The following is a 121,896-nucleotide window of genomic DNA, read 5'->3' as shown; positions in this document are numbered from 1 at the left end:
TGTTGCAGGGGGTGTTACGCGTGTAAGCGGCACTAGTACAGGGGGCGTTAAGTGTGTAAGCGTCAATACTATGGGGGGGGCGTTACGTGTAAGCGTCACTGGTACAGGGGGTGTTACGTGTGTAAGCGTCACTACTATGGGGGGCGTTACATGTAAGTGTCACTGGTACAGGGGGCGTTACGTGTGTAAGCGTCACTACTACGGGGGCGTTACGCGTGTAAGCGGCACTAGTACAGGGGGCGTTACGTGTGTAAGTGGCACTGGTACAGGGGGCGTTACATGTAAGCGTCACCGGTACAGGGGGGCGTTACGTGAGTTATCGTCACTGGTACAAGGGGCGTTACGTGTGTAAGCGGCACTGGAACAGGTGGCGTCACATGTAAGTGTCACTGGTACAGGAGGCGTTACGTGTGTAAGCGGCACTGGTGCAGGGGGCGTTACGTGTGTAAGCGGCACTGGTGCAGGGGGCGTTACGTGTGTAAGCGGCACTGGTACAGGGGGCGTTACGTGTGTAAGCGGCACTGGTACAGGGGGCGTTACGTGTGTAAGCGGCACTGGTACAGGGGGCGTTACGTGTGTAAGCGGCACTGGTACAGGGGGCCTTACGTGTGTAAGTGGCACTGGTACAGGGGGCGTTACGTGTGTAAGCGGCACTGGTACAGGGGGCGTTACGTGTGTAAGCGACACTGGTACAGGGGGCGTTACGTGTGTAAGCGGCACTGGTACAGGGAGCGTTACGTGTGTAAGCGTCACTACTATGGGGGGCGTTACATGTAAGTGTCACTGGTACAGGGGGCGTTACGTGTGTAAGCGTCACCACTACGGGGGCGTTACGTGTGTAAGCGGCACTAGTACAGGGGGCGTTACGTGTGTAAGCGGCACTGGTACAGGGGGCGTTACATGTAAGTGTCACCGGTACAGGGTGGCGTTACGTGAGTAAGCGTCACTGGTACAGGGGGCGTTACGTGTATAAGCGGCACTGGTACAGGAGGCGTCACATGTAAGTGTCACTGGTACAGGAGGCGTTACGTGTTTAAGCAGCAATGGTACAGGGGGCGTTACGTGTGTAAGCGTCACTACTATGGGGGGCGTAACATGTAAGTGTCACTGGTACAGGGGGCGTTATGTGTGTAAGCGTCACTACTACGGGGGCGTTTCGTGTGTAAGCGTCACTACTATGGGGGGCGTTACGTGTGTAAGCGGCACTAGTACAGGGGGCGTTACGTGTATAAGCGGCACTGGTACAGGAGGCGTCACATGTAAGTGTCACTGGTACAGGAGGCGTTACGTGTGTAAGCAGCACTGGTACAGGGGGCGTTACGTGCGTAAGCATCACTGCTACAGGGGGTGTTACATGTGTAAACGTCACTGTTGCAGGGGGTGTTACGCGTGTAAGCGGCACTAGTACAGGGGGCGTTACGTGTGTAAGCGTCACTACTATGGGGGGCGTTACGTGTAAGCGTCACTGGTACAGGGGGTGTTACGTGTGTAAGCGTCACTACTACGGGGGGCGTTACGTGTGTAAGCGTCACTACTATGGGGGGCGTAACATGTAAGTGTCACTGGTACAGGGGGCGTTACGTGTGTAAGCGTCACTACTACGGGGGCGTTACGCGTGTAAGCGGCACTAGTACAGGGGGCGTTACATGTGTAAGCGGCACTGGTACAGGGGGCGTTACATGTAAGCGTCACCGGTACAGGGGGGCGTTACGTGAGTTAGCGTCACTGGTACAAGGGGCGTTACGTGTGTAAGCGGCACTGGTACAGGGGGCGTTACGTGTGTAAGCGGCACTGGTACAGGGGGCGTTACGTGTGTAAGCGGCACTGGTACAGGGGGCGTTACACGTGTGTAAGCGGCACTGGTACAGGGAGCGTTACGTGTGTAAGCGTCACTACTATGGGGGGCGTTACATGTAAGTGTCACTGGTACAGGGGGCGTTACGTGTGTAAGCGTCACTACTATGGGGGCGTTACGCGTGTAAGCGGCACTAGTACAGGGGGCGTTACGTGTGTAAGCGGCACTGGTACGGGGGGCGTTACATGTAAGCGTCACCGGTACAGGGGGGCGTTACGTGAGTTAGCGTCACTGGTACAAGGGGCGTTACGTGTGTAAGCGGCACTGGAACAGGTGGCGTCACATGTAAGTGTCACTGGTACAGGAGGCGTTACGTGTGTAAGCGGCACTGATGCAGGGGCCGTTACGTGTGTAAGCGGCACTGGTACAGGGGGCGTTACGTGTGTAAGCGGCACTGGTACAGGGGGCGTTACGTGTGTAAGCGGCACTGGTATAGGGGGCGTTACGTGTGTAAGCGGCACTGGTACAGGGGGCGTTACGTGTGTAAGCGGCACTGGTACAGGGGGCGTTACGTGTGTAAGCGGCACTGGTACAGGGGGCGTTACGTGTGTAAGCGGCACTGCACCAGGGGGCGTTACGTGTGTGTCACTGTTGCAGGGGGTGTTGCGCATGTAAGCCTCACTGCTGCAGGGGGAGTTACTTGTGTAAGTGGCACTACTACAGGGAGCATTATGTGTAAAAGCATTATGTGCGCTGTCCCTTTGTAAAGTATGGGAGGGCGCAAATTTATAGTTTACAGGGGGGCGCCGAACACCCTAGCACCGGCCCTGCATCCGGCCATGATCCAGAAAGCTCTTCCTCAGCAGACCTGGCCCACTTACAATAAGGGCTCACTCGTAAGCATCTTCTCTACTGGTGGAGTGTGTATCTCTACCACATTATCGATCCCCGTCTCCCATGACCCGCAGTCTGCAGTGTCCCACAGATAGAATGTAAGAGGAATTTTTTCTGTTATCTGCTTTTTTCCAAAAACATTTATAAATGAAACAAAATAAATAACAAAAGGAAAAAGATTTAGATTACACCCTTTAAATCATTTTTTATTTGAAATAAAATTGTGAATCAATTGACCTAAAAAAGTAGCAGGCCTGCAGAAGATTTGATGATCCGTAATCAAAGATATTAGAGTGAGTCTTGTAGTTCTGTGTCTGTTTTATTGCATTGTCTCCGGCTTCAGCTGATCTGTGGTGCCATGTTTAGTCTTGTCCATCATCCATCTATGTATGAATTACAGACCCCAGCCGCCATCAATAATGTGTGCATTACCAGTGACATAGGCAGACTGAAGAGGCAAACAAATGGCATTCGTGTTACAATCAGTAAATATGAAATATAAATAATATAACAATATGCACACAATAATAATTATAAAACAATACTTCAACTTAAATGCTGCCAAAGGGCGTTTCTCAGGAGCATGGTAATAATGTTCAACCAGTACATATAATGGCCAGTAGTTCATAAAATATGATGTATATTTATACTGGACATGAATATCACTTCCTAGAGACACTAGTTTGTGTTTGACTGATACCCCAAACCTTGGAAAACCTCCTATGTACTATTAAAAAGGCTGTTTTACTTCTGAATTTTCCATAGGAAAACAAATAAACAGTACAAATTGTTCAACTAGAGTAACAGGTAACACGACATCATAATTTCCAGTACAGGGTTTCCAGAGACAAATCATGCATGACTTCTATTTTATGCGGTTGGGGTGGAAAAGATTGTTTCTTAAAATACCACAATGACATTGGGTCCACAGACACAGTTGCACAGTGATGTATACTCTATTTCCAAGTCCGTATATGGTCTTGCAGGATTATAACATAGATGAAAAGAAAACTTACTTCATCTGAAGCCAGGTAAACACACAGGTGGGCAACTTCTTCTGCGGTGGCCATTCTGCCGGTCTTCTGCCTTGCTAGAAAGTCAGCCAATGCCTACTCAAATCACAAGCAAAAAGTAATACACAAACCTAAAAGCATACCGCAAATAATATGCTCAAGATATCATGTTCTTACCTGTTCAGGGTTTGGTCTAGCTTGAATCCTCTCCCTTAAAGATGGTGTATCCACAGTTCCTAAATAAAAATCATATACAAACATTATAATATATAATGTAGGAAAGCATCAATAAAAACAGTGCGGTCAAAAAATTGTTAGCTACTACCTGGAAGTTTATGAAGTAAAGTGTTTTGTGAGGTACAGTATATATGGCACAATTTTGGTGCTTATGCCAGTAAATAGGTTTTTAATTTTCCACCATTTCACGTACAGTAAGTACACTTTGGATTTGCAGTACAGTAATCAGCTACATCTTCTGAATGTATAGATACTAAGGGGTATATGCAATTCACGGCGAATCGCGGCAAATTATCGCCTTTTTTAATTCGACACAATTCGACAGGTGAATTCCGGCAGGTGGCTGCCGGAATTCACCATATTCAATGAAAAACGGATTCGACAGTCCCGCGGGCGAAAAACGGCCGATTTGCCGGATTTTGCCAGCGGACTGAAAGGGGTCCCATATTGACACATGAGACCCCTTTCCCCGAATGTGCCGGGACCCCACGTGACTTCTGTCACTGAGGTCCCTTCAGCCAATCAGGAAGCGCTACTACGTGGCGCTCACCTGATTGGCTGTGCGCTGTCTGTGCTTTGACAGCGCATCGCACAGCTCTCTCCATTACTTGCAATGGTGGGAACTTTGCCGTCAGCGGGGGGGTTACCCGCGGTCACCCGCTGACCGGCGGGTGACCCCACCGCTAGCCGCAAAGTTCCCACCATTGAATATAATGGAGAGGCTTTGCGATGCGCTGTCTGAGCTCAGATGCGCAGAGCCAATCAGCAGAGTGCAAGGACGTTGCACTCGCTGATTGGCTGAAGAGACCTTTCAGTGACAGCTGTCACGGAGAGGTCTCTGCATTCGGGGAAAGGGGTACCATGTGTCAACATGGGACCCCTTTCAGTCCGCTGGCACGGGTCTTTGTGTTTTTTTTTTTTTTGCCAAGTACCTGGATTATACTCTGGACGTGGATTTATCTCTGGACCCTGGATCAGGTGAGTATAATTATCTTTTATTTTCAGGTATCCGTGGATTCTACTTGGAGAAGAGGACCGACTGCTTCGTGTCAACATAGGTAAGTATGTGTGTGTCGGCAGTGTGTAATAAAGTTGTACTTGTCACGGTGTGTGTGTCCTGTTTTTATTTGGGTATTTTTTTTCCAGTAGTACTACAGGTACCAGCGGGCCCGTTTTTCTCCCGCATGCTGGTACTTGTGGTTCTCCAAGTACCAGCTTGTGGGGGAGGCTTGCTGGGACTTGTAGTACTACTGGAAAAAACAATATTCGGACATTTTACTCAAGGCTATCAGCCTCCCATCCGCAGCCCTTGGATGGGGGGGACAGCCTCGGGCTTCACCCCTGGCCCTTGGGTGGCTGGGGGGGGGACCCCTTGATTGAAGGGGTCCCCACTCCCCCAGGGTACCCCGGCCAGGGGTGACTAGTTGGATATTTAATGCCACGGCCGCAGGGCACTGTATAAAAGTGACCCCCGGCTGTGGCATTATCTGTCCAGCTAGTGGAGCCCGGTGCTGGTTTTAAAAATACGGGGGATCCCCTGTCAAATTTTTCCCCGCATTTTTAGCACCAGGACCAGCTCGAAGAGCCCAAGGCTGGTTATGCTTTGGAAGGGGGACCCCACGCCATTTTTTTCCTTGATTTTACCGTTCCAGCTATAAAAAAAAAATATATATATATATATTTTTAAAGATATATAAAAAATACTTGTGCAACCAAAAAAGACAAACCAAGTACCTAATCCCTTCTAATATAAATAGATATGCTATTCCCAAAAAAACAAACATGTTTTAATTTTTTTTTATTGGTTTCACCCTCCAAAGTGTGGCGGATTGAAAATGACGAATTTACTGTCTAAAAGCACTGTTGTCGAATTTCCAAACTTGAATTGAATACACTTTGGTCGAATTGCAGCACTTGTATCATTGCAGAAAAGTCGAATTTGACAAAAGTCGAATTTCAAAAAGTCGAATTTTGAAAGTCCGTTTTTTTGACGGAAAGCACTGAATTGCATTGACGATTTTTTTTTTTTTTTTGGCGAAAAATTCCCGAAATTCGACAATTTTGGGAATTCGACCGCAATTGCATATACCCCTAAATGTGCCAGGTTATATTAATTTTAGGCAATTGTCATTTACAACAATTGTCATTTTTGCTTTTTTGAATAAAGGTTAAGTTTAAATACCAACATAGGTACCATTTCATTAGATGGTCAACATGAAAAACACCAACATTCCATTAGATGGTCAACATTAAAATCGAATCTAAATTAAATTAATGTATCTATTTATTTACAGGTTGAGTTCCATATCCAAAATGCTTAGGGCCACAAGAATTTTGGATTTTACAGTTATTTTGGAATATTTGCATGCTATAAATGAGTTATCTTGGGGATGAGACCCAAGTCCAAACATGAAATGCATGTGTGTCATATACACCTTATACACATAGCATGAAGGTAATTTTATACAATATTGTCAATTATTTTTTAAAATCTGCGTTCACTGAACCATCAGATAGCAAAAGTGTCACTATCAAAAGTCGTGCTAAAAAAAACACAAAAAAAAAAAAACACAAAAAAACCCCCATATGATTCTAATTACCTACCGGTAAATCCTTTTCTCGTAGTCCGTAGAGGATACTGGGATCCATTTAGTACCATGGGGTATAGACAGGTCCATTAGGAGCCATGGGCACTTTAAGAATTTGATAGTGTGGGCTGGCTCCTCCCTCGATGCCCCTCCTACCAGACTCTGTGCCCGAGGAGACGGACATACTTTGAGAGAAGGATAGATAAGTATAGTGGTGAGCTTCCGAACCAGCACACACAGCAAGTGGAAAGCCAAGCTAACCAAACTTGAAACAGGAACAGCAACGGCTGAACTAACATTACTTAACCAAGTAACAGTGCAGGAAGAACGAAGCACTGGGCGGGTGCCCAGTATCCCCTACGGACTACGAGAAAAGGATTTACCGGTAGGTAATTAAAATCCTATTTTCTCTTGTGTTCTAGAGGATACTGGGGTCCATTTAGTACCATGGGGATGTACCAAAGCTCCCAAACCAGGTGGGAGAGTGCTGAGGTTCCTGCAGAACTGATTGACCAAACTGAAGGTCCTCAGAGGCCAAAGTATCGAACTTGTAGAACTTAGCAAACGTGTTCGAACCTGACCAAGTAGCTGCTCGGCAAAGCTGTAAAGCATAGACACCCTGGGCTGCCGCCCAGGAAGAACCCACCAACCTAGTAAAGTGGGCTTGTACAGTTTTTGGACATGGCAAACCTGCCGTGGAATAAGCATGCTGGATAGTAAGTCCGATTCAACCTGCAATTGTCTGCTTTGAACCAGGACACCCAATCTTATTGGGATCATAAAGAACAAACAGCGAGTCCGTCTTTCTGTGACGAGCTGTTCTTTTCACATACACCTTCAAAGACCCCACAACATCCAAAGACTTTGAAGTAGCAGAGGTGTAGGTGACAACCGGAACCGCAATAGGTTGGTTGACGTGAAATGCGGACACCACTTTAGGAAGAAATTGCTGACGAGGTCCGAGTTCAGCTCTGTCCTCATGGAAAATTAAATAGGGACTTTTGTGAGACAAAGCCCCCAGCTACGACACACGTCTTGCTGAAGCCAAGGCCAACAGTGTGACGGAATTCCACGTAAGATATTTTACGTCCACCTCCTGTAACGGTTCAAACCAGTCCAATTGGAGGAACTGCAGCACCACACTGAGATCCCAATGTGCCGTGAGAGGCACAAAGGGAGGTTGGGTGTGCAGTACATCTTTCAAGAACGTCTGGACCTCAGTCTGCTTCCCAGTTGTCTACTCCCAGAATGAATACCGCTGACAACGCCACAGCGTTTCTTTCTGCCCAGAGGAGAATTCTTGATACCTCCGACATTGCTGCTCTGCTTTTCGTTCCGCCCTGTTGGTTTATGTACATTACTGCCGTCACATTGTCCGACTGGACCTGAATTGCCCGATCTTGAAGAAGATGTGAGGCCCGCAGAAGGGCGTTGTATATGGCCCTGAGTTCCAGAATGTTGATTGGAAAGATGACTTTCTGTCTTGACTTCCCTGAAACTGCACCGAGTGACTGCTCCCCAACCTCTGAGGTTTGCGTCTGTGGTTAACAGAATCCAGTTCTGAATTCCAAACCTCCATACTGCAACGAGGTGAGTAGACTGTGGCCACCACAGAAGGGAGATCCTTGCCTTTGGGATCCTCTGGTGCATGTGAAGATGCGATCCGGACCATTTGTCCAACAGAAAGAGCAGGAAGGGTCTTGCTTGAAACCTTCCGTATTGAAGTGCCTCGTAAGAGGCCACCATTTTCCCCAGAAGGCGAATGCACAGATGCATCGACACCCGGGCTGGCTTCAGGACATCCAGAACCATCGACTGGATTACCAATGCCTTTTCCAATGGAAGGAACACCTTTTGTGACTCCGTGTCCAGTATCATTCCCAGGAATGGTAGCCTCCGTGTTGGTTCTAGGTGAGATTTCAGAAGGTTCAGAATCCACACGTGATCCTGGAGGGGTTTGGTTGAGAGAGCAATGCTGTCCAGCAACCTTTCCCTGGACGGCGCTTTTATCAGGAGATCGTCCAGGTACGGAATTATGTTCACTCCCTGCTTGCGGAGTAGAAACATCATCTCTACCATCATCTTGGTGAACACCCTTGGTGCCGTGGAAGGAACAAATGGCAGGGCCTGGAACGGACAGTCCTGCAGTGCAAACCGGAGATAAGCCTGATGAAGCGTCCAGATCGGAATATGAAGGTACGCATCCTTGATATCCAGAGACACTAGGAATTTCCCCTCCTCCAGACCGGAGATCACCGCTCTCAGAGACTCCATCTTGAATTTGAACACTCGTAAGTACGGGTTCAAAGACTTGAGGTTCAGAATTGGTCTTAACGAACCGTCCGGCTTCAGTACTACAAAAAAATTGGAATAGTACCCCTTGTTTAGCAGATGAGGTGGAACTGGAACAATGACCTGAGTCTGTACCAGTTTTTGGATGGCATGCTGTAACGTTATACTTGCCTCTTGTGAAACTGGCAAGCCTGATTTGAAGAATCGGTGAGGTGGGAGCTTTTGGAGCTCCAGTCTGTAGCCCTGGGAAATAAGATCTATGACCCAGGGATCCTGGCACGAATGTGAACAGATCTGACTGAAGAATTTTAGTCAGGCTCCCACCTGACAGCCTTCCAGGCATTGTGGTCCACCGTCATGCTGAAGTCTTTGAGGAAGCAGAGCCTGAGCTCTGTTCCCGAGCACCTGCTCTTGCTGGTTTGCGTGGTTTACCTCTTGCACCGCTGAAGGACATAGAAGCACCTCTGGATTTGCCCTTGAACTTGGCCGTTCGACAGGACTGTAACTTCTTGGTGGGGGGGGGGGGGAGGAGGCTGCGGGAGGAAAATACGTAGACTTACCCGCAGTAGCTGTGGCGATCCATTTGTTGAATTAATCTCCAAACAAGGCCTCTCCTGTGAATGCCTTTCCTGGAGTCCACTGGCGTAGCCACAAATCCCTGCGTGCCAACACTGCCATAGCGGTGGTGCATGCGTTAAGCACGTCTATTTCCTTTATGGCTTCCACCATAAAGTTTGCAGAGTCCTGTATATGATGCAGGAGTAAGACAGCATCCCCCCTACATAAGGAATCTAACCCCTCACTTAGGTTACCTGACCATTTAGCAATGACTTTAGTGATCCACGCAATTGCAATAGTGGGTCTTTGGGGCACCCCAGCAGCTGTGTACAATGATTTGAGTGTAGTCTCAATTTTACGACCAGCCGTGTCTTTCAGGGAGGCTGCACCAGGGACAGGCAATACAATTTTTTGTGACAGCCTAGAGACTGATGCGTCCACTATCGGTGGATTTTCCCATTTTTTCCTATCCTCCAGAGGAAAAGGAAAAGATGAGAGCAACCTTTTAGGGATCTGAAACTTCTTATCAGGAATAACCCATGGTTCTACAAACAGGGTATTCGATTCCTTTGATACAGGAAAAGTGACTGAGGACTTCTTTTTTGCATTAAAATAAGATTCCTCACACTCCTCTGACACCTTATCAGGAATATGCAGAACATCTCTGATAGCCTCTATAAAGAGCCTCTAATCCCTGTGACAGAGCTGCATCCCCCAACTCTGAGTCCACCTTCCCCTCCTCCATGTCTGACCTGCCAGCGTCAGAGTCAGACTGCAGGATATGAGCCAGAGATCGCTTTTGCGGACAAATGAGAGGGGATTGAGACACTGTTTTGGGGTCTGAGTCTCTGTTCATAAACTCATCCACAGTCTTTCTTCAGTATTGCGTCTCTTTCTTATTGCGGGACAATTTTGTAGAAAGAGTGGAGATCATCCCTTTAAGAGAATTAACCCACCCCGGTTCAGCCCCGCTATTCTGTGAACCCTGAGTACCCAGTAGTGAGCCGCCTGGTGAGGAGGAACACTCTGCTGTACAAGAAACACACTCTTTGCCTGACATAATGTAAATGTGACAGCACACCCATACAGGAAAAGGTTAAGCACAAGTAACCCACAAAGAGCCCTTCAGGGAGACACAGAGTTGTTTGGAGCCAGCCCCCTCCCCCCCTTTCCCTTACCACGAATGCCAAGCTCAGCCGGGTCGCAGACTAAGTACCCTGATAGGGGACTTAGTACACTAATAACCTCTCCCCCCCTGCTATGACCCACTGGTACCACTGAGGTAATTTGGAGTCACACCGGAGTTGCGCGTCCGTCAGTCAGCGTCTGTGTCCACTGCAGAGGGAAAATGGTGCTAGTGAGCTACTGGATCCTCTCATAGTGAAGCCCCACCCCTTCAATGGCGCGCGGACTTTCCGCTTTTTTTTTATATTGGCTGAGGTAAGTTTTGTGCTTAAAATGGAGCAGAACCGTTTTAGGGCTGTGTTTGCCAGTTTGGGTACTGTGTCTGGAGACGCATTCTGCCCTGTTTAGAAGCCCTGCAACTCCATACCCTTGTGCCTTCATAATGGCCGGTGCCCCTCTAACTGGGACGCCGGCTCAGTACTCACCACTCTTCATTTTTATGGCTCTGTTAGGGGTGGCAGCGTGCTGCGGGAATGTACGCTCGCCGTGGTGGGGCTTGCGAATAGTTCCCTCAGGAGTTCAGTGTCCTGTCAGCTGGGAACCATTAACCCTCTAAGCGTTTGGGCCGTCCCGTCCCCCCCCCCCCCCCCTCTAAGTCCCACGAAGCAGGCATGCTGGTGCCAACCAGCCCTGCATGAAAATAACAAACATAGAAGGTAAATGCAGAAAACTCTTCAGGTGCTTCCTTCAGCATGACCGGCTCCTCCGGGCACATTTTCTAAACTGAGTCTGGTAGGAGGGGCATAGAGAGAGGAGCCAGCCCACACTATCAAATTCTTAAAGTGCCCATGGCTCCTAGTGGACCCGTCTATACCCAATGGTAGTGAATGGACCCCAGTATCCTCTAGGACGTAAGAGAAAAATAGTTATGGTAAAACGTACCTTCGTTAACTCTTTTTCTTTCAGGTCCATGGAATCCACAGGGTTAACCTTGGGGTATGCTTGGTGGAGACCAGGATCAGGCACCAAACAGCAAAGCTTTGAGCCTCCCAGGATGCACTGGGTCCCTCTCCCCTCATGCCCCGCCCACAGCTCAGGCTCTCAATTTTAGTTAACAAGCACAAAGCAGGAGATGGAGAGGAGAGAAGGAAGAGTGGTACACACAGGAAACACGCTCTCCCGTATAGGAGAAGAGAACTGGTGACGAGAAAGTGAACCATTAAAGCTAGATGCCTTAGGATGGGCACCCTGTGAATCCCATGGACCTCGAAGAAAAAGAGTTAACAACAGTAAGTTTTACCATAACTCTTACTTTTTTCTTCAGGGTCCATGGTCTCCACAGGGTTAACCTTGGAGATGTCCCAAAGCAGTTGTAATAAAGAGAGAACGCTCATAAGCTGAAAGGAGGACATTGTGGCCAAAGGTTGCATCCTGAGAGGCAAACGTATCAATGGCATAGAACCTAAGAAACGTGTGGGCAGTAGACGATGTAGCAGCCTTGCATAGTTGTTTAGCAGACACGCCACGGAGGGCTTCCCAGGAAGGACTCACAGATCAAGAAGAGTGAGCAGAGACTGTACTTGGAACACGAACATCAGCCACACGTGTAAGCCTGTGAGATGGTCATGCGGATCCAACATGCCAATGTTTGTTTATTGGCTGGCCAGCCCCGCTTGTGGAATCCATAGAGAATAAACTAGGATTTTGGTACTCACTGATAAATCCATTTCTCCGATTCCACAAGGGACACTGGAAATTCCTTACACTGGGGTATAGACATATGGTCAGTGGGAGCTGGCACTTTTAAAAATTTAGAAGCGTGAAGGATCCTCCCCCTCTATGCCCCATCAGCCCTTCAGTTAAGAATGAGCCAAAAGGAGACGAAACAGAGGAAGAACAGAGGAGAACACAGTACAACAAGAAATAGCAACAATAACAGACAAGCAGGCAGGTGAAGCAGCACTAGGAGTATGTCCAGCGTCTCCTGAGGAATTAGAGAAATCGATTTGATCAGTGACTACCAAAATCCTAATTTTCTCTTTCATCCACTAGTGAACACTGGAGATTCCCTACACTGGGGACATCCCAAAGCTTCCCACCCTGGGAGGGAACCTGCAAAACAAGGCGGCCAAAAGAGAAACAGGCTGCAAAAGTGTCAAACTGGTAGAACTTGATAAAGCATAAAGCAAGGATCAAGTGTCTGCACCGAAAAGCTGCATTGTGGAGGCACCATGTGCAGGCCAGGATGTACCCACCGAACAGGTGGAGTGCGCAAATAAAAGCATGCGGCTGTTGAGCATTGCTCAAGAAAGCTTGACGGATAACCAGCCGAATATTTCGAGCTAGAGTCTGCTTAGAAGCTGGCCAGCATCGTATGGAACAATGCACCTGATTGACGCAACTATGCCATCCTGCCCACATGGAAACAGAGAGCCCGAACAACAGCCAATGAAGATGTTGCTCCAGAGTACTCTAGCAAAACGTGAACCACAATAGGCTGGTTAATGTGGAATGAGGACACCACCTTGGGTAAAAAGGCGAAATGGTGTGCGGAGCTCCGCTTGATCCTAATGCAAAATGGGATATGTCGAGCGACCGGACAAATCACTCAATTCAGAGACTACCCAAGTTGAGGGCAAAGCCAACAAAAGAATAGTTTTCCAAGAAAGGAGCTTGAAAACCACCTCCTGCAATTGTTCGACGAGAGAGGCCTTGCAGATAATGGAGCACCAAGTTCAGGTCCCACAGAATATTGGATGGAACAAAGGGTGGTTTGACAGGAAGCATCCCTTGTAAGAAGGTCTGACCCTCCAGAAGAAGAGCCAACTGGCGTTGAAAGAAAATAAGGACAAAGTGAAAACCTGTACCTTAAGCCAAACCATACGCAACCCTGCCTTCAGCCTCGTCTGAAGAAAAAACAACAAACGCGCCAGACGGAAGGATGCATTCTGGAATACATTTCCCTCACATCAGGACAGAGAAAACCGCCAAATGCAATGTAGTGAGCATCAGTAATGGGCTTCTTGGCCTGGATCATGGTGGGAACAACTTACTCTGGAACACCCCTATCAGTAGTGCTGGATGTCACAAAATGGCACCTGTTCTCAGCTGCCTGTGGATGAGAGACCAGACATCGCATCACACAGCCAAGCAATGCTGCAAGGGCTAGGATCCAGAAAGGCCGACCCTTGTCTAGGTTTGAGGTGTGTAGCTACCCCGAGAGGGACATCCGAACTTCCTGAGGCAACATCATTGTCTGAAATTTTATGTGCTTGGGCTGGCCAGTCCATCTGGAGAATATCAGGCATAGTAGAGGCCTGGAGCGGTATTTGGCGTATACCACCATGTCGAAGGTGGATACCGTAGAGCCCAGGGGCTGCCTTGCTGATTGGATAGAGACCCTTCGACAGTGGAGCAGGTTGTTTATGTGTAATTGCAGTGCTGCAATCTTGTGCTGAGAAAGAAAGATGCGATGCACGTGGGCATCCAGCAGAGCTCTGAGATGGAGCATCCTCTGAGACGGGATGAGAGGACTTGGCCCAGTTGATCAGCCATCCGTGACGCTGAAGGACAGACATTGTCACCTGAAGATGATGGCGTAGAACCTCTGGAGATTGTGCCAGAAGAAGGAAGTAGTCCAGGTAATGGAGTATCCGAATTCCCTGCCGTCGGAGATGAGCAGCCATCACCGCCATGAGCTTGGTAAATACCCTGGGAACTGTGGAGAGTCCGAAGGGTAGGGCATGGAACTGTAAATGCTGATGGAGGACAGCAAATCAAAGATATTGTTGATGACAGGGTGCTATAGGTACATGGACAAAAGCATCCTGTATATCCAGGGAGACCATAAAATCTTAAAATACCTTAAGCTGGGGAAACGGGCGGGGGATTTTCAAACCTCCCGTCCGCCAATGAAAGACAATCATGAACACATCGGACATCTCGATTGGTCTCTCCACCTTATAAATTCTTTCAGGAGGCAGGCACCGCACGCTAGAGCCCAGAGGAAGCTCTAACATAGAGTGAAATGCGCAATGGTGTTCTATTAGCTCCTAATTGACTTGCCAGTATACTGTATACCTATATACCGCTTTATCACCTAGAGAATATATAGTGATAAAGAACCTGGTGTTTCACTTATCCATATACAAAATTTGCTACATTCTAATTTATTGTCATGCTCAGTAATATGTACTAACAAGAAACAGTGCAACAAGGACACAATCGTATCATTGTATATTATATACTGAGGATGTGACTATTTATTCTAGAGGGCATTATTTCAGGAGAACAAACTTCAAAAACAAGTGCATCACAATATCATCTCTCTATTACTTTTTGATATAGTTTGCTACTTATCAACTGATAATTGATAATGTAATCTAATACGGACCAGCAATCTGCTTTAGCCATTACTTCTATCTATGCGTGCATTTTATACTGTGGCTGCATAATAGACTGGATGGAGTCAGTGCATATGGTGTGAATTAAAGATCTTGAAACTTATTCTTCCACCATTCATTCTAATCATAGGAGGCACCAGTCCCTGTAACTATTATTACACCTATTGCCTATATGAGGGACACACGGTCGCATATTGTAGTTATTTGAGATCAAGGACAGGTGTCCCAGCATACACACAGTTGATACACGGTGTATGGGAAGTTATATATTAATATCACCTATAAGATTATAGGACAGGGCTGATCCGGAACTAGATTGGAACATCAAGTACAATATATATGGAGTGATTTATATAATATTTAGGGTGTACTTCCCTTGTTATTGGACATCACCAGCAGTTGTATTTCTGTAATTTAACACAGAAGTAACAGTAACATTTGTAGCCATCATTGAGCAACAGATTGAAACAATAAATAACTGTGGCCAAAAAATAACAAGCAGCTATATCGCTAGTATGCTCAATATCTGCAGTACAGAAATATGGGCAGACTGCCAAGAATCCCAATTGAAATCTATATAGCAACATTTGTTGCCAGTGTCTGCACATAGAGAAATACAAATTGAAACTAACTGCTGTCAATAAACAAAATATAGTAGACATATTACAGACACCAAGGCCTAGATAGAAATATCAACTCTTTATTCTCTTCTCTTTACAATATTTTAATGAGAGAAATATGTATTACATTCAGCATTTTATATAATACATCATTCGGATATAGGCACAGTTATGTATTATGTACAGAAATGCATGGCAAAGAGAATAATATAGTAACATCCATAAGATATACATAAATAATTAGAGCTTAGAACATCAATACTCATCATAAAAGTATAATAGATATATAAGACATAACAGGCGGCACACAATTTGGTTTTAATAATTTTTAATTTTTATACACAAGACAGAAATCTGTCTAATAAAAATGTTTTTCTTTCACGTTTTTCTGTTTCTATATTGTTTTTAATATTTCACTTTGTATGGTCTAGTATCCAGACCATAATAAAACCGCATGTGAAATTATGAATAAATAAAGGATATATTCCACGTGGGTATTGGTACTTTATGTTTGAAAATATTTATTTAGTAATAAACTTATAAAATTAAACAAATATCATAGAAACATATTTGTGAATGGGATAGAGTGCACCCAAATAAAATGATCTCTGCCACAATTTCCCTCTTCTGTACGTATTTTTGGATCAGTGGATAGCACCAATGTTTGAATGTATGTGACTTTATGCACATCAGAAATCTAACATATAATCTTTCATATCAAAACCAATCATTATTACAGGCATTCCCAACCACGGTCCTCAAGGCACACCAACAGTGCAGGTTTTAGTGATATCCAGGCTGCAGCACAGATGGTTAAATCAAAATAACTGAGCTACTAATTAAGTCACCTGTGCTGAAGCCTGGATATCACTAAAACCTGCACTGTTAGTGTGCCTTGAGGACCGTGGTTGGGAATGCCTGCATTATTAGTTCTGGTGCGGGATATTCTCTCTCAGACCATAAAATCTCCAGGCCTCATAGCCAGGACAATGGAACGCAATGTTTCCATACGAACCAGGGCACCTTGAGGTATCTGATCAGTAACTTTAGATTTAGAATGGGTGGGTGTGACTCATTCAGTTTCTGAACCAAAAGAGAGTGTAAAAAAGAAACCCTGGCCCTGTTGAAGACACAGGAGTAATGACACCCGATGGATGTAGCCATGGTAGGTCGGGCTGTGACACCTGTAAGTAAATATACAGATTTAAGACATGCATCCAATTGTCTATCCGGAAGGTCCTTGAGGGAGGGATGCAGTAAGAATCGGAAGAATGGAATTTTTTTTTAATCAAAAACGGGTCACATGAGCAGCCACAGTAGGTGGATTTTTCCATTTTGCCCAATCAGCCGTGGGTAACGGATAAAACGAGCTCAGCCTTTTTGTAACCGTAAATGTCTTACTAGGAGTGTTCCATGCCTCATTCATAGCTTCAGATAAGTGATCAGAGTGTGGAAACTCAGTAACTACCACCTTCTGTGGTTTGCACAGAGGTTCTTTATATTTTGGAGCTGGTTCAGTATTCTTCAGCTGGAGTGAGAAATTGACCGCCATAACTAAATATATATCTGTACCTCTTCTTTTCCGGAGGGGGAGTCTGCATCAGAGACCTCTGCCTGATCTGCTGCAGCAGAAAATTCCTCAGAATGTGAGAGTGGAGTAGACAGTGAGGACAGCACAGTATGCTTAGTGGCAGTAGGAGTAGGCAGTCACCTGGCCCTGTAATATGTTCTGAAATGCAGCTGAAGAAGCAGCCAGACTCTGTATAGAGTTAGAAAACATGTCCAACCAGGGAGGAGGGACGGGTGGGGCTGATAAACAGACAGTAATGGCTGTGGGATACCCATAGGTTGAGCTGTAGGTGAAAAAGAATACCCATGGAGGCTCTTCTGCTGGAGCTGGGGGAGTTGATGTGCCCAGAGGTAATGAATCCTGTAATAAAACCCAAGGTAAAACCTCTGGGTTACAGGTTCTACATGCTACCAAAGCAGGTGCCCCAGTCTGTTTAGCTGCCTTGCCTTTGTTGGACATAACTGCAAGGAGTGTATACCCACAACATGGTAATATGTAGCATCTAACTTAAGAATACTGGGGGTCATTCCGAGTTGATCGCTAGCTGCCGTTGTTCGCAGCGCAGTGAGGAGGCTAAAAATCTGCATTTCTGCGCATGCGTAGGCACCGCAATGCGCACGCGCGACGTACGGGTATAAAGTTCTTTGTAGTTGTGCACAGGTTCATGCGACGTTTTCTTTCGCACTGGCGGCCCCAAGAAGATTGACAGGAAAAGGGCGTTTCTGGGTGTCAACTGACCGTTTTCAGGTTGTGCTTAGAAAAATGCAGGCGTGCTAGGGAAAACGCAGGCGTGGCTGGGCGAACGCTGGGCGGGTGTGCGACGTCAAAAGCCAACCCTCCAATGTTAGAATCAACGCACACGAAGAGTAACTACAGGGCTGGTCTTGTTTTGCACAAAATGTTTTTGCAGGTGCTCTGCTGCACAAGCGTTCGCACTTCTGCAAAGCTAAAATACACTCCCCAATGGGCGGTGACAATGCGTTTGCACGGCTGCTAAAAACTGCTAGCGAAAGAACAACTCGGAATGACCCCCTAACAAGGAGCCAGCACAAATACAATACACTGTAATATGTGGCAGAGTAAACCCTATACACATGAGTATTCAAGGTTTACTATAAAGAAAGGTACAGGGAAATCAATATACTGTATAGAGAAGAGTGAAGTACAGACAACACAACTAGCATAAGTCACACACAATGCAGAAATACAATTTAACTGCAATGTTCACTGATATCAAATACTAATCTATGAGGGTAGAGCATTCAGCGCTGTATATAACCTGACTCCAAGGAGAGGTATACAGGGAGACCAAAACCAGCGTTCCCGGAGACCTGCAGAGCTCTTGAAATGGCTGCCCAGCATCTCTGTGAGGGAGGAGAAGCCCAGGGCAAGAAGACCTCAGTGAAATGGCGACCTGGGCTGGGGGAAGGGGAAGCTGGATAAGCATTGCTTATATCCACCACCAGTTCCCTTGCCTGTAATTTGAGTCCCCAGCGCCAGTAACGTTAAGCTCTGGTGGTCTAGTGGGTCCCAAGGTCATGCAGTGGTCTGGTATCACGTCAGCGGTGTCATAGGACTGCTGTTATGACAGTTCCCGCAAGCTGGAACCTGCCTTACCTTGTCCCCCTTGGTTCCAGGTGCAGTCTGGGGCGACCCTGTGTGCCTCTGCTAGTAGAAGGTGGCAGGGTCCCGCCAAAATCATGAAGCCATGGCTTGTGTCGCAGTGCTGGTGGGGGCAAAGGAGCATCAGAGCTGGTGTCACCTGGGCTGCCAAGCACTGTATGCTCATGTAAAAAGTAAAAATAGAAAGTGAAAAATAAATTCTTAAAACTTGGGATGCATGATGCAGCCCCACTGTTCAGTGTGACCAGCTCCTGCTGGCACCAAACAAAAACTGAAGAGCCTGAGCTATGGGCGGGGTATGAAGGGAGAGGGACCCAGTGCATCCTGGGAGACTCAAAGCTTTGCTGTTCAGTGCCTGATCCTGGTCTACACCATCCATACCCCAAGGTTAACATTGTGGAGACCATGGACCCTGAAGAAGAAATTGGTATTTCAGAATTTTGATTATGGGAGACTTAGTCTATAAAATGTATACACACACACACACACACTATATATATTTTTATTTTCATGGCACCTTTCTTCCTATTAAAACACAAAAAAACGACATATTTGCAGAAGCCTGTTCTGGGAGTAGGGCTGCACCCATTATAGATAAGCACTGGGTGACGCAGCTATATTGGCATGCTCAGTTGAGAAAATTCACACATACAAAAGGAAGAACATACAAACTAAGGCCTTGGCATTGCTGGGAATCAACATCCACTGGGGGCAGGGATGATATGAACGGCAGACAAAGTTTCTGTACAAGCATTGTGTAATATGTGTGCACTATATAAATAACTTAATAAATTAATGTTTAAACACTTGCTGCGGTCAACATTGTACTTTACTCACCAGGACATATACAATTACACCGAATGCCTTGCTCAATGAAATCTATAGCAACAGATTTAGTCAGACCAATTACTGCTGCCTTTGAAGTGCTGTAAACACATCGGTTTACTACTCCTAAAAGAGAAAGACAAAACAAAACACAACACATTAAATACTGGTATAAATGTAATAACTATTGGCAAAATGTCATTTACTGCAAAAACAAAGTGTATTCTTACTAGCGAGCTGGCCCAGCTTTGCACGGGAGAAAAACGGGATTTTAATACCTACTGGTAAATCCCTTTCTCTGTAGTCCATAAGGGATACTAGGGTTTACTTAATATGATGGGGTATAGATGGGGTTCAAAGGAGCCTGTGCACTTTAAATTTCTCCAACTGGGTGTGCTGGCTCCTCCCCTCTATGCCCCCTCCCACAGGCAGTTAAGTAAAATAGTGCCTGAAGGAGAAAGGACATACTTGAGAGAAACAGAACAGAACAACAAGGAGTAGTGAGATTCAGAAACCAGCACACCATAACATAAAACAACCAGCAACAGCTGGAACAAAACAGCAACAGCTGAACAGGTAACTTTTGAAAAGCTAAAACCTGCAGAAAAGTCAACGCACTGAGGCAAGAGCCCAGTATCCCTTATCGACTACGAGAAAGGGATTTACCGGTAGTTATCAAAATCCCGTATTCTCTAGCATCCATAAGGGATACTGGGGTTTACTTAATATGATGGGGACGTCCCAAAGCATCCAGAACGTGCGGGAACGTGCGGAGATGTCTGCAGAACCGCCTGTCCAAACTGGGTATCCTCTTTGGTAAGGGCATCAAACCTGTAGAACTTCACAAAGGTGTTCTTCCCTCACCAGGTAACAGCCCGGCATAGTTGCAAGGCCGAGACTCCATGGGCAGCCGTCCAGGAAGACCCCACTGATCTTGTAGAGTGGGCCTTCAGAGACTGTGGAACGGGTAAGGCTGCCGACACATAGGCCTGTTGGATAGTCAACCTAATCCAAAGAGCAATGGACTGTTTAGAAGCAGGGCAACCCTTTTTCTGCGCATCATATAGCACGAACAAGGACTCAGTCTTCTGATTCGGGCCGTCCTCTTGACATAAATCTTCAAGGCTGTCACAACATCTAACGACTCCGGAGGATCAGATGTACCAGAACTGGATGGGACTACAATCGGTTGATTCAAGTGGAATGCAGAGACAACCTTCGACAGGAACTGCTGTCTAGTCCTGAGCTCAGCTCTGTCCTCATAAAAGACCAAGTAGGGACTTTTACAAGATAAGGCCCCCAATTCTAAGACACGCCTAGCAGAAGCCAGGGCCAGCAACATCACAGTCTTCCACATGAGGTACTTGTCTTCTACCGTCACCAAAGGTTCAAACCAAGAAGACTGTAGAAAGTCCAACACCACACTTAAATTCCAGGGTGCCGTGGGCGGCACAAAAGGAGGTTGAATGTGGAGAACTCCCTGCAAGAAGCTCTGAACTTCTGGCAATACCGTCAATTTCTTCTGGAAGAAAATTGAGAGGGCTAAAATCTGGACCTTAATGGAACTCAGACATAAGCCTTTATCCATACCAACGTCCCAAGTGGAACTCAGCAGGCGGATAAGCGCATTCCTCGCACCAGGAGACATATCTCCTCCAGATATGATAGTGTTTTGCAGTTACAGGCTTTCTGGCCTGAACCATGGTCGCAATAAACTTTTTGGAAAGATCTTTGCGAGCTAGGATGTTCTGCTCAACTTCCAAGCCATCAAACGAAGTCATCGTAAGTCCGGGTAGACGAACAGACCTTGTTGTAGAAGATCTTTTCTCAGTGGTAGATGCCAAGGGTCCGTCACGGACATATCCAGAAGATCTGCGTACCACGCCCTCCGAGGCCAATCCGGGGCAATCAGAATTGCCTGGATTCCCTGACTCCTGATTCGTTTGAGCACTCTCGGGAGCAACGGAATCGGAGGAAATAGGTAAACCAACCGATAAGGCCAAGGAGACGTCAGCGCGTCTATTGCCTTCGCTTGAGGGTCCCTGAACAATACCAGGGAAGCTTCTTGTTGAGGCGAGAAGCCATCAAGTCTATCTGTGGGTGGCCCCACACATCGATGATCTGTTGAAACACCAGGTGGTGGAGACCCCACTCCCCCGGGTGTAGATCTTGGCGACTGAGGAAATCCGCTTCCCAATTGTCCACCCCCGGAATGAAGTTTGTGGACATCACCCTTGCATTTTGTTCTGCCCAGAAGAGTATTTTTGATACCTTTCACATGCAGGCTCTGCTTTTTGTCCCTCCTTGTCGATTTATGTAGGACACGGCCGTGGCGTTGTCTGACTGAACCTGGATCGGCCGATCCAGGAGCAGAGGAGATGCTTGAAGCAGAGCATTGTAGATCGCCCGGAGTTCTAGAATGTTGATCGGAAGAAAGGCTACGTGGGCTGACCACCTGCCCTGGAACCGAGCCCCTTGGGTGACAGCTCTCCATCCTCCGTCGTGAGGAGGATCCAATCCTGAATCCCAAAACTGCAACCACCACAAGAGGGAGATACTGGCCTGAGGTGACAGACAAATTATCTGGTGCATCTGAAGATGTGATCCGGACCACTTGCTCAGGAGATCCAATTGAAAAGTTCTGGCATGGAACCTGCCGTATTGAATTGCTTCGTAGAAGGCTACCATTTACCCCAACAACTTTATGCAGAGATAAATGGAAATCCGAGTAGGCCGTAGGACTAACCGTACCATCTCCTGAAATGTTTTTGCTTTGTCCTCTGGGAGGAACACTTTCTGGGACACGGTATCCAGCCACATTCCCAGGAACAGGAGCTGCTGGGTTGGCGCCAAGTGGGACTTCTGGAAGTTGAGGATCCACCCATGGTGTGACAGAAGTTGGATAGTGCGGTCTATATGAAGCAGTAACAGTTCCCTGGATCTTGCTTTTATCAAGAGATCATCCAGATAAGGGACAATATTGACCCCCTGAACCCGGAGTTGGGATATCATTTCCGCCATCACCTTGGTGAACACCCTCGGAGCTGTGGAGAGGCCGGAGGGTAGTGCTTGGAACTGGTAGTGATCGTTCAACCGGGCAAAACGCAGGTAAGCCTGGTGTGTCAGCCAAATTGGGATATGGAGATAAGCATCCTTTATATCCAGAGAGACCATGAACTCCCATTCCTCCAGGCCCACAATCACTGCTCTTAAGGCCTCCATCTTGAACTTGAAAACCCTGAGGTAAGGGTTCAAGGATTTCAGATTGAGAATGGAACTTACCGAACCGTCCAGCTTCGGTACCACAAACAGGTTGGAGTAGTAACCCTTTCCCTGTTGTAGTAGTGGTATGGGAACAATGACCTGGGACTGGACCAACTTTAGAATGGCCTGTTGCAGCGTAACTCGTGTATCCTCCAAAGATGGTAAGCCTGATTTGAAAAATCATGGCGGAGGAGCGCTGTCGAATTCCAGCTTGCAACCCTGGGAAATGAGATCCCTCACCCAGGTATCCTGGCAGAGCCATCCCAGTTGCGGCTGAAGTGATGCAGACGAGCTCCCACCTCGAGAACCCCTCGGGTTGGGGAGGCACCGTCATGCTGGACTTGAGTGGAAGCTGAACTGGTGCTTGGTTCCTGGGAAAATGGCAGCAGCTGGTTTTCTCATCTTGCCTATGGTGCCTCGTGCCGCAATGGAGGCACCTCTGCCTCTAGATCTGAATCTGGAGGACCGAAAGGACTGGGTAGTTGGCCCCGAGTAGGAACACCTAGCCAGCGGGGCCCCAGAGGGGAGAAACATGGATTTCCCTACTGTAACCTTAGAAATCCATGTATCCAACTCAACCCCGAAGAGCCACTCTCCTGAAAAATGGAGAGACTCCACACTGCGCTTGGAATCCGCGTCCGCAATCCACTGACGCAGCCACAATGCTCTGCGCGCCGACACTGCCATGGTGGTAGTTCTAGCATTAATAGTGCCTATCTCCTTGAGAGAGTCACACAGCATGTGTTTGATGAGGGTAACCGTAGTGACCAAAGGCATATCCCATGCCAGGCCCTCCGGAATTTGATTCGCCCAGATATGGATGGCATGAGACATCCAGCAACCTGCAATCACAGGTCATACATAGAAACATAGAATTTGACTACAGATAAGAACCACTCGGCCCATCTAGTCTGCCCCCTTTTTTTTATCCTTTAGGTAATCGCAACCCTTTTTGAACCTTAATTCTTTGTAAGGATATTCATATGCCTATCTCAAGCATGTTTAAATTGCTCTGCAGTCTTAGCCTCTACCACCTCTGATGGGAGGCTATTCCACTTATCCACTACCCTTTCTGTGAAGTAATTTTTCCTTAAATTTCCCCTGAACCTGCCTCCCTCCAGTTTCAGTGTATGTCCTAGAGTTCTAATACCTCTCTTCCTTTGAAGACTGTTTCCTTCCTGAACTTTGTTAAAACCTTTGGTATATTTGAAAGTTTCTATCATGTCCCCCTTTTCATTTCTCTCCTCCAAACTATATATGTTAAGATCTTTTAGCCTTTCCAGATAAGTTTTGTGATGCAGACCATGCACCATTTTAGTTGCCCTTCTTTGTACACTCTCTAATGTATTTATATCCTTCTGGATATGGGGTCTTCAGACTGGACACAGTATTCCAGATTAGGCTGTACCAATGACCTATACAGTGGCATTATTACTTATTTTTTCCTGCTACGGATTCCTCTCCCTATGCAACCAAGTATCTTGTTGTGCTATGCCAGCCGCTGTGTAAATAGACTTCAGTGTAGTTTCTATTTTCCTATCCCCAGGGTCATTGAGCTGAAAAGACCCAGGGGCAGGCAATACCATCTTCTTAGAGAGGCGGGAGACTGAGACATCTACTGCTGTGGGTTCTTCCCAATGTTTCCTACCTTCCGGTGTAAATGGGAGAGCGTAAAAACCTCCTGGTAACCTGATATCTTTTGTCAGGATTTTTCCAGGCTTGTTTAAAAACCTCATCTAGTTCTGAAGAATCAGGAAAAGTGATACTGAGCATTTTCTGTGCTAGGAAGAATGACAGCGGAGCAGCAGCGTCTTCCAAGGGGATTTTTAACACATCCCTGATAGCAAGAATGAGGGTCTCAATACTCTGTATGGAAATGGAATCTTCTATATCAGGATCCAATTCCTCCCCCTCCTCCTGAATATCCTCATCAGAGTCTGAGAATAGACCAGGGAGTCCACGTTTAAGTGGGGAGTGAACTACTGGAGGGAATCTGCCTTTCATCAGCCAAGTCTGCAACAGCCTGTTGTAGTTGAAGTGTTGTTTGTTTATTAGCATTGAGCTGGGAAGATATATCCGCCATCATAGGTTTAATGGCGCCGAGCCAGGATGGCTCTGGACACTCCCCCCCCCCCCCCCAAGTCTCCACACCTACTTGGGAATACGGACTGCATTGGTCGCATGACAGTGAACCAGCGGTAGAAGGGGAGAATCTGATGTGACAAACCTTGCAAACATCGTTCTTGACCATAATGACAGGGGTGGTATTCAGTATGCCAGCTGTTGGGATCCCGACACCTATTCTCCCTCTTGGGGGTCCACAACCCTCCTGAAGGTACGCGCGTCACCGTGCCCGCAAGGGACTTTTTTGCGCTAGCCCAGCTGTCGGCATGCCGGCGGTCGAGATTCCGACGCAGGTATGCTGGCCGCCGGGATCCCGGCCGCTGGCATACCATACTACACCCAATGACAGCAACAACACTAACTCACACACACACACACACACACACACACACACACACACACACACACACACACACACACACACACACACACACACACACACACGTACAATAGCAAGCCTGCCCCTTACTGCGTGTGAGATGGAGACCCAGAGTGAGAGGGATACAGCACACCCCAGCCTGTCACACTATGAAAGACTGCAGGCTGAATATATTTATAACACAGTGAAAACTGGATAATATGCCCTATGTAGGACGCCAGATTGTGTGCAATAGCGGCTCTCCCTTGTTATACACCCCTGTACCAGTTTGCTGTATATCCCGGAGTGCCTGGAGGAGCTGTGTGTCCTTGCTGCTGCAACGCTGTGCAGAGGATGGCGCCAAAATGCTGCTGGTCCCGCTCTGAGTAAGCACCGCCCCCTGTAATGCCGCCGGAGCTACATAGAATATTTATTCTGGCAAAGTCTCCTTACACGGTGCAAACACCACAGACGCTGCTAGTTTACACTACAGCTGCCAGCGTATACAGGGGAGCTACAGCGGGTCCCCCCGTGGAGGGTCCCGTATGGCGCCCCCGCATTTTGCCGCACCAAGAATCAGTTTGTACTCACCACTCTTCTCACCTTCAGACTATGTTAAGGGTGTGCAGCGTGCTGCGATTGTGACCGCCAAGGCGCAGTGCCCAATGGAACAAACAACCTCTCAGGACGGTGATCCTGCAGCGGGGAAGCGGTTCTGATGCCTTACAGAGACCAGTAACCGCCCCCGCCTCCCCCCCTTAACTCCCACGGTGCAGGTATACTGTTGTCCAGACAGTAAACCGAAAATAACAAAGTTTAAAAGAAGCTGAAGACATTTTTCTGAAGCTGCAGATATGTGCATCCTCTCCTGAGGGCACTTTTTTTCTAAACTGCCTGTGGGAGGGGGCATAGAGGGGAGGAGCCAGCACAGCCAGTGAAGAAATGTAAAGTGCACAGGTTCCTTTGGACCCCTTCTATACCCCAACGTATTAAGTAAACCCCAGTAGCTCTTATGGATGCTAGATAAATTTGAATTTACTTGCTTTCCACCTAGGCATAATGGTAATACAACATTTACATTTTAACGAAAAAAACAAGAGACACACTTACTATGGGTGAGCCCCATGTATACTCTCACACCGCAAGGCCACACATGCGCCTTTGAGTGTTCCCGCGCTTAGACTGAATTTTTTTTCTTTTAGTTGCTTCACTAAAAGCACTCTCCAGTGTGGAAAATAACCCGGATCTTCAATTGCATCTTGGGGACATCATTACATCTTCTTACATAGCCTTTCATCCATACAATCTATTTTGAATATACCAGCTAGCCTGGTTTTCTCCACAAAATGTTTTTCAATAGGGTAAGGAGCACGTCTGTGCGTATTCAGGATTTGGCCAGGCAGGCAGAGGTTCGAGATAGGGTGCTGTTGCCAGCATTTAAATGCTGCGGCAATGACAATTCGCACCCAACGCCAGCAACTGAATTCCCCCAATAGTGTCTCCAACTCGACCCCTCCATTCTATGCAAGATCTGCGTCTCTCATCACACTCATTACCTGCTCCCATTTAGGGCTACAGGACTTTAGTCATACACAGTGCTCATGTATCAAACTCCTATTTCTGTATACATTGTCAGCTTGCGAGCAGGACCCTCTTATCTATGGGGGTCATTCTGAGTTGATCGTAGCTGTGCTAAATTTAGCACAGCTACGATCAAGTTCTCAGACATGCGGGGGGACGCCCAGTACAGGGCTAGCCCCGCATGTCTGTCCGCCCCCCCCCCCCCCCCGCAAAAGTACAAAAGCATCTCACAGTGGCGATGCTTTTGTACTTGCTGAGTAACTCCCGGCCAGCGCAGCTCCTGCGGCTGGCCGGGAGTTACTCGCCGCTGCCCCTGGTCGCAGCGGCTGCGTGTGACGTCACGCAGCCCGCCTCCCGCACAGTCCGTCCCCGCCTGTGTTGGCCGGACCGCGCCCTCCAAAACAGCGGCCAAACGCCGCCGTGCCGCCCCCTCCTGCCCAGCGACCACCTCTGCCTGTCAGTCAGGCAGAGGTGATCGCTAGGGAACGATGGCCTACAACCGTATGGCATGCGCCGGCGCAGTTCCGACCCGATCGCTGCGCTGCAAACAGCAGCGAGCGATCGGGTCGGAATGACCCCCTATGTCTGTCTGTGTTACTACCCAGTCTCAATTTATTACGGTTTTGCTCACAATTGTAAAGCACAACAGAATATGCTGGTGCTATATAAATAATGATTATTATGATTTCTACTATGCTATTGATTTACTTATTGTCCAGGAATTGCAGCTGGCACGTTCAGTGTATGTATTTTATCACTCCATATATTGGGGCAGATGTATTAAGCCTGGAGAAGTGATAAAGAAGATGATAATGCACCAGCCAATCAGCTCCTAACAGTCATTTTACAAACCCGTAATGATTGGCTGGTGCGTTATCACCTTCCACTTATCACTTCTTTATCACTGCTGTATCACTTCTCCAGGCTTAATATATCTGCCCCGTAGTATTTAATCGCCGCCCCCCCCACCCCCACCCCCCAGACCTCATTTACCAAGAAACGTTACCATAACTCAAGCATACATTGTATAACTCCAGTATATTCAAGTTAGTTAATCAGAAAACGGTCTGAACTTTTAAATAGATGAGAACAAATTTTACAAGGGAAAATTGTTACCCAGTGCTGATTTATATGAATGCTAAGTCAGTTGTCACTGGTGTGTCCCAGGCTGGATGGGACGTTCCCAAGGCTTCCCTGCGACTGAGAAGATCCCCAAAAACATCAATAGACTCCAATTTTTATAACAAGTGCCAATAAATGTAAAATAAACAAGGGGAACAGCATTGTTAAACATTTATCAATAACTGTCAGCAGAACATAATTAGCTTCATTGTTGTACTAATTCCATACTTTTTAATAGGGGAATAAGATGACCCTTAGGCGATCCACACACAGGCAGCAGTCGATTAGACTGAGCAATCAACACATGGATTATCAAGCAAGCAGAATGTGATAGAGATGTGTCCTCATACACCTATCCTCTATACACCATATGGGGCGAGATGCTCGGCACGGGATCCCAGCGCCGAGAATGCTAGTGGTCAGAATACCAACCCCGGCATCACCATGGCCATGATCCCGACAGTTCTAGGGATAGTATTCTAGTCTTCTACATTGCCTCCCCCTAACCTTCTTTTTCCGCAGCCTAAACCTAATCCTCCCTTCCAGCAGCCTAACCCTAACCAACACCTGATACTTATGTTCGACAGGGCCGTAACTACGTGTGTGCCAGGTGTGCCTGGCATACAGCGCAGTCGCCCTGAGGGCGCAACTACCCGCATCTCCATTCAAGACTGCGGCATTGTAATGAGTCATACTGACTCACTACAAGCCGCCTGTGATGTGTGCGGTGGCTGCTGCCGCCGGAGTGAGGGGATGAGGAGGGGGGAAGTGAACTCTGAAGCCACAGCAGTGCCCCTCACAATTGACTGCTGCTGAAGTCCCCGAGGAAGCAAGGCGGAGACTCCGCCCAGCAACATCTGTTGGTGATGCCCCCAGGCCGGCCCAGCTTGAGAGGAGCACCTGACCTAAACTTATGTGCTGCAGTGCTGGGCATTGCAGGTCCTTGCCTGCGTTACCGGATCTCCTCTCCCAATCAGGTCAGCTGGAGGTGCCTGCTCTATGGGTCGGAAATGTTTTTAAAAAGGGTGCGTGGTCACGGAGATCCGCGATTACGCCACGCTCCCGTTTGGCCTGGGTCCTGGGCAGATTGTGTGCAGCCCTACCTGCTAGGTGTGCTCTCACCTTTTCACTATTCCTGCTGCCATGCACCCTGGAGGTAAAGTGTGCCGTGACTGGAGGGGACAGACAGTGTGTGTGTATATAGGGACTGTGGGGGGTGGGGGGATGTGACAGGCTGTGTGTGTGTATATAGGGGCTAGTGAGGGCAAGCTGTGTGTGTATAGGGACTGGAGGGGGAACAGGGTGTGTGTGTGTGTGTGTGTGTGTGGGGGGGGGGTGACAGGGTGTGTGTGTGTGTGTGTGTGTGTATAGGGGCTAGTGGGGGCAGGCTGTGTGTGTATAGGGACTGGAGGGGGAACAGGGTGTGTGTGTGCGTGTGTGTGTGAGGGGGGGGGTGACAGGCTGTGTGTGTGTATAGGGGCTAGTGGGGGCAGGCTGTGTGTGTATAGGGACTGGAGGGGGAACAGGGTGTGTGTGTGTGTGTGTGTGTGTGTGTGTGTGTGTGTGTGGGGGGGGGGGTGACAGGCTGTGTGTGTGTGTGTGTGTGTATAGGGGCTAGTGGGGGCAGGCTGTGTGTGTATAGGGACTGGAGGGGGAACAGGGTGTGTGTGTGTGTGTGGGGGGGGGTGACAGGCTGTGTGTGTGTGTGTGTGTGTGTGTGTGTGTGTGTGTGTGTGTGTGTGTGTGTGTGTGTGTATATATAGGGGCTAGTGGGGGCAGGCTGTGTGTGTATAGGGACTGGAGGGGGGAACAGGGTGTGTGTGTGTGTGTGTGTGTGTGTGTGTGTGGGGGGGGGGGGGGGTGACAGGCTGTGTGTGTGTGTGTGTGTGTGTGTGTGTGTGTGTGTGTGTAGGGGCTAGTGGGGGCAGGCTGTGTGTGTATAGGGACTGGAGGGGGAACCTGGTGTGTGTATGTATGTATGTATGTATGGGGACTGGTGGTGAACAGGGTGTGTGTGTGTGTGTGTGTGTGTGTGTGTGTGTGTGTATTTAAGGACTGGTGGAGACAGGCTGTGTTTGTGTGTGTGTGTAGGGACTGGTGGCGAACAGGCTGTGTGCATGTGGTGACTGGCGGGGACAGGCTGTGTGTGTGTGTATGTATAAGGACTGGTGGGGAACAGGCTGTGTGTGTGTAGGGACTGATGGTGAACAGGGTGTGTGTGTATGTGTATATGTATATATAAAAATATAAAAGGACTGGTGGGGAACAGGGTGATGACTGGAGGGGACAGGGTGTGTGTGTGTGAGTGTGTGTGTGTGTGTGTGTGTGTGTGTGTGTGTGTGTAGGGACTGGTGGGCAACAGGCTGTGTTTGTGTGTGTGTATATAGGGACTGGTTGGGGACAGTCTGTGTGTGTGTTATACATGCCTACTCCCAGTTCACCCAGCCACCCATATTCCCCACTGATCCGGCTCTAGTGCTAATGTGATGCTTGTGCGGCACGGATGAGTGATGTCATAATCTTTAAGGGGCAAATTTTGGGTAACAGAGCAGTAGTCTTGCCCGGAAGCTGTACCCTGACTCCAGCACTAACATCACCTCCCTCATTCTTCTTCCCACTGCATCACCAGCAGGAACCCCTGCATGTATCACAGGAAAGAACAGTAAGTTGGTGAGCGGAGGCCAGCCGGAGCCCTACATCAGCAACAGCTTCTTATCGGGGGTGCTGCAGGTGGTTATGGCAGCAATCACATGGAGCACAGGCCCAGCAGTAACTATGCTGGAAGGAGGAGGTAAGCAGTTCCAGGCAGTTGTCATCATAGCGTGACTGCTGCCCTGACTGCTCCCAGTCACACTGTGCCAGTCCCTAATAGCTGTGTCTGTACTACATGCCAACACATGTGAACAGGGCTGAGTTTTTTTATGAGCGCTGTGACTGAATGTCCTATTTCCACTCACTATTTAATTGTTATAGTGTTATATAGTATTTTGGAGGTAACATATTGGGACTCCAACTGAGCGCACAGATGTGAAGGCAAATAAACAGTGGTGTGTCTACACTTTTGTGAGAAACCTCACTGTATGATTTGCAATCATTGGGATACCACTATGGTTGAATATTTTACAGAGGGCCATATTACTTGTTAATCCTATTTAATTCTCCCTAGAAATGAAGTGGAGAATGAAAATTTACATCTGAACTTTACAAGTATATATTTGTGGGACATACTGATTACTTTTTGAGGGTCAGAACACGCTTGTTGGGACAGTCTTTATTGAAACATAATGTAACATATATAACATCCCCTGACGGGGACTCTGCCTGACGTAATGTGTAAAAGGGGCTCTTCCTGGTGTGGTGGCGCTACTGTGCGGCTTAATTTGAATAATGGGGACTACTGTGCAGAGTAATATAAATTGGTATTATTTTTGGCGACACTCCTTCCCCATAAAGCCACACACCTATATTTTTGCGCTGGCCGTCTTTTAAATAGGGAAGGAGGGGGGGGGGGGGGGCTGATGCTGTTTCTTGCACACAACGCTAAAATGTCTAGTTACGGCACTGATGTTTGAGATGCCAGCTTTTAGGATTCCAGCGTCGGTATTCAGACGTGTGTCGTAATTCCGGCGTCGGCCTTCGGTCCGCTGGCATCCTGAGTGACAGAATGCCTACTACTGATCCAAGACGTGTATTGTAGTGTCTTTTTCTTTAAATTTAGCATCTTACATTGCAGATGCAGCAAAACATCATTCGCAGTGTACCAGAGATGCTGGGCTGCAACTTTAACCACACAGGAATTAGTTTTACATACATTCAAAGTTGCAAGAGAACTTGGTGTGAGAAAAAGCGTTGGCCGCTGCATCACAGCACATGGTATACCAATTCAGACTTATTCGCACATACATGTACAAATGTCGCACGTCAAATTTGCATCCACCTCTGAATTTGTTGCAAATAAGGTCATATCCCATTCTAAACCCAATCCACCCAAAGCACAACCACTGCGGCTGAGAACGTGCGTCTTTACCAAGAGAAGATACCCCATTACAATGCTTAGCATAGGGGTTTCACATGATGATTGTAATTGTTGGCAAGTTCTATCCTACTGATTTCATCAGAGAAATTGTGTTTCAGCATACATAAAAACTCATTTGAAGTCCGGATGTAATCTAACCAAAGTAAAACATTATACCTCTGTTGCAAGTTATTAATAACATTGTGCTTAGCTGAGTAAATACATTGAATAACGTCACAGTTTTACTGTAGAATGCCTCAGAATATCTAACAGCTAGGCCTGGTTCAGAAGTGGTTGGAGGTGCGCTTATTGTCGCAAAGTACAGATTTTTGGTACTTTGCACATGCGCAGGACCTGTAGGATGCCATTGGGGTATGGCGACGGCCTCCGTTTGTGAAAAAAAAAAAAAAAAAGGAGGTGTGTCACCACCATTTAGAGGATCAGGGATCTCCGTCGTAGGATAAAGTTTCCCTGGCCTCTGTGACTGAGTGAACCGATGCAGAAGTGATAGCAACTCCAACTACATCTGGATCAGGCCCAGGTAGCAATGTCAAGTAGTGGCAGCCAAAGTCAGAAACATTTTGTTATGCAGTTAAAATACTGTTCACCCTAAATATATTTTGAATCCTTTATAATGTATACTTTTGCTGAAGCGGTTTCCTATGTTGCAAGTTATCATACCAATATGGTTTACTAGCTTTTTATCTTGCGGATCCTTTGAAGAACCAGTGAATTTTTTAATCAACTCTCAGTTTAATTATAGTTCTTAAAGTCTACCGACAGACCAGCCAGTCATCTCCTTTCCACAAAACCGATTCCCATTTAGAGCCTAATTCAGACCTTATCACATCAGCAACATTTTTCTTTAATGGGCAAACCCATGTGCACTGAAGGGGGGGAGATATAACATGTGCAGAGAGAGTTAGATTTGGGTGGGGTGTGTTTAAACTGAAATCTAAATTGCAGTGTAAAAATAAAGCAGCCAGTATTTACCCTGCACAGAAACAAAATAACCCACCCAAATCTAACTCTCTCTGTACGTTATATCTGCCTCCCCTGCAGTGCACATGGTTTTGCCAATTAGAGAAAGATTTTGATTTTGCGACCAGGTCTGAATTAGGCCCTGAGTACCTTGCTTTCTTTTTGTTCCCAGTGATAGATGGTGGACGCAGTGCTGATGTTTGTGCACTTGGGCAATTATCTGCTACTGCGCATGAAGTCCCGAAAGTCCCTATAGCACATGTGTTTCCCTGACTATATAACTCTGTACGCAGTTACTTATGGGATTGCGGGCATTAGGTATGGCAGGGCAAAATCATGGATGTTCCTTGGGGGGTGACTGAAATAAAGGCAATAAAAGGTCATCTCATGAAATTGTCACAGATGTGTCACTTCAGTGGCTGCATTCTCAGATGCAGTACCGTAGACACAGAGGCCATGTTTAGCCGGAGTCCAAGAGGAGATAATGCTCCTGCCATAGGCTGGTGTAAGTGCCAATGGTGAGAGAGATGATGCGCTAATTATAGCGTATTTAAAACCGCCGGCAGATTTACACCGTCCATGGGCATTGAAAGTAGGTGTCTCAGGATGTACACATTCCTTTGCACGCAAGTATATAATGGGGGGCTGAAACACTGCATATACTGTGCATAGTAATGCAGTTGGGAAGCAGAAAAACCTGCACAGGGCGAATGCCCTGTCCCCCCCTCTGAATCAGACCCATAGTTACTTACACATTTACATTTCTTAACTATAAACAGAACATTTCCAATGAAGCATGCCAAACATACCTTTAATGCTGGAGGCTACAGAAGACATGTTGATAATGTTCCCCGACTTTTGTGCGAGCATCTAGAAAACATACGAAGAACTGAACTTAAGGCCCTATGAGAATTTTTAGATGGCTGGTCATGAGGTCATTATATTTATGTGATTTATTATCTTTACTTGGCTTCATTGACTCTCAAAAGGGTTTATAATATCAAACCTGTGTTTTAATGGGTGTAAAATAAGAATTTACTTACCGATAATTCTATTTCTCGTAGTCCGTAGTGGATGCTGGGAACTCCGTAAGGACCATGGGGAATAGCGGCTCCGCAGGAGACTGGGCACAAAAGTAAAAGCTTTAGGACTACCTGGTGTGCACTGGCTCCTCCCCCTATGACCATCCTCCAAGCCTCAGTTAGGATACTGTGCCCGGACGAGCGTACACAATAAGGAAGGATTTTGAATCCCGGGTAAGACTCATACCAGCCACACCAATCACACCGTACAACCTGTGATCTGAACCCAGTTAACAGCATGATAACAGAGGAGCCTCTGAAAAGATGGCTCACAACAAAAATAACCTGATTTTTGTAACAATAACTATGTACAAGTATTGCAGACAATCCGCACTTGGGATGGGCGCCCAGCATCCACTACGGACTACGAGAAATAGAATTATCGGTAAGTAAATTCTTATTTTCTCTGACGTCCTAGTGGATGCTGGGAACTCCATAAGGACCATGGGGATTATACCAAAGCTCCCAAACGGGCGGGAGAGTGCGGATGACTCTGCAGCACCGAATGAGAGAACTCCAGGTCCTCCTCAGCCAGGGTATCAAATTTGTAGAATTTAGCAAACGTGTTTGCCCCTGACCAAGTAGCTGCTCGGCAAAGTTGTAGAGCCGAGACCCCTCGGGCAGCCGCCCAAGATGAGCCCACCTTCCTTGTGGAATGGGCTTTTACAGATTTTGGCTGTGGCAGGCCTGCCACAGAATGTGCAAGCTGAATTGTACTACAAATCCAACAAGCAATAGTCTGCTTAGAAGCAGGAGCACCCAGCTTGTTGGGTGCATACAGGATAAACAGCGAGTCAGATTTTCTGACTCCAGCCGTCCTGGAAACATATATTTTCAGGGCCCTGACTACGTCCAGCAACTTGGAGTCCTCCAAGTCCCTAGTAGCCGCAGGTACCACAATAGGCTGGTTCAAGTGAAACGCCGAAACCACCTTAGGGAGAAACTGAGGACGAGTCCTCAATTCTGCCCTGTCCGTATGAAAAATTAGGTAAGGGCTTTTATAGGATAAAGCCGCCAATTCTGAGACACGCCTGGCTGAAGCCAGGGCTAACAGCATTACCACTTTCCATGTGAGATATTTTAAATCCACAGTGGAGAGTGGTTCAAACCAATGTGATTTTAGGAACCCCAAAACTACATTGAGATCCCAAGGTGCCACTGGAGGCACAAAAGGAGGCTGTATATGCAGTACCCCCTTGACAAACGTCTGAACTTCAGGAACTGAAGCCAGTTCTTTTTGGAAGAAAATCGACAGGGCCGAAATTTGAACCTTAATGGACCCTAATTTTAGGCCCATAGACAGTCCTGTTTGCAGGAAATGCAGGAAACGACCCAGTTGAAATTCCTCTGTAGGGGCCTTCCTGGCCTCGCACCACGCAACATATTTACGCCAAATACGGTGATAATGTTGTACGGTTACATCCTTCCTGGCTTTGATCAGGGTAGGGATGACTTCATCCGGAATGCCTTTTTCCTTCAGGATCCGGCGTTCAACCGCCATGCCGTCAAACGCAGCCGCGGTAAGTCTTGGAACAGACTGCTGGAGCAGGTCCTTTCTTAGAGGTAGAGGCCACGGGTCCTCTGTGAGCATCTCTTGAAGTTCCGGGTACCAAGTCCTTCTTGGCCAATCCGGAGCCACGAGTATAGTCCTTACTCCTCTCCTTCTTATGATTCTCAGTACCTTGGGTATGAGAGGCAGAGGAGGGAACACATACACTGACTGGTACACCCACGGTGTTACCAGAGCGTCCACAGCTATTGCCTGAGGGTCCCTTGACCTGGCGCAATACCTGTCTAGTTTTTTGTTGAGGCGGGACGCCATCATGTCCACCTTTGGTTTTTCCCAACGGTTCACAATCATGTGGAAGACTTCTGGGTGAAGTCCCCACTCCCCCGGGTGGAGGTCGTGTCTGCTGAGGAAGTCTTCTTCCCAGTTGTCCACTCCCGGGATGAACACTGCTGACAGTGCTATCACATGATTTTCCGCCCAGCGAAGAATCCTTGCAACTTCTGTCATTGCCCTCCTGCTTCTTGTGCCGCCCTGTCTGTTTACGTGGGCGACTGCCGTGATGTTGTCCGACTGGATCAGCACCGGCTGACCTTGAAGCAGAGGTCTTGCTAGGCTTAGAGCATTGTAGATGGCCCTTAGCTCCAGGATATTTATGTGAAGTGATGTCTCCAGGCTTGACCACAAGCCCTGGAAATTTCTTCCCTGTGTGACTGCTCCCCAGCCTCTCAGGCTGGCATCCGTGGTCACCAGGACCCAGTCCTGAATGCCGAATCTGCGGCCCTCTAGAAGATGAGCACTCTGCAACCACCACAGGAGAGACACCCTTGTCCTTGGTGACAAGATTATCCGCTGATGCATCTGAAGATGCGACCCGGACCATTTGTCTAGCAGATCCCACTGGAAGGTTCTTGCGTGGAATCTGCCGAATGGGATTGCTTCGTAAGAAGCCACCATCTTTCCCAGGACCCTTGTGCATTGATGCACTGAGACTTGGCCTGGTTTTAGGAGATTTCTGACTAGTTCGGATAACTCCCTGGCTTTCTCCTCCGGGAGAAACACCTTTTTCTGGACTGTGTCCAGGATCATCCCTAGGAATAGAAGTCGTGTCGTCGGGATCAGCTGCGATTTTGGAATATTGAGAATCCAACCGTGCTGGCGCAGCACTATCTGAGATAGTGCTACTCCGACTTCCAACTGTTCCCTGGATCTTGCCCTTATCAGGAGATCGTCCAAGTAAGGGATAACTAAAACTCCCTTCCTTCGAAGGAGTATCATCATTTCGGCCATTACCTTGGTAAAGACCCGGGGTGCCGTGGACAATCCAAACGGCAGCGTCTGAAACTGATAGTGACAGCTCTGTACCACAAACCTGAGGTACCCTTGGTGAGAAGGGTAAATTGGGACATGTAGGTAAGCATCTTTGATGTCCAGAGACACCATATAGTCCCCTTCTTCCAGGTTTGCAATCACTGCTCTGAGTGACTCCATCTTGAATTTGAACCTTTGTATGTAAGTGTTCAAGGATTTTAGGTTTAAAATTGGTCTCACCGAGCCGTCCGGCTTCGGTACCACAAATAGTGTGGAATAGTACCCCTTTCCCTGTTGTAGGAGGGGTACCTTGATTATCACCTGCTGGGAATACAGCTTGTGAATGGCTTCCAATACTGCCTCCCTGTCTGAGGGAGACGTCGGTAAAGCAGACTTTAGAAAACGGCGAGGGGGAGACGTCTCGAATTCCAATTTGTACCCCTGAGATACCACCTGAAGGATCCAGGGGTCCACTTGCGAGTGGGCCCACTGCGCACTGAACTTCTTGAGACGGGCCCCCACCGTGCCTGAGTCCGCTTGTAAAGCCCCAGCATCATGCTGAGGACTTTGCGGAGGCGGGAGAGGGCTTTTGTTCCTGGGAACTGGCTGTTTGTTGCAGCCTTTTTCCTCTCCCTCTGCCACGGGGCAGAAATGAGGCGCCTTTTGCCCGCTTGCCCTTATGGGGCCGAAAGGACTGCGCCTGATAATACGGCGTCTTCTTAGGTTGAGAAGCTACCTGGGGTAGAAATGTGGATTTTCCAGCAGTTGCCGTGGCTACCAGGTCTGATAGACCTACCGCAAATAACTCCTCCCCCTTATAAGGCAATACTTCCATGTGCCTTTTAGAATCCGCATCACCTGACCATTGCCGCGTCCATAAACTTCTTCTTGCAGAAATGGACAGCGCGCTAACTCTTGATGCCAGTCGGCAAATATCCCTCTGTGCATCACGCATATATAGAAATGCATCCTTCAAATGCTCTATAGTCAGTAATATACTGTCCCTATCTAGGGTATCAATATTTTCAGTCAGGGAATCCGACCACGCCAGGCCCGCACTGCACATCCAGGCTGGGGCGATTGCTGGTCGCAGTATAACACCCGTGTGAGAGTATATACATTTTAGGATATTCTCCAGCTTTCTATCGGCAGGTTCCTTTAGGGCGGCCGTATCAGGAGAGGGTAGTGCTACCTGTTTAGACAAGCGTGCGAGCGCTTTATCCACCCTAGGGGGTGTTTCCCAACGTGCCCTATCCTCTGGCGGGAAAGGGTACGATGCCAATAACCTTTTAGGAATTATCAGTTTTTTATCGGGGGAAACCCACGCCTCATCACACACTTCATTTAATTCCTCGGATACAGGAAAAACTACAGGCAGTTTTTTCTCACCAAACATAATACCCTTTTTAGTGGTACTTGTATTATCAGATATATGCAATACATTTTTCATTGCTTCAATCATGTAACGTGTGGCCCTAGTGGAAGTCACGTTTGTCTCCTCATCATCGACACTGGAGTCAGTATCCGTGTCTGTCATTTGAGGTAACGGGCATTTTAAAGCCCCTGATGGCGTTTGAGACCCCTGGACAGGCACAAGCTGAGTAGCCGGCTGTCTCATGTCGTCAACTGTCTGTCGTAAAGAGCTGACACTGTCACGCAATTCCTTCCACAAGCTCATCCACTCAGGTGTCGACTCCATAGGGGGTGACAACTGTATAATAGGCAATTGCTCCGCCTCCATCTCATTTTCCTCCTCAAACATGTCGACACAATCGTACCGACACACCGCACACACACAGGGAATGCTCTGATAGAGGACAGGACCCCACTAGCCCTTTGGGGAGACAGAGGGAGAGTATGCCAGCACACACACCAGAGCGCTATATATACAGGAATACCACTATAAAATGTGCTTTTCCCTTTATAGCTGCTGTTAGTATCAAACTGCGCCAAATTAGTGCCCCCCCCTCTCTTTTTTACCCTTTTCTGTAGTGCAGGACTGCAGGGGAGAGTCAGGGAGACGTCCTTCCAGCGGAGCTGTGATGGAAAATGGCGCCCGTGTGCTGAGGAGATAGGCTCCGCCCCCTTCTCGGCGGCCTTTTCTCCCGCTTTTTTGGTGAGTTCTGGCAGGGGTTAAAATACACCCATATAGCCCTGGGGGTTATATGTGGTGTATTTATGCCAGCCAAGGTGTTTTACATTGCTGCTCAGGGCGCCCCCCCCTAGCGCCCTGCACCCTCAGTGACCGGAGTGTGAAGTGTGCCTGAGTAACAATGGCGCACAGCTGCAGTGCTGTGCGCTACCTTGTTGAAGACTGATGTCTTCTGCCGCCGCTTTTTCCGGACCCTTTCTTGCTTCTGGCTCTGTAAGGGGGCCGGCGGCGCAGCTCCGGGACCGAGCTCCGAGGCTGGGCCTGTGTTCGGTCCCTCTGGAGATAATGGTGTCCAGTAGCCTAAGAAGCCCAATCCACTCTGCACGCAGGTGAGTTCGCTTCTTCTCCCCTTAGTCCCTCGATGCAGTGAGCCTGTTGCCAGCAGGTCTCACTGAAAATAAAAAACCTAAAACTAAACTTTTACTAAGAAGCTCAGGAGAGCCCCTAGTGTGCACCCTTCTCGGCCGGGCACAAAAATCTAACTGAGGCTTGGAGGAGGGTCATAGGGGGAGGAGCCAGTGCACACCAGGTAGTCCTAAAGCTTTTACTTTTGTGCCCAGTCTCCTGCGGAGCCGCTATTCCCCATGGTCCTTACGGAGTTCCCAGCATCCACTAGGACGTCAGAGAAAAAGTATTATTATACGATGGCTTTATACAGTTAAGTTTCTTTTATGCTGACTTGAAGCAACTGTTGCTTACATGAAAATGTAAATGACAAACCAATTTGAGAGGCATTATACTGACCTCAGACTCAAGTACAACATTTTGCCTGACAGTAGAGGTTAATCTTCTATATGTAAACACTGTACGGAAAAAAACCCCAACTAAAATAAATGGTGACCATGCACAGAACTCTGTGAGCCATTTAAATGAATGTAAGACTGCACATCCTGGCCCTCATTCAGATGTGGTTGGAGTAGTTATCGCTGCGTACATGGAAGCAGCAGTGATGGCACTATTATGGTAATGCAGCATTAGGAGTCATGTTTCCTGCTGCATTACTGATCCGAGCTGCGCCAACGGATCATCTCAGACACCATTGGCTGGCTACATGACCCACGGGATCGCGCAAGCCGGCCGCTGCTACCTACAGGCCAAGAAATCTACGCCCTCGTACGGAGATCTGGGCCTCTTCCCACCTCTGCAACGACACGCCTTTGTTTGAAATACGGAGGCTGACGCAACCCTCCCTGCCCCAAAACATCACACTGACAGTCTGATGCCGATCTGCGTTTGTCGTCGTAGGACACGTTCACACGTGCGCAGAACAGGTCCTGAACATGAACAAAGTACCGATAATCAATACTTTGCTGCATACAACACTACTCCAACCACATCTGAATTGCCCCAACAGTCAGCACAGACAAATACAGAAAAATAATACTCCCTTACTTTTGGCAGGAATGTTTTGATCATGAGATACATGCTCCGTACATTAATATTCATGGTGAAGTCCCAATCTTTCTCCTCACAATCCAGAATAGTTCCATGGTGGACAAAGCTGAAAGACCAACAATAGATGTCATCAGAAGGAGAATGCAATTTCAGATATTGGCAAAACATATATGTACTGTACGACAAGGTTAAGACACTTCAACAGGTAATACTAATAACAAATGTCAGATTGGCATGTTGATAACTTAATTTACCTTCTGGTGAAAAGCATCACAGCAGAGCCTTACTGAAAACGTGGCTCTCCAATACAATGTTTTGTATCATTTATTGATCTTTGGCCTAACTTTAGGGGAGATGTATTTGTATTATAGCTCTACTGACTGTGCTGCTACAGCTTTTCCTGCTTTGTCACTATACCAAGGTGAACCAGTAACAGCTCATCTGCCTGAGTGGGGGACTGAAAACCTTCCCCTCTGGCAATCCCTGCCAGTCCCCACATCATTAGCCTAGTGTCTCACCTCCTAGCCGGCTCTACTGGGCAATCTGAGATCTCAGCACCCGCAGGTATGTACACATTCTTGCAGGTAATACCTCATACTTCTAGATAATTTTCCGTCACCATACGAAATCGTTAGATGGGCACAAGACGAAATTGTTACATGTTATCAGATAATATAGAGAAAAGTAATTTCTCTCTATGGTATGTGCTTTCATACATACAGAAGATCATTGTAAGTGATAAATAGCGATGGTAATAGTGCATTTTACACCTACCACCTCCTAATACTCCTCCGCTTTTATCTGTTATGTGTACTGGCGACTAATACTGTATGTAAAATGAGAAATATTTATTTGAACAGGCAATATACGATAATTATTTTTTCCAAGGTCAATGGAATACACAATAAAATTCATAACAACCTCATCTCCCTCCACAGCCTCGCTTATTTATTTCAGACTCTGATATAACCATTGTCTATGTCTCACCCTCACCCTGCACTGTGATAGGCCACACGCCCACCCCCTGCCTCCCACAACACTGACCTTAGTGAAAGGAGTCCGTCCTCTGACCCCCGTAACTCTCACCTTCACCTTGTTGCAGATGGAAACTGATTCTGGATGAGGGCCCGATGGGAAAATCATGCGATACGGACGTCGGCGTAGCTCGGCCGTGTCACAATCATATGATCTTCACATCGGCCGGTCCGTCCGGAATCAGTGCCCGCCTGCAACAAGATCTAATTAGTGAGAGTGCCGGGTGTCAGAGAACTCTGAGTCCAAGAGTGCCGGGTGGCATGGCATCTCTTGCCGGGTGGACCGCCCGAAACTTTAAGCCTGGGGAGAACACTGACTACAATACTGACCAAGTACAAAAAGCACACTAAAGAGGTCTCCACGCAAGCTGATCCTGTCATTTAGCGTAAGAATTGAGCGACAGGTTTGTCATTCAAATTACTGAACACCTTCTGGCTTCAATACAGCCTGCTGGTGCTTTCAAAGAGGACTACAGACGACAGTGGTCACCTTCCATCTGTCCCAATAATAATCCTAGAATCATCATTGTTCATCACTGTCCTTTCAGTGCCATACATGATATTGGGATGCACCGCGCTTGTGACCAGTTGTGATAGGTAGCTGCTGTAGCTTTAAGGTGTCCAGCCTTCAGGTAGTAGATAACTGGGGGGAAGGGGTTTGCTGGTGTCCGATACCAGAGGAGTGCCGTCTTTATATCAGGAGGTGATCTCCAGTTGGCGGCGGTGTGGTATTTCTACTAGTCCCTGGATTCCAATTCAGGGATCCTCGCCTTCCAGCTCTGTTGCTCTGCACAGGACTAAGCGGTCTGCAGCAATCAAAGACATAATGGACTCTAACAAAAGATTTAATGGAGGTCACTGACTGATACAAAGACAGGACTCCTCTGGTACAAACACAGAGACTCTTATGCTGCATACACACTATGCAATACTGTTCACAATCAGAATATTGTTCAGTCATAAATGATACTGCATAATGTGTATGCATGATCCGACGTACGATGCGCACTCCCACGCGACGTCGTACGTTGGACTGCATGCAGTCTTGATGAGGTGATATTGTGTGGTTTTGAACTCCAGTGGTGACTGTTTCTAGACATCGTTTGTAGTGTGTCAATATCTTCTACAATACCATATGATATTGTATCGTATGGGATAGCATGTGTACATAGCATTAAGGTGGGCATACACTATACAATTATCTGGCAGATCTGGCTGGTTGGAATGAAAATCTGTTAATGGATGAGAGTAAATGACAATCAACCATTTGTTCCCAAACATTGAAAAATGGACAAAACCTGTCGTTCTGACAAATTGGTTAAATCACGGCTTTACCCAATTTGCATGAACAACAGTTTCTGATAGTTTTTCAGTGTTTTTGAGAAAACGAGTTTTATGGTAAGAACTTACCGTTGTTAAAACTCTTTCTGCGAGGTACACTGGGCTCCACAAGGATGGACAATGGCGTGTCGAGTAGGATCTTGATCCGAGGCACCAACAGGCTCAAAGCTTTGACTGTTCCCAGAATGCATAGCGCCGCCTCCTCTATAACCCCGCCTCCTTGCACAGGAGCTCAGTTTTTAGTTAACCAGCCCAATGCAGTAGCAGGAAAAGAGACGACAACGGTTAGTAGCCACATACACCACACTTTCACGACAAGAGAAGTGTCAGCGGCTAATGCCATACCAACCCGAAGAAGCTAAGTGCGTCAGGGTGGGCGCCTTGTGGAGCCAAGTGTACCTCGCAGACAGAGTTTTAACAACGGTAAGTTCTTACCATAAAACTCATTTTCTGCTGCGGGGTACACTGGGCTCCATAAGGATTGGACAATGGGGATGTCCTAAAGCAGTTCCTTATGGGAGGGGACACACTGTAGCGGGCACAAGAACCCGGCGTCCAAAGGAAGCATCCTGGGAAACGGCAGTATCGAAGGCATAGAACCTTATGAACGTATTCTCGGAGGACCACATAGCCGCCATGCACAATTGGTCAAGGGTCGCACCACGTTGGACCGCCCAAGATGGTCCAACAGACCAAGTAGAATGGGCCGTAATGTAAGCAGCAGCTGACAGACCAGCCTTCACATAAGCATGTGCAATCACCATTCTAATCCACCTGGCCAGGGTCTGCTTGTGAGCAGGCCAGCCACGTTTGTGAAATCCAAACAAAACAAAGAGAGAATCAGATTTTCGAATAGAAGCAGTTCTCTTCACATAGGTACGGAGAGCCCTACCACATCCGCTCTTTGGGAGACAAATCAGGAAAGACAAAGGCCGGAACCACAATCTCCTGATTAAGGTGGAACGAAGAAACCACCTTAGGTAAATATCTGGGACGAGTCCTAAGAACCGCCCGGTCACGGTGAAATATCAGGTATGGGGAACTACAAGACAAGGCACTTAAATCCGACACTCTTCTAGCTGAAGCAATAGCCAGCAAGAACACCACCTTAAGGGAAAGCCACTTAAGGTTAGCTGAACCAAGGGGTTCAAACGGAGGCTCCTGCAACGCCTCCAAAACCACCGACAAGTCCCAAGGAGCCACAGGCGGGACATAGGAAGGTTGGATACGCAACACACCCTGAGTGAAAGTATGAACATCAGGTAAAGTCGCAATTTTTCTCTGAAGCTACACCGACAAGGCAAAAATATGAACCTTGAGGGAGGCCAGACGCAGGTCTAAATCCAGGCCTTGCTGCAGAAAAGCCAAAAGTTTGGCTGTACTAAACTTGGAAGCGTCATAATTGTTAGATGCGCACCAAACAAAGTAGGAATGCCAGACCCTATGGTAAATCCGAGCAGAAGCCGATTTCCGGGCCCGCAACATATTTTTAATGACCTCTTCAGAAAAACCCTTAGCCCTCAAGACGGAAGCTTCAAGAGCTACACCGTCAAAGACAGCCGGGCTAGGTCCTGGTAGACACAGGGGCCCTGAACGAGGAGGTCTGGGTGTTGTGGAAGTAGAATTGGACGCTCTGACGATAGGCCTTGCAGGTCTGAGAACCAGTGCCGTCTGGGCCACGCTGGAGCTATGAGAAGCAGAATTCCTTTTTCTTGCTTGAACTTCTGAATTACCCTGGGCAGGAGTGACACCAGAGGGAACACGTACGGCAGCCGAAACCTCCACGGCACCGCCAGCGCATCCACGAATGCTGCTTGAGGATCCTTTGTCCTTGCTCCAAAGACCGGAACCTTGTGATTGTGTCGAAACGCCATCAGATCTACGTCTGGAAGACCCCACTTTTCCACTAGGAGTTGATACACTTCTGGAGAGTGTCCAGCATGAACATCCTGACGACTGAGAAAGTCCGCTTCCCAATTCACGACTCCCGGAATGAAGATTGCCGATATGACCGGTAGATGGCGTTCTGCCCAATGTAGAATCCGTGAGACTTCCTTCATTGCCAAATGGCTTAGAGTGCCGCCTTGATGATTTATGTAAGCCACTGTGGTGGCGTTGTCCGACTGTACTTGAACAGGACGGTTCTGAATTAAATGCTGGGCCAGGTTCAATGCATTGAAGACCGCCCGCAATTCCAGAATGTTGATCGAGAGGAGAGATTCCTCCTTGGTCCACCGACCCTGAAGGGAGTGTTGCCCCAGCACCACGCCCCAACCTCTTAGACTGGCATCTGTCGTCAACAGGACCCAGTTGGATATCCAGAAGGGATGGCCCCTGCACAATCGTTGGTCTTGGAGCGACCAGAGCAGCGACAGACGGACCTCCGGAGTCAATGAGATCATTTGAGACCTGATCCGGTGAGGCAGGCCGTCCTTCTTAGCTAGAATCAGCCTCTGGAAGGGGCGAGAATGGAATTGAGCATACTCTACCATGTCGAATGCTGATACCATGAGGCCCAGCACCTGCATCGCCGAATGTATCGACACTTGCGGACGAGAAAGGAAGCAACGAATCCTGTCCTGAAGCTTCAGGACCTTCTCCTGACACAAGAACAACCTCTGGTTGTGAGTGTCCAATAGCGCTCCTAGATGCACCATGCTCTGAGCAGGGATCAGGGAGGATTTCTTCCAGTTGATGAGCCACCCGTGGGCTTGTAGAAACCGGACCGTCATATCAAGATGACGAAGGAGAGGCCAATCGCAAACCTCAGGTATTGCTGATGTGACGCTGCTATAGGAGTATGCGGGTAAGCATCCTGTATGTCCAGGGAGACCATGTAGTCCCCAGGTTCCAAGGCCAGAACTATAGAGTGAAGGATTTCCATACGGAACTTGGAAACCTTCACAAACCTGTTCAATGCCTTGAGGTTGAGAATGGGCCGGGAGGACCCATTCGGTTTCGGGACCAGAAACAGCTGAGAATAGTAGCCCCGGGCCCCTCTGCGCAAGCGGCACCTGTACTACGACTCCTGTATCCAGGAGGGTCTGTACCACCGAATGCAGAGTGTTTGCCTTTGTCCGGTCCGACGTGACGTCTGTCTAGCAAAATCGATGAGGGGGTCGGTTTTTGAAGGTTATGGCGTAACTTCGAGTGACGACTTCCCGTACCCAGGCATCTGAAGTGGTTTTCAACCATTCCTGGGTATACCCTAGAAGCCGGCTCCCCACCCTGGGATCCTCCAGGGGGAGGCCCGCCCCGTCATGAGGCAGGCTTATCGACCTTGGAAACTGGCTGACGGGCCGCCCAGGCTCTTTTTGGCTTCGGCTTACCAGGTTTGGAAGTGCGGGCCTGCTTGTGGTACATCTGACCTTTTGCTTTACCTGAAGGACGAAAGGGGCAAAAGGACGTATCTTTAGCCTTCGACATAGAAGGAGCTGTACTTGGCAGACAGGCAGTTTTGGCAGTAGCCAAGTCAGCCACTATCTTGCTTAAGTCCTCCCCAAACAGAATATCTCCCTTGAAAGGGAGTACCTCCAGGGTTTTTCTAGAGTTCAGATCCACAGACCAGGATCTCAGCCACAATATCCGGCGAGCCAGGACTGACGTAGTAGAGGCCTTGGCCTCTTTAATATAGCGAGAAGCTATGACAATATATGACAAGCATTGTCTAGCATGGTCAGAGGAGATTTCAGCTTCTAACTCCAAGGTTCATGCTTCAATAGCCTCTGCAGCCCATGTAGCTGCAATAGTGGGCCTTTGTGCAACACCCGTGAGGGTGTAAATCGCTTTCAGACAACCCTCCACACGTTTATCCGTAGGCTCTTTTAGAGACGTGACGGTAGTGATAGGCAGAGCTGAGGAAACCACCAACCTAGCCCCATGTGAGTCAACTGGAGGAGGCGTTTCCCAAATCTCAGACAGCTCTGGCGCGAGGGGATAGCGAGCCAACATCTTCTTTTGAGGCACAAACTTCGTACCCGGGTTTTCCTAGGGTTCCTGACGTATATCCACTAGGTGATCAGAGTGAGGTAAAACTTGTTTAACCACCTTCTGACGCTTGAACCCATCAGGTTTCTTAGGAGGGAAGGATGGCTCGGGATCATCCGTAATCTGTAGAATTAACTTAATAGCCTCCAAAAGATCAGGAACATCCACATGTGAACTACCCTCCCCATCAGCCGTATCTGGTCCGGAACCTGTGGGGTCAGTGTAAGTGCAGTCTTCATCAGACGAGGTGTCAGTGACAGCAGTGGATTGTGAGGAGACAAGCGCTTGCTTAGAGGACCCCTTGGACTTAGGCGAGCGATGGTCAGACTTTTTAGTAGTCAGGAACTGGTTCAACTTCTGCAATTGAGCAGATAAATCGTCCGCCCACGGCAGGTTAGCTGCAGGGACCACATACGGTTGTACTGGCATTGGGGGTCCCATAGGGGGTGTTAGTTTATGAACTAGCGTATGCAGAAGCGTGGAAAAAGCGTGGGTCATTATGTGCCTCCATTGCCACAGTCCCACTGGGGGGCAAGGAGCCCCCAGAACCAGAGCCCACAGCTGCTATATTCCCCTCATAGGGATCTGTGGCTTCAGCAACACCGGCAGTGTGTTCAGCCCTAGAACAGTTACCCTCAGAAGCAGACATGATATAACTTGCAGTATCAGATAACACAGTACAATTGGCAGCAGCACAGTCAGCACTAGCAGAGATAAAGGAGAGATATGGTGACTAAATCACAGAGAAAAATACGTAATAAAGTACAGTGGGGATTGAAAGTTTGGCCACCCCAGGCAAAAATTCATTTTAATGTGCAAAAAGAAACCAAGTAAAGATGTAAAAATCTCCAAAAGGCATGAAATTACAGATTAGACATTCTTATAACATGTCAATAAAAGTTTGATTTTATTTCCATCATTTACACTATCAAAATAACAGAAAACAAAAAAATGGCGTCTGCAAAAGTTTGGAAGTTTGGGCACCCTGCAGAGTTAATACCTTGTACTGCCCCCTTTGGACAGCGGAGACCTGGCAGTGCCATGGATTGTTCTCAATCATCGTCTGGAAAGACCAGGTGATGGCAATCTCAAAGGTTTTAAAAGCCCAGACTCATCTGACCTTACTCCAACAATCAGCACCATAGGTTCCTCTAAGCAGTTGTGTAGAACACTGAAACTGAAAATAGTTGACGCTCACAAAGCAGGAGAAGGCTACAAGAAGATAGCAAAGCGTTATCAGATGCCCATATCCTCTGTTCGGAATGTAATTAAGAAATGGCAGTCATCAGGAACAGTGGAAGTTAAAGCAAGATCTGGAAGACCAAGAAAAATTATCAGACAGAACAAGCTTGCAGGATTGTGCGAAAAGCAAGTCAAAATCCACGTTTGACTGCACGATCCCTCCAGGAAGATCTGGCAGACTCTGGGGTTGTGGTACACTATTCCACTATAAAGAGATACTTGTACAAATATGGTCTTCATGTAAGAGTCATAAGAAGAAAACCTCTTCTACATCCTCACCACAAAAATCAGCGTTTGAAGTTTGCAAATGAACATATTGACAAGCCTGATGCATTTTGGAATAAAGTTCTGTGGACCGATAAAGTTAAAATAGAACTTTTTGGCCGATATGAGCAAAGGTACGTTTGGAGAAAGAAGGGCACAGAATTTAATGAAAAGAACCTCTGTCCAACTGTTAAGCATGAGGGTGGATCAATCATGCTTTGGGGTTGTATTGCAGTCAGTGGCACAGGGAACATTTCACGAGTAGAAGGAAAAATAAGAATTTACTTACTGATAATTCTATTTCTCGTAGTCCGCAGTGGATGCTGGGAACTCCGTAAGGACCATGGGGAATAGCGGCTCCGCAGGAGACTGGGCACAAAAAGTAAAAGCTTTAGACTAGCTGGTGTGCACTGGCTCCTCCCCCTATGACCCTCCTCCAAGCCTCAGTTAAGATACTGTGCCCGGACGAGCGTACATAATAAGGAAGGATCTTGAATCCCGGGTAAGACTCATACCAGCCACACCAATCACACCGTACAACTCGTGATCTGAACCCAGTTAACAGTATGATAACCGTAGGAGCCTCTGAAAGATGGCTTCCAACAATAAACAACCCGATTTGTTTGTAACAATAACTATATACAAGTATTGCAGACAATCCGCACTTGGGATGGGCGCCCAGCATCCACTACGGACTACGAGAAACAGAATTATCGGTAAGTAAATTCTTATTTTCTCTGACGTCCTAGTGGATGCTGGGAACTCCGTAAGGACCATGGGGATTATACCAAAGCTCCCAAACGGGCGGGAGAGTGCGGATGACTCTGCAGCACCGAATGAGAGAACTCCAGGTCCTCCTCAGCCAGGGTATCAAATTTGTAGAATTTAGCAAACGTGTTTGCCCCTGACCAAGTAGCTGCTCGGCAAAGTTGTAAAGCCGAGACCCCTCGGGCAGCCGCCCAAGATGAGCCCACCTTCCTTGTGGAATGGGCTTTAACAGATTTTGGCTGTGGCAGGCCTGCCACAGAATGTGCAAGTTGAATTGTACTACAAATCCAACGAGCAATCGTCTGCTTAGAAGCAGGAGCACCCAGCTTGTTGGGTGCATACAGTATAAACAGCGAGTCAGATTTTCTGACTCCAGCCGTCCTGGAAACATATATTTTCAGGGCCCTGACTACGTCCAGCAACTTGGAGTCCTCCAAGTCCCTAGTAGCCACAGGTACCACAATAGGTTGATTCATGTGAAACGCTGAAACCACCTTAGGGAGAAATTGAGGACGAGTCCTCAATTCCGCCCTATCCGAATGAAATATCAGGTAAGGGCTTTTGTAGGATAAAGCCGCCAATTCTGATACGCGCCTGGCTGAAGCCAGGGCCAACAGCATTACCACTTTCCATGTGAGATATTTCAAATCCACTGTGGCAAGTGGTTCAAACCAATGTGATTTTAGGAACCCTAAAACTACATTGAGATCCCAAGGTGCCACTGGAGGCACAAAAGGAGGCTGTATATGCAGTACCCCTTTGACAAACGTCTGAACTTCAGGCACTGAAGCCAGTTCTTTTTGGAAGAAGATCGACAGGGCCGAAATTTGAACCTTAATGGATCCTAATTTTAGGCCCATAGACAATCCTGCTTGCAGGAAATGTAGGAAACGACCCAGTTGAAATTCCTCCGTAGGGGCCTTCTTGGCCTCACACCACGCAACATATTTTCGCCAAATGCGATGATAATGTTTTGCAGTTACATCCTTCCTGGCCTTGATCAGGGTAGGGATGACTTCATCTGGAATGCCTTTTTCCTTCAGGATCCGGCGTTCAACCGCCATGCCGTCAAACGCAGCCGCGGTAAGTCTTGGAACAGACAAGGTCCCTGCTGGAGCAGGTCCTTCCTTAGAGGTAGAGGCCACGGGTCCTCCGTGAGCATCTCTTGCAGCTCCGGGTACCAAGTTCTTCTTGGCCAATCCGGAGCCACGAGTATCGCGGTTGACCCTGAAGCAGAGGCCTTGCTTGACTTAGGGCATTGTAAATGGCCCTTAGCTCTAGGATATTTATGTGAAGAGACGTTTCCATGCTTGACCACAAGCCCTGGAAAATTCTTCCCTGTGTGACTGCTCCCCAGCCTCTCAGGCTGGCATCTGTGGTTACCAGCATCCAATCCTGAATGCCGAATCTGCGGCCCTCTAGAAGATGAGCCTTCTGTAACCACCACAGGAGAGATACCCTTGTCCTTGGAGATAGGGTTATCCGCTGATGCATCTGAAGATGCGATCCGGACCATTTGTCCAGCAGATCCCACTGAAAAGTTCTTGCATGGAATCTTCCGAATGGAATCGCTTCGTAAGAAGCCACCATTTTTCCCAGGACTCTCGTGCACTGATGCACTGACACTTGTCCTGGTTTTAGGAGGTTCCTGACTAGCTCGGATAACTCCCTGGCCTTCTCCTCCGGGAGAAACACCTTTTTCTGGACTGTGTCCAGAATCATCCCTAGGAACAGTAGATGTGTTGTTGGAATCAGCTGTGATTTTGGGATATTTAGAATCCACCCGTGCTGACGTAGCACTACCTGAGATAGTGCTACTCCGACCTCTAACTGTTCCCTGGACCTTGCCCTTATCAGGAGATCGTCCAAGTAAGGGATAATTAATACGCCTTTTCTTCGAAGAAGAATCATAATTTCGGCCATTACCTTGGTAAAGACCCGTGGTGCCGTGGACAATCCAAACGGCAGCGTCTGAAACTGATAATGACAGTTTTGTATCACAAACCTGAGGTACCCTTGGTGAGAAGGGTAGATTGGGACATGGAGATAAGCATCCTTGATGTCTAGAGATACCATATAGTCCCCTTCTTCCAGGTTCGCTATCACTGCTCTGAGTGACTCCATCTTGAATTTGAACCTTTTTATGTAAGTGTTCAAAGATTTTAGATTTAAAATTGGTCTCACCGAGCCGTCCGGCTTCGGTACCACAAACAGCGTGGAATAATACCCCTTTCCCTGTTGTAGGAGGGGTACCTTGATTATCACCTGCTGGGAATACAGCTTGTGAATAGCTTCCAATACTGCCTACCTGTCGGAGGGAGACGTTGGTAGAGCAGACTTCAGGAACCGGCGAGGGGGAGACGTCTCGAATTCCAATTTGTACCCCTGTGATACTACCTGCAGGATCCAGGGGTCCACTTGCGAGTGAGCCCACTGCGCGCTGAAATTCTTGAGACGGCCCCCCACCGTGCCCGAGTCTGCTTGCAGAGCCCCAGCGTCATGCTGAGGACTTGGCAGAAGCAGGGGAGGGCTTCTGCTCTTGGGAAGAGGCTGCATGGTGCAGTCTTTTTCCCCTTCCTCTGCCCCGTGGCAGGAATGAGCGGCCTTTTTCCCTCTTGCCCTTATAGGGACGAAAGGACTGGGTTTGAAAAGACGGTGTCTTTTTCTGCTGAGAGGTGACCTGGGGTAAAAAGGTGGATTCTCCAGCCGTTGCCACCAGGTCCGATAGACCGACCCCAAATAACTCCTCCCCTTTATACGGCAATACTTCCATATGTCGTTTGGAATCCGCATCACCTGACCACTGTCGCGTCCATAACGTTCTTCTGGCAGAAATGGACATCGCACTTACTCTAGATGCCAGGGTGCAAATATCCCTCTGTGCATCTCGCATATATAGTAATGCATCCTTTAAATGCTCTATAGTTAATAATATACTGTCCCTATCCAGGGTATCAATATTTTCAGTCAGGGAATCCGACCAAGCCACTCCAGCGCTGCACATCCAGGCTGAGGCGATCGCTGGTCGCAGTATAACACCGGTATGTGTGTATATACCTTTTAAGATATTTTCCAGCCTTCTATCAGCTGGTTCCTTGAGAGCGGCCGTATCAGGAGACGGTAACACCACTTGTTTTGATAAGCGTGTGAGCGCCTTATCTACCCTAGGTGGTGTTTCCCAACGTGCCCTAACCTCTGGCGGGAAAGGGTATAGTGCCAATAATTTATTAGAAAGCAGCAGTTTTTTATCGGGGGAAACCCACGCTTTATCACACACCTCATTTAATTCATCTGACTCAGGAAAAACTACTGGTAGTTTTTTTACACCCCACATAATACCCTTTTTTGTGGTACTTGTAGTGTCAGAAATGTTCAATGCCTCCTTCATTGCCGTGATCATGTAACGTGTGGCCCTACTGGACATTACGTTTGTCTCGTCACCGTCGACACTGGATTCAGTATCCGTGTCAGGGTCTGTGTCGACCATCTGAGGTAACGGGCGTTTTAGCGCCCCTGACGGTGTCTGAGACGCCTGAACAGGCACTAATTGATTTGTCGGCTGTCTCATGTCGTCAACAGTTTTTTGCAAAGTGCTGACATTGTCACGTAATTCTTTAATTACTACCATCCAGTCAGGTGTCGACTCCCTAGGGGGTGACATCACTAACACAGGCAATTGCTCTGCTTCCACATCATTTTCCTCCTCATACATGTCGACACAATCGTACCGACACCTAGCACACACACAGGGAATGCTCTGATAGAGGACAGGACCCCACTAGCCCTTTGGGGAGACAGAGGGAGAGTTTGCCAGCACACACCAGAGCGCTATATATATATACAGGGATAACCTTATATAAGTGTTACTCCCTTTATAGCTGCTGTATTATATATTAGCTGCCAATAGTGCCCCCCCTCTCTTGTTTTACCCTGTTTCTGTAGTGTAGTCTGCAGGGGAGAGTCAGGGAGCCGTCCTTCCAGCGGAGCTGTGAAAGAAAATGGCGCTTGTGTGCTGAGGAGAAAGGCTCCGCCCCCTTCACGGCGGCCTTTTCTCCCGCTTTTTTCAGGAAACTGGCAGGGGATAAATGCATCCATATAGCCCAGGAGCTATATGTGATGCATTTTTTTTAGCCATATAAGGTTTTTATATCGTTTTTATTGCGTCTCAGGGCGCTCCCCCCCAGCGCCCTGCACCCTCAGTGACCGGAGTGTGAAGTGTGCTGAGAGCAATGGCGCACAGCTGCAGTGCTGTGCGCTACCTTATTTGAAGACAGGAACGTCTTCTGCCGCCGCTTTCTCCGGACCTCTTCGCTCTTCTGGCTCTGTAAGGGGGCCGGCGGCGCGGCTCCGGGACCCATCCAGGCTGAACCTGTGATCGTCCCTCTGGAGCTAATGTCCAGTAGCCAAGAAGCCCAATCCACTCTGCAGTCAGGTGAGTTCGCTTCTTCTCCCCTTAGTCCCACGATGCAGTGAGCCTGTTGCCAGCAGGACTCACTGAAAATAAAAAACCTATTTAAACTTTTACTTCTAAGCAGCTCAGGAGAGCCACCTAGCTTGCACCCTTCTCGTTCGGGCACAAAAATCTAACTGAGGCTTGGAGGAGGGTCATAGGGGGAGGAGCCAGTGCACACCAGCTAGTCTAAAGCTTTTACTTTTTGTGCCCAGTCTCCTGCGGAGCCGCTATTCCCCATGGTCCTTACGGAGTTCCCAGCATCCACTAGGACGTCAGAGAAAATGAATTAAATAAGATTCCAGCAAATTTTGGACGCTAACTTGATGCCATCTGTGAAAAAGCTGAAGTTCAAGAGAGGCTGGCTTCTACAAATGGATAATGATCCTAAACACACCTCAAAATCCACGGTGGATTACATCAAGAGGCGTAAACTGAAGGTTTTGCCATGGCCTACACAATCTCCTGACCTCAACATAACTGAAAATCTATGGATAGACCTTAAAAGAGCAGTGCGTCACAGACAGTCCAGGAATCTCAAAGAACTGGAAGACTTTTGTAAGGAAGAATGGGCGAAGATACCTCAAACAAGATTGGCTGGCTACAAAAAGCGTTTACAAGCTGTGATACTTGCCAAAAGGGGCAGTACAAGGTATTAACTCCGCAGGGTGCCCAAACTTTTGCAGACACCATTTTTTGTTTTCTGTCCTTTTGAAAGTGTAAATGATGGTAATAAAATCAAACTTTTTTTTGACATGTTATAAGAATGTCTAATCTGTAATTTGATGCCTTTTGGAGATTTTTCCATCTTTCCTTGGTTTCTTTTTGCACATTAAAATCAATCCCCACTGTATATATTTTAGAAAATCCTATATCAATATAAAACCTGATGCACCAAACCCCCTCAGGTTATAGAATATAGGGATAGCAAGTTGAGTGAAAGACACGAAATGGACACCACTCAGCTATCAAATGCACACACAGATAGTCACAGTTTGTACAATGCAGAGGTTATTACTAACAATAATACTGCACTTGACTAGCTTATATATATAGCTATATAGTCAATAGATATAAAACACTACACAGTAAGAACTGGATGTATATCACAGGGTAATTGTACTAGAAAACCCTGACTAAGGGTGTAATTCTGAGTTGATCGCAGAAGCAAGTTTGTTAGCAATTGGGCAAAACCATGTGCACTGGAGTGGGGGCAGATATAACATTTGCAGAGAGAGTTAGATTTTGGTGGGTTATTTTGTTTCTGTGCAGGGTAAATACTGGCTGCTTTATTTTTACACTGCAATTTAGATTTCAGTTTGAATACACCCCACCCAAATTTAACTCTCTGCACATGTTATATCTGCCGCTCCTGCAGTGCACATTGTTTTGCCCAATTGCTAACAAAACTGCTGCTGCGATCAACTCAGAATTAGACCCTAAATGCACTCTTTCTTAACTATCACTGTCTAAAAAGGCAGGTAGAATACTTAAGTGTCATGTAAAGTCACAGCACTGACAACCAGGCGGCTTTACATAGGAGGATTTGCCCAAGCAGTCCCAGGAACAGTGAAGCTGAGGGATAATGGCGCCCAGACACAGAGGGAGAGACAGATATGCAGCTCCAGAGCGGGAACATTTGCGGGAAATGGTGCGCTGGGGTAGGGGCTTCAGGTCTAAGCCTTATCCCCCTGCTGGCAAAACCACCGGGTACTGTGGGCTTTATTAAACTGGTTTAGAGAGAAAACCTGACCGGCGCCCATGCCCTGGTGATCTAGTAGGATCGCCTGTATTGCCATAGTGTCCACTGCAGGCGCGCGCGGCCTGCCTCCCACTGACCGCGCCAGATCGCGATAAAGACCGGGTCCCGCAAGCGGGACCCACTTACCACCTCCCGAAGCGCGCCCACGCGATCCCGGAGAGCCTCCGTCGTGTGTGCCTGACGTGAAGAAAACCGGAGCCTCCTGCTGTAGTTACCCGGCAACCAGGGCTCGGGAGTGTACAGCGCCGCTGGGGAGAGTTGGAGCTGCAGCAGTGAATGTCTTCTGACATTTACCACCGCTGCTGCCACTTTTTCTTTATAAAAAAGCTCTTTTTAGGCCTGCCTGGAGCAGCCCCTCTGTTAAGTGCCTACTTACAGCACCAACTACAAAACTGAGCTCCTGTGCAGGGAGGCGGGGTTATAGAGGAGGCGGCGCTGTGCATTCTGGGAACAGTCAAAGCTTTGAGCCTGTTGGTGCCGCGGATTAAGATCCCACTCTACACCCCTTTGTCCATCCTTGTGGAGCCCAGTGTACCCCGCAGCAGAAAATGGTCGACTGTCATTTGCTCTCATCCATTGCCAGATTTTCATTCCAACCAGCCATATCTGGCAGATAATCTGGCAGATAATTGTATAGTGTATACCCAGCTTTATACAGTGGCTGATCTGCTAAACACCAAAGGAAACAGCTCACACATCAGGATTACATACAGCTGTGTGCAATAGCTCCAGCAAACTCAATCACCACCTACTCCCTGACCTGGAGGGTTGCAGGTGCACCTCACTGTGAGTACATCACCTATTTACGTTACAGGAATCTGGAGTCTGGTACCTTTATCTCTTACATAACACAGAGCCACACAATGTCCCACAGAGAGGTACATATAACAACGCCATCTGGAACAAGATTATATTGCAGGCACTTGCTAAAGGATATAGTAAACCACGAACAAGGAACTGACACCTTACCTCCATATGTTCAATCTCATATAGATACAGTACTGAATGATCATATCCAATTGAGCTTTTTTGCAGCATGCAATAAATACGTTTATACCCGCATCATCTGCCGTTGTGGTAATTTTACACAATCAGCACACAAACACATTCTGATTTCAAATAAATTATCAGTGCCATGCATGCTGTAATATCAGAACCAATCCCCCAATATCAGCTGTCATTGTGCTATGTGTGGCTAGTTTAATATGATCAGCTTGCATACGTAGAGATGGCAACACAGATAGCATACCCTCCAACATTTTACACAAAAAACCCCGGTACAAATTAGAAATGGGGGCGTGGTCACAGGTAAACGGGGCGTGGCCACATCCCTTTTCCTATACTTTCAATGGAAGTTTGGAGAGCCAAAAATCGCTACAGACCATTAAAAAAAAAGGTACTGTACCTGCTGAAAAGGTACAGTTGGAGGGTATGAGATAGCACCCAACAGAGAGAGTGACAGGACCACTTCTAGTCTGGACACTCACGGTTAGCAGGCCCTGTTATTATGGCTGGTATAGGACCACAAGCAACATCTGACAATCACCATCATGCATGACAATAATAATTTATAGATTTCTGCAAACTGCTTATACTAACTGGCCTGAGTTATTGAGGGGGCAAGACATATGGATGATCCTGGTTACTTACCCAGCCACATTAAATAGAACATCAATTTTATCAATTTCCTGGCACAGCTTTTCAATTTGCTCCTTCTTAGTGACGTCCAACACTCTTGTTTGAATACCTGGAATAATAGTAAAAGAATTATATGTAGTTATTCAAGTAATCCAGGGGGTCTCCTTTTGTTTTATTACAGTTTCCAAATGGTATGGGTCACCCAAACTAGAGAATGCTTGGCTTGTATATTTGTGTTTAGGATAGGAAGGGGTCATAACTTTCATAAATCTTTACATATGTATTTAGGGGTTAATTTATTAACCCATAATTCAATTTAACCCATGCAATTTTTAAGCAACTTCTCTAGCTCTGGCATCTACAAGTGACCCAGAGTGGTTTACATCTCACTCGGGGCTGAAAGGGTATAACTAGGTGGCAACGGAGTGTTCGGACAGAGAATAAGTCTGGACTGCCAGCACACTCATAAACCCTTTTCAGCATTTTCGACACTAAATTTCTTATTCAAAAAAATGACCTGCAGAAAATACCTTTGTATGATTCTAGGCCTTTCAGCTTCTCTTCATTAATATCGGTTGCAATCACCTGCGCTCCTTCTTTAGCAAATGCCTTAAGACACAAATGTTTTACATCATCATGACCAATGTTTTCTCAAACACACACATTTGGACAATGGGCACTGCTAACTTTCAATTATAGACAGGAACAGTGTTTTATTCCTGGCATGCGTTTCTGTGCTTGAATTTAGTTGAACATTTCATTTAAATCTACATTCAGGGATACATTTACTAAAGTTTCTAAAACAGAGAATTGGTGACGTTGCCTATAGCAACCAATCAGATGCTGTCTATCATTTCTCTTTTGCCTTGTAGAAAATAAATCAACAGCTTCTGATTGGTTGCTATTGGCAACATCACCAATTCTCTGTTTTAGAAGCTTTAGTAAATGTACCCCTCAGAGTGGTATTTTTAAGGTTGTGGAAAGGTCAGTGCCTTACCATAAGCCAGAATACATTTTATAGCAGTGAGGAATGGTCACACGTGCAGCGAGTGGTCTTCAGTATGCCGGCTGTCGGGATCCCGGCGCACAGTATACCGGCGCGGGGATCCCGACAGCCGGCATACCGACACTTATTCTCCCTCGTGGGGGTCCACGACCCCCCTGGAGGGAGAATAACGCGCCACCGTGCCCACAACGTGGCGAGCGCAGTGAGCCCGCAAGGAGCTCATTTGCGCTTGCCAAACTGTCGGTAAGCCGGTGGTCGGGCTCCCGGCGCCGGTATGCTGGTCGCCGGGAGCCCGACCGCCGGCATACCATACTACACCCCGTGCAGCTATATCCCAGGATTTATATGTGAACGCGCATCAACCCGGGATTTCTGCATGTGTGAAAGGAAACTACACAGGACTTAGTCCCAGGTCCAAAACCCTGTTCCTGACCAGGGTCATAAAGCTGAGACCCATGAATTTGCTGGCTTGCTAGACCTGTCAAATTCCCGGGTCACATGTCTGAAAGCTGCATTACAGTTGCCACCTAGAGGTGGTTCTAAGTTGTACAGCTACAAAAAAAAATTACATTATTTTAATGAGAACTATTTGTCATTGCCTGTATAAAGGAGAAGCATAATCATTGTTCTTAGGTATACATTAAACTATATTGAAATAAATGAAACAAAGAAAATTTGAATGATAAATTCCTTTCAGTGCTTTAGAAGAGATAATATAAAGTGCTTAACAGTTGCCATTTAAACCACAGTTTGCCAGCTGTTTCTAAAATACCAGTGCTATCTACAAATGGTGAAACCCAGCGTGGTTCTGCCTTTAATAACGTTGGCAATTTGCAAATGGCTGTCGTGTTAAAAATTGTTGGTTTTGCAAAACCAAAATATATTACATTTCCCACTGCTAAGTTCATCCTGAAACAATGATTCCGGAGAGAGGACACTAATTAGATCAGTATTTCTAGAAGTCAGAGCTGTCCTTTTGGCAGCACCCAAAATTATTGCTGGTACCACCATCCATGGCATCCTCCAGAGACTTTACTGTATGACCCAATAGGTTTCTAGTATTTGGCCCATGAGCACACAGGTATAAATAATGTGCAATCTTCTATGACAGAATGGATATAGGGGGTCATTCCGAGTTGATCGTAGCTGTGCAAAATTTAGCATAGCTACAATCATTCACACTGACATGCGGAGGGACGCCCAGCACAGGGCTAGTCCGCCCCGCATGTCAGTGCCGGCTTCCCCCCCGCAGAAGTGCAAAGCCATCGCACAGCGGCGATGCCTTTGCACTTCAAGAGTAGCTCCCGACCATCGCAGCTTTAGCGTGCTGGCCGGGAGCTACTCACCGCTCCCTGGCCCACAGTGGCTGCGTGTGACATCACGACGGATGGCATGCGCCTGCGCAGTTCCGACCCGATTGCTGCGCTACGAGAAACTGCAGCGAGCGATCGGGTCGGAATGACCCCCATAGGTAGCCATCACAAGAACACTAAGGTTAGGAAAAAGAAATCAGACTTACAATTGCAGCAGCATGTCCAATTCCCTGCGCTGCGGCAGACATTAAAATGACTTTTCCATCTAGGCGACCCATTATACCTGCAGAAACATCACTTCCATAATTACCAGTCAGCAATTACAGTGGAAAACATAGACACCATTTACTTATATTCTAATTTGGATGGTGCAATGGTTAGCATTACTGCCTCACAGCACTGAGGTTATGGGTTTGATTCCCACCATGGACCTAACTGTGTGGAGTTTGTATATTCTCCCCGTACTTGTGTGGGTTTCCTCCGGGTACTCCGGTTTAGTCCCACAATCCAAAAATATACTGGTAAGTTAAGTGGCTCCCAACAAAAATTAACCCTAGCATGTGTGTACATGTGATAGGCAATATAGATTGTAAGCTCCACTGGGGCAAGGACTGATGTGAATGGGCAAATATTCTCTGTAAAGCGCTGCGGATTATGTGTGCGCTATATAAATAACTGATAATAATAATTCCCAAATTGCTGATCATGATATTAATATAGATACCTTACATAGCCCATAGATGTCATGAGAACTGTCAATATTTGTACGTCAATTTTCTTGTTAACAGTTTATATTTATATAGCACATACATATTATGTAGTGCAGTATTCAGAATATTTAGTCATTCACATCTGTCACTGTTTCAATGGAATTTGCAATCTACCTACTTTTTGGATATAGGATCTGCACCACTACTCAGGAAAATAAGATTTTAATTACCTACCGGTAAATCCTTTTCTCGTAGTCCATAGAGGAAGCTGGGGTCCACATTATTACCATGGGATATAGACAGGTCCCTTGGGAGCCATGTACACTTTAAGGGTTTAATAGTGTGGGCTGGCTACTCCCTCTATGCCTCTCCTACCAGACTTAGTCTTGAAACTGTGCCCGAGGAGACAGACATACTTTGAGAGAAGGAAATACACAGATAGTGGTGAGATTCACACCAGCTCACACATAACAGAAAAACCAAGCTAACCAGCTTGAAACAAGTCAGCAATGGCTGAACAATAGTACTTAACCAAGTAACAATGCAGTACTTAACTTAAGTAACAATTTCAGGAAAACGAAGCGCTGGGCAGGCGCCCAGCATCCTCTACGGAATACGAAAAAAGGATTTACCGGTAGGTAATTAAAATCCTATTTTCTCTTACGTCCTAGAGGATGCTGGGGTCCACATTAGTACCATGGTGATGTACCAAAGCTCCCAGTACGGGAGGGAGAGCGCGGAGGCTCCTGCAACACCGATTGACCAAACTTTAAGTCCTCAGAGGCCAAAGTATCGAACTTGTAGAACTTCGCAAACGTGTTCGACCCTGACCAAGTAGCTGCTCTGCAAAGTTGTAAAGCCGAGACACCCTGGGCAGCCGCCCAGGAAGAACCCACTTTACAAGTAGAGTGGGCCTTAACCGATTTTGGACACGGCAAGCCTGCCGTAGAATAAGCATACTGGATAGTAAACCTGATCCAGCGAGAAATCGTCTGCCTAGAAGCAGGACACCCAATATTGTTGGGATCATAAAAGACAAACAGAGCGACCGACTTTCTGTGACGAGAGGTTCTCTTCACATAAATCTTCAAAGCCCTGACAACATCCAAGGATTTTGAAGTAATTGAGGAGTCAGTAGCCACTGGCACCACAATAGGTTGGTTGATATGAAAAGCCGACACAACCTTTGGAAGAAATTGCTGACGCGTACTGAGCTCAGCTCTATCTTCATGAAAAATCAATTCCGACACACGTCTAGCAGATGCCAATGCCAAAAGTGTGACTGCCTCCCAACTGAGAAATTTGACTTCAACCTCCTGTAAAGGTTCTAACCAATCCAAATTAAGATCCCAAGGTGTCGTAGGAGGCACAAAGGGAGGCTGGATGTACAGAACCCCTTTCAAGAAAGTCTGAACCTCAGGGAGGACATTCAATTGTTTCTGGAAGAAAATGGACAAGGCCCAAATCTGGACTTTTATGGAGCCCAGGCACAGGCCCACATCCACACCTGCTTGCAGAAAGAGGAGAAACCATCCTAGTTGAAACTCCACCATAGAAAGCTTCTTGGATTCACACCAAAACACGTACTTTTTCCAAATTCGATGGTTATGTTTAGACGTTACTCCTTTACTAGCCTGTATCAGGGTAGGAATAACCTTGTTCGGAATGCCCTTCCGAGCTAAGATCTGGCGTTCAACTTCCATGCAGTCAAACGTAGCCGCGGTAAGTCTTGATAAGCGAACGGCCCCTCTTTCAGAAGGTCCTTACGAAGAGGAAGAGGCCTTGGATCTTCCAGCAGTAACTCCAGAAGATCCGCGTACCAAGCCCTTCTTGGCCAGTCCGGAGCAATGAGGATCGCCTGGGCTCTTGTTCTTTTTATTAGCTTGAGAATCCTTGGGATGAGTGGAAGTGGAGGGAACACATACACTGACTTGAACACCCGCGGAGTTACAAGGGCGTCCACCGCAACTGCCTGTGGGTCTCTCGACCTGGAACAGTATCTCCAAAGCTTCTTGTTGAGGCGGGAGGCCATCATGACTATTTGGGGCATGCCCCAAAGACTTCACCTCCGCGAACACCTCCGTGGTGGAGGCCCCACTCTCCTGGATGGGGATCGTGTCTGCTGAGGAAGCCCGCTTCCCAGTTGTCCACTCCCGGAATGAAGATTGCTGACAGTGCCACCACGTGTTTTTCCGCCCAGAGGATGAGTCTTGTTACCTCTGACATTGCAGCTCTGCTCTGTGTTCCGCCTTTTCGGTTTATGTAGGCCACTGTTACACTGTCCGACTGAACTTGATTGGCCTGATCTTTCAGAAGATGTGCCGCTTGTAGAAGACCATTGTACACGGCTTTTAGTTCCAGAATGTTTATTGGAAGGATGGATTTCAGACTTGACCACCTTCTCTGGAAGTTTTCCCCTTGGGTGACTGTACCCCAAACCTCTGAGACTTGCATCCGTGGTTAGGAGGATCCAATTCTGAATCCAGAACCTGCGGCCCTCTAGTAGGTGAGAAGTTTGCAGCCACCAGAGGAGCGAGATTCTGGCTTTCGGTGACAGACGTATCCTCTGGTGTATGTGAAGATGAGATCCCGACCATTTGTCCAGGAGATCCAGGTGAAAAGACCATGCATGAAATCTTCCGTACTGAAGAGCCTCGTAGGAGGCAACCGTCTTCCCCAGAAGGCAAATGCACTGATGAACCGATACCCGGGCTGGCCTCAGGACATCCCGGACCATTGTTTATATCACCAACGCTTTCTCCACTAGCAGAAACACCCTCTGCCAGTCTCCTTGTCGGCTCCAAATGCGACTTTGGAAGATTCAGAATCCATCCATGATCGCGGAGTAGTTGAGTTGAGAGAGCAATGCTTTGTAACAGCTTCTCCCTGGAAGACGCTTTTATCAACAGATCGTCCAGATATGGAATTATGTTCACACCCTGCTTTCGAAGGAGTAGCATCATCTCCGCCATGACCTTGATGAACATCCTCGGTGCTGTGGAGAGGCCAAACGGCAGTGCCTGGAACTGATAATGACAGTCCAGCAGCGCAAATCTTAGATAAGCCTGGTGAGGCGGCCAGATCGGAATGTGAAGGTGCGCATCCTTGATATCTAGGGATACCAGAAATTCCTTCTCCTCCAGACCCGAGATCACCGCTCTCAGAGACTCCATCTTGAATTTGAATTCCCTCAAATAAGGGTTCAATGACTGTAGGTTCAATATTGGCCTTACCAAGCTATCCGGTTTCGGTACCACAAACAGGTTTAAGGAATAACCCTTGTTTGTTAGGTGAGGTGGAACTGGAACAATCCTTTTTTAATGGCTTCCTGTAGGACAGCACTTTTTGTCAGCAAAGCTGGTAAGCCTGATTTTAAGAATCTGTGAGGTGGGAGTTCTTGAAACTGCAATCTGTACCCCTGGGTAACAATACCTTGTACCCAGGGGTCCAGGCATGATGACGCCCAGAAGTGACTGAAATTTCTGAGTCTTGCTCCCACCTGCCCGATCTCCAGGCTGGGAGGTCCACCGTCATGCCGAGGATTTTGAGGAAGCAGAACCAGGTTTCTGTCCTGGGAACCTTTTGGAGCAGGTTTTCTGGATTTCCCCCGACCTCCTCTAAAGAAAGTGGAAGGGGGTTTGGACTTTTTAACTTTCGCGGTCCGAAAGGACTGCATAGTAGACGTAGGATAAGATTTCCTAGTCGGCGGTGTCACTGAGGGAAGGAAGGTTGACTAACCCGCAGTTGCCGTGGAGACCCACACATTAAATGCTTCCACAAACAGAGCCTGACCTGTGAAGGGTAGGTTTTCCACACTTTTCTTGGATTCCGCATCCGCACACCATTGGCGCAGCCAGAGTCCCCTGCGTGCCGAGACAGCCATGGAAGAAGCCCTCGCATTAAGATGGCCAAGGTCCTTCATGGTCTCCACCAGGAAACCTGCAGAATCCTGTATGTGACGTAAAAACAATTCAATGTCACTTCTATCTATAGAATCCAATTCCTCTAGTAATGTGCCTGAACACTTTACTATGGCTTTAGAAATCCACACACAGGCAATAGTGGGTCTTAAAGCTACAACAGTAGCTGTGTATAGTAATTTGAGCGTAGTCTCAATCTTACGGTCAGCCGGCTCTTTTAAAGCGGTCGACCCAGGGACAGGTAAAACCACCTTTTTTGACAACCTAGATACAGAAGAGTCTACTACCGGCGGGATTTCCCACTTTTTTCCTGTCCTCCTCAGGGAAAGGAAAAGCAATGAGAACCCTTTTTGGGATCTGGAATTTTTTCTCTGGGTTTTCCCGGGATTTTTCAAACAATGCGTTTAGTTTCTTAGACGCAGGGAACGTATGGGAGGATTTTCTACTTGCTCAGGTACCTTATCAGTAATGTGTAAAATGTCCCTAATAGCCTCAGTCATGAGTTGCACCTCCTGAGCAAGGGATGAATCACCCCCCTATATATCCCCGGCACCGTCCCCTGTATCAGAGTCGGTATCTCTGTCAACTGTATTAACTGGGCAAGAGCACGCTTTTTAGGGTATACCAGTGGGGTCTTTGATGAGGTATTTGGAGCTGAATACGACAAAACCTCAACAGACTTTTTTAAAACCTGTGTTTCAGTCTTATTTTGAGCTATTCAAAAGGAAATCTGGGATATCATTCCCCTAATAGAATCCACCCATGGGGGTTCGGATTCAGAAGGCTGAGACAATACATTACAGTCCTGAGTACATGGGATAGACTCTTCAGGAGAAGATACACACTCTGCAGCACAAGATACAGAGTTCCTAGACATGGTTATGTGAGCTATACAAACACACACAGGATAATGCAGATACAGTTTCCCCCAGAGTACCTTCAGAGAGACACAGAGTATAAGGAGCCAGTCACACAGCGCTCCAGCAGGCAGTTAATACACTATAATATAATATTGATTGGTGGGACAGTACCACTGGTGGGAGCTGCAAGTAATTGGTATTTATGAATGAATTCAACAGATTTTGGTGGTTTATGTAAGCGCTGGGTTTTATATAAATTATAAATATTTTCTTAAAATTAATACACTAAACTGCCGGCGCTGACTGAATTATCTTAATAGATTGCATAGTGACAAATACACTCTCCCCCCCTGTCTATAACACCCTGGTACCGCAGAGGTATGTGGAGGGCAGCACTCCCTGTCAGCATCTCTTCAGTGTGATCTGCAAGAAGAAAATGGCACTGGTGAGTGCTGGATCTGCTCTGAGAAGCCCCGCCCCCTGTAATGGCGCTTCTTCCCGCTTTCACTGTTTATACAGGTTGAGTATCCCATATACAAATATTCAGAAATACGGAATATTGCGAAATACGGACTTTTTTGAGCGAGAGTGAGATTGTGAAACCTTTGTTTTTTGATGGCTCAATGTACACAAACTTTGTTTAATACACAAAGTTATTAAAAATATTGTATTAAATGACCTTCAGGCTGTGTGTATAAGGTGTATATGAAACATAAATTAATTGTGTGAATGTACACACACATTGTTTAATGCACAAAGTTATAAAAAATATTGGCTAAAATTACCTTCAGGCTGTGTGTATAAGGTGTATATGTAACATATGTGCTTAGATTTAGGTCCCATCACCATGATATCTCATTATGGTATGCAATTATTCCAAAATACAGAAAAATCCCATATCCAAAATACCTCTGGTCCCAAGCATTTTGGATAAGGGAGACTCAACCTGTACTGGCCTAAGGTGATTTGGCTGCTAACAGTGGGATTAGCCCCTGTTAGCATCTGTGACCAGTGTAGAGTATTTGCGCAGGCCCAGGGCACCCCTCACAGCGCTGCATAAGTACCGCTGAGCCCTCCAAATCGCAGCCGGTCAGAGCTGCGCTCCCACTCTTGTGCCGCCATTCTCGTCGGCAACCTGCTTACCGGATTGCAGGCGTCATACTCACCACTCTTCTTTCTTCTGGCTCTGTTAGGCGGTGGCGGCCGTGCTGCGGGAGCGAGCGGACGCCTCGTGGGCTTGCAATCAGCACCATCAGGAGCTCAGTGTCCTGTCAGTGGAGATAGAGAACTATTAACTTCTAAAGTTGGTTCCTACTCCCCCCCCTAAGTCCCACGAAGCAAGGAGGCTGTTGCCAGCAGCCTGCCTGTACCTAACACTCTTAGAAAAAAATAAAACTAGAAAAACTCCTAGGAGCTCCACTAGCTGTGACCGGCTCCACCGGGCACATTTTCTAAACCGAGTCTTTTAGGAGGGGCATAGAGGGAGGAACCAGCCCACACTATTAAACTCTTAAAAGTGCCCATGGCTACCAAGGGACCCGTCTATACCCCATGGTACTAATGTGGCCCCCTGCATCCTCTAGGACGTAAGAGAAAGAGGTTTCATGATTGTTTATGCTGCTTGTTTATGTTTACATCATTGTGGGGGCCGCTGGCTCTACCTGCATTGTGTATAGATGCCGTCCGCATCACATTGCATCTATTCATCTGCTGCTCTGGCGGTGACAGTCCCTCCCCCCAAAACTTTCCCCCAGCCGCAGGACACTGTAGCCCGCCGAGTGTGACAGTCCCACAAAAACGGGATTTGGGACTTATACTAGGTACAAAAGATGACCTCCTGACAGGTGTATACAGTATATTCAGTTACACCCAGGCCTGCACAGGGAGCATGTGTGCAATCACTGAATTGTGCCTACTGTATATGCAGGCTTGCTAGAATATTTAATCAGGGACACCTATACACAGGTTTTGTGGATGATTAAAGGCAGGTGAAATGCAGGCTTGGATGTAGCCAGCCACAGAACCTGTGTAAATCATAGGTGCCTTGGATTAAAGGGATATTACTGTATGTCAAGCCTACCTATGACAAAATGGTCTACTTACTAAGCATTGGAGAGAGATAAAGTACCAACCAACCAGCTCCTGCCATGTTACAGGTGTGTTTGAAAAATGGCAGTGCAACACTTATTGGTTGGTACTTAACTCTCTCCACTTTATCTCTTTCCAAAGCTTAGTAAATAGATCCCTTATTCCCTTTCCACCTCTCTGCTCAGAAGTATAAATGTGATTGAAATGCATACCTCCCTGCATTGCTGTACTAGCATGCACCCAGGTTCTGACCCTGCGCAGTGACAGTGTACGCAAAATACTCCGCATCAGTCCCCGCAATGCTAAAGACCCAAAAATTACACTTTATTGCAAAAAGTGTGTCAGTGTATATGAGTATATACAGGACTGGAATTGATTTTATAAATATTTGAATCAACCAGCCACAACTAGTGTGCTACAACCCAGAGGAAGTTTAGTACAGTGAGAGGCTGCATTATTCTACCTCTACTGCAGAAATATTGTCAGTACATTTACCAAGTAAATTATGCACTGCTTCTACATGAGCAGCTGCAGACTCATACATAGCACCAGATTAGCAGAGGAAAACTCCGCTTGTGACAAATACAGTAATGCTGTAACAGAGACGAGGCTGAAGTTAGCTTCTTATTCGGCCAGCTTCTTATTCACTTCTTATTCAAGCTCCAGCTTCTTATTCACTTCTTATTCGAACTCCAGCTTCTTATTCAGATCATTCAGTTTCGCAAGGGTTAATTAGTCTTCTGTCACAAATTTGACACCTGAAATCAACAGAGTAGGGTCCCTTGCATATGACCCACTTGTATTTTGCCTGGCCCAACACTGTTTTGGGCATGAAATACACTGGCAAAGTGGGCACACACACCATATTTTCCATTTTGAATAAGTAGCTGTAGTTTTGCAAGGGTTAACCAGTCTTGGGCCACAAATTTGACACCTGGAATCAACAGAGGGTGGTCAGTTACATATGACCCACTTGTATTTTGCTTGGCCCAACGCTGTTTTGGGCATGAAATACACTGGCAAAGTGGGCACACACACCATGTTTTGCTATTTTGAATAAGTAGCTGTAGTTTTGCAAGGGTTAACCAGTCTTGGGCCACAAATTTTACACCTGGAATCAACAGAGGGTGGTCAGTTACATATGACCCACTTGTATTTTGCTTGACCCAACGCTGTTTTGGGCATGAAATACACTGGCAAAGTGGGCACACACACCATGTTTTGCTATTTTGAATAAGTAGCTGTAGTTTTGCAAGGGTTAACTAGTCTTGGGCCACAAATTTGACACCTGAAATCAACAGAGGGTGGTCAGTTACATATGACCCACTTGTATTTTGCTTGGCCCAACGCTGTTTTGGGCATGAAATACACTGGCAAAGTGGGCACAAACACCATTTTATAAATTGCCATTTTGAATAAGTAGCTGTAGTTTTGCAAGGGTTAACCAGTCTTGGGCCACAAATTTGACCCATGAAATCAACAGAGAGTGGTCACTTGCATGTGACCCACTTGTATTTTGCCTGGCCCAACGCTGTTTTGGGCATGAAATACACTGGCAAAGTGGGCACACACACACCATATTTTCCATTTTGAATAAGTAGCTGTAGTTTTGCAAGGGTTAACTAGTCTTGGTCCACAAATTTGACCCCTGAAATCAACAGAGAGTGGTCACTTGCATGTGACCCACTTGTATTTTGCCTGGCCCAACGCTGTTTTGGGCATGAAATACACTGGCAAAGTGGGCACACACACCATATTTTCCATTTTGAATAAGTAGCTGTAGTTTTGCAAGGGTTAACTAGTCTTGGGCCACAAATTTGACCCCTGAAATCAACAGAGAGTGGTCACTTGCATGTGACCCACTTGTATTTTGCCTGGCCCAACGCTGTTTTGGGCATGAAATACACTGGCAAAGTGGGCACACACACCATATTTTCCATTTTGAATAAGTAGCTGTAGTTTTGTAAGGGTTAACCAGTCTTGGGCCACAAATTTGACACCTGAAATCAACAGAGGGTGGTCAGTTACATATGACCCACTTGTATTTTGCTTGGCCCAAAGCTGTTTTGGGCATGAAATACACTGGCAAAGTGGGCACACACCATGTTTTGCTATTTTGAATAAGTAGCTGTAGTTTTGCAAGGGTTAACTAGTCTTGGGCCACAAATTTGACCCCTGAAATAAACAGAGAGTGGTCACTTGCATGTAACCCACTTGTATTTTGCCTGGCCCAACGCTGTTTTGGGCATGAAATACACTGGCAAAGTGGGCACACACACCATATTTTGCCATTTTGAATAAGTAGCTGTAGTTTTGCAAGGGTTAACCAGTCTTGGGCCACAAATTTGACACCTGAAATCAACAGAGGGTGGTCAGTTACATATGACCCACTTGTATTTTGCTTGGCCCAACGCTGTTTTGGGCATGAAATACACTGGCAAAGTGGGCACAAACACCATTTTATAAATTGCCATTTTGAATAAGTAGCTGTAGTTTTGCAAGGGTTAACTAGTCTTGGGCCACAAATTTGACCCCTGAAATCAACAGAGGGTGGTCACTTACATATGACCCACTTGTATTTTGCTTGGCCCAACGCTGTTTTGGGCATGAAATACACTGGCAAAGTGGGCACAAACACCATTTTATAAATTGCCATTTTGAATAAGTAGCTGTAGTTTTGCAAGGGTTAACTAGTCTTGGGCCACAAATTTGACCCCTGAAATCAACAGAGAGTGGTCACTTGCATGTAACCCACTTGTATTTTGCCTGGCCCAACGCTGTTTTGGGCATGAAATACACTGGCAAAGTGGGCACACACACCATATTTTGCCATTTTGAATAAGTAGCTGTAGTTTTGCAAGGGTTAACCAGTCTTGGGCCACAAATTTGACACCTGAAATCAACAGAGGGTGGTCAGTTACATATGACCCACTTGTATTTTGCTTGGCCCAACGCTGTTTTGGGCATGAAATACACTGGCAAAGTGGGCACAAACACCATTTTATAAATTGCCATTTTGAATAAGTAGCTGTAGTTTTGCAAGGGTTAACTAGTCTTGGGCCACAAATTTGACCCCTGAAATCAACAGAGGGTGGTCACTTACATATGACCCACTTGTATTTTGCTTGGCCCAACGCTGTTTTGGGCATGAAATACACTGGCAAAGTGGGCACAAACACCATTTTATAAATTGCCATTTTGAATAAGTAGCTGTAGTTTTGCAAGGGTTAACTAGTCTTGGGCCACAAATTTGACCCCTGAAATCAACAGAGAGTGGTCACTTGCATGTAACCCACTTGTATTTTGCCTGGCCCAACGCTGTTTTGGGCATGAAATACACTGGCAAAGTGGGCACACACACCATATTTTGCCATTTTGAATAAGTAGCTGTAGTTTTGCAAGGGTTAACCAGTCTTGGGCCACAAATTTGACACCTGAAATCAACAGTGGGTGGTCAGTTACATATGACCCACTTGTATTTTGCTTGGCCCAACGCTGTTTTGGGCATGAAATACACTGGCAAAGTGGGCACACACACCATGTTTTGCTATTTTGAATAAGTAGCTGTAGTTTTGCAAGGGTTAACTAGTCTTGGGCCACAAATTTGACCCCTGAAATCAACAGAGAGTGGTCACTTGCATGTGACCCACTTGTATTTTGCCTGGCCCAACGCTGTTTTGGGCATGAAATACACTGGCAAACTGGGCACAAACACCATTTTATCAATTGCCATTTTAAATAAGTAGCTGTAGTTTTGCAAGGGTTAATTAGTCTTGGGCCACAAATTTGACCCCTGAAATCAACAGAGAGTGGTCACTTGCATATGACCCACTTGTATTTTGCTTGGCCCAACGCTGTTTTGGTCATGAAATACACTGGCAAAGTGTGCCCACACACCATATTTTACCATTTTGAATAAGTAGCTGTAGTTTTGCAAGAGTTAACTAGTCTTGGGACACAATTGTGAGACCTGCAATCAACAGAATGTGGTCACTTACATATCACCCACTTGTATTCTGCTTGGCCCAACATTGATTTGTGAATGAAATACGCTGGGAAAGTAGGCACAACCACCATATTATAATTTACCATTTTGAATATGTAGCTGTAGTTTTGCAAGGGTTAACTAGTCTTGGGCGACATATTTGATACCAGAAATCAAGGGTTAGATTAGCTCCTTATCGCACAGGGGAGTCATAGAGAGCCTATGTTGCGTTAAAGTTGTCTGAAGTCAGCTCTTATCCTTGCTTGAAGGAAGCTATACTCAGCAGGATTGGGGTGACGGGTCCCAGCAAAGCCCAAGAATATTATGAGTTGCAGCTGAACCCATCTGAGCCTCCAGTGGTCAAACTGGCATAATTGGCCAAACTGAGTAAAACCTGGTTACAGATAAAAATTCTTCTTAGTGGGCAGTGGAAGTGATGGCTCTAGACCAGGCTATACGGGTATCAGACCGTGGTGTAAAACACTGGGCCTTTGCAGGCTGACCCCCAGACAATTGAGGAGCTAGCAGTGGTGATTGAGAGGTACCTGACCCTGGGAAATTTTAATAAAGCCAAGCAAGGGTTACAGCCAGTACCTAAGCCCAATAAACAGCCCATCTCCAGTCATATGTTTTGAGTGCAGAGAGCCCAGTCATGCACAGCGGTACTTCCTAAAGCAGGGTGAGCTTGTGGATTGCAGCTCAGGGAAAACAGTACAACCTGTATTCAGTATGGCGCCTGGAATTATTTCCCCAGCTGAAACTACCATTTCATCTGATGGTACAGATTGAAGGCTGGGATATCTGGGCCTTGGTTGATACTGGCAATGAATTGTCTATCATCTCTGCTAACCTGGTTCTTCCCGGGTCTGGCCAGGTTGTGCTTCTGGTAAAGATGCTATGTATACTTGGTGACATAGAAGAATGCCCATGAGTGCACCTGCCGGTGGTGATTAAAGTAAGACCAGTAAAAATGGTAGTCACAGTAGCTTCCAAACCTCTTTATCCACTAATCCTGGGCCAGGACTTCCCACTGTTGCAGGAGTTTGTTACCTGGCATGACATTGGCATACAGACAAAGGTTAAGCTGTCGCAGGGGCCAAGATCTACTGGAAGCCAAGGTTGTATGACTGTAAAGCCCTCTCTTGCCAGTGAGATTGAGACACATTAGTCCCCCATTTGCGAAAGAGTGTCTTTGCAGGACTTTAGGCGAGATCAACATAACGATGGCAACTTGTCTAATACTTTTTAAAATGTGGTAGTGGTAAATGGTAAGGTAAACTCTGCTTTACCACCTGAAGGTGTACCTTACTTTATGTGAAAAACAATTTTTTTTACCTTGTAACTTATTTGCAAGGTAAAAGGGTAGACCAGTTGCTGATTCCCCGAAAACACGAACAGCTGGTACTGAGGGCGGCTCACATGCATTTATGGGGTGGCCATTTAGGGGAGAGGAAAACTCTCTAGCGTATTCAGCTATGTTTCTCCTGGCCAGGCATTCATGCTGCAGTAAAAGAATATTGTCAGGAATGCCCAGTGTACTAAAAGAATGCACCCCAGACAGAATTTAGGGCGACCTTGGTTTTCCTGACTATAATTTCCATGCCTATTGGACCAATTTTTATAGATCTGATGGGGCCAGTAGAAAAATCGGATCATGGGCATCAGTATATATTGGTGACGGTGGACTACTCCACCGGGTACCCGGAGGCCATACCACTATGTAACATGAAATCTAGCACTATTGTCCAGGAGTTCTTGATGCTGTATACCCGTCTAGGAATACCAATAGAGGTCCTGACCGACTAAGGTACCCCTTTTGTGTCTAAATTAATGAAATACCTGTGTCGCCTGTTAAAGGTGGATAGAATTACCATTTCGGTTTACCACCCGCAGACAGACGGCTTGGTTGAATGCTTTAACAGAACCCTTATGCAGATGATGAAAAGGGCAGTGTCACAGGAGAAGCGAGATTAGGACCTACTCTTACCTTAGCTAATGTTGGCAGTTTGAGAGGTACCCCAAGCCTCTTTTATTATTATTATTATTATTATTATTATTATCCTTTATTTATATAGAGACTTTATATAGAGACTGTATGGGGTTTAGACCCTTCAAACTCCTCTATGGTAGACAACGCAGAGGGATACTAGATCTATTAAAAGATGGGTGGGAGCTGCAATTGTCCCAAGGGGATGCGGTTAAGATCCCGACGGACGGAATCCCGGCGGTCGATATACCGACGCCGGAACCCCGACCGGCACAATCCCGACATATTCTGCCTCCGTGGGTGTCCATGACACCCATAGAGGGAGAATATAAAAGTGTGCTGAGCATAGCAAAGCACCGTGCCTGCAGCGTGGCGAGCAAAGCGAGCCCGCAAGGGGCTGCGTTCTGCTCGCCACCCCTGTCGGGATTGTGTGGTCGAAATTCCGGCGTCAGTATTTCGACCGCCGGGATCCCATCCTGCGGGATTTAGTACTGATCCCGTCCCAAGAGCCTAACATCGTTCAGTTTGTGTCCCAATTGTATGGCTGTCTAAGGCAAATTGCGCCACTTCTGACCAAGCATATGGCAAGAGCTCAACAGGATCAAAAACGCAGTCATGGCGTTACTGCTGTCAACCGGACTCTCAATAGGGGCAACAAGGTACTGATACTTGTGTCTAGGTACGGCAGGAAGGTAGAAGGAAAGAGGTAAAAGTCTACCATGTTGAAGCCTTGGAAAGTGCCAGTCAATCCCTCTTTAGTGGCCATGAAAACCCCAGAATGTCAGGTGCCTACTGAAGTAACTTTGAGTCCTAGCCAGAAACAAGAAGTGGTAAACTTAGTAGCACAGTACCAGGTTGTGTTCTCTGCCCTTCTGGGGAAAACTCAAATCATACAGCATGACAATGTTACTCCACCCAGGGGGGTGATAAAACAAAGGCAATATTGTATATCTGAGGCCCAACAGGCAGCAGTAAAACGGGAACTGGAAGTGATGCGGCGCTTGGGGGTCATAGAGTAGTCAAACAGTGAATGGAATAATCCCATTTTTTTTAGAGCCCAAGCTTTTTGGAGCTTTGAGATTCTGTAATGACTTCAGAAAGTTAAATAAAGTTCCTCGGTTTGATTCCTATCCTATGCCCCGGGTTGATGAACTTAGCAATAAGCCAGTATCTAACTACGCTAGATTTACTGAAGGGGTACTGGCAAATTCCTCTGATGGAAGCTGCCAAAGCAACAACAGCCTTCTCTACCACAGTGGGTTTGTTCCAGTCGCACCTTCCAAAGGTGGATGCAGTGTTACAGTCTCTACAGGCAAAAGGGTTCACAGCTAACCTGGAGAAGTGTGCCATCATATCTGTGGAGGCAAAGTATCTGGGGTATATTGTATGCCAAGGGTAAGTTAAACCTCAACCTAGCAAGGTGGTAGCAGTCTTCACATGGCCTAAGCTAAAATGTATGTCGCAACTCAGGATATTCTTTGGTCTGGTGGGCTATTATCGTAGGTTCAGGGGTGGAACTTGCAGCGGTGCAACCGGCAGGGCCCCTCCACGATGAAGGGGCCCACAGCCGGAGGCACTCATTACATGTCACCTGCCGGCGCGCTGCAAGCTGCCGCTTCCCCTTAACAGAATGAGGCTGAGCTGGTGTGCAGAGCTGCAGTCTGGCCAGAGGGGGAGGAGGATGCAGTGGAGGAGTCTGGAGAAGGAGAAGGGGCCATCTTCCCCTCTCATTCACGGGCAGCCCAGCTGTTTCTTTTTGCTAGCCGAGCCGGAGCATCACGTGACCATGCGGCTAAACTGTAGAGTATCTGAGGTAGTGCAGCAGCATTCCTTGTAAAGGCGGTCAGGCAGCTGTGTGTTTATTTATTTTTATTTTATTATACATTTTTCTAATTGTACATTTCATCCTGCAAACTCAGAATCGCGGACCTCGAAGAGGCGGAGCCTACATTGAGGGGGCGGAGATTGGGAGGTGGTGGGCGGGGTTGTTACAGTAAGCTGGTCTCTCTGCAAATAGTAATGGTGACTGTGCAGTGACATATAACATACAGCACAGCATAGAGTGACCCCACTAAGGCAGCCAGGCACAGGGTCATGTGTTGTCACCCAGGGTGCATGTGCTGCTGCTGGCTGCATGATGCATAGTGTGGGCATCTGTCTCCATGGGCCTTGTGTATCCTTGTACAAAGGAATTGTCCCATCTTTATACAGTGAGAAGTCTCCTGAGTTTTTGTGGGAGTTGGATACAATTGGCCGACAGTTATCATATTGATATTCATTATGTCGACATAAAGAACTGTCAACAAACAGTCCCTTGTGATATAGCAGTTTCGTACTTTAGACCGGTGACAGCAGTGCCTTTTTCTGGATCACATTGCATTGGCGATGTCTCAGCAGTGTTCTGGTGAGTATTTTCCCCATTATCCCTAATCCCTAAACCTTTCCCTAGTAGCTAACCTTAACCTTTACCCCTCCCCACAGCCTAACCCTAGCCACCACCCCAGTGCCTCACCCCCCCCCCCCCAGCAGCCTAACCCTAAAACTTGACCGTAGTGCCTACTATATTGGCGTTACGTGTAAAAGGAGCTCTACTGTGTGGCGTAATGTGTATAAGGAGCTCTACTGTGTGGCTTAACCTGTATAAGGGGTATTACTGTGTGGTGTAACGTCTATAAGAAGCACCACTGTGTGGCGTAACGTGTATAAGGAGCACTATTGTGTGGCGTAAAGTGTATAAGGACCATTACTGTGTGTTGTAACGTGTATAAGGAGCTCTACTGTGTTGCGTAACATGTATAAGGAACAGTACTGGGTGGAGTAACGTGTATCAGGAGCACTACTGTGTGGTATAACGTATATTAAGATACTACTGTGTGGCGTAACATGTATAAGAGGCACTACTGTTGTAATATGTATAAGGAGAACTACTGTGTGGCGTAACGTGTAGAAGGAGCTCTACTACGTGGCGTAATGCGTATAAGAAGCAGTACTGTGTGGCATAACGTGTTTCAGGAGCACTACTGTGTAGCGTAATGTATATAAGGAGTACTACTGTTCAGTGTAATGTAATGTAAATCGGTGTAATGTAATAAGGTTGCACTACTGTGTGGCATAATTTGAATTGGTGGTACTATTGTGTGCCCACACCCCTTTTCAATGAGACCATGCCCTATTTTTTGACACACGTTTTGGATCTTGGGCGGGCTGGGGGAACGCATTTTGTTGCACCTCGGCCCACCATGGTCTTGTTCCGCCACTGCGTAGGTGCATGCGCGAATTTGCCACAGGGCAGCATCATTCACTGAATGTCTGAGGAAACAGTCCCCAGACAAGATCTAATCACAGATGTGCTAAATGTAGCACATCTACAATCATGTACTCTGACATGCGGGTGGATGCCCAGCACAGGGCTGGTCCGCCCTGCATGACTGGCCCTAGCCCCCCCCATCCCCCTCGCACAGGTACAAAACCATTGCACGGTGTCGATGATTTTGTACCTGATGAGTAACTCCCTGCAAACGAAGCTCCTGCACGCTGGCAGTCCGCTACTCGCCACATCCCGGGTCGCAGAGTCTGTGTGTAACACCACGCATCTGCATTGGGCCGCCCCCCAACGGTCCAGACAGGCCACCGTTGTCCGGACCGTGGTTCTAAAGCCGGTGGCATGCCCCTTCCCACCACATGACCACCTCTGCCTGTCAATCAGGCAGAGGCGATCGAAGCCCTGAGATGCTGATGGAATCTCACTGGGCTCCCGGATTGCGCACGCGCAGGGCGCACTCCACAAAGTAATTCAGACTGCGATCGCTGCTGCTGCAGTGATGCAGTCTGAATTACCCCCTAAGCCCGCAGAGACTACATTGCAGAATTTAAGAAAAGCTTTATGCGCAGAGCCTGTATTGATAGGCTCCTGATTCCAGGTGTCAAATTTGTGGCCCAAGACTAGTTAACCCTTGCAAAACTACAGCTACTTATTCAAAATAGCAATTTATAAAATGGTGTTTGTGCCCACTTTGCCAGTGTATTTCATGCCCAAAACAGCATTGGTCCAAGCAAAATACAAATGGGTGATATGTAAGTTACCACCCTCTGTTGATTTCAGGGGTAAAATTTGTGGCCCAAGACTAGTTAACCCTTGCAAAACGACAGCTACTTATTCAAAATGGCAAAATATGCTGTGTGTGCCCACTTTGCCAGTGTATTTCATGCCCAAAACAGCGTTGGGCCAAACAAAATACAAGTGGGTGATATGTAAGTGACCACCCTCTGTTGATTTCAGGTGTCAAATTAGTGGACCAAGACTAGTTAACCCTTGCAAAACTACAGCTACTTATTCAAAATGGCAAAATAAGGTGTTTGTGCCCACTTTGCCAGTGTATTTCATGCCCAAAACAGCGTTGGGCCAAACAAAATACAAGTGGGTGATATGTAAGTGACCACCCTCTGTTGATATCAGGTGTCAAATTTGTGGCCCAAGACTAGTTAACCCTTGTAAAACTAAATTTTTTGAATAAGAAGCTGGAGCTCGAATAAGAAGTGAATAAGAAGTGAATAAGAAGCTGGCCGAATAAGAAGCTAACTTCAGCATCGTGTAACAGAGTACATCCCCACACATACCCGAAGCAATCCGTTCCCAGTAGTTTTCTGTACGTCCGACCTTTGGCCCGTCAGCAATCATGTGACACAGGGGAGATGAGCGCCTGTGCCTGCAGTCTGCAGAGCTTGAGGAGAAGAACCCAGTGTGTGCACTACTCGCGGCGGCAGAATTGGGTGACACCTAGTGGGTAATGTGTGGTATGTTTATTTCATTAACTAGTCTTAACAGTCCAGAAGATGAGCTTTGATAGATAGATAGATAGATAGATAGATAGATAGATAGATAGATAGATAGATAGATAGATAGATAGATAGATTCCAAAATCTGACACTCGTGGGAACCTACTGGTTACTTTGCCGGGTGCTCTCCAGTGCTCCAATGTAAGCTGCTGCAGGCTAACAAAGTATAAAGATCCTCTGCGACGGCACTCCGTCTATTAAAGAATGGATTCAAGTCATAGCCATTCAAAGCTATGACTTGAGTCCATTCTTTAATGGATGGAGTGCCGCCGCAGAGGGTCTTTATATATATATATATATATATACAGTCCTCGAAGTGGGCCGGTATACAACGGTATGGTATACCAGCACTTCTTCGAGCACTGTCCCCCTCCGGGCCACCGCCAAACCAAGCTGACCTCGGCACTAATATTTAAAATCTGCCGCGAACTGGCAGCCAATCAGGAGTTCACGGCAGATTTTACAGGAGCGAAGGAGCCAGAATGGCCGTCGTAGCAGGATAAGGGGGAGGGGCGCCAGGCAGCCACGTGAATCTCAGGAGGAGGGGGGTAGGTGGCCAACAGGCAGGTTTGAACCCCCCCCCCCCCGCTCCTTTGTCCGGCACCTGGCCGGTCCGGCCAACCAGTGGTTAGCAGGGCTGTTTGTAGGGGAGGGGGCAGCCAGTGTTAAAAGCAGGCTGCAGGAGGAGAGAGGGTCCTTTTACCTCCACGTGCAGCCAAGACACCCACCCAGCCTGGTGAATGGTAAAGGTAAGTAGGTGGCTGGCCGGTTTGTAGCCAAGAAGAGTCCGATCATTGGTAATTGTTAAAATTTCGCGGATGTTGCATTACATTTTTATTTGTGAAAAAATAATAATAATAATAATAATAATAATAAAATAAAGAAAAGAAAAGAAAAAAAAAGAATTTTTTTTTTCACTTTATGCATGAATAAGAAAAATCAAATATCAGAGATGAATAAAGAGATCCCATTTTTGCTGGCAATGGTCTGTACTCTTATTCCTTGTGCAGTGTGATGTCAAGTGTAATTGTTGTCGCAGCATGTGCGCGGGGAGAGGGCGGTGCACAATGCATGAAAGTTGGGGATTGTCAGAATGCCTCGCATAGTCACCAATAGGTGGCCGCACGCCTGGTTCCAGCAATAATACGGCAGGGGCCATACGGGTTGCGCGCCAGGTGAGGCTGCTGTGCGGATGGTAGCTGGTCCCAAAATAGTAGGGGGCATGGGTGCGTTCCCCCAAGGTGGGGACTTGCACGCCCCAGGCGGTACCAAAATTGTAGGGGGCATGGCCGCGTACCCCCAAGGTGGGGACGGGCACACCCCAGGTGGTACAACGTTGGAAGAGCCTTTGCGCACCGCTTCCCTTTTTGCTTACCCTGCAATTGGTTTGGTTGTGATTTATGTGAGTAATAAATAAAGCTGTGACCAATTTCAATTGCCCAAAGTAAAGTGCTCTCGTCTCAGTTATTTGGTTGGTCAAGTCAGGGTGCCGGTAAGTCGGCCTCTCCATCCTTAAATAGTACAGTACCCAGCTCCCGTCCCTGGGCCCTGACAAGTGCGGCTGCAAGGCTGGGCTCCCGCATGTTTACTCCGCCGCACACCTGGCATCTCCGGCTTTCTGATGACATGGATGGCAGGCTCCCTCTACACAGCGCAGCTGCCCGGCTCCGGCCCCCGTATGCTGCTACCCGGCAACTGGTGAGCAGAGGAGAACTGATGGAGGAGATGGTCAGGGTGGGGACAGTGTGTGTGTGAATGTGGCTGTGTGTATGTATATATGTGGCTGTGTGTGTATATATGTGTGCATTTGTGTATGTGTGTATATATATATATATATATATATAATGTGTGTGTATATACTGTATGTGGCTGTATGTAGATATGTGAATGTGTAGTGTGTGTGTGTGTGTGTGTGTGTGTGTGTGTGTAAGTATTTGGCTGTGTGTATATGTGGGGTTGGGAGTGTGTGTGAGTGTGTGTGTGTGTGTGTGTGTGTGTGTGTGTGTGTGTGTGTGTGTGTGTGTGTGTGTGTGTATAAATATATACCCTAAACTGTGGGGGGTCAATATAATCTTATTTGCCTCCGGGTGTTTGGTATTAACTTACACACCTGAATAGTAGCACTACGGTCATCATAGGCGCCAGAGCCACACCAAAGGAAGCCGACCACAGCCTCCTCCTCCGTTGCACCGCCGCCACCCCGCAGTCCTTCTCTGCACCTCCACGCCATCTCCGAAGCCCACAGCCTCCTCATGCACTGCAGACGCTAAATAGGTAATCTTACCCTGCTGCCTTTCTCTCTCTCTAGTTCCTACTTGTATGCCCTTGCTGTCCCTCTCTCTGTCACTCTCCCTGTCCCTATGTCCCTGCTGTCACTCTCCCTGTCCCTGCTGTCACTCTCCCTGAATTTTGTTTCATTCAGTGTGCTATAATGTGAATTTTGTCTCATTCTGTGTGCTATAATGTGAATTTCGGCTTATTCAGTGTGCTATAATGTGAATTTTGTCTCATTCTGTGTGCTATAATGTGAATTTCGGCTCATACAGTGTGCTATAATATGAATTTCGGCTCATTCAGTGTACTATAATGTGAATTTTGGCTCTAACCGTGTGCTATAATGTGAATTTCAGCTTATACCGTGTGCTATAATGTGAATTTTGGCTTGTACCGTGTGCTATAATGTGAATTTCAGCTCATACTGTGTGGTATAATGTGAATTTTGGCTCGTACCATGTGCTATAATGTGAATTTCATCTCGTACCATGTGCTATAATGTGAATTTTGGCTCGTACCGTGTGCTATAATGTGAATTTCAGCTCATACCGTGTGCTATAAGGTGAAAGGGGCACCAGTACTAGATAGTATAAGGGGTTCTACTGCACTGGACATGCCCCCTTTTGGGTGACCATGCCCCCTTTTCTAGAGCGCGCGCGCCTTCGGCGCACGCATAATTGCATCCTTGACTTTTCCATACCCCCACTTCAAAATTTGCACTTCGACCACTGTATATATATATATATATATATATATATATATAAAATACATATATAAAAATAATGGTCAGACGCACCTCTGGGACTCCCGGGTTGAGGCGCAGTGCGCCTGACAGGCTCCTGATAATCGTTTTTAGCACCTTATTAACTCAGTTCTAACGCTCTTAACGTGATCAGTGACCTTCATTAGGACGTACAAAGAGAGAAATCGTAGGTTTTACGGGCCATTTCAGCAGAAAATCCGAAGCAAAAAAGAGAAAACACGAACATGAGTATAAGTTTGGGCGCAGTGTGCCTGAAAGGCCACCCCGGACAAACCTACATATTTCTGCAAAATATCCACAACCTTTGTAATTTTCATCATAAAATTATCAAAATAAACAATAGATGAAAATAAAAGGAAAAACAAACCTTAAAAAGTCAGAGGAGTTCGGGCGCAGTGTGCCTGAGAGGTCAGGAGGGTCACTACTGCACTCCACGCAGGCAGCGGGAAAACTGACAAGGAGGGTTTTTAGAGATAGGAAGGTACTAGGAGGGACAGGCCCCTGCACCCCCTTGGGGTGGAGAGGGGAGCGAGAACAGCTTTGCGGCGCCGGTCAGGCCAGCTGCGCCTGACTGAGGGTTAAGGGGCCCATACATCTGGGATAAATTGGGACAATCTGTCATTTTGCACGTGATTGTGTCAATAAATCTGCAATGTATGGGGTTCACAGATTGCAGATTTCAGCCACAAATCGATTAGGATTATTAAATCAGGTTTTTCAACATGTTTAATTTCACAGATAAATTGGGACTGTAGATTGCTAGTGTTCGGGTAACAATCAGCAAATCTGCAGACCCCTAGTAAACTGAAGAGTCTTTCAAGACTGGCAGATCTGTTTAATGCTGGACATACATTAAAACGACCAGCATCAGATGCGAGTCATCTCACAATTTCACTTGAACTCCCAGGCAGCTCACAGGCAGTCCCGAACTCACGATTTGGTGTTTTTATGACACATGATGTGCCTACGATCTTACGGCCCATCGTGCGTCCCTATACGATGGATCATCTCTCGATCCATCGTATGCCTCATAAAAAGCATACAATCATCTTAAGCCCAGTACACACTAGACGACCGCCGCCAATATAGGCGGGGTGTCTGCATCAGCAAGTCGATGCCGACGGGGAAGGGAGTGATGGCTGGGGGAACGACGCCCATGAATGGCTGTCATTAATGAGGACCTCCCTCGTCTGTACATGTTCAGATAAGAGAGGGGATCGTTAACGATGCGCGCTCCTGCACAGTGGTAACGACATTGAGTGTACACACTGGACGAGAAAGTAAAAGATCTCGCTCAGATTGACCCTTTTGAGCGAGATTTTTTACTTTCTCATCTAATGTGTATGGGCCTTTACAGAATTTGAATAGTGGACTGGACTTCACTAGTGGGTATGTACAACACTAGGGTATACACACTAAACACTAAGGTTTTGTTTTAGTAAACACTAGAGTGTTTGTACAAATGTTGGTGATCAGAGGATGTGATATTCAACCCGCATGACTGCGCATTAAATCGTAATCGTACCCAAATAATGCACGATGTGCACACGATGCATCGATCGAGGCGTCCAAATTGTGTAGCACCAGCGGTCAGCATCGCAAAGGACAGCTCTTATTGGGGAGAGCTGTACTTTGCGATACTAATCGCATATGTTAGTACATCAGGGCCATGCAGTCAGGGGAGGCAGAGCCTCACCTGTCATGCTCCATGTCATACTCAGAGTTCTCATATTCCTGACACTCCCAGAAAACGGGCAGTAACCACCCACAAACGTCCTCTTCCTGTCAATCACCTTGCGAACAGCCGTGCGATCGAAATTTTCGCAGTGCATACGCATGCGCAGTAGTTCGATAATCGGCAGCTGTGCGAAAATGCACAGCAGTGATCAGGTCTGAAGCGTTCCCATGTAATACAATGTAGGTAAGTATGATATATCCTATATATTAGCCCAGATCTGTCACTCTGTGACTGTGTGGATAACGCTGGGAGTGGCTAGGAGCTCTCATTGGGTTAGCAGCAGGTCTATCACACCCAGTACACAGCTGATTGGGTGAAAAACGCCCTCCCACACAGGTTACATCCAATAGGAGGCTCTGCCCTTTGGCTGCTGTGTGTTCCCAGAGCAGGATTAACAAAGGGGCTGATGGAGCTGCAGCTCCAGGTCCACACCCCAAAATAGGCCCACTGCATCTGCAGCAACATACCCTCCAACAATTTACACATAAAAATTGCTACAAATTCTAAAAGGGGGTGTGACCACGGGTACAGTGGCATGGCCATGCCCCTTTTCCTATACTTTCAATGGAAGTTTGGAGAGCCAGAAATCGATACAGACCATAAAAAAAAGGTACTGTAACTGCAAAAAAGGTACAACTGGAGGGTATGCCGCTGCATCTGCAGCGAGTCTCTGTGCTGTAGATAGGGAAAAAAATCCTTTTACTGCAGTGTCCTATGTCCTGCTGCCAGTCCGCCTGCCCCTTCCACCATCAACAATCCCCACTCCCTAGCCGCGGCGCAGGTGGAACAAATGCTGCTGCCGCCACCGGAATAGATGTGTATGAAAGCGCCGCAGTGGAAGGCTTTCATAGCCCTCCCTGTGCCGCATACGCTCTGAGCCCCGATGCCTCCTCTGTGCGTGATGTCACAGAATTACCTCCCCGCCACAGCCATGCCCAGATCCCCAGAGGCCCTGACTCCACAACAACGCACCTGAGCTGCCGGCTTGGAAGCCCCGAGATAGCTAATGTAATGGATAGAGTTGGTGATATCGCAGGAGGTAACGTCTGGACACTGAATCAATGTAAAAGGTGACAGTGCTGTGCAGTGTCACCGACACTGCACAGCACTCTCAGTTTTTACATTGATTCAGCGAGTCAGCCAGTTCTGCCAGCCAGTCACTATTGTTAGCGCCAGTGTCCCAACGCGCCGCATTACCGGGAAGTAGGCGCACTAAATAAACTAGTACCTCTGAGCCTTATCAGCGGCAGCCCACACACACCTCCACCACACGTGGTGGCTCTGGACCCGCTCCCCCACCCGTAGCACCCCTGCCCTCGCCCTCCCCCACCTACCGCACTTGCCCCTCCCCCACCCGCGGTGGCTCCAGACCCCCACCCGCAGCACCCACTGCACCAGTCCCTCCCCCACTCGTGGCACCCCCACAACGGCCCCTCCCCCAGCCACGGCACCTCCGGACCCCCTCCCCCATCCGCGTCTACCCCGCACCTACCACTCCCCCAACAACAGCACCTACTAGGTGATTCATCAGGCCCTGCATGCGCTGTTCACACCGTTGCAAGGGGCTACGACCCCTTAACCATTGCATGCCATTTGTCCGTGCGGTATTTAACCACTCACACAATTGAGATTGTAGGTAATACTCCATATAATACAAATATTGCACATAGCAATGGTGTGAAGAGCGCCCGTGGGGCACGATGAATCACCTAGTGTGTGTGTGTGTGTATATATATATATATATATATATATATACACTGTGCTTTATACAGTACCAGTCAAAAGTTTGGGCACAAAATACATACAACACAGATAGCAGTGCTAATTTTGAAATATCTAAAAACAGATGGATTGGATGAAAAATATATAGATTTAATAAAAACAATTCATAAAACAACAGTTAAAAAAATCAGTGTAACACCGACATGGACTGCTTAATTTTACGTGCCTGTTCCTTTATCAAGGTACTGGACTGCAGATAGGTGTAGGAATCTGTATTAAGGGCTGATGGCACAGTCCAATGTTAACATTACCACACACGCACTGCTGGAGGCAAAGTCCCTTGAAGGAATTCCTTAGATGGTAATTGGTACAGGGGTCCTGAGTCCTCACCAGATTGCGGAGCCTTTTTAGTGGAATAAACGTGGGAAATGATGCCAGGAAGCGATTCCGTTCACCAAACAATGATACTGCAAAAGTTGGATTAGGTCCAGTTGGTCCGGGCACAAAACAGGCAGCGTGTAGTCGGTGATAGGTATTTGCACAGCAACACCGCAAAGTTTGGACACACCTTCTCATTTAATGGTTTTTATTTATTTTAATTATTCTCTACATTGTAGATTAATACTGAAGACATCAAAACCATGAAAGAACACATATGGAATTATGTTGTAAACAAAAAGTGTTAAATCAAAGTATGTTTTATATTTTAGATTCCTCAAAGTAGCCCCCTTTTGCTTTGATGACAGCTTTGCACACTCTTGGCATTCTCTCAATCAGCTTCATAGTATTACAACTGCCTGGCTGTGAGCTGCAGGTGGTAACCTCTGTCAGAGTGAGCTGCACTTACTGGGATCAGTGCAGTGGTGCCAGCGGGGGTGGAGTTTAACAACAGTTGCTGCCTAGTAAGGTGCAGTGATGCCAGCTCCATGCACAGAGGAGCCAGATACTGAGGAAGATAACAAGAAGAAGGTGGTGGATCCAAGAAAGATGAAGGCATATGCATGAAACATGTGGGAATCATCCGTGTGTCAGTAAGTACAGAGTATACATCACCTGTTTGCCTGCGTCCCATTACCTAGCTGTCTGCGTTACATCATTCTTCCTGTCTACCCTACTGTGCCATATACAGATGGAGCCGCGCTCATCTCAGGTGGCTCCATCGCAAACGAGCACTCCCGGCGTGACTAGGCGATCCGTCTGCCTAGTCACACCGGAGTGCAAAGAGACACTCCCATTCAGTGCGCTCTGTCCGGGCGCGTGGATGGAGACACTCTCCATTCAAGTGAATGGGGCATGTCTCCACCGCGGGCGCCCAGGCAGACGGGGACGCTCTCGGCACCAGGCGCACTCGGGCACGCTTAGTCACAGACGAAGCCACGACTAGCGTGGCTCCATCTGTACACGGTCTGTGACACATCCACATACCCGTTTACCGACTGTCACATCCAACACCTGACCATGTCAGATCCGCCTGCCCCACTGTGTCACATGCACCTAATCGTCTTTCCGACTGCGTTATTTCACCTGCCCTGCTGTGTCACATCTACCTACCCCTCTTCTCAACTGTATCACATCCACCTACCCATCTTCCCGACTGCGTCACATCCACTTCCTGACTGTGTCACATCCACCTGCCCTACTGTGTCACATCCACCTACCCATCTTCCCAACTGTGTCACATCCACCTACCCGTCTTCCCAACTGTGTCACATCTACCTGCCTGTCGTCTGTGTCACATTCACTGCCCTACTTTGTCACATCTACGTACCCATCTCCTCAACAGTGGTAACTGAGCGTTTACTGGGAGTGTCCGGAAAAACACAGGTGTTAAAAAGCGTTTTTAGGGAGGGTGTCTGACATCAGTTCCGGCCCCAATCAGCGTGATGTGATCACACTGTAGGCGTAAGTCCTGGGCTGCGCAGAGACTGCACAAAGTGGATTTTAGCAGCTCCGTGTACACATGGGATCGCACACTTGCACAGTGAATATACACTCCCCCTGAAGGCGGCGACTATCTGAACGCAAAATTAGCAGACCACGGATCAGGTCTGAATGACCCCCAGTGTCACATCCACCTGTCCTGCTCTGTAATATACACCTACCCATCTTCCTGACTGTATCACATCCACCTGCCCTACTATGTTACTTCCACCTACAGTACCTGTTGCCCGACTGTGTCACATCCACCACATGTCTGTCAGCATCACATCAAACTACTCATCTTCCTGCAGCACATCCACCTACCAGTCTTCTTTTTGCATCACATCCACCTATCTGCATCACATCCAATTACCTCTCTGCCGACCTGTGTCACGTCCACCTACTTATTTGCCCCAGGGACCAGCCATCCTATTACAGCCCAAAGGAAAATTTATTAAACTAAATTGGGCACAGTCTTGTTTCTGGAAAAGTCAGACAATGCTTAATATAATGTGTCCTTTGTGGGATGGTCATGCTTCTAGCATTGATGACCACACCTGCCAGTGGTTGATCACACCCGTTCAGTGGGCCCCTATAGCTATATTTCCCTGGTAGGCCCTTAGTGCCCCAGTCCGACACTGCACATGGTACGATTTGTCAAACGGTTGGGACATTCCCGATCAATCGGATGACCAATCATTCCATATGTATGCCCAATATTGTGCATGGCGCGCTCCTGGGAGGTCGTTCGTCGCTTCCCCTGATCTTTTTGCATATTCAAAAGATAAGGGGAAGTGGCTGACGATCCCACGCAGCTCCATGCGAGGGTGGCATAGTGGGCGGTCATGCACCAAATCGCTCCGTGTGTATGGCTGTCTGATATGTCCGCCCTCAAATCGTCCGATGCATCGGTGGCTACACATTATACCGTTTGTACCAACCTTTAGGGCAAGCCCAGTTTGGAATACTCTTATTACAGTATATAAGGATTTCAATATGCAAAAGAAAGGTGGCATCCAGGCATATACCCAAGTATTTTTAGTTTTATTACGTGACTGGAAATTTTCCCACTCAAAGGGTCAAAATAAAGCATTCTGTGCTTGTAGTATTTAAGTGCCAACAACGAGGTAAGGAAAGCTACTGGGCCACTTGTGTGCAGTATCTCTTTATTCATACATTAAAACTATATATTAAATACTTAAAGCTAAAAAGCATAGGGTTTATCTGGAAGAGGAGTCCAAGAAGAATAGCTGAAATGCAGTCTAACACCATGTCTAGAATAGGAAGTGGCATCACAGGACTCCTCCAATCTGATTTCTTGTCACTTGATGCAAGTCTCAATAGGCAAAAGGTGTTGGACTTAATCAAGGGTGTAGCCTCCTGCACCTCACTGTGGCCTTTATATATTAATTAGGGACACATCACACAATCTAATCACACAAAGAAAGTTTATAAAGGAAGAATGGGTGACATTAAATTGGCCACCATATAACTTTGCATGCAGCTTTTTGGTTATCTAAGGAAATTAAATTAAAATTAAATATGTAACAATCACTATACTCATTTAATTTTATAAATAATTTATTTATTTGTGAGAAAATTAAGTATATCATTTAAATCAGATACATAGTTTATAGATCATACAGAATGCAAATTCTAATCTTATGGCTTTTTTTCGAAGACCAGTAGTATACTGGTATTTTTTATTGTCTTTATATAAATGGCGCCACAAAGTGCCATACAAGGGCTAAAACATAAAAACAATACACAGTATTGATCATAAGTAAAACATACAACAGGTAACCAAAATGTACATAGCAGAAGGAATATTACTCTTGCTCAAGGAAATGTAATGTGATTTATGGAGAGTTGTATACAAGATTTGCAGTAATAGTTATATAAAACTTTGTTTTAGTGCAATACTCTGTGCCTTATCGCTGTATTGAGGCCAACAGAGATAGCTGAAAACCAGAGAGAAAAAAAATAAATTTGCAGGCCAAATGTATGTATGTATTGTGGTACAATTGTGTTTCCGCACCAATAGACAATCAAAGTAAACATTAATGAAAATATATTAGTGAAACCAACTCAAAATAATTCTAAATGCTGGTGTTGCCAGTTTTAATTAGTTGGTGGTGCACCAGGGTACAGTAAGGTACTGTTAGTTAGTCAATATACTAAGGACAAGAAAGAAAGACCCTTTGTTGGTGCACTCGTTAGAAAGCCATATATACGTTAAAACCTAACTTTTAATTAGCAATATATAAAATAATTATAATAGACAAAAATTATTATTGAGCCCTTTGTTCATTATACCATGCAAATTCCATACTCATATCATTTGCATATGCATAATAAGCAGACAGTTTAAAAACAATAAACGGATTAAGGCATAATAGCCTAATATGCAGCAGGATACCAATAGACCCTATATTAGGGAATTGAACAGCCGTGCCCTCTAAAATATGTTTAAAACATCTAGTTCAGTATATAAACCGTATTGGAAATTAGTTTTTAATTCACAACTTGGAATAAGAATAGGTGATGAATGTGAAAAGAAAAGCTAGATAAGGATGAAATCTAGAAAATGTATGAATCTGCTGTCAGCGTTAGACTGGATTAGAATTCGCCTTAATCTACTACATCGGATATTCTCTGGGGGTCACCCTCCAGATACTGGTCCGGCCCAACACTTTGTCGCTTCCAAGATGGGACAAGATTGGGCATTTTAGGTGTGGTTTGGTAGTAGAAGCAATTTCCGTGTCTTACCCAGAATCGTTGATGAGAGTTCATGAATGAGAAAAAAAAAGAGGAGAGTTGTGAATACAAAATGTACTGAAAAAAGTGGATCTGCTGTTGACGTTAGATTGTGAGCTATCTGTCGGTTCTCAACCATACAGAACCTCACTGAATCGCCAATGAGAGTCCTGAATATAGACAAGTAATGAAAATTAGGAAAAATATATGAATATGTAGGAGAAGATGTTATACCTCTTATTACGGAAAAATGACAAAAATATACACGTTAAGAGTAGGTTCTAAACCAACGTGAACAGATAACTGTCAGAATAATTGGTGAGAAGTACTTGATTGTTCAGACATAGTAATGTTCATATCCAGTTGGCAAACTGATTGCAATGCTGAAAAAATACCATCCGAATGTTTCACAACACTCATAGATTTAACAGTACAATTGGTAAAAGAGAGAGAAATGGTAAAAAAAGAGGACAGATCAAAATTACTACACAGTGAGCATAGGTTAGCAGTATGAATCATAATAAAAAAAAAAGCAATATGAATCAGACAAATAAATGTTACAGCCAGCTGACTGAGTTGTAACCCAGCTGAGAAATGTTACAAAATCACAGACTGAACCATATTAAAAAAAAGGGCGGGGGGCAGTTTGAAATGCTCCTGTGTAAATGCTCCTGTGCTGTGTCAGACTCGTATATCCAGGGGTTAAAGTGAGCCGGAACGGGGCGGAACTGCGTTCCGTCAGTTCCACCAGGAGACGGAACGCAGTTCCGCCTCCCCCGGCTCACCTAACCCGATGTCCCGGGCGGCGCTGCAGGGAGATGCCGGGCGCCCGCTGAGATCGCGTTACCAGCGGGCGCCCGTCTCCCTCTCCGCAGCGGCAGCCGGAGACTGAGCTCCGGCTTCCGGCTCTGCCAGTGCGTGCTATGGGAGAGACGTCATGACGTCTCTCCCATAGTGCAGAGGAGCGGGCGGCGAGAGAGGACTGCGGCGGGAGCGGGGCTTGGTAAGTATGGTGCTTCCCCCCCCCCCTCCTCCCTCCTATATGTATACCACTAGCGGTGTTTCTACTGGGGGCTAGTTACTGGGGGGCTTTTACTACTGGCGCAAACTACAGAGGGGCAAAACTACTGGGGGGGGCTTTACTACTGGGGCAAACTACAGAGGGGCAAACTACTGGGGGGCTTTACTACTGGGGCAAACTACAGAGGGGCAAACTACTGGGGGGCTTTAGTACTGGGGGCAAACTACTGGGGGGCTTTACTGCTGGGGCAAACTACAAGGGGCAAACTATTGGGAGCATTACTACAAGGGGGCAAGCTACAAAGGGGCAAACTACTGGCAGCATTACTACTGGGGGCTAAACTACAAGGGGGCATAATTACAGGAGCTAAACTACTGGGGGTATAACTACAAGGGGGCAAACTACTGGGGACATTACTAACTTTGGCAAACTACATGGGGCTAAACTACAGGGGCTAAACAACTGGGGGCACAACTGCAGGGGGCATTACCACTGGGGGATAAACTACATGGGGCAAACTACATGAGGGCAAAACTACTGGGGGCATTACCACTCAGAGGCTAAACTGAAGGGTGGGGGGGAGTAAATTGCTGGGGTCATAACTGCAGGGGCATTACCAGTATGGGCATGACTACTGGGGCTAAACGACTAGGGGCAATACTACACAGTGGCATTACCATTAAGGGCATTACTGATGGGGTGCACAGCTAATGAGGGCATTGTAAAGGGGGCACTTCATAAGGGGCACTACTGTTGGGGGCATTGCATAAGGGGCACTACTACTACTGTGGGCATTGTATAAGGGGTGCTACTGCTCGGGGCATTACTGTATGGGCCGACAAAGAAGCTGCGTTCCCGGTCCGCCCTCCGTCGCTCCACCCCTACCATCGCCGCCGCACTGGAAGCCTAGGTTCCAGACTCCCAGCTGCAGCGGATCTGGGACCAGGCCGGCTTTATTATCCCTGCCGCTGCATCGAGCTCCTGTGACCGCGGCGCTACTAGTTCAAATCTGTCGCTGATTGGCTGCCGGTCCGCAGCAGTTTTGAAATATTAGCGCCGTGGTCACAGGAGCTCGATGCGGCGGCAGGGATAATAAAGCCAGCCTGGTTCCAGATCCACTGCAGCCGCCCTAAGCCTCTTCTGCCGCCCCGCCCTCGGACCTCTGCGCACCCACAGCCTCCTCCTCCGCACTATCTCCGAGGCCCACAGCCTCCTCCACGTCACGCCTACCACAGCCTACTCATCCACAGCACCGCAGACCACCGCCGCTGCTAAACAGGTAATCTAACCTGCGGCCTTTCTCTCTCCCTAGTCCCTACTGTATTCCCTTGCTGTCACTTTCCATGTCCCTGCTGTCACTTTCCATGTCCCTGCTGTCACTCTCCCTGTCACTCTGTCACTCTATAATGTGAATTTCGGCTCATACCGTGTGCTATAATGTGAATTTCGGCTCATACCGTGTGCTATAATGTGAATTTCGGCTCATACCGTGTGCTATAATGTGAATTTCGGCTCATACTGTGTGGTGTAATGTGAATTTTGGCTCATACTGTGTGCTATAATGTGAATTTCGGCTCATACTGTGTGGTGTAATGTGAATTTCGGCTCATACCGTGTGGTGTAATGTGAATTTGGCTCATACTGTGTGGTGTAATGTGAATTTGGCTCATACTGTGTGGTGTAATATGAATGTGGCTCATACTGTGTGGTATAAATGTGAATTTCGGCTCATACTGTGAGGTATAATGTGAAAGGGGTCCTACTATTGTGGTGCATAATGTGTATAAGGGGTATATGGTGTGGTAAACTACACTGAAGGACACGCCCCCTTTTGTGTGGCCACGCCCCCTTGTCAGGAGTGCGCACCCTTCACTTTTCCATACCCCCACTTCAAAATTTCCACTTGGGTACTACTACTGTGGGCATTATTACTATTGTGTGACCACGCCCCTTTCTTTTTGAGGCCACACCCCCTTTTTGCTGCGCGCGCCGTAGGGCGCAATACCTTTATTACATGGGCACCGTGGGGAGGGGGGTGAGTTCCACCACCTCTCTAGGACCACTTTAAGCACTGCGTATATCCATCACAGTAGTAGAAGCTGACGAAATGAGTTCTGAAAAGTGCTTAATGCTGTCTTATTAGAACAAAGTATTGTTTATGTCCGGCTGAAAAAGATTATTGCACAGCTAGAGAATTGTCAACAGAAATGCTTATCAAAACATCCAGGTTGGCAATAAGGTTAGAGAAAATACTGTCTGGATCACAGTAATATAGTATCCAGTTATTTTACAAAGCTAAAGGTGTCACAGAGACATGTAAGAACATATACAGTAGCAGTATAATCACAATTGTTTCATAATGAGGCATGAATTAGCACTATGGATCATACAGATACCATCTGGAGCAGACATGGAAATGTTACATCGGGCTAAGTAGCAGCTTCAAACAATCACAAATTGAAACATATCAGAGAGAAGCTAAAGATGCCCCTGTACTGTGTAGTGTACTAGTATCAAGTTGATGCACTTTGCATCTAGCTAAGTAGTTAATAGCTAAAAAATGTGTTGCAGAATCACAGATTGAAATGTATAAAAAAATAAACTGAGGATACCCCTGTGCTGTGTAATGCACTTGTGTTAGATTAACACATTCATCATACGCGTGTCCCAAAAGGTAACGTGCAATGGTGAATGAGCACTCAAAAACCGAATTATGGGATATAGCAATGCACCTATATACAGGTAATTAAACACGTGTTGAGTAACTGTTTTGATATAGATACAAAATAGCCTTTTTTCTGTAGAGTTCTAACTATCTTTGTAATGAGTATGTGTTGTCTTTTGTGTATTTGGAGGAAATATGCATATGTATAAAGTAGTATATTGAGACAGAAAGCAGTTAGAGACCATTAATTGTCTTTTATATATAGTTTTCATATAGCCAGCTATTACGGTTTACAACCAGATAATTTTATGTCTAAAATGTAAAAATAAAACAAAAACCTTTTCAAATATAGTTTGTCAGCGATTTCTATAATGGTGTGGTATTCATGTGACCGGTGGTCACATGACCACCAATACCCCGCCCCCTCACTATCCCGACGGTCGGCATGCCAACCAACAGGGACTATTTCCACTCGTGGGTGTCCACAACACCCATAGAGTGTGAATAGAACCTGTGGCGAGCGCAGGTCACCACCGAACTCGCAAGGGGCTTGCTGCACTCTCCCCTCCCTGCCGAGATCCTGGCGTCGGTATGCTGCCGGGATCCCGGCGTCAGTATGCTGACCGGCGGTCTCCTGACCGCCGGTCAGCCATACCACACCCCTATAATGTAATGTGGGAAATTAGTTCAAAGGCTAAACCAGGTTGGATATGACTTAACTAACTGCCATGTAAATCTTGCCACGTGTGAAGGCAGGGCCGTCTTTTCGTATGGGCTCAATGGGCTCTTGCCCAAGGGCCCCAGGAGTATAAGGGCCCTAGGCTGATAGCTGAGGATCCCCTCTTTCCAGGGGTACCAGATTTTTTAAAATCGGCCCTGGGGAACCGGAGATATCCGACTTCAAAGCAGTGGTCCCTATCCAAGCCTGTTAATTGTTCTTCCTGGCCAGATATCTCGGGTTCTGTTTGACTTAGAGTTTTTCTGACGGTATACTCCAAAAGCTGGGACTCTTCCCTATTGGTGGACACTGGCAGCTTGTCTCTACTGTGCCCAGAACCAGGGATATCAGCCTTCAAGCAGCCGGTCCCTGCTCCAGCTCCACACGCCTAATATGCAGTTTTATATTTTTGTTGGTGGATTGCTCTGGTTCCTGAACTCTGATCCCCAAGTCCCCAGAACCTCCTGAAAGGTGTCCCCAGTACCTCCTGAAAGGTGTCCCCAGAGCCTCCTGACAGGTGTCCCCAGTATCTCCTGAAAGTGGGACTCTCATTTTTTTTTTAATCCTAATAAAGCTAAGAAATCTATTTCCAGGAACTGGAGATATCTGCAGTAAAGCAAGCTGCCCTGACCCCCGGAAAATGATGAATATTAAGCCCACTCCACTATCCACCCCTCCCCTGTGTATTAAACACTCCCTACCACCCTGGAAGTCATGTTCCGGGGCCCCTTCATTCAGCCCAATGCCCCCTTCTACAGTTTAGTGTTCTCCTTCTCGCCCCATTTATGCAGTAAAGGAGTAATTAGCAGAAATTATTTATCCAGGTCCTACAAGCCGAGCGAAAGATAGAACCCCCCTACCCCCCCGCGGGTCATCAAAGCTGCCCCTGATAGCACCCACTACCCCTACCGCTGATGGGTGGGTAGGGGCCCAGTGCATTGCTGTGCCCAGGGGCCTACACTGCTGTTAAGACGGCTCTGTGTGAAGGTGCAGTATGAATCTGTCAGGAATAACAGTAAGTCATGTGAAATAGTTGTTTTTTTTCTTTTAATATTTTCGGTATGCTAAAATCATAAATGGGGAGTCCCTTTAAAATAAATATTTTGCTACTTAACTGAAAGTTTACAGATCCAGCTAAGTATGTATTTTTATGTGCTGCATTCCCTTTGCCCAAATGTGTGACATGTAACCTATTATTTGATCAGATGATTTATTATGTTTATATTAAGAATCCTACTAATTATAGATGTTTTAGGGAAACATGATGCTAAGATAAAGTCTAACAAGTTTGAATTCTAGTAACGACGAACTTGGTATCCCAGGAATGTGCATGTGTTCCACCGGGCCATGTTATTTAATGGAAATTATCTTTTCAGAAATGACTAACAGGACCAAATAATTTTTTGCTAGACAAAAATTAACAGCTTATAAAGCCCTACATTTTATTAAGTTTCCATAGACATGATGCAGTAAATAAAGTGGTGAAGTTGTCCATAGCAATCAGTCAGCATCTACCTATCATTTTATAGAGCGTACTTGATAAATGTTACCTCAAAGCTGATAGGTTGCTATGGACAATGTGGGTAACTCCGACTGCATCACTGCCGCGATGGCTGTGGTTAGCCCCCTGCCAGCGTGCAGGAGCTGCACTGGCAGGGAGCTACTTGTCAGGTACAAAAGCATCACTGCCGTGCAATGCTTTTGTACCTGTGAGGGGGGATGGGCAGGGCCTGACATGCGGGGCGGACTAGGTCTGAATTACCCCCAATTTCCATTTCACTCTTTTCACTGCTTGATACATCAGCCCCATACACTGACGTATTTATAATGGGTGCAGTGAGTGCGGTGCACACGGGCTCCAGGCAGTACTACATCACACACTTTCCACACATTCCCCCCCCCCCCCCCCCCCCCCCCCAATAATTATGCTCCTGCATTAGCAGCAGCAGTGCTGCAGAAATCAACAGGAAAATGGGAAGACAGTCATTTTCCCAGGATTTTCGTGCAGTAAGAGGAAATCACTGGGAAAATGGCCACAGCGCCGTTTCCCCAGAGACCTGCACATGCGCACTAGACTCTGGGAAAGCGCTAGGGTCCCCTAGTGACCCTAGTGCCTAGAGCTATAGCAATACCAGCTAGAGAGGAGGGGGCCGCCCAGACGTAGCCTGCACATGGGTCTAGCTACACCCCTGGCCCCATATCATTAAAAGGTGTAGTCACAATCATAACAACATAATAGATTAAAATCCCCCTTGTTAGGCTGGCAAGGGAAAAATGTAATTGTATATTTTTCATGTTCTTCCGAACCAGTTCTCTTGAATATGTATGTTGAAGTTCCATTCAGCGCCACTAGATGGTGATACAGTTACATAGTAGTAAAATCATATGACAGAAACATTTGAGTATTTTAAATTTAACTTGCATCAAGCTCAGCGCACAGTATATGCGCTAAATGGTTGTTATTAAAAGGATATTTTGTTGCATGTAATTATTCCTCTACATGTAGGTTTGGAATAAGGTAGTCAGTGGTCTCTAGTACAGTAGGATTAAAGTTGCCAGATTAGATGAAATGTATAACCTTTATAAAACCAGATGAAAGAACTTGTTTTAGGATTGAGCTTGTCGAGTCTCTCGGGCAGTTTTGTATGATGTATGGATGTTTTTCACATGATTTGTAACTAGGATTATGCAAACCTTTTGACTCCTAACACAGAAAGTAGTTGTGATCAGGATGGGATGGATATCCCAGCAGACAGGATGCCGGCGGGGTCAGGATACCAACCACAACATCCCAAAGATCAACATCCCGACAGGGGAAGGTAAGTATACTTACCTTCCCCCAATGGCCCCCTAACCCTAGCCCTCCCGGCAGGGCTGGTGCAAGGGTGTTTGATGGCCCCCTGCAAACTATAAAATTTGCGACCTCCCTCCCATTGTGATCTAACAACCAGAACAAAATCCACAAGTGGGAATGATCTCCACGCATCTGAAGTGGGAGGATGAAGAAAGTAATGTCCTTACTATCCAACATCATAGAATGCTTGCAGTAAAAGGTAAATGCTTGTTTTCTACAGTAGCTTTCATTATTCAGATATACTTCTTACAGTAACAAGTTTTCTTAAATCTGATTTCTGGGCCTGAGAGCCCTTTCCAGGTACAGTATGTGTAACGTGGGGATAGTTGTAGGATAGATGGCATAGGGTCTGGGACGCGGTATCGATGTAGTTTTGGCAGACAGCACTTTGATCGTCAGCGCTAGTTAGACAGACTGTTTAGCTCGACATGTGCAAGATAGACTTGGGTTTAAAGTCGATGTCATTTTAGTCGACAAACACATTAGTACGACGTGTAAATAATCGATTCATAAAGTTAGACATACCATTGTGTTCGGCATACGCATCCTAGACGGAACATATATCGACATTGAGAAGTCCGACAATATAAATAGTATGACAACTAAAAGATCGACCGGTTATAGCACCGACTTAAATTAAGCTAGACAGTTAATAGGTCGACAGGTAAATGTTAGAAATTTAACATATCGAAATTAACAAAGCTAGACAGATATTAGATCGACAACTAAAAGATCGACCGGTTATAGCACCGACTTAAATTAAGCTAGACAGTTAATAGGTAGACAGGTAAATGTTAGAAATTTAACATATCGAAATTAGCAAAGCTAGACAGATATTAGATCGACAAATAAAAGGTCGACTGGTAGAACATCGACTTAAATTAAGCTAGACAGTTAATAGGTCGACAGGTAAATGATAGAAATTTAACATATCGAAATAAACAAAGCTAGACAGATAATAGATCGACAAATAAAAGGTCGACATGTATGAGTATGTATATATGTATATATCCCTGACAGCCCCAAGGTCTTCAAGCTATCCCTGCCTGGCTGCATGGGTTGGACAAGGAGAGAGAGAGAGAGAGAGAGAGAGAGAGAGAGAGAGAGAGAGAGAGAGAGAGAGAGAGAGAGAGAGAGAGAGAGAGAGAGAGAGAGAGAGAGAGAGAGAGTGTGTGTGTGTGTGTGTGTGTCTCCTGCACCCCGCGATGACAGGGCGCCCTCATCAAGGCACAGCGGCAAGCCTTCACTGATGAGACGCCTAAACGGGACGCTCATAGTCCTCCCCCACAAGGCATGGCACTACATGTCCCAGGCTGCCCTCTCACATCCCTGACAGCCCCAAGGTCTTCAAGCTATCCCTGCCTGGCTGCATGGGTTGGACAAGTAGTGTGTGTGTGTGTGTGTGTGTGTGTGTGTGTGTGCGCGTGTGTGTGTGTGTGTGTGTGTGTGTGTGTGTGTGTTTGTGTGTGTGTGTCTCCTGCACCCTGTCATTCATGACAGCCCTTGTCACCCTGGCATTCATGAGACCTCGCTGGATGCTTAATGTTAAGCTAACACTAGGCCTTAAACTTTTAAATAGTTTATATTTAAAAAAAAAAAAAAAAAATTGCCAATAATTAAAAAGTCCAACGCCCTACCCCCTCAAACCAAACCCATTATTCAGATTCCGATATCCAATTGGTTGGATATGATATATGTCAGATGATGCATTATCTTACCACACAGCTGAACCAATTAGAAACTTAGAATATTAGGCAGTAGGATGGTTTGTTTTACATTGATTATAAAAGCCAAGATCCACCCTTGCTTAGGCGCCATTTTGAGAACAGCGCTCATGAGTGTCAGCGTAAGTAATCTATCTTTACCCACTGCGTCAGAGACCACTAAACCGGGTTTGCTGTATTCTATTGATTTTTGACAATAAGATATTTGTATTTCCTGTTAAGGTAAATTTCAAACTTTCATCTAATTCTATCCTTCGCAGTTAGAACAAAATATAGGTCGTTTTAGACAAATACAAACACACACACTCTTTATAAATGTTTCCTCCTCAAGATCTACATAATACCTAGTTCACTATCACTACCTTCTATGTTTTTTTAGATTAACTCCTTCTGACAGTCGAATTCAGCAATCTACATTTATGTGTTACATCCATCTTCAAGATACTCTCCGCTAACCATACCACACCTCGGCCCTGCATCCATTACAACCAATCGTACTACAATTACTGGTGCAGTTTTATCTGATAGGCTTTGTAAACTTATCTGGTTTTGTGATAACATAGCTGTGTTTTATTGCCGTTTTGCAGTCAGAGTGCCTGACAGTACGTTCCCAATTACAAAATGGCGCCGATTAAACTCCATGCTTGGCTGCCTGTTCATCATGCTAAAGACATCTAGCATCACTGCACAGATACACAGCTATGTCACCCAACACTTATCACATTGCAGAGCCCAGCAGGGTGTGGCAACTGTGTCTTGGATGTGAGGACGGATTATTGTCACAACATACATTTGTGCTATCCCACACAGATAAATACACTAGGGATGACTATCGTTCATCTATGAATCAAATTAATTCAAGGTTTATGACCGATGTAGAATACTTTTCCCAGCGATGGTGAAGAACCAATGTTTTCTGTACATCGCTGTCTCAGCCTAAACCAATATTTATGTATGTTATAAAAATATATATATATATTTTTTTTTCTAACGATCGTAGTTTAGACCCCAGCACCCGTGACTCACCACCCCTGGTCTTTGATAGGTCGGCGGGTCTTTCATGGAAAGCTGGGATGGCCATCTATGACTGAAACCATATATGGTCTCCCATAGCACAGTTAGGGGTCTAATCATGTAGCATTGAAAAGCCCTGTTTTGTGTTAAACAGGGCTTTTCTCTGCCTACTGCAATTCACAGAGCGGGTTACCGTGTAGAAGTCTCTGACTTCTCCAGCGGTACCCCCGCTCTCTGCCTGAATCGCATCACCATACCTTTGTATGGTGAGTGCGATTCATGAAGGTGTGGAAAGCTCTGCTTTCCGCTTCTCCATGGAGTCCAGGTTCGCCATCTCAGGACGGCGTAACCTGAACTGTAGTGCGTAGACATCATGGAAGCTCAATGCTTCCCTGATCACTGCTCTGCACCTCGCGCTGGCTCTGCCCCCGACCTCACAGCAACTACTGCGGGCTGACGGGAGGTCAACACCCTGCGCATGCGCAAAGTGACCCTCCGCTGTACCCCGCGCATCGCTGGGAAGGACCGCTGGAGCAGACCTCACCGCAATAGCCCTAGACACCGCAGCGCATCGTCTTAAGGGTAAGTATACATTAATTGCTACTTATCACAGCTATACATCGCATCGAAGCAATGCGATGTGTAGTGATAATTAGCAATTATGTTTTCTTTTTCTGTATGAATAGACCCCTTAGTGACCATATTTGTCCACTCACACTTTTCACATCGCAGCTGAACACACCCATGGCCATCCCACTTAAAACACTGTTACTGCAAAATAGTTATGCTGCTGATATTGATTTGGTATTACCATGAGCGGTTATTGGTGCATTCAAGCAGTGCATACGCCCGGTGCGCTGCGTCCTGTGTCCGCAGTCACCGCCGCCTGCCCGCTCCCCATCTGCAGCAGACGCCGTGGACTGTGTGGGCGTCCGCTGTAGCCATCTCCAGTGACAGATACTAGAGGTCATTACTGACCTCTAGTGTCTGTACGGCGCTGCTATGGCAGAGATGTCATGACGTCTCTCCCATAGTGATCTATTCATGAAGCATTGAAAAGTGTGGAGAAGTGAGCCAGTGGAGAAGTTGGCCATGGCAACCAATCCGCTGCTATGTATAATTTTATAGAATACATTTTAGAAATGTTACTTAAAAACTGATTGGTTGCCATGGGCAACTTCACCACTAGCTCACTTCTCCACACTTTCCACTGCTTCATGAATAGACCCCTATGGAGCGGGCTTCCACTTGGAGCAGCAGCAGTCGCTAAACAGGAGCAGGACATTGTTAATTTGTTTTTGTGTGTGTGTGTGTGTGTGTGTGTGTGTGTGTGTTAGACAGCAACAGGGGGCATGGTGACATTGGACACAACTACTGGTGGAAAATCAACAAGGGCCACAACTACTGGGGCAAATCTACTCGGGGCACAAAAACAGGGCCCACAACTACTGGGGGCAAAGCAACAGGGTGCAAATCAACAAGTTGCACATCTACTGGTTAAAATCTACAAATGGCAAAGCAACAGGGGGCACAACTACTATGGCTAATCTACTTTCGATAAAGCAACAGGGGGAACAACTACCGGTGGCAAATCGACAGGGGCCTACAACTACTTGGGCTAATCTACAGGGGGCAAAGCAACAGGGGCCACAACTACTGGCGGCCAAGCAACATATACGTGTGTGTGTGTGTGTGTGTGTGTGTGTTTGTGTGTGTGTGTGTGTGTGCGTGTGTGTACAGTTATATATTATAGTTATGTTATCAATGTCCTACCCATTCATGAGTGTATAGGCGTAATGTCCCTGCACCAAATCCTGTCTCTGATCATACCCCCAATCCTGCCTGCTTCCAACCCGATGTAGGTTTTTAGCATGTGTGCAAGTTAGATAAAAACTTTAAAACGTATACTAATTTTGAGGCCATGTTTTTATACATTTCATCCAAAGTTTCAATGGCGGAAGATTACCCATCATATATAGAATTTTTTTCGGATGTCCATCCCTACAAACGTGTGTGTAACCTATTCCCAGATCCATACAGTGTACGATAGGTATGTGCATTGGTGATACTAGTATAAATTTATAAAAAGGATGGAATATAAATTCTCAATGTAGTTTCAGTGTTCTGTGCATAGCACTCAATGGTTTTTAACATCTGTGATTAATCACATGCACCAGTGCTTGTACATCTGCTATGTAAGAACCGGGGGTGGTTATAATATATATAATATATAATATAATATAATGTAAAATATTTCATAAAAGAAAAATAAAATGAAAAAAAAAAAAGAAATCTAAAACACGCTGTGATTCACAATGAAGGCAGGAAAGTGATCGTACCCTTATATTTGGTGGGAGCCGCAGGTGTTGAGAAAGCAGAGTACCCCGGGAAAAACCCTGCTGTAGGCTCCAGAGTTTTGATTCACAAATGTGACCCAAAGCATGCAGAGATTGTCCGTCTTGATTATGGAATAAGGCACAGCATGGCAAATCCAACGCGTTTCTGGACTATGCTGTCCCTTTTTCAAGGTCTATATCAGGTTTGAATAATTTTAACATTGATGGGGAGAAACAGATGGTTTACTACCATCGATGGATGTTTCAAGGCTAGTGAATTATTTGTCATCTAAGTGTCAGTGCATGGCTCCAGATAAATTGAAAACATAAATCTTAATTAATAAATGATTAATTGAAAAAATTATAGAACATATATATAGAATTATTTAGTAATTCTTTGTATTTATTTTTATTGTATTCGTTTTAAAAAAATGGCAGAGGGTGGTAGCAGAAAACGAACCTCACTTACTCAAGATGAAGCTGAAACATCTCACAGTCAGAAGAGTCACAGTGATGCTTCTCATGATGAATATGAATCTCCTGATGAAGGAAGCATCCACAGGGCCCCAAAGTTCACAGATGATGAAACAGACACCCTCATTGACCAAGTTATTCATCATACATGTCAGCTATTTGGTCCCGAAGCTTTTAATGTACACCAGAAATTTAAAAATAATACTTGGGAAGAAATAGCAAAATCTGTGTCTACAGCTCGAGATATACATCGAACTCCTGAAAGCTGCAAAAAGAGACTACGTGACTGTAAGAGGAAGACAAATCATAAAGTAAAGTGTAGAAGAAAACTCCAAAAGGTTTGGGAGAAAAAACTAGAAGAGCACTTTAGAATGGTACAAGATGACGAGAGGCCAACCACTGGTTCCCAGGGTAACTATTTGACAACCTATAAATATGTATATAAATATATCTAGATAGATAGATAGATAGATATATATATTAGCGTATTGTCCATGAAAAATATCATTCCGCCAGATGTGTGTGTGTCTATATCTATATACACACAAACATAGGTGGAGTATCCCATATCCCAATATCTATAAATAACATAAAAAATTTTAACCCATAAATTTTAATGGGAGAGTAAGATAGTGAAAAAATTGTTTTATGATGGCAAAAGTGAAAAAACTTATTTTAATACACCACATTATAAAGAAAATTACATAAATTGACCTTCAGGCTGTTTGTATAATGTGTATATGAAACATAAATTAATTGTGTAAATATACACACACTTTGTTTAATGCACAAAGTATTTTAAAAATTTGTCTAAAATGACCTTACGGGTTTGTGTATAATGTGTATATTAAACATAAATGCATTCTGTGCTTCAATTTGGACACCATCTCCATGCGATCTCATTATGATATGCAGTTAGTACAAATACTTTCAAATTGTATATCCAAAATAGTACCTGAACCCATCATTTAGGATAAGGTATACTCAATGTGTGTGTGTGTGTGTGTGTGTGTGTGTGTGTGTGTGTGTGTGTGTGTGTGCGTGCGTGCGTGTGTGTGTGTGTGTGTGTGTGTGTGTGTGATATTAAAATGTTTAATAACTGTAATATTTTGATTTTCTTTTTTATATTTGATAAAGAACTTAAGGGTGCTCAAGAAAAAAATCAAAAGAAAACACATAAGAAAAAGCAGAAGAATTTGGAAGAGCAACAGTCAGGTAAAAAAATTAAAACAAAAGTAAAAACGTTACAACTAAACAGTAAATTATGTTTGCAATATTGTATGATGTTATATCGTGAGTTAGATAATAAATAGTTTATGTAAGATATTTCAAAATATAGTGCAAATGAAAACATATACTGTTAATTTGTTCTATAGAGAAAAAATAAACACTTAGGTCATAATTAAAAATCAATGTAATTATTTTTTTTTTAAGTACATATATAATTTATAGCAGAAAAAATAGTTCATTGCTAAGTAAATGCTAGTATAATCAAAATAAATTAATTAAATTAAAATCTCTTACTTATGTCTCTCGTTTTATCAACGAGATATACCAAAAGTTAACTGATTAGTTTGTAATTGATTATCAATAATTACACTTATAAAGGACATTCTACGCACGCTGCTGCCGCCAATGGGTAAAAAAGCAGGAGCAAAGGAGAATTATGCCATTCTTTATCAGCCCAATCCTGCTGCTGATGCTACTCTTCTAAATGCTGTAAATGTGTGGACTACAGGCAACCCTCACTATGTTATATATGTAAGATCTCAGAACTTATTTTTTAAATGTAGGAGGTCATTAGGTAGATAAACATTGATTGGGCTACTAAAGGTCAACATTTATTATGTAGACATGGTCATTAGATTGACATGAGAAATAAGTAGACCTGAGTCCAATCTTTTTTAATTTAATTAGTTATTTTTTTTTTCCTATTTAACGATCCACGTGGACTACAATTGGGAATGGGAACCTGCAAATAATACAGCGGTAGCTGAGCTAGGCACCTTACACAACACATCACTTAACGAGGAATACGAGAACCAAAACATTATTAAAAACCCATGTTGACATTTTTAAATATCTAACTAATTACCCACAACCCTTCTCCATACACTTATGTCTTGTCACTATTCATCCACGCAAGGCCGACAAGTAATGATTTTTACCTGTCACCCCCTTACCGGCCACACAGATAAGTGTTCGAGCTTTGTATTAGACACACATTATTTATTTACAGATTTTTATTCAAATGTTTCCACAGTGTGTTGTAAATTGCTACCTACTTTCCTGAGTTAGCGTGGAACCTAAAAACATACACACATGCGATCTAGTATTTGTGTGTATATATATATATATATATATATATATATATATATATATATATATATATAGCATCTTATTCTAATTTTATAAACATGCCCACCTACTGTAAAATAATATTGTGCTAGCTATAATGTTTTACCCTATGTTGTAGAAATAAATCAAAAATTGGATTATAAGCAATATTATTGAGCCAAAAAGCCTTTTTTCAGTTCTAATATAATAATAATAATAATAATAATAAATAGAATAAAATAATAAATCTATTAAAAAAATTACTATAAAAATATAAGTAAATACATTTTGGAGGTATGCTTTACACAGTTTTATAATGCTAGAAATATTGTAATGTCTATAAAATATTATGTATTTATATTTATGAAATGTTAAATATACCTATTATTTATTTTAGGTTCCTTTACAACAATTTCAAGGAAAGTTTCTTTTTCAGAAACAAAAACAGTTATGACAGACAATTTTCCTTCAACTGCGGATGAACCATCAGTGATGCCACATATTTTAACATTGGACAATCCGTCCATGGTGGCCGAACCATCAATGCTGTATCAGGATGCAGCAGTGGACCATGCTACCATGTTGGACCAACCATCAATGCTGCAACATACTTCGACAGTGGATGATACTTCCTTTGTGGCCGAACCATCAATGCTGAAACATTCGGCAAGAGTGGATGATCCTTCCACGGTGGACCAACCATCAATGATGCAAGAATATTATTCTGTGGTTCACAGTTCCACTACGGTAGAGACTTCCACGGTAAATGAAACATCCATGAGGCAAGAACGATCGACAATGGATGATCCTTCCACGGAGGATGGAAATTCAACCATGCAAAACCCTTTAATGTTAGATAAAGGTATTTATTTTAATAAATAAAATTTACTATCATTGATATTCAATATGGTTAAAAACTTAGTTTAAGATGAATGGTATTTATCTAACTATTATGTTTGAAGCCAAAGAAAGCAACATGGTGCCTGCCACACAAACACAGGATAACATTAATGAGGAGCCTGTATTGCATAGCCAGCAAAGTAATATTGATACAGAAGATACCAACCAGGTGGAATTGAATGCAGAGACTGCACATTCTAGTGTAATTGGCCATGGTCTTCAAGACCAATTCCTGGACTCTACAAATCAAGGTAATTTTTTTAAATGTATAAAACATAATTTTTAATGAGCTCCACTATCATTAATAGATACTGTATTTTTTTATAACTTGATTTTTTTGTTCTTCTAACTATACTTAAAAAATTGTCTGTAAATTGATGTATTAACTGTACCTAGAACTTTTTATACACACAGAATGTGAAGTTAGCAGATCACAAACCATTACCCAACAGGATTCTTTAAAGGAAGCCATGCAGCTAATTGAGAGGAATAGAAATGAAGAAATGAAAAGAATTGAACATAAAATAAATCAGCTGAATAATAATATAGAGATTCTCAACACCACACAAAGACAACAGAATCAAGCACTCGTCACTCTTGCAAATTTTTACGATCATCTTGTTTCATCACAGAATGTGGCAGCAACCAACTACCAACAGATGCAGCACAGTATAAATCAAATGCTAGCGTGGCAGTATGAGACTATTACCATCACACGCATGATTTCCACTTTCATGCAACTGTTGACAGAAGAAAGACAAAGAATGTCCAGATCAGATAATCCTTCTTGTATATCCAATGCTACAGCAGGAACCTTTGTATCCAGCTGTACACGTGGAGACTATGTAACAAGCTCTACACACAGAGAGTATGCAACGAGCGCTGCACCTGGAACCTATCTATACACCACTTTACCAGGAGAATCTGTATCCACCCCTGCAGCAGGAACAGATGTATCCACCACTTTACCAGGACCCTATGTATCCACCACTGCAACAGTAACCTATGTATCCACCACTTTACCAGTATACTCTGTATCCACCGCTGCAGCAGGTACCAATGTAACCACCACTTTAACAGGACCATATGTATCCTACACTTTACCAGGACCCTATGTATCCACCACTGCAGCAGGACCCTATCTATCCACTACTTTAACAGGACCCTATGTATCCTCGACATTATCAGGACCCTATGTATCCTCGACATTATCAGGACCCTATGTATCCATACCTGCAACAGGATCCTGTGTATCCTCCACTTTTGCAGGACCCTATGTATCCATCCCTGCACCAAGACCCTATGTATCCACTACCTTTACAGGACCCTATGTATCCTCAACTTTAGCAGGACCCTATGTATTCATCCCTGCACCAAGACCCTATGTATCCACTACTTTTACAGGACCCTATGTATCCTCCACTTTAGCAGGACCCTATGTATCCACCACTGCAACAGAACCCTATGTATCCACTACTGTAACAGGACCTTATGTATCCTCAACTTTAGCAGGACCCTATGTATCCATCCCTGCACCAAGACCCTATGTATCCACTACTTTTACAGGACCCTATGTATCCTCCACTTTAGCAGGACCCTATGTATCCACCACTGCAACAGAACCCTATGTATCCACTACTGTAACAGGACCCTATGTATCCTCCACTTTAGCAGGACCCTATGTATCCACCACTGCAACAGAACCCTATGTATCCACTACTGTAACAGGACCTTATGTATCCTCAACTTTAGCAGGACCCTATGTATCCATCCCTGCACCAAGACCCTATGTATCCACTACTTTTACAGGACCCTATGTATCCTCCACTTTAGCAGGACCCTATGTATCCACCACTGCAACAGAACCCTATGTATCCACTACTGTAACAGGACCCTATGTATCATCAACTTTAGCAGGACCCTATGTATCCATCCCTGCACCAAGACCCTATGTATCCACTACTTTTACAGGACCCTATGTATCCTCCACTTTAGCAGGACCCTATGTATCCACCACTGCAACAGAACCCTATGTATCCACTACTGTAACAGGACCCTATGTATCCTCAACTTTAGCAGAACCCTATGTATCCATCCCTGCACCAAGACCCTATGTATCCACTACTTTTACAGGACCCTATGTATCCTCCACTTTACCAGGACCCTATGTATACAACACCTTACATGGAGACTATGTATCCACTGCTGATAGAGGCCTCTATGTATCCACCACTGCACCAGGGCCCTATTTATTGAAGCCAACACCAGGACACTCAGAATCCACTACTGGACAAATTGCCTCAGAATCCCCCGCTGACTCAGGACCCTCAGAATCCACCGCTGCACCAGGAAAGTATAAATCCACCGCTGCACCTGGACACTCTGAATACAGCACTGAAAACACAAATTTGAGAACCATAGCTGTAGCATCAGAAGTGCATTCAAGATTGGAATTGGCTTATCGACCTAGCTCAAGCTATGATGAGAATATGGATCTTCGAGTAAGATTAGAGCGTGCAAATATTCAAATTCAAAATTGGAAGAGACAGGAAGATAACGATGAGGATGAAGCTTAAATATTAAAGGTAATGAATAAATGTATATAGATTGCATTATCAGATAACTAAATATGGTGAGACATATGTGCTATGCTTTTTTTGAAAAACGTAACATAAAAAATGTGTCTCTTCAAGATAACAAATGTGCCCTACTCAATGATCATCAGCCTGCGCTTAAAAAATCCTACATATAACACTAACATTTATTATTTTTAATTAGTTTTAGCCATAGGCTTCTTATTCAAATTGCGAGTATGACTCACCAAACTCAATAGGAAACTAAGTTAATCCTACATTGAGTTTCTATTGTAATTTTGTGTATGGTTTGTCAATTTTTAAAAACAACACATCATTTGATTTACTTTGGATACAGTCTTAGCAGAGTGTTATGGGCTACAAGTTTAGACATCACAAGAGTGGAGTATAAGCAAAATGCTGGCATGTAGCATAAAAATATATTTGTTTTATGTAGAGGACCAGAGCTCTGGAAACATACATGTAGACAAAGTTGCCTGAAATATAAAAGGAAAACAATTAAAAAAAGAGTAAAGACATAAGGAAGAAGAGTGTTAAACAGGATATAATACACTTGTAAATATATGTAGATTTTTTTTAAGTTATTTGGACAGAAATCTGGCCCTGAATAAGGGGATTTTAAACAAAACATGTAGGCAATAAAGGGACACTTTTTGCATCATTGAATACGCCAGTGTGAGTGCAGCCGATTACCTTTTTATCTACATAGTCACCTTATGCAAAAGCTGACGAGGAGGTCACCGCAGCATATTGTATTTATTGTTTGGAGCCCAGTACAAACTTACACTATATATATATATATATATATATATATATATACATACATACATACATCAAACATCGGCACTCCAGACTAATAAATTAAACCCAGAAATACTGCATTGCTTTGTCAAAGAAATGCATTCTTTCAGAATATATTTTATTAGTCAGTAGTGCTTCCATTGGATGGGTATTTTTGGAACATTTTGGGGTTGTTTGTTTGGACATGATAATTTTGTCTGTGCCGTGAAACATAATTTATGATGGAACCCATTACTATAGTGCTTGTATATCTTTAACTTAACCATTGTTAATACCAATGATGGAAAAATCTTCGGTGCACTACTGATCTAGAGTCACAATGAGAAATATATATTGTAATATTTTATTATAATTAGGGTTGTTACCTTTAAACCTTGCATTTCTTTTAAAATGAAGACTACAGTTAAAGATAAGGTGGACAAAAGTATGGAAATTAACTTTCATGAACTTACCTGTTTTACTTCATTTTTAGATATGTCACAAACGGTCTTGGGAGCCAGGGTGAAGGAACTGAAGACAGAGGGATACAGAGTCATCCATCTGTCCTGTTTGAAAAGACAAATCGATAATAGGAATATACTTTCTGAGATACTTCAAGTCGTGCATTCATGTAAATGTTCTAAATATTTTTTGTTTTGTTTTGTTCATGGTGGGGGGGTTCAGATACTAATATGTTCAAGATAAAAATAGAGAAAATATATGTACAGACACATATTCCATATTACAGTGATTGTTCATGCATATATATATATATATATATTATATTCTAATAATATCCCAAACAAATTAATGCAAGTTTTGTATTGTTAATAATTTGCTTTTGCTTAACAATGTGTTTATATATTCTAATTGTATTTGCAATAATATTTGAATAGATTAACAATCGGAACATATTTGTGTGTTTAATGTACACATTACACAATTTTGCTTCAAAACTCGCAAAATAGTAATTTTTTTATATTGATATATAAAAAAATTGTATTTAAAAATTAAAATTATGAAGGTAAGGATGGGATCAGATTAGCAAATATATATGGTTCTTTGATGGCGTAAACCATCTAGCCAATTGACGCTATCATCATTTCCCATGTTTCCCTCAAATACATACACGCGTATGTATTTCCCACATATTGCGTCATTTAAGTTTTAGGGTGCTGTAAGTATGAGGAATAATAAAAAAAAAATAAGTTAACATAGTATTTTCAATGAATAAAACTTTTATTTTATAAAGTGTGAACTTTGAACAGGTTAACATATTATAACTGGTCATAGATTTATAAATAAATCTAGAGAAAAAAAAATATTGTATATGTTTCTATAATAAAGATTAATAAGAATAATATCACCACATCAGATTATGTTATGTAGGATCAAGATGGTTTTCATATTCTTTGTTGTGGATTCATTGTGGATCAAGTTTCTTTTCCTGTATTGAAAAAAAAGTCATACACTGTGTGCACAACCAATGATGATTCAATAAAAAATATATAAAAATAAACATTTTTTACGTGTTTTCAATATAATAATGTACAAAAAACAATCCTTTTTTTTGTCATATTTGTTAATCTAAGAGTAATCGTTTTTTATTTTTCATTAAGGGAAAAAATATGTCAACTTTAATACCCAAACATTGAGAGATATTACACTGTTACATTCGTATTGTATAATTTTCTTATTGTAATATATTTTGGTAAATATACACAGTTTCTGAAGAAGATGGGGAAATACTATTGCCATCCGAATCTGACAGTGTTTATATTAATGATGGATAAAAATTAAGAACATTTTATTTTTGTTATTGTTTCAAATAATTCAAGAGGAAAATATTAAATATATTTCTGTCATAACAATATAGTTAAATATGATATTTATTCTAATAAATATATTCACTTTACTAATATTTTATTGTTATGTAATATTAACAATAGAGAGTGGATCCTTACTAGGCATTTCCAAAGTTAGAGATATGGTCCTGTGTAGTAATATATATATTAGTGTATAGGTAAAGCAAATATGTTAATTTTAGATATGTTAATATTTTTAAAGGTACATGATTCCAGGATTCATGTTAGAAGTACAATTGTGTTTAGAATTATAATTAAATGAAAAAAAAAGTAATGAATATAAAAATGAAGATATGGATATCAGACATTTCAAAGGTCATAAGAGTTAACAAGATTATGTAAGAAATAAATTATAAATATTATTTAATGTATGTAATATGTTTTGTTAAGAGCTGATTAAAGTACGTAAACAGGCTAAATATAAAAATGCGAAAAACTGTTTCAATAGGTATAGTTACCGCAAAACCAAATAATGAGGAGTCCTAATCTTCGGATTGCAGTTGATTGGAAGGGCAAACAAGATAACTAGTTTAGGTAATAAAAAAAATATTATTAACAATGTAAATATTAAACTATTAGATTAGAATAGATGATTAAGGTACATAAATAGAGGACAAATTATCTACATCAAATTGTTGGAAAATGCATATTACCTGGAAACAAAGTAATAAGGAGAAAAATTCTTCTTTGGCTTGTAGACGATGATTGGGACGTCAGAACAGTAAACTAATTTTAAAAAATTGTATAAATATATTAGCACTGCAGAAAAGTTAGTAAATGTTTAGAATAGTTGATATGCACTTTGAAATTGTATACAATTTAGAGAGCAATATTAAGGGGGGTACTCATGGAGAGATCCATGGCTAAAATCTAAGCAATCTGACTAGATTGATTAGATTTTCTGCACAGATCACTCGTGTGTAGCCCCCTCTGCGATAGCGATGCGCGGTCACGAACATCGCTATCGCCGCTGCTAGATTGAGCCTGCATGCAGACCATTACAGTTACATAAATTTAGAGTTAGTGTCTACTATACTATATTGACATTTGAGTGCTAATAAATTCTTTATAATTTAAAAAAATAATAACATTTAAGGGAAGGGGGTATTGCTTGTTTGAGAGGTGAGGTGTAACAATGTAAGATTGTTATTAACCAATCATAATATTATTATGTAACATGCACAAGAAACCATTACAAATGTAATTAATACCTATCAGTGTTTTGCATTTTTACAGTTTATACATAAATTAGAATTTTTCTTATTGTGTTAAAAACAGTTATTTCATAAGGATAAGGCCAGGATAACACAGCATGTGTCTAAATGAGCTATGGAACCACAGCATCCAGCATGCCTTTAAACTTTTTTTTTATTATAGTAATGCCAACACTGTGGCAGTGCATGCTGGGTAGTTTAGTTACACAGAAGTTGGTGAGACAAAGGTTGCCTAACCATTACCTAGTCCATGGTTTCATTCGGCATTTGAAATACACATCCCAGCAAGCATGGACAACATGTTTAAATATAATAAAAGCAAACCTGTGAGAGTGCATGCTGGGATGTTTATTTCAACAGCAAATGGAGAACCACAGCATGTCCACCCTGAATTAGGCAAATAAAAGAATCTAACCGTTGCAGTAAAACTCGGATTGCCAAAATGGTGCAACCAAAAATATATATATATTTGTTTTCATATAGAAAATATTGTAAATCTGTTTGATAAACAATATAATTGTTTTAATTGAAGAATATTAATAAAATTTATGTTAAAATTAATGAAGGGAAACTTTAACAGAAACATTACATGGGTACAACTGTGCTAAACTGAAATGGGAAACCATTATATTTTAAAATTTTTAAATATAGCTAGAGAATTTTGAATGATGTATATTTTAGAATGGAAAACAGAATGTAGAAAATACTTGAATAATAGTTAATTTCTGAAATTATAAAAATTCTACTTACCAGTAATGATAGCATCCCGAAATTCAATATGTGAAAAGTTTTTTTTTTTTTATGGTATTTAAAATGATTGAAAGTCAACTAATGAAAAATAAACCATAGGAAATATGAAACTTAACTTTAAAATGAAAAAATAACAATGTTTAGAATTATTTTTAAAGTTACTCCAACTTGAGATGGAAGGCAATGGCATTTAGAAATTCCATCAAATCTATGAAACCAAGTTGTGCAAAACATTTCTGTAGTGCATCTTCTCGAGCAGTATTTTCACGTTTGGTGGGTGTTCGGGCAACATTAAAGGTTACTTTTTCAATGAGCTTGGTGGTCATTTGTTGCTCCTTGTGAAGATAGGAGATAAGTTTGTAGACTCCAAACTTTTTCTCTCCCAGGAGAATATTCCATCTCCTGTGCCATCCTTCCAACTTATTTTGGGTCCTTGGAATCCCACCAACCATATTGTCATGCACTGACCACATGCATGGTGGAAACAGTGGGGGAGATCTGTTTTGACTTCTGGTTCGTTCTCTAAGCCGGCCCAATATATATGTCTCCTCAAAATAAGTTACTAATGGAGCAGCTTTAGGAGGCATTTCTGATTTTAATTGTTCAAATGCAGCAGGGATTTCGTCTGCTGGGAGGAAGGAAAGTGCCTGAAGGTTCCTAAGTTTCATAGCAAATGCATGATCACGTCCATATTGTACAGATAAGCCACATGATTGAATTTTTCGCCAAATATTTTGACCTAAATGGAACAAGCAACACTTGTGTGTGCTACTAGGAAAAACTTGTTTAGCTGCTTGTATTGCAGCATTCTCAAAATCGGTCAAAATGTAAAGAGGAGAAAATTGAATATCATATTCCTGTGCATAATTCTGTAGGTCTTCTAAAAAACGGATATAACAAACCTCACTTTTGCTACTAAGCAATCCATAGACCAGTGGGACGAAGCGTTGCGTACTGTCATCTGTGCCAACCATAGCATGAATTGAGTATATTTGTCTAAATAGGGTTGGACACGTTTTGAAAGTGCCATCCATTACCCAATACGGTGCCTCATGAAGCTTCCGCAAGTTAGCTTCTGTACTGAATAATAGTGTCCTTTTCGTTGTGGAAAGTACTGTCCTTTCCAAGAAATTTTATCCCATCAATGTTTTCCAAATTATGTGGGATATCAATATCATCGAGTGTGGTTGGCTCAGGTGGGCAATCCGCTCTCCTTACCCTTTTCACAAGTTTACGGAGGGATTCACTGTTAGGAAGACAGGCAGCACTGGTAGACGGCATTTGGGCAATAACCGCTTGAATTATTACAGATGGTGGATCATTGGTATCCCTTGCACATTGCTTTATTGATGCCTTGGCAATGGCAACATCTGTTTTTTCAGCCTTCGGAGTATGAGTATGTTCTCCATGAGTATTAAGTTGGTGCTGTCCTGCAACAATGGTCGTCTTTGCAAAACATGAACAAGGGCCGGTCTTCCTCTCTGTGCAGTGCCAATAGACAACATCACCACGCTGCTTGTTTTTTGCCAAAAGATATCCGTCTATGTTTAAGAGCATTCCTCTTGTAGAAGGAACCAAACGACATGAAGGTTCATCAGCCATAGTAGAAGAAATACGAATGAGTACTTGATCTGAAGGCTGGATGAATGTCGATTATGTAGACCTGAGCAAAGAGTAACTCTTTATAGGATTTTTAAGAGGGAGGAGAGTTAAAATATATTCAAATGTAACCAATGACCAAAACTTTAAATTTAAATACGTGGGAGGGTTAAATTTAACAAATATTTTTTTATGGAAAGACGTAGGGATATTGATTGGATTTAAATAACAAACTTTTATTAGGATACATACCTATACTAGTATAAAATATAAAATATTTATACTTAGAGAGGTGTGTCAAGAATATATGGAGAGTGCCGTCATACGATTGTTCATGGTCTGGAATGAGACTTGTAGCGACACGCAATAGAAATAACTTTGTGGCTGCCAGAGTCTCATTAGAGGCACATAAAGGGGTACAGGGGGGGGGTATGAGAAGAATGGGAGTGTACGTCCAGAAATAGAGGGGTGCGCAGGGAGGGGGGGGGGGCTAGTGTACCATGCAGGGAATGATTGACGGCAGTGGGTAAAGGCTTGGGGGAGATTGACGGTCAGCCTTGGACTTGTAGTTCAATGCTTTAGAGGAGGGTCTTTGATTTGGAAATTAGCGGAGGAAGCTTGTCATTCTGGATGGATTGGGGGGTGTAAATTTGTGAAGGGTGATGACTTCAATGAGGGTGCGTAGAATAGTCTGGGGGGGGGGGTTTATTATTTGGAGTTTGAAAACAACACGCACCCAACATGTTCTTGGGTGCGTGATCATTCAAAGGTTTTGACAGGAGAGACATGGGGTCTGGAGGAGACAATAAGATAAGTGGTGAACTTTATGTGACTCGGATTAGTATGGTGTTTGTATGTAAGAGACTTGGAGTCTACAGATAGGGGTGTACGGGAGACATAAACATGATTTCATTTGTTTAGTATGGGTGCGCAGGGAGGGGGGGGGATAGTGTACCATGCAGGGAATGATTGACGGCAGTGGGTAAAGGCTTGGGGGAGATTGGCGGTCAGCCTTGGACTTGTAGTTCCACGCATAAGAGGAGAGTCGGGCAGCTGAAGCTATTAGCGGGGGTAGCGTCTAATGCAAGACGCCTGATGGGGTGCAGGGGGGTGGGGTGTGAAGAGAAGAATAGGAGTGTGCGTTCAGAAATAGAGGGGTGCGCAGGGATGGGGGGGCTAGTGTACCATGCAGGGAATGATTGACGGCAGTGGGTAAAGGCTTGTGGGAGATTTGCGGTCAGCCTTGGACTTGTAGTTCCACGCATAAGAGGAGAGTCGGGCGGCTGAAGCTATTAGCGGGGGTAGAGTCTAATGCAAGACGCCTGATGGGGTGCGCAGGGAGGGGGGGATAGTGTACCATGCAGGGAATGATTGACGGCAGTGGGTAAAGGCTGGGGGGAGATTGGCGGTCAGCCTTGGACTTGTAGTTCCACGCATAAGAGGAGAGTCGGGCGGCTGAAGCTATTAGCGGGAGTAGCGTCTAATGCAAGACGCCTGATGGGGTGCAGGGGGGTGGGGTGTGAAGAGAAGAATAGGAGTGTGCGTTCAGAAATAGAGGGGTGCGCAGGGATGGGGGGGCTAGTGTACCATGCAGGGAATGATTGACGGCAGTGGGTAAAGGCTTGTGGGAGATTTGCGGTCAGCTTTGGACTTGTAGTTCCACGCATAAGAGGAGAGTCGGGCGGCTGAAGCTATTAGCGGGGGTAGCATCTAATGCAAGACGCCTGATGGGGTGCAGGGGGGTGGGGTGTGAAGAGAAAAATAGGAGTGTACGTCCAGAAATAGAGGGGTGCGCAGGGAGGGGGGGGGGGGGGGGCTAGTGTACCATGCAGGGAATGATTGACGGCAGTGGGTAAAGGCTTGGGGGAGATTGACGGTCAGCCTTGCACTTGTAGTTCAATGCTTTAGAGGAGGGTCTTTGATTTGGAAATTAGCGGAGGAAGCTTGTCATTCTGGATGGATTGGGGGGGTGTAAATTTGTGAAGGGTGATGACTTCAATGAGGGTGCATAGAATAGTCTGGGGGGGGGGGGTTTATTATTTGGAGTTTGAAGACAACACGCACCCAACATGTTCTTGGGTGCGTGATCATTCAAAGGTTTTGACAGGAGAGACATGGGGTCTGGAGGAGACAATAAGATAAGTGGTGAACTTTATGTGACTCGGATTAGTATGGTGTTTGTATGTAAGAGACTTGGAGTCTACAGATAGGGGTGTACGGGAGACATAAACATGATTTCATTTGTTTAGTATGGGTGCGCAGGGAGGGGGGGGGCTAGTGTACCATGCAGGGAATGATTGACGGCAGTGGGTAAAGGCTTGTGGGAGATTTGCGGTCAGCCTTGGACTTGTAGTTCCACGCATAAGAGGAGAGTCGGGCGGCTGAAACTATTAGCGGGGGTAGCGTCTAATGCAAGACGCCTGATGGGGTGCAGGGGGGTGGGGTGTGAAGAGAAGAATAGGAGTGTGCGTTCAGAAATAGAGGGGTGCGCAGGGATGGGGGGGCTAGTGTACCATGCAGGGAATGATTGACGGCAGTGGGTAAAGGCTTGTGGGAGATTTGCGGTCAGCCATGGACTTGTAGTTCCACGCATAAGAGGAGAGACGGGCGGCTGAAGCTATTAGCGGGGGTAGCGTCTAATGCAACACGCCTGATGGGGTGCAGGGGGGTGGGGTGTGAAGAGAAGAATAGGAGTGTGCGTTCAGAAATAGAGGGGTGCGCAGGGATGGGGGGGCTAGTGTACCATGCAGGGAATGATTGACGGCAGTGGGTAAAGGCTTGTGGGAGATTTGCGGTCAGCCTTGGACTTGTAGTTCCACGCATAAGAGGAGAGTCGGGCGGCTGAAGCTATTAGCGGGGGTAGCGTCTAATGCAAGACGCCTGATGGGGTGCGCAGGGAGGGGGGGATAGTGTACCATGCAGGGAATGATTGACGGCAGTGGGTAAAGGCTTGTGGGAGATTGGCGGTCAGCCTTGGACTTGTAGTTCCACGCATTAGAGGACAGTCGCACGTATTAGAGGAGAGTCGGGCGGCTGAAGCTATTAGCGGGGGTAACGTCTGATTCAGGAGGAATTTGGAAGGGTTGCAGGGGGGGGTCATCACTGTATTGTAGAAATATTGGTAGGTCTATTATTGTTATGTCGATGTATATTTTGTCGATCTGTTTGTTGTCTGTTTTAATGTTGTCGACCTTTGTGTTTGTCTATCTTACGGTGTGTCTGATCCATGTGATGTCTATTATTTTTGTGTCGATCTGTTTGTTGTCTGTTTAATGTTGTAGACCTTTATGTTGTGTCGATGTATATTTTGTCGATCTGTTTGTTGTCTGTTTTAATGTTGTCGACCTTTATGTTTGTCTATCTTACGGTGTGTCTGATCCATGTGATGTCTATTATTTTTGTGTCGATCTGTTTGTTGTCTGTTTTAATGTTGTCGACCTTTATGTTTGTCTATCTTACGTTGTGTCTGATTCACGTGAGGTCTATTATTGTTGTGTCGATGTATATTTTGTCGATCTATTTGTTGTCTGTGTTTCATGTTGTCTAGCTTTGTGTTTGTCGATGACTGTATTGTCGACCTATTGGTTTGTATATATGTTTAGTGTCGATCTGTTGGAATGTCTATATGTTTGTTGTCGATGATTGTAATGTCTGTGATATTTCCGTTCTATGTTTTCTTTTGTCTGTGAACATGTTGTCGATGTTGTCATGTGTCTATGTTGTGTTTGTCGGTATTGTTTTGTTGTCGGACATGCTGTTGTCGACCTATTGTTGTTGTCGATGTAATGTTTGTCGACCTTTTAGTGTTGTCGATCAAGTTATGTTCGATTTGAGGTTGTCGATCTCTTGGTTGTCGGTCTTTGCTGGTTCGATAAGCCGTCTGGATACCGATGGCATAGTATACACTTTAGTTCTAGTGGCGAACAGTTAATGAAAAAGCAACTTCTTTTTTATTGTACAAAATGGATAGAGAGATAGATACCGATATGTATATAGTTATTGAAAAAGTCACACAGAAATAGTGCATGACAACATGGGTAAAACAGTGGAATTACCCAGTAATAAAGTTCCAATAAACGGCATACTAAGAAAAATGTAATAAGAAAATGTGTAGATCCCAGCCATTAGGGTTTTAGAAAGGAGGACACCCTCTACATAATGTTTCCAGATTGCACCAGCTTGATAATTGAACCATTTGTCTAGTAAATTCCCAAGTATGTGGTGGTAAAGTGATTAAATAGAGGAGCCATATAGCTAGAGAAAAAAATTCTGCTCTGGTTTTCAACATCCAGTTCGTTTGATATACAGTAGGAATATCAACCAGGGCTTTGAAGGGATGTATCTGTACCGCAAAGTCCAAGCCATAGTAATGCTAAAGGCCACACCCAGATCAGTTGTAGTAAAAGTCTGGACAACAACCCAAAAGTCTTGTATCATGGGGCAGGACCACATCAGGTTGGCATCATTTGAAGCCATTAGAATCCCAGGATGTTCCTGGCATCTTAAATGATGAGGATACCAGTTTTAGTTTCACAGATAATAATGTTACTCCCGAAAAGCAGTTTGCCTTTTAGCCATCCCAGTAGTCAGCTTGGTTAGATTACATCTAGTATGCATAGAAACAGAGGATGTAGAGCGAGGTCCCTTTATTCTATACCACATAGAATAAAGGGACAGGACAGGTCAGCAGATGGCAAACAGGACAATAAATGGGTGATAGAACTGCGAGCTTGAAAGTAAGAGAATTGGTGGAAACTTATGTGGGGGTAGGACTCTCTAAATTGAGAGAGAGTAAGGATCGAGGAGCAACAAATGATCAAGAAATGGGTAAACAGAGCATAAATCCTGGAGATGCCAAGACATCCCACACTACTAGCTAGAGAAGCTAATCACTACCCATTTTTGTAATACAGGGATTTAAAAAGAATCTCAATCCTGGAATTAAGTTGTACCCACAATTCTGCCTACTGAAGTAGCTGCCCCAGACTCCTGCATACAATGACTGCATGCGGGAGGGCAAGGGAACAGTATCAGAGTAGGTTTACATGTTCCCAGTATAACATTTAGAAAACAACTGCATCACCCCCATTGTCCCCCACAGGGAAAAAAAACACATACATTGGCCCTCACAGAAAAATAACTAAATAGACACACACACACACGTTGGCCCCTACAGAAAAGATATCCAACCTATTATTCTAGTCATGTTAAAATCAGGTGGAACAGCTTTGAATTTTGGGGTGGAACAAACTAAAATAGTAAGGTTAGGTGTGGAAGAAGATGGGGAGCTAAGAGTTGGTGGTTGTCTGCTCCAATACTATCATGTCCAGGTGATTGCCCTTTTTGAAGAGATTTAGGATGAAATATACTAAGCAGTGAAGAGAGTGGAGAAGTGAGCTAGTGGAGAAGTTGGCAACCAATCAGCTGTTCTATATGATTTTATAGTATGCAAATTATAAATGTTACTTCAAAGCGAATTGGTTGTCATGGGCAACTTCTCCACTGGCTTACTTCACTCTTCATTGCTTAGTACATCTCCTCCTAAATCAAAGAAAGGAATTCTAATTCCATGACGGAAGCACTCAGGGAGGATCTGTCTACCTCCGTGAGGGTAGGTAACTTTGCCTCATGGAGAAATCTCCTATCCAAGGCAGGAGCACAAGGTGGAGCAGCATAAAGAGAAATATGGGTTTACCAGCGCTGGCTGTGAGAATAACATAAAAATAGGATGATTAGCTTAAAAAAAGAATCACAATTTATCCCATAAAATGGTATATAATATGATCAATGCTGTTTGCATAAAACGTATATATAGAGACACCTCCCTGCATCAGATCTCTGTTGTAGGTCCGCTCCCACATTAATATATGTGTGTATTTCCAATGTTTTTTTCTAGCCAGGACAACTTCCAATCAAAGGCAGTCACTGCAAAGCAATAATGTTACCAGATATGAATAAATGATGTAGCATCAGCCTTAGGAAAAGTCCATTTGTACAGCTGAAGGGATGTACCGGAATAATGCTGTGCTGCAAAGTTCAATGAATGGATCGATGTCCAAATGGTTGCCAAATCATGTCACAGTGTCCAAAACGTGCAGAGATGTGGAGTGCGATCCGGGTATGTGATATAAAGTAAAGCTCAACGTGTTTCACTGGTAATAGAAGGTTCAGGTTCCTCAGGAGCATAGATTCAGTGTGTACTTGAGTGTCTATATATACCCCTTGTAATGACATAACAGTTAGCACCAGTGTTGGTGCAACAATATAATCAGATCATTCCATGTTTGGTATTGTAGTGTCGGGATATGCTATGTGCCGCATATTTATGCAAGATGTTGTGCCGATGTTCCATAAAGTGTATGTGTAATGGTCTTGTGGTTCTCACAACATATCTCAAACTACAGCCACAAGTCAATACATAAATTACAAAATTAGAATAACCGTTCAAAAATGATTTTAAACAATATATTTCATTAGAAAGTGGTAGGGATACACAGGTTGTCTTGCATTTCATATGAAGACACATGGGGCCTAATTCAGACCTGATCGTAGCAGCAAATTTGTTAGCAGTTGGACAAAACCATGTGCACTGCGGGGGGGGGGGGGGGGCAGATGTACCATGTGCAAAAAGAGTGAAGATTTGGGTGGGGTGTGTTCAAATTGAAATCTAAATTGCAATGTCAAAATAAAGCAGCCAGTATTTACCCTGCACAGAAACAATATAACCCACCCAAATCTAACTCTCTGCAAATGTTATATCTGCTCCCTCCCTGCAGTGCACATGGTTTTGGCCAAATTTTCTGCTACGATCAAGTCTGAATTAGGCCCATAGTACACCTGTTTCTCCCACATTTGTGGAAGCCTAAAGGTTTATTGATCACCCAATTAGAACCCTCCAGGGGCTTATTCTCTCTCTGTATTTTTAGGTGACTAGGTGCCAAAATAGTTTAAAGGGATCTATTTTTCCTGTAAATAACTTGCAGTTTAGATGGTAAGAGTCCGCCCAATAGTTTCTCCCAATAATGGCCTTAATTTCATGAGCACACTTGCTGTATTTACAAATAAATGCCAAGTCATTACTGTTGTCACTTTGTTCACTGGTCTATGAAATTATTTTCTTTTTTTGGGGGGGTTGATAAAGAAGGTCCTGTCTATCCATATTCTTGACATCCTCTAAAGCCTTGTTGAGTTAATGGCATGGATAGTCTCTCTTTTTTAAAGATTCTATAAGGTCATTGGCCTGTATCATGAACATATCTACGTTGGAACAGTTGCATGTAAGACGCATTAGCTGTCCTTTGATTATGTTATTTTTCCAAGGTGAAAAATGCACACTCTTATAATGCAGATGCAAATGTGTATTAACTGGTTTATCATAGTTAGATGTAATAATCTGGTTCTCTTGGATCTTCAGGGTCACATCTAGAAAATCGACCCGATTCCTACTGTAAGTGGAACTGAGGGCTAAATTAAATAAAATAGAGTTAAGACTGGTGATGAAGGCTGTAACAGAAGAGAAATCCCCACCCCAAATTATAAATAAATCATCGATATAGAGCAGCATAACGAGATTTATGGTAAGAACTTACCGTTGTTAAATCTCTTTCTGTGAGGTACACTGGGCTCCACAAGGATTAACATCAGGGTGTAATGTAGGATCTTGATCCGAGGCACCAACAGGCTCAAAGCTTTGACTGTTCCCAAGATGCACAGCGCCGCCTCCTCTATAATCCCGCCTCCGTGCACAGGAGCTCAGTTTCGTTAACCAGTCCAATGCAGTAGCAGGTACCAGAGATGACAATCGTGAGTAGCCACATACACCACACACTCACTACAGGAGAGGGTGTCAGCGGCTAATGCCATATCAACCCAAAGAAGCAAAGTGCGTCAGGGTGGGTGCCTTGTGGAACCCTGTGTACCTCGCAGAAAGATTTAACAACGGTAAGTTCTTACCACAAATCTAATTTTCTGCTGTGGGTTACACTGGTCTCCACAAGGAATAACATCGGGGATATCCTAAAGCAGTTCCTTATGGGAGGGGATGCACCGTAGCGGGTACAAGAACCCGGTGTCCAAAGGAAGCATCCTGGGAGGCGGAAGTATCGAAGGCATAGAACCTTATGAACATGTTCACTGAGGACAACGTAGCCGCCTTGCACAATTGATCAAGGGTCGCACCACGGCGGGCCGCCCAAGAAGGTCCTACAGACCGAGTAGAATGGGCTTTTATGGTAGCAGGAGCTGGCAGACC

At 45.2% G+C, this 121,896-nt stretch overlaps 1 protein-coding gene across 4 annotated transcripts; it reads right to left on the bottom strand.

The window, feature by feature from the left end:
- Positions 1-2,868: 2,868 nt before the first annotated feature.
- BDH2 (3-hydroxybutyrate dehydrogenase 2) lies at positions 2,869-77,515 on the bottom strand. Of its 4 annotated transcripts, XM_063918205.1 has the most exons (12): positions 77,408-77,482; positions 65,897-65,998; positions 65,102-65,153; positions 59,447-59,523; positions 57,452-57,530; positions 56,934-57,030; positions 40,433-40,541; positions 33,798-33,858; positions 19,556-19,669; positions 3,880-3,938; positions 3,706-3,798; positions 2,869-3,137 (listed from the first exon to the last, which is right to left on the bottom strand). In XM_063918205.1, exons 4-12 carry the CDS (start codon positions 59,516-59,518, stop codon positions 3,084-3,086), a joined length of 738 nt encoding a protein of 245 aa, XP_063774275.1. In that variant the 5' UTR covers positions 59,519-59,523; positions 65,102-65,153; positions 65,897-65,998; positions 77,408-77,482; the 3' UTR covers positions 2,869-3,083. The 4 variants fall into 4 exon arrangements, with proteins under 4 accessions (XP_063774275.1, XP_063774285.1, XP_063774266.1 ...); XM_063918215.1 differs by lacking the exon at positions 65,102-65,153; XM_063918196.1 differs by lacking the exons at positions 65,102-65,153; positions 65,897-65,998 and having other exon boundaries at positions 77,408-77,515.
- Between the last annotated feature and the right edge of the window lie 44,381 nt (positions 77,516-121,896).

Source organism: Pseudophryne corroboree, chromosome 1, assembly GCF_028390025.1.
Source record: "Pseudophryne corroboree isolate aPseCor3 chromosome 1, aPseCor3.hap2, whole genome shotgun sequence".
NCBI classification, from domain to species: Eukaryota; Metazoa; Chordata; class Amphibia; order Anura; family Myobatrachidae; genus Pseudophryne; species Pseudophryne corroboree.
Note: the sequence above shows the minus strand (reverse complement) of the source record. Positions and strands in the feature narration are given on the sequence as shown.

Bases quoted from the DNA above. Each gene is read 5' to 3' on its own strand.
- BDH2 (XM_063918196.1), bottom strand. From the start codon at position 77,468: ATGATTGCTGACGGGCCAAAGGTCGGACGTACAGAAAACTACTGGGAA. The intron at 57,531-59,446 runs GTAAGTCTGATT...TTGTGTCTTAAG, and splicing joins TTGGACATGCTGCTGCAATT to GCATTTGCTAAAGAAGGAGC. The intron at 3,799-3,879 runs GTAAGAACATGA...TGATTTGAGTAG, and splicing joins CTAGACCAAACCCTGAACAG to GCATTGGCTGACTTTCTAGC.